Source organism: Notechis scutatus, chromosome 12 (assembly GCF_049901735.1).
Source record: "Notechis scutatus isolate UNSWTSFEM ecotype Mainland chromosome 12, rNotScu1.2, whole genome shotgun sequence".
Lineage (NCBI taxonomy): Eukaryota > Metazoa > Chordata > Lepidosauria > Squamata > Elapidae > Notechis > Notechis scutatus.
Window position 1 is genome coordinate 15,323,329 of NC_142020.1, and position 118,982 is coordinate 15,442,310.

General features: G+C 47.8%; 5 protein-coding genes across 26 annotated transcripts; 4 read left to right on the top strand and 1 right to left on the bottom strand.

The window, feature by feature from the left end:
* The first annotated feature begins 7,804 nt into the window (after positions 1 to 7,804).
* On the top strand, positions 7,805 to 11,095 carry PSMG3 (proteasome assembly chaperone 3). Of its 3 annotated transcripts, none has more exons than XM_026687231.2 (3): positions 7,805 to 7,855; positions 9,163 to 9,397; positions 10,041 to 11,095. In XM_026687231.2, the coding sequence occupies exons 2-3, from the start codon at positions 9,182 to 9,184 to the stop codon at positions 10,191 to 10,193; spliced, it is 369 nt and encodes a 122-aa protein (XP_026543016.1). In that variant the 5' UTR covers positions 7,805 to 7,855; positions 9,163 to 9,181; the 3' UTR covers positions 10,194 to 11,095. The 3 variants fall into 3 exon arrangements, with proteins under 3 accessions (XP_026543016.1, XP_087798357.1, XP_087798358.1); XM_087942231.1 differs by lacking the exon at positions 7,805 to 7,855 and adding an exon at positions 8,232 to 8,388; XM_087942232.1 differs by lacking the exon at positions 7,805 to 7,855 and adding an exon at positions 8,235 to 8,388 and having other exon boundaries at positions 9,030 to 9,397.
* Positions 11,096 to 13,526: 2,431 nt separating this feature from the next.
* TMEM184A (transmembrane protein 184A) lies at positions 13,527 to 26,871 on the top strand. Of its 16 annotated transcripts, none has more exons than XM_087942235.1 (10): positions 13,527 to 13,848; positions 14,081 to 14,113; positions 20,718 to 20,975; positions 22,374 to 22,539; positions 23,056 to 23,146; positions 23,266 to 23,341; positions 23,844 to 23,935; positions 24,042 to 24,211; positions 24,874 to 25,071; positions 25,806 to 26,871. In XM_087942235.1, exons 3-10 carry the CDS (start codon positions 20,721 to 20,723, stop codon positions 26,048 to 26,050), a joined length of 1,293 nt encoding a protein of 430 aa, XP_087798361.1. In that variant the 5' UTR covers positions 13,527 to 13,848; positions 14,081 to 14,113; positions 20,718 to 20,720; the 3' UTR covers positions 26,051 to 26,871. The 16 variants fall into 16 exon arrangements, with proteins under 16 accessions (XP_087798361.1, XP_087798363.1, XP_087798362.1 ...); XM_087942237.1 differs by having other exon boundaries at positions 20,721 to 20,975; XM_087942236.1 differs by having other exon boundaries at positions 13,527 to 13,644.
* Positions 26,872 to 31,227: 4,356 nt separating this feature from the next.
* Positions 31,228 to 46,591, bottom strand: MAFK (MAF bZIP transcription factor K). Of its 3 annotated transcripts, none has more exons than XM_026687249.2 (3): positions 46,452 to 46,591; positions 35,598 to 35,677; positions 31,228 to 34,063 (listed from the first exon to the last, which is right to left on the bottom strand). In XM_026687249.2, exons 2-3 carry the CDS (start codon positions 35,631 to 35,633, stop codon positions 33,629 to 33,631), a joined length of 471 nt encoding a protein of 156 aa, XP_026543034.1. In that variant the 5' UTR covers positions 35,634 to 35,677; positions 46,452 to 46,591; the 3' UTR covers positions 31,228 to 33,628. The 3 variants fall into 3 exon arrangements, with proteins under 3 accessions (XP_026543034.1, XP_026543031.1, XP_087798375.1); XM_026687246.2 differs by lacking the exon at positions 46,452 to 46,591 and adding an exon at positions 38,839 to 39,150 and having other exon boundaries at positions 32,544 to 34,063; XM_087942249.1 differs by lacking the exon at positions 46,452 to 46,591 and adding an exon at positions 37,030 to 37,054 and having other exon boundaries at positions 32,550 to 34,063.
* LOC113425208 (lysosomal alpha-glucosidase-like) lies at positions 41,819 to 67,933 on the top strand. 2 transcript variants are annotated; one of them, XM_087942247.1, is made up of 21 exons: positions 41,819 to 41,944; positions 48,392 to 48,452; positions 49,937 to 50,469; positions 50,562 to 50,707; positions 52,059 to 52,224; positions 53,005 to 53,101; positions 53,597 to 53,716; positions 54,315 to 54,433; positions 55,326 to 55,457; positions 56,375 to 56,485; positions 56,878 to 56,991; positions 58,063 to 58,147; positions 58,895 to 59,012; positions 59,452 to 59,585; positions 60,376 to 60,527; positions 61,188 to 61,336; positions 62,933 to 63,074; positions 63,218 to 63,316; positions 63,763 to 63,927; positions 64,797 to 64,943; positions 65,689 to 67,933. In XM_087942247.1, exons 3-21 carry the CDS (start codon positions 49,948 to 49,950, stop codon positions 65,749 to 65,751), a joined length of 2,781 nt encoding a protein of 926 aa, XP_087798373.1. In that variant the 5' UTR covers positions 41,819 to 41,944; positions 48,392 to 48,452; positions 49,937 to 49,947; the 3' UTR covers positions 65,752 to 67,933. The 2 variants fall into 2 exon arrangements, with proteins under 2 accessions (XP_087798373.1, XP_026543021.2); XM_026687236.2 differs by lacking the exon at positions 48,392 to 48,452 and having other exon boundaries at positions 41,819 to 41,945.
* Positions 67,934 to 68,774: 841 nt separating this feature from the next.
* On the top strand, positions 68,775 to 109,838 carry INTS1 (integrator complex subunit 1). Of its 2 annotated transcripts, none has more exons than XM_087942230.1 (47): positions 68,775 to 68,988; positions 69,768 to 70,052; positions 70,487 to 70,683; positions 71,442 to 71,579; positions 71,674 to 71,833; positions 72,603 to 72,708; positions 72,869 to 73,055; positions 73,674 to 73,819; positions 75,658 to 75,799; positions 77,670 to 77,846; positions 77,979 to 78,087; positions 78,712 to 78,832; positions 78,951 to 79,028; positions 79,933 to 80,090; positions 81,407 to 81,503; positions 81,668 to 81,759; positions 83,009 to 83,069; positions 84,034 to 84,231; positions 84,357 to 84,486; positions 85,446 to 85,625; positions 86,951 to 87,100; positions 87,933 to 88,121; positions 88,210 to 88,314; positions 89,221 to 89,388; positions 89,614 to 89,725; positions 91,587 to 91,748; positions 92,245 to 92,391; positions 92,678 to 92,776; positions 93,576 to 93,700; positions 94,800 to 95,063; positions 96,236 to 96,395; positions 97,010 to 97,150; positions 97,239 to 97,419; positions 97,523 to 97,631; positions 98,509 to 98,642; positions 99,882 to 99,969; positions 100,455 to 100,681; positions 102,003 to 102,126; positions 102,989 to 103,122; positions 103,984 to 104,176; positions 105,036 to 105,163; positions 105,634 to 105,746; positions 106,379 to 106,492; positions 106,747 to 106,817; positions 107,208 to 107,299; positions 107,502 to 107,611; positions 109,193 to 109,838. In XM_087942230.1, exons 1-47 carry the CDS (start codon positions 68,931 to 68,933, stop codon positions 109,306 to 109,308), a joined length of 6,576 nt encoding a protein of 2,191 aa, XP_087798356.1. In that variant the 5' UTR covers positions 68,775 to 68,930; the 3' UTR covers positions 109,309 to 109,838. The 2 variants fall into 2 exon arrangements, with proteins under 2 accessions (XP_087798356.1, XP_087798355.1); XM_087942229.1 differs by having other exon boundaries at positions 68,803 to 68,988; positions 97,523 to 97,641; positions 98,516 to 98,642.
* Positions 109,839 to 118,982: the final 9,144 nt, after the last annotated feature.

Here is a 118,982-nt window from a genome sequence, read left to right on the forward strand (position 1 = left end):
AACGATAAGCAAGTTGTGCGGTGCAGAAATGTCAGCACTTTAGAAGGAACAGCAACGGAGAAGAGCAAGCAGCATCCCTTAGCAAGCAGGACACAACTTTTTGTGTCTCTGGCACCCACTAGCCCATCCTGTTGATGGATAATTGCTGCCTGATGGGTGAATGCCAATGCCCGCGAATCCATCCGAGGAGTGAAGAGAAGATGCACCGGTTTATTCTTCTGCATCGGAATGTGCCACGGAAGCAGAGAGCTGGAGGATCTGAGTTGATTTTGAAGGATCAAGTTTCCGGACCTCATGGATGAGCAGGGAACAAAACGGGGGGAGGAAACCACCCTTGATCCTACTCTGTGTTCAAGATCCAACTTGGGAAGAGTCTTTTTTTTTTTACAACGCTTGTGGGGAGAGCAATTTCTTCTAGTGGAGGGTTTTCGCAACCTTGGTTCCTTTTAAGGCACATGGACTTCGATTCCCAGAATTCCCCAGGCAGCCATGGGGAATGGTGACAATGATTGCCGCCTCCTGGCAAACCATGTGATCATGTTTGTGAATTTCCCATCCGGCTTCCAAAAGCTAAGCCAGTGGGGGAAGCCAGATTTGCTTAACAACCGTCTGATTCATTTAACAACTTCAGGGATTCGCTTAACCCCGTGGAAAAAGTACCAAAATTGGGTGTGACTTGTTTAATAAATACTTTGCTTATCAATGGAAATTCTGGCCCCAATTAAACCGAACAAGGAGGGAAGCAACCTGGAATTAAGGAGAAACTTCCTAACCGTGAGAACAATGAAACAGCTTGTCACTAGAAGTTGTGGGTGGCTCCATCACTGGAGGTTTTAAAGAAGAGATTGGACATGTCTCAAATTGTATAGGGTCTCCTGCTCGAGCAGGGGATGGACTAGAAGACCTCTAAGGTCCCTTCCGTTTCTATTCTATTCTAATTGAGGTCTTAAGTTGAGAACCTCATCCATCCATCCATCTTTATCCATCCATCTTTATCCATCCATCTTCCATCTATCCATCCATCCATCTTCATCCTTACTCTAAGGATGTTGTCAACTCGTAAATCATTCCTATGCCTGTTTCCGAGTTGACATAAGAAGGAGTGGGGGAAAGGCCTGAGGGAGCAGTGTGGCAGATGAAGGCCAGAAGCACATTCCACGCTTTATCTTGTGGAGACTGTAGCCTAGGCTACCGGATCTTCTGCCCAGGAAAATCCTTCATTGGAGACTGTGATTGATGACACCCAGCCTGTGAACGTGTTTGGTTGGAGAATCTGATTTATGACACACCCACTCCAGCTTGGCTCGAGGCTCATGATTTAATTAGGGCAATCTTCGGAACCCTGGCAAATGTCCTATTGAAGTTTCATCATCCTGCTCTACCCCTTCCCTACTCCTCACAGCCCTCCTGCCCGAATTCTTGTGATTCCATTAAATTCCTTTTAATCACCCAAGATAAAAACACCCCACCCACCCAAAGAAGGATCTTGTTCCTACCCTGACATTAAAACGCCAGGACAGCTTTTCTTCCCAAATTGCATTTCCGTTGGTTTCTCCCCTCACCCTGGTCACTGAGGACTAGCGTGATGCTTTCCATCATGCCCGCCCTTCTTCCTTCCTTCCTTCCTTCCCTCCCAAGGAATCATTAGAGAAGTTTTCTGCAGAGCCTCAGGACTCTGCAAACTTGCAAATGGCCCGACACTTGGGGGAAACAATTTGGGATTTGGAGGAGTTAGGAACCACCACGAAGAATATTAACATTCTTTATCTTCCTTTTTGGCAGGGCGGAGCGGAGGGCGATGCCACGAGTTGAGTCTCCATGCAACGCTGGGAAATGAAATTATGGCAATTTAGAGAACTGTGGCGGGTGGGGGAGAAGCGAAAACGCATTAAACAAGTTCACTGGGCCCCTCATGTGTGTGATGTTGTGCAGCTCCAGAGGGACTGCAGAAGAAACACACACACAAAAGAGATGTTTCCTCTTCACTCGTCTTTATTTCTCTCCCCTCCTTTAATTGGGAAGCGGTTAGGCTTGTCTTCCTGCAAGCCTTTGACTGATGTATCTAACCACGATTTCATACTTTCTTCCTCTAGAGGTTGTTGGTTTTTTTCCATGCTGCTTTGATTCTGTTTTAATGAACTCTTTGATTAAATAAAAATGACACAAACCTATTTTTAATATAGAAGCAAACCGGGGTGGGGGTGGGGGAGAGAGAAGAATGAGGGGCTTCGGGAAATGACAACTGCCATAGGGGAAGGAATCCATTCAGTTCCAGATGTTCAGTCCAAGCAGGATGGAGGGTGGATTTATACGTGGGAAGGAAAATCTGCAGAGCAAACTCTGGGTGCCTGCAGGGGTTTCTGTTGTGGCATCCTGGCATCAGGGGAGGCCACAGGAGCAGAAAGCAGGAGGATCGGAGTTGGTTTCAAGGGATCAAGTTTCCAGACCTCATGGATAAGGAGAAACAGAAATGGGGTGGGGGATACATTTGATTACACTCTACTCTACTCTACTCTACTCTACTCTACTCTACTCTCTACTCTATTCTTTATTCCAATATTCTATTCTATTCTATTCTATTCTATTCTATTCTATTCTATTCTATTCTATTCTATTCTATTCTATTCTATTCTATTCTATTCTATTCTACTCTACTCTACTCTACTCTACTCTACTCTACTCTACTCTACTCTATTCTATTCTATATTCTATTCTATTCTATTCTATTCTATTCTATTCTATTCTACTCTACTCTACTCTACTCTACTCTACTCTACTCTACTCTACTCTACTCAAGAGTCTTCTCCAGCACCACAATTTGAAATCCACCCATCTTAGCGGGCAAAAAGGCTCTACAGAGAATCATTCAAACTGCCCAGAATATCACTGGGCTCCAGCTACCAGTCCTGGGATGACATCTTCTCATCTCGCTTTTAAGGAAGTTGCACAACATTCTCAGAGACTCTTCCCACCCTACTCACAATCTTTGTGAACTGTTGCCCTCTGGCAGAAGATACAGAAACAATTAAAACTCGGACCCCACCTTTTCTGAACAGTTTTTATCCCAGAGTTATAATTGCCCTTAACGATGAACTTAAGGGCCACTGTCAAGTGAGCTGTTGGACAGTGTTACTTGGTCTGTTGAGTGGGTGCTTGTGTATTTTTAGGGGTGGGGAATTTTGGTGGGTGGGGTGTGTTTGGGGACTGTCATGTGTGTGTGCATGTTGTGTGTGTCTGGGTGTAATGTGAATTTCGTTGTATGTATACTGTGCATATACGTACAATGACAATAAAGAATTCAAATTCAAATTAAAGTTTGGAAAACAGTGATCTCAAACAAACTATGACTGTTTTAATTCTTACCTTTAACGGCAAATAGCTCTTTCGGAGAAGAAAAAATCCCTTGCTGGAACAGCCCTGGGGATGCTAACCTCCCCTCCTTTGCAATATTTTGTTCAGGGAGAGAAAAGGCCGCCTTTCCAATATGCAGCTGTGACGGGATGTTCCGAATAGACCCGAACAACCATTTCTCATGCCTGGAGAGTTAATGACTGATCTCCAGCACAAGTTTACAATTTAATTGAAATATGGCAGGCAAGAAGCGGTGGGATGATTAATGCCGTCGTTAATCACCCAGCGTTCAGCAGCAACCCCACACTGGGTCTAAAATAATGCTGAGTAGAAGTCCAGCCAGGCTAACCAATATTCCTAATGGGATCCCAGCAATTTGAGGGAAAGGAAGAGGGGAGACGGAGGAGACTGTCACACAGATGCCCATCTCTGCCAATATTTCGGTCTCCATGGACGCGGTTGGGAAGGTGTTCTCATTTTAATTTTGTAAACCAGAGGGGATGAGGATAAAGAGAGGTTGGAAGAAAAATCCATCTGGCTCAGTTCCAAGTGGGGAGGAAGACACTGGAAACATGGAGGCTGATTGGAAAGATGGTTTAATGATGAAGCAGAACCACATGGGTTTGAGGTCTGGGCAGCTGACCACATGGAGTTGAGACTGAGGGGTATTTATACCTTCTCTTCGGCTTTGCCCTTGAGCTTCCTGTTCCTGTGGCAAGGGCAGTGTGTTCTATTGGTTGCTGTCAGACTCCCATGGGAATATGCAGGGGTCATAGCTAACTTTGTAGGTTTTCTGAGTCAAGCTTGGTTGAAACTTGGGCTGATGCAATGCAATTCCTATTGTGGCTGAATGGCTTTGCCCTGAAGGTTAATCCCATCCTCCTGGAGCTGAAGGTCTTTTGTCTTGTAGATTGGCTGACACCAAAATATCTGCTTGGGCCAGGGAGCTGGGGCTGAGTTTCTGTGTCCCTTAAGATTTCTATTTCTCTTTTAGGGAAAATATCCTACCCTTTTAATATTTCCTAGAATATTTCATTCTTCTAGGAGAGGAGTGGGTGCTAACTTTCTACAGAGACAAAATGAAGGAAGTTTGGCTGGTGCTCACATGGATAACTTGGGGCTCAGATCCTACCCAGGAAGGAGGAGGCGCATAGTTTGGGTTTGCAAAACATACTGAAAGCTACATCCCAGGGCTTATTAAAAAAACACCCTTTCACGGTGAGAGGGAAGGAAATTCAGAAATGGGCCCTCGGGCTTTGCTTTTCAGACCAAGTTGGGCTGGTGCCTTTTTCTCCTCCTGCCTGAGGCAGCACAAGGAGCAACGGATGGAAATTAATCAAAGAAAGAAGCAACCTGGAACTAAGCAGAAATTTCCCAACAATCCGAACATTTGATCAAAGGAACAGGTTGCCACCAGAAGTTGTGGGTGCTTTGGAGGCTTTGAAGAAGAGACTGGACAGCCACTTGTCTGAAATGGGATAGGGCCGTGACGGCGAACCTATGCCACGCGTGCCACAGGTGGCACGCAGAGCCACTTGTGCTGGCACACGAGCTGCAGGCCAGCTTACCTCACTGCGCATGCGTGCGCCTCACAGCTGATTTTCGGCCGGTTTGAGGCCTTTTCGTCTCCCAGAGGCTTGAGGAAAGCTTCTGCAGGCTTTGCAGGCGAAAACTAGCCCGTTTCGTCACTTCCTGTTTTTCTGAAAATACCGGACGTGATGAAACGGGGCTAGTTTTCGGCCTGCAAAGCCTGCAGAAGCTTCCTCAAGCCTTTGGGAGACCGGAAAAGGCCTCAAACCGGCCGAAAATCAGCTGTGAGGGGCAGTGCAGGTAAGAGGGCAGCGGGGGTGGGGGGGTGGGGATTACAGGCACTTGCGTAGGGGGCGCAGGGGGGGCACGCATTGCCTTCTGGGTGCTGGCACACGAGTGCAAGTGTGCAAGCGCACGCACAATTTTTGGCCCAGGAGCCCAAAAAGGTTAGCCATCAGTGGTATTATAGGGTCTCCTGCTTGAGCAGGGGTTAGACTAGAAGTCCTCCAAGGTGCCCCCCCAACACTATTCTGTAACTAGCTAAGCTTTTGCAAAATAAAACTGGTCTGTATCTCCCCCCTCTAATTCCCCCTCCCACAGGGTGACTCACTCTTGATGCCACTGAAGGATCAATTTCCCATTAGCACATATTTTTCCCTCCTCCGTGATCATCTCAGCCAAACCGGGGCTACAGAAAGGAGGAGGGGGAGAGAAGAGGGGGGGGGTTTGTATTAAAAGAAGCATGACTCACCAATTCAGGGAGGAAGACCCCCCTCCTCAGATCTGGCCTTACTGAATGGGAGAGGGGGAAGCTCCTGTTTTAGCTGGAGCTCAGAAACCGAGGGGCGAGCTTTCTCCCCATCTTCAAAAAAAAATATGATTTCTGTTGTAAGAGGAGGGGGGGGAGAGGGAGGGACTTTTACCCCCAACAGTTGCATCTCTACAACTACGCTCAGCTGTAGCTTATCAAAGAAACTGACATGGGTTTGATCATAATTTGTGGACAAGCCGTGACACGACCATGGGTTGACGTTACCATCCCTGCCAAAATAAACACGATGGCAGTGTTTCTCAACCGTGGCTCCTTGGAGATGGGTGGACTTCAACTCCCAGAATTCCCCAGCCAGCAAACTGGCTGGGGAATTCTGGGAGTTGAAGAAGCCCAGCTATCTTCAAAGGGCCCAAGGTTAAGAAACCCTGGATTAGGGAAGGATTTAACGGTGACAAAAAGAAAGGAGGTGGGATCCTCAGCCCGCCCCCCTTCCAGAAAGTGTGAAGACAAACCAAGATTGCTAACCGAGATTCACAACCATAATCCACAGCCAGCAGGAGGATGCTGATAGACAAGGCATTCCTGGGTGAGCTTTTCTATGGAACTCTGCTGCCCTCTAGGGGAATTACTGTGCCAACGTTCTCCCGCCAGGCTTCCTCGATGGCTCGCCAGCCAGATGTGCAGGGACTTCAACTCCCAGGATTCCTAGCCTGCCTCCTGTGGAACTCTGGGAGACGCAGTCCAAACAGCCCTAGAAGGCAGCAAAGGAGGAATGCCCGCCTAAACATGCTTTTTCCATTTTCGTCTTGAACAAGTTGGCTAAGATTTAAAAATAAAAAAAATTCAATGCAACTGTGGAATAGTTTGCAAGCATTTTTTTTCGGCTGGAAGGAAAGCTTCTCAGAAATTTTCTGTATAATAATTTCTGAATTGAGGATTGTTTTCTCCCTCCAAAAAACCCTGTATGTTTTCTGGTTCTTTTCTCGCCTGACTTATTTCTGTTCGAAAGCACTTCATCTAGATTTTGCATTCATTTCTGTCTTTCAACCCGAGAGCACGGCGGCTCCCTCCACCTGCCCCCACCCCCCCCCAGTCCATCAGCTTTGCAAATAAATCATATCGAAATTAAAGATCTGCGGTTTTCAGGAAAGAAAATAAGGGTCGTTAATCTCAGCGACATGCCTCCAAGTAGGAATCAGTGCTCCTTAAATCAATGAGGTTTAAATTAACATTTGCTATATTGGGCAAATCGGCCGAATTAATTAGGGACATTTTGATCAACTATAAAAAGATGTTGCCAATTAATCACTTAATCATTAATACATGGGTCCATGTATTAAAAGCCCCCTTTTAACGGACGATTGGGTTTTTTTTTTAGAACAGGGATTCTTCGACTGAATGGTTCTGTTTTGGGGAAGACCCACTTCTCCATTCAGGGACACACCCACACACCCCAGATTGGTTATGCATGGCTGGAAGCAATGGAGGGGTGAAGAGTTAAGCCCACAAGCTGCATGCGCACAACCCATAAACCAGGATGTGGTTTGTTGGTTTGTTTCTCTCTTAGCCTAAATCGGTGGCTTGCAACTTTGGCAACTTGAAGGTTGCGTGGATGCCAACTCCCAGAATTCCCCAGCCAGCTTCGTTCGACTTCAATTCCCAGAATTCCCCAGCTAGAATATGTGGACTTCAACTCCCAGAATTCCCCAGCTAGCATCGATGGACTTCAACTTCCAGAGTTCTCCAACCAGCCTTGCTGGAGAATTCTGGGAATTGAAGCCCACACAAGTTGCCAAGGTTGAGAAACACGGGCTTAATATATCATCAACCCAGCCATTCTGGTTTAGAGTTTAGCATATGCTGTTTGATTCCGGCTTAGTTAATAAACCATGGCTAAGATCCTGCTCCTTAAGGCAGTTGCCCCTCTGCCCCTTCTCCAGCGCTCTGCCCCTGTTCTTTCTTTGGCATCCAGTTTTGCAATGCCAACCTCCCCGGGGCAGCGATGCGGCCAACTTGACCCTCTTTGCTTCGACCCCAAGATCCACTTCCATCGGGTCAAGCAAGGGGAGGCGCTTTGCACACGCCCAGAGACTCCCGGCTTCGGGGAAGCGCTCCGCCCATCTTAACGCTCCTCCCGGGGAGGAGGAAGGCGTGCGGAAGCAGCCCAGACCGGCGGAGGCGGAGGGAACGATTGCTTGGAAGGTAAGCAAGCAAGCAAGCAAGTAAGCAAGCGCAGGGCTCGGTCGGTAGAACCGGGCTGTAGGGGGAGGCTAAGTTCTAGGTCCGGACCGGCTACGTAGAGCCGAACCGAACCTAGCCATGCGCTTTGGAGAGCCGCAGCTGCACCCACCCGCATGCTACGCGCGAGCCCGGCTGGCTGGAGAGGCAGGCGGGCGGGCGGGCGCTGCGCGCTCCCTTCTCCTCCTCCGGGAAAGGGGCCCCTAACCCCGGACCACCACCCCTCTTCCACTGCGCGCCTCCGGAGGGTTTGGTTTTCGGGCCTTCCTGGCGCGCCTCCGCCGGAGAGGGCAGCCTGCAAGCTGAGGCGCCCCCTTTCCGTCCCCCCCCGCCCCCCACCAGGTTGGCAAGGCTCGCCGCGCGCGGGTTCCGGGTTGGCAGGAGGCGCCGGTCGTGGTTTGGGGTAAAGAGCCGAGCCAGGGTGAACCCGAGTCCGTTGTCAAAGGAGAGAAAGTGAACGCAGATTTGGGGGACCCAGCAGGCAAGAGCGACTGAAGGTTTTCAGTACAAGCGATGGTGAAAGTGGTTTTACCTGGTCGTAGCTTTTGCTTTGTTGTTGAGAGGAAGGAAGGAAGGAAGGAGATGGGAGGGAGGGAGGGAGGGAGGGAGGAAGGAAGGAAGGAAGGAAGGAAGGAGATGGAAATGAGAGGAAGGAGGGAAAGGAAGGAAGGAATGGAAGGAAGGAAGAAGATGGAAATGAAAGGAAGAAAAGGGAAGGATGGATGGATGGATGGATGGATGGATGGATGGATGGATGGATGGATGGATGGATAGAAGGAAGGAAGGAAGGAAGGAAGGAAGGAGGGAAGGAGATGGAAATGAAAGGAAGAAAAGGGAAGGAAGGATGGAAAGAATGAAGGAGATGGAAATGAGAGGAAGGAAAGGAGGGAGGGAGGAAGGAAAGGAAGGAAGAAGATGGAAATGAAAGGAAGAAAAGGGAAGGATGGAAGGAAGGAAGGAGATGGAAATGAGAGGAAGAAAAGGAAGGAGAGGTAGGTGATAGGTGGAAACCGGAAGGAAGGAAACCCAGATAGACAGACACACCATGCCACTGAGAGAGGGATATTTAAAACAGTTGAGGCTTAAGGTTAAGAATTCTTTGCCAAGCAAACTTTTTCTTTGTCTCCTTATTGACAAGTTAACTGAGAAGAACCAGAGCCAAAATCAAGGGCCACCTCTCAGGAGGCAGGAGCTGAGCCTTCCCTCATGGGGAAGCTGGCTTGAAAGCATCGTGAGATGCTGCGTCCTTCTTACGGATGGTTTCCTTTAAGGCAAGGACCGATTCCTGCCATGGCGACTCAGCCCATCCCAGTCTCAAAGCAGACCAGAGAAGCCGTGTGTGGCATCCCAACGGAGGTGGTGTGCACCTCCTTTGGAGCCACGATCCTGGTGGTGGTGACCCAGTATGGAAAGATGGGGACTCTGGTCTCAGTGGAGCCTGACGCAGTACCTGATGGGATCAACAGAACTTCGTGGACCACGAAAGTTCTCCTGGGCAAGGATGAGGTATTCTTCCTCCCATTCCCTATCTTCGTTTAACCTCCAAGTATCTTCCTTGACTTCCTTTCTCCTTTTTTTCACTTCCTTTGTTTTCTTGGAAGTCCACCAGCTTTCTTGATGGCTTAGCCAGATGGCCACACCATGGAGGAAGAGGTGGAGAAGGTGAATGTCAAGCCCAAAGTTGACATATGCGTAGCCCTTTTATTTAGCCTTATTATATATTCTTTTTTTCTCTTTGCTGGTTATGGGGGAAGGTTTTCGGGCTTGCCACATTCCTAAGGTGGGAGGAGTGGAGATAGAGAGAGTTGTTTAGGCTAGGTGGCTCTCCTTCCCGTGGGAAGGAAAGCTGACCCCGCTGAGACCTGGAGGTGGAGAATGATGACACCAGGCAACCCTTGATTTACTTCTATTGGAGAATGTGACTTTGGGGGGCTGTTTCTAACTTCCAATATTATGTGGGGTAATTCCAGGTTGTGTCGGATCTGGAATTTTAATGGACTTTGCCAATTTGATCCTTCCCTAAATAAAAAGAAATTGTTTTGGAAGATGGATTTTGCTCTTTTCTTTTGAAATGGATTTCATCCCTTGAAAACCTGACAGTGACGTTGGAGAGGAATGGTCACTTAAGTTCTTCTTGCTTTGCTTTCAGCCTCTTGTCCACATCTCCGCCAAGCACCTGGTGACCTCGGTGTCTCAAGAAGCTGGCAACAAGGCCGTTCTGCTGGCAATGGCTCTCAAGGACAAAAGCATCGAAGGCATCCGGAGGTTGAAGGAACTCATCCATCAATGCCGAGTGTGGTGATGGTGGACCCAAAAGAATTCTTTGGAGGCCAGAGGCCGTCTGCCTGAGGTTAATGTTGGTTTGGATGCAAACTTGATTGTGTACATTGAGGTCTCCTAACTCGGCAACTTTAAGACTTGTGGACTTCAACTCCCAGAATTCTCCAGCCAGCATAGCTGGGAATTCTGGGAGTTGAAGTCCATGGGTCTTAAAATCAGGTCTTGAAGTCCATGGGTCTTCAAGTTGCCACGGTTGGACTCCCTTGGTGTACACCAGAGGTCTCCAAACTTGGCAACTTTAAGATTTGTGGACTTCAACTCCCAGAATTCCCAGCTATGCTGGCTGGAGAATTCCGGGAGTTGAAGTCCACAGGTCTTAAAGTTGCCAAGTTTGGGGACTCCTGGGGTACACGCTAATTTTTTTTTCCTGTTCATAACTCTTATTTTGAACTTTGACAATGAACATTTGTGGGTAAGCTGACACAATGGGTGTCAATTCATGTTACATAAACATTCACAAGTACCTGTTCAGAAACCTGCTGTAACCATTAAAAAGTTTGATGTTGTACCTGCCTAGGAATTAGCCCCAGCAAATTTTATAGCAAGTTTTCCTAGTTAATTGGGTTTTTTTCTGAGGAAACCCAAGGAAGTTTCAAACGTTGAACAGGTTTTTCCCAGTTGCAATGTTTAAATTTCTCCCCCCACCCCTTCATTTTTTCCCCTTACATTTCAGTTTTATAGCACATCGGAAGTAGTTCAGGTTACAAATAGTATTCAACGATCTTCCTATTAAGGGTTTCTTCTCTATGTTTTCTCATTCCGAAAGCAACCCGAATAAATTCAGAATAGCTTTACTGCCATCTTCTGAAAGGACAGTCTTCGTTTGACTAAAACAATAAAGGAATTGCAATATGTTTACAGTAATCTTTGTCTGAAGGACTCCTTCAAAGGAAGTAAAAAAAGGATTGTTTCCATGGTGATCGTGTCTGTCTGGGGAATTCTGGGAGTTGAAGTCCACATGTCTTAAAGGGGCCAAAGTCTGGATCGGACTGTGAAAGATGGAAAATGTCGTAAACTGAAAGGATGACTTTTGATTTCAGAAATTAAAATGGGAAGGGGAGGTGATTGAGCTGGACAAATCCCCGCCGTTTTTCTTGGCGAGATTTCCAAAATGGTCGGCCCTCGCCTGCTTCCTAGAACTGAGAGAGGAATCGGTCAAAGTCACCTAGCTAGTTTCTAGCCTCTGGCCTTAACCACTACCCTAAACTGGGTTTCTAGGTTTAAACCTTTGAGTCCCGTAAGCCTCTATTGCAGGGGTGTCCAACCTTGGCAACTTGAAGCCTGGCGGACTTCAACTCCCAGAGTTCCCCAGCCAGCTTTGCTGGCTGGGGAATTCTGGGAGTTGAAGTCCGCCAGGCTTCAAGTTGCCAAGGTTGGACACCCCTGCTCTATTGTATTCCTGGGGCAGGCAATTATGGCAATTTAATAACCTGTGGACTTCAACTCCGAGAATGGCTCAGGAATTCTGGGAGTTGAAGTCCACAGGGCCTAAAAGTGGTCATAATCATCCTCCCCTGCTCTATTCCGACCCTTTGCCCTGTAAAGGAATTCGTGGCTTTCTTGGTTATGAGTGACACAATAACTATTTGAGGGGCTGCCCCAAAGAAGAGGGAGTCAAGCTATTCTCCAAAGCACTTGAAAGGCAGGACAAGAAGCAACGGATGGAAACTAAGCAAGGAGAGAAGCAACCTAGAACTAGGGAGGAATTTCCTGACAGGGAGAACAATTAACCAGTGGAACAGCCTGCCACCAGAAGTTAGGAGTGCTCCATCACTGGAGGATTTTGAGAAGAGAAATTGGTCAAGAATAACTGTACAAAAATATCAATGTATAAATAGTATATATGCGGTTTGTTTTTTATTTTAGTGTGTATGGTGAAATAAATGCCAGGATGGTGGTCATGCTGTCTTCGATATTTTTATATGTAAACAAGAATATATTTGTATGGTATTTAGGTTTCTTCGGGAATTTTCCCACGTCTTAATATTTGTGCTTCTATTATAGCGACGTTTGGGCAGAATCTCCTCTGCCATCTTCTGGCTTGTGTGTTGGGCTCTTTTTAATCGTGTGTGTCAAGCTTGGCAGCCGTTTTTTGTTTGAATTTGGTGCTGGCTTTCTGCTTTATTTGAATGGCTGCCAAACCTGACACACACGATTAAAAAGAACCCAATACACAAGCCAGAAAATGGCAGATGAGATTCTGCCCAAACGCTACTATAGTAAAAGCACAAATATCAAGACGTGGAAAAATACCTGAAGAAACCCATAAACATACCATAAAAAACATAAAGAAAAAATATATTATTATTATATATATATATATATATATATATATATATATATATATATATATATATATATATATATATATATATATATATATATATATATATATATATAATGGCGCCGTAGGCTGTTCTAAAAGCACAACTATAATGACGTGGGAAAATAACCAACCAAGCCGAAATACCATACATGGGTACACCCAAAAACTTAAGAAAACATATATATATATATATATATATATATATATATATATATATATATATATATGTATGTATGTATGTATGTATGTATGTATGTATGTATGTATGTATGTATGTATGTATGTATGGATATGGATATGGATATGGATATGGATATGGATATGTACACACATACACACACAGAGAGAGAGAGATAGTATATACACATACACATACAGAGAGAGAGAGAGAGAGAGAGAGATTGGACATAGCCATTTGTTCGGAATCAGATACGATCTCCTGCTCCAACGGGGTTGGACTAGAAGACCTCCAAGGTCCTTCTTAACTGGTGGGCAGACGAAGCTGTTTGTGGTGACAACTAAGCACAACTATGGCGTGGATAACCCAGGCAAAGCTCCGTGCCTGTCTTGGAGTTGGAGGCAGGTAGGGGATGTTTTTTTTTTTTTTTTTTTTATTATATTTTTATAATTATACACATACACACACACACACACACAGAGGGGAGAGGCCAGGCCAGCCCCCCGCTCCACGGGGGTGGGCTCCCCTCCAACTCTGTTATTCTGAGCACGAACTGAAGCTTGCAAACGAGATGGGTTGGATTCACACCCGGGGAAAGTTCTCCAAAGCGCCCGTGCCTGTCTTAGCGCTGAGCCACAGAGGGGAGATGCGCAAATCCTCCCCGCCCGGTCAGAGATCGCCTGGCACGAGTCCCAGTGCCCGGAGTGGAGGGGGGGCAGCGGCGAAGGGGCGGTAAGGGAAGCCTGGCCGCCTCCCCACCCGACTGAGCTGGGCAGGGAGAGGGAAGAGGAGGAGTCTCCGGGGAAGGTGCTGCCGGGCAGCCGGCTGAGAAAGCCAAGAGGAAGCGGCCGGGCGGCGCCCCAGGTGGAACGGGCGCTTCCTGGGCCGGAGATCGGGCAGGTGGCGCAGGTAGGCAAAGGGGGGGCAGGGAGCAGAAGGGAGAGAAGTTGGCGTTGCGAGGCGCTCCGGCCCGGGGAAAGCAGAGGAGGAGCTCGCGCAAACTTCCCGGCTGCCTTTCCCGGCGCCAATCTCGGGGTTCCCCCTGGGAAGAAGAGGAATCGGGGGGGCGCAGCGTTCGTACCCCTCGCCGGCCGGCTTCGGGATGCTGGGCAGGTGAGTTCCAGGCTTGGCTTGGGACGGGGAAGAGCCTGAGGGGCGAACTCGGGACGTCCGGGTGGGTGGAGGGAGCGAAGCCGGACAACGGGGCGAAGTTGGCGTCGGGTTGGGTCAGACGAACAAGAACCTTAAATCGAATTTTTATCGGTCTGGGAAGCAACCGCGTAGGAAATGTAGAGTAAATTCGCCCACTTAGGGAAGACTCACAGCACCCTTGTCTGCTTTTCAGAACCAGGAAGGGAAAGAGAACTCCAGCGCCGAGGTAAGCTAATCTGTGTTCCGATTTCCCAAGGTTTGAAAGTTTTAAAGGACTTTGTTATTTTTAGTTTATCTGATTTATTACCGGAGTGTGGGCGTTGACCATGAAGAGAAAGGAGTCTTCTTTAACAGGGAGGACAGAATGAGGCCATAAGAACTGCAGGCTCTTTTAAGGAAGAGAGAAAACTGAGATAGATAGATAGATAGATAGATAGATAGATAGATAGATAGATAGATAGATAGATAGATAGATAGATAGATAGATAGATAGATAGATAGATAGATAGATAGATAGATAGATAGATAGATAGACGACGATAGATAGATAGATACAGACAGACAGACAGACAGACAGACAGACAGACATAGATAATGCATAGACAGACAGACAGACAGACAGACAGACAGATATTGACAGACAGACAGATATAGTTAGATGAGGCATAGACAGACAGACAGACAGGAGGATAGATTTATTAAAAATTTTAAACTGCCTATCTTGCTATCAAGAGGGCAAACAAGGCGCGATACTTTTTTTTTTAAAAAAAATATTCCTTGCATAGTATTTTTTTTTCAAAGCATTATTCTTCACAATCTGCAAAGCCGAGGACTTGAATTTGGACAGGTAGAAGACTCAGGTAGAGGTCGCCCATCCAGCTGAGCTCAATTCAGTTTATAGATTGGGTTCACACCTGATTCAGACCTATGGTTTTGTAGCACAGTCCAGTCCGTGGACCAAGTCACAAAGGGTTGCAGCTTTCAAATCTCAGATGGCAAAATAAACAGCGGCCAGGCTTTGCATTCCATTTTTAACTCAATTCTTTTTGTTAGGTGGGTTGCCCTGAGTCACTTATTTGAGAGAGGCTGGCTGTATCAAAGAAATTTAAAAAAAACCCACTACCATGATGTAGACATACATGAGAATGTGGCGTTAAGGACGCTAGCCCTGTTTTTACAATTAAAAAATGCCCTATGGAATGAACCTAGCAGCAGATCAGATGGAAAGATAAAATAATCCCACTGTCTGCCTTCACACAATAGACTTGAGTAAAGTAAATTCCTCTGCATTTGATAAGGTATGTCCCAAACAAGTACTGAGGATTATTATGGCATTAAACAGAATCCCAATATTCTAAACTCAGACTTCTGATTCTGTGCCCTCTGGACACAAGAGCAAATATTTATATTAAGTGATGTCTGTCCACCTCTGCATTCCTGTAGATTTAATTCTGAAACGGTCAAATGAAAAAAACAAACAAACACAACATTGCTTTGAAGTTCCACAGAAAGGCTTTGGAAAATTAAATCAAACAGAAAATTACATGCACCTTCGGTTGCCCTTACCTGAGCGTAAGCCCAATGGGAATTGATAGCAGTTACTTCTGTGTAAAGATGGTACAACCTGTGTAAAGGTTGGAGATCATGCTGCAAATTCTCCTTATCTGCATGGCTCTCTGTGTTAAGTTTAATTTGAAATCCATCAAAGGAGTCCTAAATGTTTGTGTAGTGGTGTAATTAAAGAGGAAGGGGCCTGAAATCTGGAGCTTAGCAGGCATCTGTTTGATTTTAGAAGTCAAGCCAGATTGGACTGAGTTAGCACTCGAATGGGAGGCCTCTAGAATATTTTAGAATTTTGCTTGTTTGTATCCCATCCTTATTATTTTTAGAAATAACTCAAGGCAGCAAACTTATCAAACACAGCCTCCTCCTATTTTCTCCACAACAACAACCCTGTGAGATGAGGTGGGCTGACAGAGACTGGCCCAAAGTCACCCAGCTGGATTTCATGTCTAAGGCAGGTCTAGAACTCACAGTCTCCTGGTGATTGGTCTAAGACCATCTAGCTGGCTTCATTGCCTAAGGCAGGACTAGAACTCACAGTCTCCTGGTGATTGTCCGAAGACCATCTAGCTGGCTTCATTGCCTAAGGCAGGACTAGAACTCACAGTCTCCTAGTGATTGTCCGAAGACCATCTAGCTGGCTTCATTGCCTAAGGCAGGACTAGAACTCACAGTCTCCTGGTGATTGGTCTAAGACCATCCAGCTGGCTTCGTTGCCTAAGGCAGGACTAGAACTCACCGTCTCCTGGTATCTAGGGTGGGAAATACAGATTCCTAGCAACAGTCCCTGCAAATTATATTGGCGCTGCTGCTGATCCAAGAAAACCACAGAGCCCATCCGAGCCAACGGGAAGGAGGGATTTTATATCAGCCTACGGAATTCTGCGATAAGGGCTCCAAGAGGCTAGTCCCCTTGCCCGCCCCGCACAAAACCTTTGAAGCGTTTGCTTGCTGCTGATTAAGCAAGGAGGTGCTGAAACACCAGCCCTGCCTCAGGCTAAAGCAAGTTCATCTGAGCTGGCTTGTTTGGCCAGTGAGCCACGGGAGCTCAGCCCATCGCTCCGAATAAACAGAGGCCCTGGGTGGAGCTCAGCCCCACCTGCTTTGCTCACGGGGGCCAGAATCCGGCTGAGAGTAGTAGGTGAGAAGCGGCTTCCTAGGCTGAGCAGGCTCTTTTACAGAGCCACACACCTTGGCAAAAAGCCACACAACAGGTTCGGTGGGCCCACAGGAGCCGAGGTGAGCGATGCACACCCTTCCGATGTTCGTCCCCACCTTGGCACAGGCGGCACGGCTACCTCGGCGGCACAAATAACGTCCAGAATACAGGAAGTCCTCGGCTTACGGCCCCAAATGGCACCGTGGGTAAGCAAGGCGGCTGCGAGTGAGTGTGTCGGTGCCCGGTTGTGATTAAGGAACATTACAGGGAAGCTTGTAGAGGCTGTTTTGAGCTAGTCCAAAGCTTGCTGGACCATTTTATCTTCCAAAGTATCCCCGGAGATGCACGTTAAAAGAATTGTCTCTGTTTCTTCCAGGTAAATTCAATAGTTCTCTTTATCCAGTTAGGTTTCTTGGTCTGGTCTAGAACCTCCTGCCACCCCAAAACTGGGGATTCAGGGGAACAGATCCTTTTTAATAGCAGAAAAGGCAGAGAATCTTCTGGGTCTTTCAAAACTAATTTTTTTTTCGTAGAACATTCTCCATCCACTTCTTCTAGTGCGGGTCTCTTTGGGTTATTTATTCTTTTAAAAGTAGCTTTTGGGTCTCTGGTAGGACTTGTGTTCTTGGAAAGCAAACAAGGAAGAAGGGAATGCTCTCTAGGTCCTTGGCAACTTCCTTTCCCTGCCTACTAGCTTGACTTTCTGGTTAATGTTTGATGTTGTGATAGTACCAGCGTGTACCTTGCTCCAAAGCGCCTTCCTTGGCCGGCTCTCCCAACCGTCAGAGAAAAGAGTCCCAAGGGTTGATTCAACAGGACAGCTGAGCCTGGGAACGACACTGGTGGTCAGCTGAGGGCTGGAGAATCTGCATAACCTCATTGCATCGTCCAATGTTGTGTGTGGTTACCGGGGTTTGCTCAGAGCTTCTGGTTGAGGAACCGCTCAACCAACCAATCAACCTCCCACCCATCAGCTGGAGTTGCTCCTCAGGTCCTTCCACCCTCTGCTTCTCTTTCCCTCCTCCTAGGAGTAGGGAGAGGTGTATTTTTAAGCTCTGGTGTACTTGTAAGCATAAGACCACTGAACTGCTTGCATCGTCTACCACAGGGGGGTGAGTAAGAATACATCCTGCCCCAGAGTGTCTTCTCCCAACAGCTGAACAGGGCATAAATAAAGCTGGTGGATTCATAACATAGATTTGTGTGTCTGGAAAGCTCAAGAGAGTGGGAATTTATCAACCCGTCCTTTGGTTTGAAAAGAACGCTAGAAGCCTGGATCCATCGAATAGGTAACGGAACATCTAAAAACTTGGTTAATTGGCAAAGCGAAGGATAAGGTTGTAAGCAGGGGAGGTGGTGGACATTTCAACTGGCCCAGAATAAGTCTCTCTCTTTTTTAGGCAAGCAATTCCTTTCATCGTTTGAAAATGGTAAGTTTTCTAGGCTCATAATGTCACTTGCATTGAAGCCAAATTAAATGTTGGGAATTAAATTTAAAAAAAAAACGATGGAAATTTAAAAAAAAAAAAGATGGTTAGTAGAGATGCCAAAAGGAATTGTTTTAATCAGAGAAAATCTATCTACTTTTGTTTCGACCTGGAAATCGCTTTGAAATTTGTACTTGAGACACAAAAAAAAAAAATCTTGACTAGGATTTGCTGATTAATATGTTGGTATAGAAATACAAAATATGTAAAAGTGAAAAGTTGAAGCTGTAATTTTATTTTGTACTTTACTGCACTGGAAAAAAAAGTTAGAAGTCAATGCTTTTTTCCCCCTCCTTTATTCTAAACTTTTCTTTCTCTCTTTCTCCTTCCATCTTTATCTTCATTTGTATTGTTTATTATGATAATCTTAATTAAAGAAGAAACTATGAAGAGATTTGAGTAGTGGTGATGTCACCAGGTTAAATAAATAGCCCCTTATTCAGTCATGGGCTGGTCCATCTTTATAGTAATAATTCAGACAGAAGCTGGACTGGGGTGTTTTAATTGTTTCCTGCCTTGAGTTGAGCTCCTTTTATCTTTTAGATTCTAGGATGAATAAATGAATCTTAACCGAAGCATTTCTTAATTACAGATACGCTGTAATTGGCTCTTAACACCTTGATCTGTTCATCATTCTTACGCTGTAGGGAAATGGGCAACTTTTTAATTAAAAAAGTTGCCCTTGCCCCTTTATTAAAAATGTAATTATTTTTAATAGAAGTCTTTAAAATGGGGGCAGGTGACTTAAAATAGTAGTACTGATGCGTCTTTTCAGAAGTAAATTTGCCATCCTTGCAATGAGAAGAAGAAAATTAGGGAGAGGTTTTTCCAAGGGAATATCTTTTTGCAGAGTGTCCTTTTCTTTTCAAAAGACTTCGTTTTAGTCACACAAATCTTTCCAGATTTATAGCACAGTCACTGGATGGGGGGAAATGTTATGATGGTGCAACTTCTTTCTAGATCTGTGCCAAGATTGCAGTGAACGAGTTGCTTTTCTTGCAGAATTGTTATAAAAAGTAATTCTATTCTAATGCTTCCCAAAAGTGAAAGGTAGGGACAGTTGACAGTGGAAAAGGTTAGAAAAATTAGGTTTGGGGAGAAGGAATGATACTTTGGGGCTGTTTGGGCTGAAAAAGCAGGTGGCGTGGTAACCCCAAGTCCCTTGTGAAAAGGTTTATTCAGATTTACAGAATGTCTGTATGGGGGGCTGATGTCATTGGCCAGCTAAGACGGGGAGGCAGAATTTCCTACAGCTCAACTAAGCAAAGATTAATAAAAATGGGGCAGTTGGTCTTTATCCTTAGTTGCTTGCCTATCATAAAGTTATGTTTGTAATGAGTGCCTTTCTTGGAAAAGAAAAATGGAGTGTATATGTGTGTCTCAAGGCCTAGAATAGAAGGCGGGAGAAATGTAAGGAATGGGTAGCTAAAGAGGGAAACGTGACAACCTGGGGGGGGCGGTCTCTGAACACGCTCCCTAAAAATACAAGTATATTATTAGTTTGATGCTAGGAGAGAGACGTCCAGAATATCCCGGACAAAACTCCACACCCATTTAGTTCGGGAAGCTTGGACACGTAATTGTTTTGCCTTGCTTGGAGTTTGCAAACAAAGCGTTCCCGGCACTAAGAAGAGAAATGAGAGGGGCAGAGTTGAAAGAATGGCTATAATCAAGTCAAAAAAAACCAAGAAATTGTAGTTTCTATTCTGTCGAAACTCAGAGGAACAGAAGGTTCCCCCCCCCTTTTTTTTTAACCCCCAGCAGTTGGGAAATATAACAGCAATTACTAAACTTTTGAGCAATACGTGACTTTCTAATTTAAAACACAGAGTGTACTATTAAGGCTCTGCAAACGCTTTGGAGCCCTTGTCTGTGGCTCTTTAAAGCAGCTGCATCATTGGCAGCTACAGTAGGTTGTGTGTAAAATATTTGCTGTGTTTTGCTCAGAGTCTTCAAGGTAGGTATGTGAAAGCTTTCACCATAGCGAGAAAAACAGGATGCAGCAGTCTGTTCAAATAGGAGCGTTTCAACTAAAGCAAATATAATCAGATGGGCAAAGTATTCTAACAAGATAAAGATATCTTCAAATCTTTGCCAGACACAGTTTTTTTTTATTTTTTATGATGGGATAATTTTAAGCTTCCAGCTGTTACTTCTGCAATCGTGAGGGCTATCTGTTTCTGTAACTCAAAGCCAAGAAATTTGCAATATGAGCAAAGCCATCCAGATTTCCAATTCTCTTTTGCTGGCGAAGTTTGCTGGTTGAATCTCTTTTGGACCAGCCTACTCTAGGTTGGAACTGCCCCATGGAACTCCTTGGAGAAGGAAGAGGACACTAGCAGGTGGGGTCAAAATAGATGAAAAAGAGGATGTAGGAAATGAGCAGGATGGGCCCAAGGGCGGGGTAAAACACATCATCAGTTTGGAGTTATTGAGCAGCCATCAAGAACTCAACTCCTGTTCCTGATCTCTTGAGCCTGACAGAAGAATGTACAAGGAGGTGATGAATAATCTGGCTTCTCTTCAGCAATTCACCTTGATCTTTCCTCCCAATCAGGGCAGTTTTCCTCACGTGGTGCTCCTCCCTAATACATTCACCTTTGCTCCCTCTCCCTCTCCAGCAGATGAATACGACAATACACGCCAACTGGTCTTCTCCAGCCCCAGAAACGCTCCTGACCTCCAGCATGGTTGCTACCTTGGCCCATTTCTTCTCGCCACCGATGGTCTCCAGCCATTTAATTGTGGAGGATGGTTCCCAACTAAGGGCTGACCAGAATCACTCCCAGGAGATCCAAACCCTCTTTTTGACCACGTCCACAGCAAAAGCCATCTCAGGACTCTTTGTCTGGACGGCCCTGATCCTTACTTTCCACCAGGTGGGTGGTAGCGCTGCCCAGCCCTGTTGGGACTCCATCTTTCCAGGTGGCTGTGTAAGATGGGAAGAGGGGGAAGTCCACACCTTCAAGGCATCAATTTGGGGAAATATTATCAAAAGCCATGGCTGTTTGATCAGGTTAGGTGGAATCTTGCTTCTCTATGCCATCAGACCAGGCTATATCGGTGTAGAACTTCTCTGTAGCTTGTAGTGGCCAGGCAAGACTTGAACGGTGGTATTGTTTCTATCTTAAGAGGCTTAATTTAGTTTTGCTTAGAAAGAGAAGGGAAAAGTGTTTTCAATTTGGAAAGAGAGATCCCGTTTTGATGGTTTTGTGGCTTTTCATGTAGTCTTTTTCCTGGGGAAGGGAGAGGACATCATATTCCACAGGGTTTTTGACTCACCAAGGCAGCTTGGCCTTCCGAGTTTAGTAGGGATTTCTCTGGAGATGGTCTTCATAGGCCTGCCAGTAATAGCCTAGGGCATTCTATTGCTTTTCAGTTCTGATATTTTATAGAAAAATGATGGAAGTTGTGTCCATCACCCCCCTGGCAAGATCTAACCTTCTTATCGTTGCTGGCTGCTTGTTCACTTGTGGTTTCCCCTTTAGAAGAAGGAAGTCATAGAACTAGTATTGCACCACCGACGGTGCTGGTTGAAGCATCTTTGGAAGGCCAGATTTCCCCTGGCTGCTTTGGGAGACCTGAAGCTTCACCTAATGCCAGGTTGTGTCTATGGAGATTCGTAGTCATCCAGGTCATGGTTGTGCCAAAGGTGCTTTTTCAAGAGGCAACTGGACTTTCCGGTTTTCCTTTGAAGACGTTTCGCTTCTCATCCAAGCAGCTCCTTCTGCTCTGCTTCAGCTCATGCATTGGATGGCTGAGAATCTCTACAGATGTTTAGCTGTCCAATTTGGGATGAAAACCCTTCGAACGAAGTGGGAGCATGGACGGATTTCCAGAGGAAATATGACTGCAGACTACAAGAACCATTTGCACTACTCAGGTGATCCTGAGGATACAGATAAACCTCCAAGTGGCCTCAACAGCCCTCTAAAAGGATGCAAATGACCAGCTGTCTGTAAGGAATATAAATCCTTCCGTTTCCCACCATCCAGTCAGAGCTGAAGAAGCTTCTTGGATGAGAAGCGAAACGTCTTCAAAGAATATCAGAAAGCCCAGTTGCCTCTTGAAAAAGCACCTTTGGGATTAATGCCAGGATGAAGGCCACGCAAGCAAATATGTGTGATATTTGTGTCCCCTTGCTCCCAAAACTCTTTTTGGTTGGTCTTAAGATGGTCTAGCTACAGCACATTGATCCTTACTGGCTGTGTTTTTCTCCCTGGAAACGCTGCATCTGATCCTGTGTTGTGTGTCTTCCCTTCTTCCTCTTCTCTCAGATCTACCTGCACCTGAAAAACTACACCATTCCCAACGAGCAGCGTTACATCATCCGGATTCTCTTTATCATCCCCATTTATGCCTTCGACTCCTGGCTCAGCCTCCTGCTAATCGGCAGCCATCAGTACTATGTTTACTTTGACTCAGTGCGGGACTGCTACGAAGGTGAGCTGGGATTCACGGCTATCCCTGGAGCACTTAGTATATCCCAGATACGCGGGCGTGGAGACAGGCAATCGGCCATAAACTGAGCCGAAGGGTCCAAGTTCAAAGGCAACATTCTATGCAATCCTTCCTCCAGAGTGTGGCCAGGAAGGACAGCCTATTTGTAGGGACATGCATGGAGGAAAGGCCGCCATATTTAAAATCTGGTGAATTGGTCACAATTTCTGCCATCTGATTGAGCTCTGTGTATGTTTGACAGCCAGTTTGGTGTGGGGGTTAAGGAGCTAGTCTGGAAACCAGGAGGCCGTGAGTTCTAGTCCCACCTTAGACATGAAAGCCAGCTGGGTGACTTTGGGCCAGTCCCTCTCTCAGCTGAGCCCATCTTACAGAGTTGTTATGGGGAAAAGAGGAAGGAGGATTATACTGTATGTTTTGCTGTCTTGAGTTACTTATCAAGTAATAAAGGTGGGATGAACATCTACCAAATAATCTCTCCCCTCCCCCCCTTTTTTGCAGCATTTGTGATTTACAGCTTCCTGAGCCTCTGCTTTGAATATCTTGGAGGAGAAAGTACCATCATGGCGGAAATCCGAGGAAAGCCCATTGTGTAAGTTGACCATCACTGAGGTGTATCTATCTCTTGCTTACAATTGGGAGTATTTCACACTCCACATATAGTCTTAAGGTCCCACGCTTGGGCTGATTTATGACTCCGGTTTTTCTTAGTTCTAGTTGTCTCTACGGAACTTGCTGTCTCCGAGGGATATCTTACTCCATTGGGTTCCTTCGGTTCTGCAAACAGGTGAGGAGCATCTCATAGAATAGAGCTACAGCTGATCAGTTCTCCATCATCCATGGTACTTCCAGGGAAGCCATTATCTTTATTCCCCCTCAAAACTTGTTTCAGTTTCAGTTCATTTTTCCCAGGCAAAATCTTGCAGGTTCCCGTTGTCTGTACTGTGAAATATTTCCGTTTCTCCTGCCTTTATAGGCATAGATGGAAATTGGAGACAGTTGTTGCAAAAAAGACACTCAAGACTGTGGAAATGAGATCTTAGCAGGGAGAATCTGGTTGCTTTCCTGGTTGCTGGACACCCAACCAGCTTTCATCACTCCTAGCGACAGCCATGGGTGATGGGGGCATTTGTGGAAGCCGTGGTAGATTGGAGCGTTTGTGGGGGGAAACTCAGATTGTCCATCCTAGATTGGACCCAAAATGTGAGGTCCGGATGATGGGATTAGGTGACAACAGAGGCACAGAAGCTGGGTGGTTTCAACGGAGCCGTTTCTTCGCTTCCTTCTAGGCCACCCTGCAGTTCTGCATCATCAAGCCGGTCATGGCCATCCTCACCATCATTCTCCAAGCATTTGGGAAGTACCACGATGGTGATTTCAAGTGAGAATGAAGGGGGCGGGGAGGAAGAGGGGTAAACTGTGATGGGCTTGGAAAGGGAATGGTCCCTAACAAGGAATTCTGCCTGTTTGAATGTTCTGCTTCCCAGCATCCACAGTGGATATCTCTACATCACCATCATCAACAACTTCTCGGTCAGCCTGGCCCTCTACGCCCTCTTCCTCTTCTACTTCGCCACCATGGACTTCCTGAGGCCTTTTGAGCCAGTCCTGAAGTTTCTTACCATCAAGGCGGTCATCTTCCTCTCCTTTTGGCAAGGCGAGTCACTCTACTTCCTGTCTTGGGTGGGGAGGGCCTGAAATAGGAAACTTCAGTTCTCTATTAATCCATTCACCCTCCTGGACCAACTCCAGTGTTTCTCAACCTTAGCCATGTTCAGAGGGGTGGACTTCAACTCCCAGAATCCCCCAGCAATTCTGGGAGTTGAAGTCCACCCATTCTTAACATGGCTAAGGTTGAGAAATACCGCTCTTGTCAATATAACGTGTTTTGGCTATCATTTCACAGGGAGAGAGAGAAGATGCTCCTCCCATGGTTGAAGGGAAAAAGAAAAGTTGAACAAATTTAACTCCCTCTAGTTGGTATTTCAATTGAGAGTTAATTCATTTGTAGCAATGCAAATGATCTAGATGAGCTCCAAATTTTGGAAGACCCAGACATGCAGGACAGAAAGCCTTGAGAAGTCTCTATCCCTTGGAAAATAAATATTAAATGAAGTATGAGCTTGCAAAAAATGTTGGCTTGTTCTAATAGGACTCATATATATATATATATAAAACCCAAGTCTCGATGGGATCTTGTAATTCGGAGGAATTCGGGTATGGGACAATTACGTAGGTTCCTTCAGACGTTTCCTGGACCTGTGAAAAATCTACTTGAGAGCCTTTGCTGATGTTTTTGCAACCATTCCTATTTTGCAGGGGTGCTCCTGGCCATCTTGGAGAAATGTGGGGTCATCCCAGAAGTTCAGATCATTGACGGGAAGGCAGTGGGAGCTGGCACCGTTGCAGCCGGCTACCAGAACTTCATCATCTGTATCGAGATGCTGTTTGCTTCCATCGCTCTCCGTTACGCTTTCACCTGCCAGGTGTACCAGGAGAAAAAGGAAAGCACCACAGGTAACTTGCTTCAAGAGAACTGCTCCTTTAGTTATACGGAAGGTAGGCAGGGAAAGGAAGGGACGACCAAGCAGAAAGGTAAGCGGGTGTCTTCTTTTCCTAGGGCCGATAAGCAAGAATTCTGTGTTTATCTCCCTTCTGTTTCTCAGACTTGATTAAAAAAAACATTTCCTCCCAGTTTCTTCTCAAATAGAAGATAAAGCAGGTAAACGAACAAAGTTGGGAGTATGTTCTAACTTATTTGGGGGGGGGAGACAGCCAAAGGATGGAGGTGGGAATGGCCTGCTTCCATCATTAGATGCTCTCCCCAACGGCCAAGGGCCTCCTTAGCTTCCTACAGAACCGTTAAAGTGGGTAGTTCTCTTTTGAGGCTCGTTCCGTTCTGGAAGATGTAATTAGGGATATTTCAGCACGATGAGAAATAGTAGCCATGGACCCTAGGCCACCTCTCCAGCTGAGTTCAGCTCCAAACAAACCCAAGAGAAATGTGAAATTTTCAAGTCATTGGGAGATGTGGTAGAAAAGACACTTCAGCAGGAGAAACCAACCTGCTGAAAATCCTCAAGGCAAATTTATTTTTATTTTCCCTGGTGCCTTCAGCCAATATTGGGTTCCACCTTCCCGGCAGGCTGGTTTGTGCAGGTGAACTGACTTCTTAGGGGCCTGCTTGAAAAAAAAAAGCATCTGCTCGTCCATTGATTCTCTTCTGGTCTCTTCCCTTTTTCTTCTAGCAGGCGTGGCCCCGTTGCAAAGCATCTCCAGCGGGCTGAAGGAAACGATGAGTCCTCAAGATATTGTCCAAGATGCCATCCACAATTTCTCCCCGACCTACCAACAATACACGCAGCAATCCATGCAGGAGACGGAAGGGGGGCTTGGACAGAACGGCCACGTGAGTCCTCCGGTGGAGGCCTCGCAGAGCAAGAAGAGGAGGAATCTTGAGAAACGGATGCTCATCGTCTCCGACGAGGAGTTGTGAAGAGGCCGCTTGTGAAGTGGAGAACTTGTTGTTTTCCAGGTCTTCTCACCTTGCTGCAGACCGGCAGCTGCCAACCGAATCAGACCACATTGTTGAACGAAGCAACAGAAGCGTCTCATTCTTGTTCTCAGTGGGCTATTGAGGGAAGATCCCCAGATATTGGGTTGACTTCCTAAATACAGCTGGATCTACCCCTTCCTATGTGGTGTTGTGGTGAGTGGCAGAAACACCCAGGATGCACTTATTGTTGGTCCTGGTGCAGCCTGAGGAAAACAGAATTTCTCAATGGACACAGGTCCTCCCATTCCCAATGCCTGGCGATAATACTGATTATTGGCAGAGACGGAACAAGGCAACGTAGGAAGGGATAAAATTGGATGGAATCGACAACATTTTCATTCAGCAATTGCAGCTGAATCCCATTGGAACTAGATTCCCATTATCATTCTTTTTTGGTTTGTTTGTTTGTGGATCCAATCCACCGGGATGGGAATACAATAATAGCTCAGAGCCCCAGAGAAATAAAAGGACGTTTCTTCTTTCCAACACGAGGAGCTGCAGCAGGGTGAGGAATTAATAGCGCCAGATTCCTTGATGAAGTTGCATTGAGGCCGTCAAAGCTTCTGATCATAGAATGCACCTTGGATGTCAGAGGAGTTGTGGCTTCATCGTGGAAGAAGAGGTGTTGCGTTACGTTGAAAGTGTGAATGTGTTGATATAAGGCGCTTCTTCCTATCTGGAGGGTCCTGTGTGTGATGGTTATGAATTGCGTGTCAATCTGTACATTTCAAAAAAAATAATAATTATAAAAATATTTGTAATACTTTTTCCCAGTGCTGTCTAACGCCGACAAATTTACTTTGTGAGTATTCCAAGAGTTTTGGCTGGATTGAATCTGGGATGGCCCATGGTTAATTATTGGTGCTATAGTTCACAATTGAAAACAAAAAAAAAGTATCACATCGTTGATGTAATAAAGTAGAGGATTTTAATGGCTGTCAAATGCAAAATAGCAATGAAAAACTTTGGTCTAGGCTGCAGTTGGCATGCAGCTCTTCTTATTTGTAATTCAGCATTCCTGATGTAAGGTATGTCATGTTTCTCTTGTCTTTTGTAATCTTAAGATTTGTTTTGCACAACCCAGAATTTGTGGCTGCCTTTCATCTTCTGACAGACAGCAAAATTCTCAGCATCCGCATCAATCCCTGTTTTTTCCTTCCCTTCTGCAAATGGTTGCCTTGATGTTGACCAGAGTTTGATAATCACCCCATGATACCCTTTTTATTGGCACACAGTAATGTGACACTTATTGCTACCTGCAAAATTATATTAAATTGCTCCCTCTGTGTCACTCTCCTCCAGAGAGGGTTATAAGCTGCAGATTACTACTAGATCTGGGCAACCTTAAGAAGGTGTGGACTTCAACTCCCAGCATTCCCCTGCTACCATGAGGTCCACCCATCATAAAGCATGCTGGCAGGGGAATGCTGGGAATTGGGAGTCCAGTCCTCTTAAAATCTGCCAAGTTAGAAAAAAGAACCACTGTACTAGATCAGGGTCTCCAAACTCCAACTTTGTGGGCTATCTTTCTGGAATTCTGGGAGCTTTTAAGCCCACAAGTCTTAAAAGTTGCCAAGTTTGGAAAGCCCTGTACTAGATAGAGCTTTGAAATATAATAATAATAATAATAATAATAATAATAATAATAATAATAATAATAATAATAATAATAATAATAATAAAATAATAATAAATAATAATAAAAATAAATAATAATAATAAATAATAAATAATAATAATAATAAAAATAAATAATAATAATAAATAATAAATAATAATAATAATAATAATAATAATAATAATAATAATAATAATAATAATAATAATAATAATAATAATAATAATAATAAATACTTGTATGCCACCTGGCTATCAAAGACTCTGATGACAGACAAGATCCAATCTGAAACCAGAAGATGCTTTATTGGAAAGGTTACCAAAAAGCCACAACGGTTGCAGCTTCAAATTTACAGCAATAAATTAACATGGTGGGGGAAGAGGGTGTCAAATGAAAATAGACTGGACACACACACACACACACGCACGCACACAGACAGACGGACATCATAGGCCTCATGGGACAGGCACCCACATTACTTGATATGTCAATAATTTATTTCATAATAAAAAAGCAACACAAAAATAAATACCGAAACAAAAAGTAAGTTTGCGGAAACCACAGAGTAGAACAGTCTCGTGATTAAAGCTTCTGGATCTGAGCTGCAAAAATCCAGACAAGGGGGGGAAAAAGAGATAAATAAAATTCTTTGCTGCCATCCGAGGTGTGTTTTTTTGTGTGTGTGCAGCCCTGATCTGGAGCCATACATGTGATTTAAAAAGAAAAAGTATAATTTTATAATGCGAGGAGCAACAACAAAAAAACATGCTAAATTTCCAAACCCAAATTTCCAAATAGTAACGAAAGGAAAAAAAGAGGGGGGGGGAGGGGTGGTAGGGGAAAGAAATTCCATCTTACAAGAAAACCTCTTTTCTTTAAAAAAAATTAAATTCCTCTGGTTTTTATATAGGCGAGTGCTTTGGTTTTTACATACACCATTAAGATGCAATCCCTTATTTGATTGGGCAGAGGTGCTGCCCAATTCCAAATCAACTCTGGGCAGCTTATAACTTAAAACAAAAAACAAAATGGAAAAAAAGCAGGAAAGGATTCCCTCCATTAGGGACAATCATCTCTTGTGTGCTGTGCATTTTTGGTATCCAAACGCATCCTAACATGTAAGCTAAGTAAATCAGTTTTCAATTATCCAAGGATGATCACATGTCTTGTGAGATAAAAGGCTGAACCAACCCAAGAATTTGCAGTTGTATCATCCATGGGAGAGAGAGTTAAAAAATAATAATAATCTCTACTTATTAAAAAAAACAAACCTAGCATCTAACAGAAGTGCCAAGCATGGTTTGCATCTAATATGCTAATTTATGGTACGCCAGAAAGCTTTTCTTTATCCCCACATTAGCATCGCTTAGTGTTTTTCAAATTTGGCAGCTTTTAAGATGGGTGGACTTCAACTCCCAGAATTCCCCAGCATGGCATGGTTGAAATGGGGAATTCTGGGAGTTAAAGTCCCCGTCCCCCTAATCTTAAAGTGGCCAACTTTGAAAAATGCTCATTTGAAGCCACAGTACTCTGGTCTTCCCAGTAGGTAATGGGATTCCCCCCCCCCCCAAAAAAAAAACCCGAAAAACTTCTGAGATTTAAGAAGCAGGAAAGGGAGAAGTGGCAGCTGAATGAAAATGGCTTTTTAAAAATAATAATAATGTGCATTTCTTACAGGCAGCAGTGGTTTTGCACACAACGCAAGGCTGTGTTTCTTCCCAAACCTTTGTGGCGGGAAGAGTCCCTAAAGACAGGAAAGAAAGAAAGTAAGAAAAGAGGAGGGTGAAAAAAAGGGGGGATTATCTTGGGGTGATGGATGGATGGGATGCTCTGCTCCCTTTTCAGTCCTTCCAGCCTTCTGGAAGGGGAATTGTGGAGAGAAAAACACTTCCAGGCTCCAAGCATCCATCAACGCAAGGATCTCCAACCTTGGCCGCTTTATGCCTGGTGGACTTCAACTCCCAGAATTCCCCAGCCAGTCATGGGCTGGGGAATTCTGGGAGTTGAAGTCCACCAGTCCTAAAAGTGGCCAAGGTTGGAGATCCGAGCATAGAAAGCGGGCACCAATTCTTAGGTCCCTCCTGGTTTTTTTTTGGAAAACTGGTATATAGATTTAAATATGAACAATATTACACGTATCTCGTACAAAAAGAACCTGTATGGTAAAATGTATATAATTATTTTATATATGTGTGTATAAATCATATATATATATACAGACACGCTCACACACACATATATCTGTATCTATATGCATATGTCTCTCAAATATTTCCAAGTGGCCCTTAAATTGATATCCAATATGGATTACCTACCATGACTATGGTATCAACAGCTTTTAATTCTGATTTAAGCCTTTTGATGCCTGATTGCAAGGGAAATGGACACCAACCCAAGAAGCGGGGAGGAGATGCTTGTACCCCACAGAAGCTTCTCTCTGTTCTCCAAAAAAGCAGTAAAGATGGCTGCATTTGGAGGTCAAGAGGACTTCTTCCTTTAGAGGTGTTTTCCCCTACCAGAGGGTTAGTCCAACTAGCACCTCATCTTGTACAACAGCCTCGTTGTCGGATCAGCCATTGGCTTCCCCTTCCAATGCGCCACCCACATGTGACAGGGGTGGCCGAGGAGTTCATAGCTGCTAGGATGAAAGTACACAGAGGTTGGTCAATGGACAAGGTGAGAGGCCCTAACCACAGCAGGAAAAAACAAACCCTGGTGGAACTCTCTAGGGATAAGCCCAATGCGTAGCTTTTACCAAGTCAAGGCCACCACAATGGTGTTAACTATGGTTGGGCCTCCCTTGGATGCACTCAAGAATTTCGGTGGGTTTACAGTTGCCAGAGCATCTCCCTTCAACTTCTGCCTAGGTCCATAATTGCTTGTCCATCTCCTAAAACTAGGGAAGACTTCTCAGTCACAAGGAAGCATCGCACAAATACGGAGGACCTCTTCTGGAGTTGACCAAGGGCGCCCCATCCAACACCAGAGAGAAGGGGAACAAGGGGAGGCCAAAGCTAGAGTCAAGAGCTGCAGGGCAATCAACACTCGGCCAATCGAGAAAGAACACCATTAGAATTTAGGACGGATGGCGCAGTTTCCTTCATCAATAGTCCATGTCTTCCTCAGATGTAGCAGCTTTCAACCAGGAGCTAGGAACATCATGGCCTTTGTTGACTAAGAGCCCAGGAGAGCTGTAGTGGGATGTATTTGGGGGACACCAGGTTGGGGAAGGCACCTCTAAACATTTGTTCCATCTTGGTGGAGCCCAGTTAACTCGTCCCCCGTTTTCCAGGGCTCAGCTTTCAGCTGGCCCTGGAGGGGAGAGGAGAGGATCCAACATTTCCAAGTTTCTTATGCCCACTCGGGCCACTGGCATTTATTTTCTGAAACTCAGACAGTGCAATCTAACTCCTTCCTCTGCTTTGAAGGATTCAGGAAGCTTGCAGAGGACTCAGGGTGTCCCAAAGCACATTTTCAGAGAAAAATAACATAAAGCAACTCAACTCCTTTTCTTCCTCAAACTTTTTGTGAGGGAGTCCAAAGCAGCAAGGATAAACACCAGGTGTTAACTGGTCTTCAAGAGGGTTAGGGGAGGCTGGAGGGAGACCCCCCCACTTGTGAGTTCATCTGAAGCCAACGAAGTGGACACATAGCCATTAGCTTTGCTCGTTCTTCCTGATCTGGGCAGTCAAAATTAGCCCCCTCCTCACCACTAAACTACTGAATGGCACAGAAGAGCATTAAGTGCCAACAAGTCTACATATGCTGAAGGTGTGGTACAAGATCTGTGCTGTCCATGCACCCAACTACCACTAGTGCTACATTCACAGTGTTAGTAACTCCACCCAGGATTCACCTACACAGAGGTTAAGGGCTAACTCTTAACTCTTCCTTATTTGCTTTCAATTATGAATGCACCCACAGAAGAGAGGTCACAATCTACCGGTATTAGCTGCAGCGGAACGTTAAGTGGGAGTTTTGAGACAGCCCAAGAAAACACCACAGGAACTAGGATTTGGGGAAGCCAGGTCTTCAGTTCAAACCCTACCACAACAGAGGGGACGTGTTTGACAAGACGGGGGATGCAAACATGTAAGACGCCTGGGGCAACTGGAATCAGTCCTAGATCGCCACATGTGGGCGAGGCACAACATTTGGACGATGCCACCATGTAAATGTTGCCCCAGATTCCAACAGAAAATTGGAATTTTCTCTCTGCTGAGTTGGCTTCAGCCGAGCAGGAGGCAGCAATTTTATTACTGACCCATCTGAAGAGACCTTTACCTGAGGCTTCGGTTCTCCCATTGGAAGTTTCAGAGCTCTTTACTCTAGAAACCTTACAAAAACGGCACAAAGGGACTTTGGAAGGGCAGCTTACTCGCCTCGCAGCTCCCAGTTCCAAGCCTTCTTTCCCTGCTCTTCATCATCCCTCACCAACAACCCAACTCTAACCATCGTTCATCCCTCTGCCTCCTCTGTAAATCCACAAACTGCTTTCTCTCTGCTCTGCTCTCTATACCATCTTCTTAGTCCGAGCAAACTCCATCCACGCACTCGCCTCATTCTCTGCACACATACAAACAGCAGCCTATATCCTTCCTTCTCGCCCTGTTGGCGAGCTCCGATTTTCTCCCTGCTTCTCAGAACCACAAGACCCAATTTAATTTGCCTCCAAAAAAAACCAAACCCAAAGGTAGCAACTTCTAAATCTTCCTGGGTTCCTCTGCGCAATTTGTTATCTTCGAAGCTTGCTGAGCATTATCTCGGGGAGCCCGATTCCCTGTAGCTGTTTAGATCTAATTCTTCCTGCTTTTTACTTCACGTTCACTTTTGACGTCTCTTGATGTTCAAGAGCCCCAAAACAAGAGGAAATATTATGGGTAAGGCTGTGGGTTGAATTCACATTTCTTTTTGAATCTTCCTTGTCCAAAAAGATCCCCCCCGCTTTTTTCCCCAGCGTGTCTTGGACTTATAAACCTTTCAATGTTTCTAAGTCATGCTGATTCAAAGGCATCAATTTGACCGCACTATCCTTTTCCATGAGTTCCTCTTCTGGTAAATTATCTTTTTTTTCTCACACAACCTAGCCACCAAGTCTAGCCCCACATTGCCTGCTCACCGTACATTTCCCATCCCGCCCCCCTCACCCTACGACACTGTAGAACCTGGATGATGACACTGACCAAAATGTATTGTTTGGAAGCCACACAACCACATCAAAAAAAGGAGGCCCAATTCACAGGCACATCATGGGAAGCAGCTTCAGTGACGTTTTTGCATTGTAGACGCTGTTCCATCTTACTGGACTCCTGACCAAAAGGACCTCCGGCAGGGACGGAACAGCAGCAGGGCCCAGACGATGAGCTGAAGATCCGCTCACCCTTCACCGTCTGGGTTTGGAGAGAAAACACCTCGGGCTGTGAAAATTGGGGTGCAGGAACTGTCCCAAAACCTCGATCCCCCCCACAACCTATAAAGACAGCTACGACGGGGCTGCTTTTTCTTTTCTTTCCTAACTAGAGGAAGGGGGGTTGTTTCTTTTCCCCGTGGCCTGACGATTCTACCATGTTATCCGTTTGAAATTTTCACCGAGCGCCCGTTCCTTCGATACCTCATGTCGACTCGGGCTTAAGCGAAGACCAGCAAGGAAGAGCTGTGCGAGGCGCCTCCGTCGGATTCCTGCAGGGCTAGATGTGGAATTTCAATTTCAGCCCCCGAAGGGCTTACTGAGCCAGAGGTAAAGCCGCCAGTTCAACTTTCCCGTCAGAGAGCCTGCCGCTACGTGGCTGGCCAGCTCCCTTTCTGGGGGGGGAAGGCGGACGTCTGACTCGAGGGAAGAAGAAGCGGGCTCTGCCGAGTCCCCTCTTCCAGCCAGGCAGCGAGTTCTCTCTCCTTGGACATTAGGACGCTGCTGAAAACGGCACGGAGCTGGAGGAGATTTCGGCGGACTTGACGATGGTGATGACGCTGGTGGTGGCCACTTTGGTGGGGGTGATGGGGCCGCGGGCCACGGTGCGCGCGAAGGTCTGCAGGGCTTCGTACTTGGAGCGCAAGGCATCCAGCTCCAATTTCATGCTGCTGTTCTCCCGAGCCAGCTTCTCCACTTCCTGCTGCAGCTCCACCCGCTGCCTCTCCAGTTCCTCCTTCTGCGTCACCCGCTTGATCCGGCAGCTGGCCGCGTAGCCCCGGTTCTTGAGCGTCCGCCGCCGTTGCTTCAAGCGAATCACCTCCTCTTTGGTGAGACCTCGCAGGTGCTGGTTCAACTCCCGCACAGACATCGACACGAGTTCATCATCGCTCAGCACCGGGGCGTTTTCTCCCGACTCCTCCTTGACCTAAAGGGCAACAACAGGACAAAACTTGTGATGATGTCATGCCAGGTCAAGGGTGTCCAACCTTGGCCGCTCCTGCACTACCAGAACACGGTTGCAACGTGGTGAACACCAGATCATCAATTAGGAAGTATTTTGTGTGGGCAGCTCCAAAAAATCTCCAAAAATTCCCAAGAATTCATCGGTCAAGACCAGCCAGTAGGTATCAACCCTAAAGCTGACCTGCCACACTGGAGTAGAGATAGCTGGGGGTTTGTAGCCAAAATAAAATACTTTCCTTTGGGAACCAAGGACGTTGTCACACCTAGCCAGAATGAGTAGGAGCGAGGTTACCAAGCGACCAGACGGCACTCTGATTGGACCACGTGACTGTTCGGGGAAGGGGGAAAATTTTTACTTTTCATTAGGCAAGAACCGCGGGAACCTTCAATCGGTTTTCACCAGATCTGTGCCAACATGACATATCAAATAAAACTATTCTCTGAGGAATCTACCTGCCTTGGGGTTTTATTCCCCATGGGTGTATCACTAGGAACCCTGACAGTAGGAATGAATTCGGCTATTTTTAGAATTTTGAGTGAGAATCCAAAGGAAACAAACGCGAACTTACATTTTTTATGTCCATGAGATGCAGTGACTGTCTTTGACTCAAACTATTTTGTGCCTGCAATTTCCCTCTTTGCTCGACGTTACCGTTATTGTGATTTTGAAGAAGTTAATGCTATTCTGTAACCGACTTGCTTCTGTAATTAGCACCAGTAGCCAACTGCCAACTCTCTGACAGACCAGACAGGAAACATGACCCCATGAGCTAATTTTATTTTATTGGAAGGCTACGTTAACAGAATCTTGAAAGTATAAAAGTACGAATCTCCCGCCATCTCTTTTTCAGCCAGAAAAGTTAGGGAGATTCTTTTGTGAGTCTCTTTCTCTGGCCATTACACAGCTTTGCGCTCTCTTATCCAATCATTTCATAGGTAGCATCTCTTTCTCCCCTCCTGGATCCCCAAGATAATCCCCACATAACGTTATAGTACCCCAACTCTCTGATGAGGAATCCGTATTTAAAATATTTGGCATAACCTTAATGCTTTAAAACATTGGAATGTGACACTATGTGACCAATCAGTGGCCAAGCTTATTTTTTTTTTTTAAAAGACTGCTGTACTATGTGAGCAGCCAGAAAGCAATTTTATAGTGGCTTAAATCTTATTTTCCTACCTGGAAGTAAAACTTGGGAGACACCATTTATTCGACAGCTGTGTTCAACATAGGTTGAACCATGAATTTTACTAAAGTTCAGGTGAGTATATTGTTCATTATTTGAAACCAAAGTTAGAATTATCTTGTGTTTTTTTTTAAATAAAAGTTTCTGATGAAGTTGTCGTCTTCAAGAAAGGCACCCTCATATTTTACTTTTGGGGCACAGACTGACTTTTGGAAAAGGGGTAGAAAAGGGCAGCGGGGACCCAAAAGTTGACATCTTGAACAGTTCACTGAAGATGCCACTTAAAAAAAAAATCCAACTGAGCCTTACCTTAAATGCTTTGTTTGGCTTTGGATTAGTCGTCATAACCTGGACACAGTCACCTGGACAGAATTGTTCAGAAATTGCAACTGGAGAAAAAGAGGGAAGAGAAAGAGAGAGAAAACAGGCTAAGAGAAAAGAACAATGCATTTTCCTTGAAACACAAGACAGGCAGCTGTCCTGGCAGGGCTATTTCACACCATGGTTCTTAGAGGTTGCTTTTTTGAAATCTCCCTTCTAAATTTTACTTCCCCAGCCACTCAATCCACCCTCAACGTCTCAGGATCCCCGGACTTCCATAGGAACACTCTCATCTATTAGTACTACTGGTAGTCCTCAACTTACAACCACCATGCAGCCCCAAATTCAGGTTGCTACGTGAGTTGTGCCCAATTTCATGACTTTTCTTGCCACCGTCGTTTGTCACCCGGTTGTTAAGTGAATCTGGCTTCCACGTCAACTTTGTCAGAAGGGCGCGAAAGCGGACCATGTGACCCTCCAAGGACACTGCGACCGTCATAAATATGAGACATTTGCCAAGCGTCTGAATTTTGACCACATGACCAAGAGAACGCTGCAACGGTCGTATGTGTGAAAAACACTCATAAGTCACTATTTTCCAGTGATGATGTGACTTTGAGAGGTCACTAAATGAAGTCAAGTATTACAAGATACAAACAAGCAAGAGACTTCATCAACCAACTCATAAGAATGACTGGCCTTTCTTTCTTTCTTTCTTTCCTTCCTTCCCTTCTTCCCTCCCTCCTTCCTTTCTTTCTTTCTTTCTTTCTTTCTTTCTTTCTTTCTAGCAGCTGCTAGGAGAATAGCGTCTTCCTTATCTCCAATTTGGAATGCCGTCATGAAAAAGAGAAAAGAGGGACAATGGGCAGGAGGAGTGGAATGAGATTCCTGCGAGCTTTGCCCATATCCTCCGGGGTTATAGCGATCCTGTAGCTCTCCTGACTTTCACACCGCAAGCCAGGCTAGACTTTCCACACTGTTAAACCCAGAGTCCTCAGATGACTTCCCAGCGTAACAGCACATCTTTAACCACCAGCCATCCAGAAAGGCTGTTTCCTCATCCTGGCTTTGAAAACAGATGGCCGTTTGAATCTTGATCCCTTGCCAGACCCGAGTTTTCAGAGATGGAATTTCTGGATCCAGAAGAATTCAGCTCATCCAGAGATTCGGTTTGCTCGGAACGGCCCCCAAAACCAATTCCAAACCACCCCATTTTTTTTTTTCCTCCAAGCCTCTATAAAGCTAGCTCCAAGTTCGCTTTCTGTGCTTTTTCTCCAAAGCGGGAGAATGCCCGTCTCCAATAATCCAACCCCGACTTCACCCTCATCCCAGGCCCCAGTCAAAACAAAACGGAAAAACAAAACCATCCACCAAGTGATCGTTCTCTTCCTGGCTCTTCAGAGACAGAAAAGTCGCCTACCTCTCCCAGCCCCACCTGTTAAGCGACCTCTTCTTCTTCTTCGCAAGGCAGCACGAATCGACAGATGAGAAGACAAGGATGGAGCACGGGGGGGTGTCTCATGAGCAGAGAAAACAAGGCACCGCTTTCCTTACTGGGCTGGCATCGTCTCAGCCCACTGGCTTTAAGAGGAGGGAGCCCCTCTGGTCTTCCAGCCCGGGGAGAATTTGACCAAGCGGCAATGCCCCTCCACGCTCTCCGGCTGCCCTTCACTCTCACCTCAGGTACTCTCAACTCCTTCCGAGACGGACTGTCTAGACTTCGGCGGCGCAGAGCCTTCACCTGCATCGCACAGCCCAGAGGAGGAGGAGGAGGAGGAGGAAGGGAAGGATGACACCCTTGGAGCGGTTTGAGAGAGCCGTCTACCTACCACCGATGGAGAGGGCAATGCAGCTGTGACATCACAGGGGCTTCCTTCTCCCCGCCAAGCTTAGGCCACACCAGCCAGGCTCAAACGTGAGAAGCTGCCGTGCCTAGGAAGCACAGGCTTGGGGTGGGCTGCAACGGTGCCAGACATGGGGAGACCCTCGGACCAGGCCGCCACCCACCCGTCCAAGAAGCAAACAAGGGCTGGGCTGGTGGCGACGGCAACCCTGATTCTCCATGCACGTCTACAGAATGTCACACATTCTAATCATTTCAAAAAAATAAAAAATAAAAAAAGAAGAGGAGAAGACGACGGCATCTAGCCAAAGCATCCCAAGCATGATTTCCTTCCGATAGTTGCTATGGTGACCTTGGGAAAGTCGCCAACCCTGAGATGGTAGCCATGGAAACAAGAGAAGCCCAAAAGCAAATCATGACTTGGGGTCATCTCTGTGCAAAGGCATTGCGGGGGGAGAGAGAGAAGAGAGAGAAGAATCAACAAATCCGTGCATGGGGGAGAAAGAGAAGAGAGGTGGGGGGAGAGGATGGGAGGGAGGGCTGGGGGGGGGGTTTGTTGTTGGCTGGCTCAGCCCGAGGGGCTCCTTGTGGCAAGCAGCACCGTTCACCATCCCCGTCATGGTCAAACGATGAGCGCAAACAGAGCTGGAACCGGGAGCTCTGTGGCTCTGGCCTTGGGAGGGGCAAACCCAAGTTTTCTAACAGGCACTGGACATCCCCTCGCCCAGCCCTTCCTCCTCGGCCCCTCGGAGCTGCCCCACGGAAGACCACGCCTCTGCAATGCCCGTGGGCCCCCCCCCTTTTTAAAAAAGAAACAGACAAGCAATAAGGCCACCCGAGAAGGGAAGGTGTGTCCGGAGAACTTGCCTCCTTCTGCTGGCTAAGCAGAGGCCACCTATCCGCAGGCATTCCCGACCCACTAGACCAAACCAAACCATCTCAGGGCAGCCTCCTAAGACTGTGGCTTGTTTAACTTCCAAAGCTTAACTGTACAGAAACAGAACTGAAGGCAGAAGCTCCTTTCCCCCAGATTCTTAACCAAGAATTTGGAGCAGGCAGGAAGAGCTAAACCGAGAATGCTGCGGAGAGAGAGAAGTGCTAAACAGTCATGATGCCCACGGCTGCCTGGAGCTGCTTGGCGCTTCCCAGAATACAAACAGCCTGAACTTCACACGTGGAAGAACCATGGCTGGAATGACAGGGGGGTCAACCAGGGCAAGCACAGCTGGGAACATGGGGAGGGGAGGGGGCGGCGAAGGGGGCACGCCACGTTTGGCTTCCTGCAAAGGAGCCGAGGGCCCTGGGCCAGGGCACCGGGTGCAAAAGTTGCAAGGCAGCCATGCAACGAGGAGAGAAGAGGAAGCAAGGCAGCGAGAGAAGGATTACCTTGGACTTGCAAAGCTTTTCCCAGACCCTTGCTCATTCCTTTACAGCTGTCCTCTCCTGCCCTCATGTTTGGAAGCGGTTGCCGGGCGTCCCGGGAGCCCACTCAAGGTTGGGACCCCTCCTTGGAGGAAGGGGGCACCTGCTGGGGGCCAGGGCCCAGGGCGAGGGGACGGGCGGGCGGGGGGGTCTCTCCGGGAATCCTTTCCGAGTGCAGGGCGAGTGGAAGCCGTTCCTCCCTATCCTGGGGTAGGCACACACACGCAGCATGGCTCAGCAGACGCATCCCCCAGTGCCATAGCTATGCAATGAGTCACCAGCTGTTTACAGAGTGGGGGAACAGCTCGCATTCCCAGAGAGCCAGCCACACTTCCTTCTCCTCCCCCTGGTCGGCCTGCCCACCCCGGCCACCTCTCCCCTCCCCAACCCCTAGAAGGCAAAAGGCAAGGCGCTGCTGCTGCTCCTCCACCGACTTGGCAGTTATGCCAGAAAAGGGAACTTCAAAAACACACGCTGAAAAATAAAATACACTGAAAAGGGGGAGGGGGAATGGAAGCAAAATTCGGGCCCCATCCCGTCCCCAAGCGTTTCTTTTTTTTTTTTAAAGCCTCTTGATCTTTGACCAGGGAAATCTTCAAAGGCCTGGCTCTCCCCGCAGCAGCAGCGTAACAACCAATCAGTGGAAAAAGCTGTGTGCAAACACACTCGGGCGTCTGGGAGAAAGGTGCCTCCAATGCAGAGAGTGTGCGCCTACCCACCCACCCCCACTTGTTCACATTTCTAGGGTCTTCTAACAACGGTCCCCTATCTTGGGTCTCACCTGTTGCAATTTTACACACCCAGGTTTTAGGGTGGCTTTTTTGCTGTCCCACCTGCTAGCACAGCTAGCGTAGCTGGCGGAGGAATTCTGGGAGTTGAAGTTACCAAGTTTGGAGGCCCTCTGTGCTAGCAAAATCTACTCAAATTTTGCCCCGAAATAGAAATAGCAATGCAAGGGATGCAAGCCTTTTCCCGCTGGCCATGTGGGCAGCACAGCCTTGTGTTCCCGCACAGCTTGGATTAATTGCTTTGGGGGTGACATTTCTCTGTGGACCACCAACATTTTCTCACGGACCACCAGTGGTCCCCGGCCCACTCGTTGGCGACCACTGTTCTATAGCGTCCTTGTTTCTGAGCTTCTTTTCTTTTAAACTGCTTTGACTCGTTTCCGTCTGATTTTAAGCATGCCGCAGGTGTTTGGGGCTCATCTGTAAGCCGAGGACTGCCTGGAGATCCATAAACGGGAGCAGGGCAATTTGAGCAGCAGGTGACACACAGGGGGGGGGGGGTCTTCTAGAAAGCGGCAGCACCGGAAAACTCATCCTCCCTACGACAGAGGGAGAGTCAGGGGCCATCAGACCAAAAGGGACTTTTGCCAAGGTGCAATTTTCTCTCTCGGGATTTCTGGACAATGACCAGAGAGTCTTCCGTGGTCTGGTGGAAAGCTCTGCCGAGGCTGCAGCCAGCTTTGGATAACAAGGACCATGAAGCAGTGAAGTGAGGAAAGGAAAAAAAAGAAGCCTTGCCCTTTAAGGAAAAAGGCAAAGTTCTCTCCTTTTGTGGATTCAAATTTCCTGGCTGGGAGGTTTTAATGCAAAATGATTTGGTCAGCTGTGTTGAAAGTCAGAATCAGTTTATTAATAGGCAGGCAGATAAGAAGAAATCTCACAGCGTTCCTAGGATTAATCTAATAAGTGAGGAGGAAAACCTCTCTCTTAGAGACTTCTTTGATTTGTAAGTGAAGTCTTTGATTTGTGTGTGTTGAATTCCTGTCTCTTTGAGATTGGGATCTCTTCCTGGGATCTTGGTAGGAGTAATTTCAGGAATTTGGTAGGAGTAATATCAGTATTTGTAAACAGCAATGGATCATGCCCAGTATTTCCTAGCCGTACCACAGATAACAACAATGATCTAATACATATCGATTTCACAGAAGACAATGTTGAAAAAGCACTACGCAACCTAAAACCATCTCTATCTATTGGACCGGATGGAATATGTGCCTACTTCTTAAGAAAGCTATCCACTGCCATAGCCAAACCTCTAAGCATAATCTTTGAAATTGTTTTATAGTCCAATCTGTTTTTCCCTGTTGATCCTTTGTAGCTATCAGTTTGCACCTGGTTGTAATATCCTGAGTTTTCTGTTATGCTGTTTGCTTTTCACAAGTTTTTTGTAGCTTGCTATCTATTTGATTTCTATGGGGAAGGATACTACAATGACCCTGGTTGTGTTCCCGAGATGCCACAACCATCATTTAGGCAATTAACCTGACTCCCTGGATTCAAAAGTGACATACTAACCACGCAAGGTGGGTTGTCTGCACCAACAACGGAGGTGTTTCGAAGCTCACTCTGCCAAAGGGGAAACACGCCGCAGATTCTACAAAGGTCCAAAGGAAATCCTGCCAGCAAATGTGTCGTTAATAACGCAGGCTCCTATTGACTTCATCTCTTATAACCTCTTGTCAGGAGTGAGGGGCTACTTCCTCTCTCTAAATCCTCGGCTGAGGTTGCCGAATGATGAAAACCTAAAGCACGTTTTGTGTAGTTTGAGACTTTCCCGGCGTTCCCGCTTTAAGTGAGCTTTTCCGGATCTTTCAGACACCGACGCTGACTTGAACCAACTCTCACTCCCAGCTGGGGCCAATAGGAACTGTAGTCCTGAATGACTACGAAATGCATCGAGCTGGGAAAAGCTGAGAAAGTACTTGTGCCAAAGTCCACTTCGCCCCGCAGCCAAGAAGCCTTCCCAAAACATCTTTTTCCCAAAGCTTCCATCTATGGTGAAGGGACGTGTTTTATTATTGTTATTTTTGTTCCAAGCAGAGCTCCGCTTTTCTCTGCTCAGGCTCTCTCCAAAGTACAAAACAGGGTTAATTATAATTTGCGCAAAGCCCTGCTGATACCGCCAGCTACCGCTGGGTAACATCCGGTCCGTCGTGTTTAGGAAGTGGCTGCAAGGAAGAAGATTTCTCGGGTGTTGGAGACGCGAAGGGGGAAAGAAAAAAGAACACACACACACACACACACGCAGCGAGCTGTGGCTTCCATCAGTGCCAAGGCAGAAAGGTAAATGAATTCAATATTACATCCCAGCAGGCTGGCTGGGGGAGTTGTTTGAATAGGACTGCAGAGGACCTTAAAAAATCTTTTTTCATGTAAAAAAAAGAAAAGAAAAGGAAGCTGTTCTAAACTTCCCATTCTGAGAGGTTGTGAAATGTTCGGTAGTTCTGCTTCTATCTTCTTCTGAGCCCCCATTTATGACCATAAGGCAGCAAAAACACAGTATTTCTCTCTGGTATCCACTGCTTGTCCTTGCCATAGAGAAGTTTGCTTGGTGGGCTAATTACGTATTCAAACAGTCTCCTCTGTACTACAAGGCCCCTTTCTTAGATCTCAAAGGAGAGACAGGGGAAGAGGGAGAAGGAAAAGACGAAGCACTTGAGAGCATTTCAGAACTGAAATGATTTCATCTTTGGAAGCTCTTGCAAACTGGGGGATTCCTCCCTCTCCTGGCGCCTTATCACTCAGCATTTATGGCATTATTATTATTATTATTATTAGCACACTGTGGTATAGGCACCCCCCTCCAATCTCCAAATTACTGCAGACAGACAGTCTCAATTCCTTATGGAGAGCAACTCCCTCCCAATTGCTGAGGGTCTTCAATGGGAAGCCAGATTAACTTAACAAAACCAGGATACTAACTTAACTGCAGTGATTCACTTAACTGTACAAAAAAAAGTCATAAAATGGGGCAAAACTCACTTAGCAGATGTATTATTTAGCAATATAATTGTGATTGCACATTAAGGACTTCCTATCCTTTACTTACATTCAATCTGGCAAAAGTAGGTTAATCCAGGGGTCTCCAACCGTGGTGACTTTAAGCCTGGTGGACTTCAACTCCCAGAATTCCCCAGCCAGCAAAGTTTGGAGACCCCTGGATTAAGCCTCTCAAAGAGAAGAAAAATCTTTGGCTTCATTGGCCAGGAAGTAACTTGGTTTGAGCATAAACACCAAAGAAGCAGGTGGGGTTCTCCTTGAACAAACTAGACACAGACAGGTCTCTTCTGGGGGGTCACTAAGATGTCCACCTCTAGTCCAGCCTAAGCAGTGAGCCAATGATGCAAGGAGATTGCAGAAGCATCATCGTACGAAGGTGAAATCAAGACCTGGCAAGGACTTGGCTAGCAGCATGGAGGGTTACATGGAAGGAGAGGATGAAGCATCGGTTCCTCATTTAGAATTCAGAGTTGAGCTGTTTTTGTGAAAGTACCTCCACTTACTAATATTGAGAGTAGACTACAGAGAGACAAATAGATTTGAAGGCCAGGAAAATCCGTTATTTTTGCAACCGGCCACTCCGCTGCAGCATCTAGTTCAAGCAACTGCCCCCCCCCCGGCCACACCCAACCCCATACCTGCTGCATGTCTTCTACGAATGCCCGGTGCCCTCTGATGCATGTTGGTAGGGAGCATGGAGGCAGAATGCACTGAATGGCTTCTTGAAGCAGTTGGGGGGAACAGACAGAAGCGTGCATGCGCGTTCTTGCCGAAAAGTAAAACTGCCAGACACTCAGAAGTGTCTCCTACGGTACCTCGAATGCTGATTCATTCAACGTGTGTAAAATTCCCTTCTGAGGACAACCCCTCAAACTTTCCGAGTCAATTCCCAATCACTCAAATCGTGCCAGCCAATTACGCACAACTAGAAAACAACCAATTTGAGGACTCCTAGAATAGATTTATCTACGTCTACCTAGCTTCTCCAAACTTGGGCCATTTTTTAAGGCTGGTGAACTTCAACTCCCGGAATTCCTCAGGCAGCCATGTTTGATTTGAAGGACACCAAGACGGCTTCCTGGGCTTGGGCCAAGGAGGTGGACTACAAAGACCCGTCTCTATGATTTCCATCCTGTAGGATGAATTATGGATCCAGGCACCCTACAAGTCTCTGGTCTCGTGATTGGACGATGGATCTGCGCACCCCAGGACTGTAGAGGGTGGTGCCACTTATGAATTCTGGGAGTTGAAGTCCACGAGTCTTCAAGTGCCCAAGTTTAGAGACCCCTGATCTAGAGGTAGACCTTTCTTAGCTCAGCATGCCACTGGTTGCACGGCCTTTGCAGGGTTGCAACCACCACAGCCTTATCCAAACAACCCCCCACCCCCCTACAGATTCCCAGAAGTCCCAGGAATGGTGGGAATCAGGGAGCTAGTACAAGAAGCCCTCAACTTACAAACCATCCATTTAATGACCGTTCAAAGTTACACCGGCTCCGAAAAAAGTGACTTATGCTATGACCTTTGCAGCATCCCCATGGTCATGTGACCAAATTCCAGAAGCTTGGCAACTGACTCGTATTTATGACAATTGCAGTGTCCTGGGATCATGTGTTCCTCTTTTGTGACCTTCTGAGAAGCAAAGTCAAAAGAGGAAGCCAGTTTCACTTAATAACTCGGTTACTAACTTATCAACTGCAGTGATTCTACTTAACTACTGTGGCGACGAAGGTCGTAAAGTGGAACAAAACTAACTTAACAACAGAAATTCTAGGCTCAATTATGGTAATAAGTCAAAGACTACCTATCCACATGGGATAAAAAATCCCATTACAACCCCAGCCTCATGGACTCCTTTGTGGGAAGGTGGTTATTCCCCCCCATTTTGAAAGTAGAAATAAGATTCGTGTAACAGTTTCTTGAGATGGTTTCATTGGGTGCTGACTTTTTTGCAGGACGGAGGTGAGATTTGAAGCCAGGGGCTTCCCAGGTTTTAATTGATTTTTTCCCCCGAGGAGGGGGAAATTCCAGTAGTAACAGATAAGGGCAAAAAAGCATAAATTAAGTTTGTGGCTCTTAAATGCAGGCCTAGGCTTGCTTTGGAAAATAAAGCCAGCAGTCTAGATTCATGGGCTACAAAAGGAGTAACAGTTAAGTGTTTTTTTATGGATGCATGTAGTATCCTGACACAAAGTAGTATATCATTGAAAACACAGACTGGTACAACACAAACTCAGATCTGGCTGCCCAATTCAGCCATACTGTTACTGGAGGGGAAATGTTTATCTCAGCCCAACCGGCTGCATTTCCCTGTGCCTTGATTATGGCTTGCTGGGCTAGTAAGCCGGAACGTTTTTATGACACGTCTTGGTGGCTTATTAAATCAACGTCCTGGCTTAGAGCAAGAGGGGAGTTTATAGTCTTCCTTTAAAATACCTGTTGACTAAAACAACAGGGTTGCAGCAGTACAGGTAGTCCTCGACTTACGACCACAATGGAGGCCAGAATTTATGTTGTTGCTAAGCGAAAAAAATTTGTCAAGTGCCCCATTTAACCACCTTCCTTGCCCACATTTGCTAAGTGAATCACTGCCGTCGGTAAGTTAGTTAACCCGGTTGTGAAGTGAACCTGGCTTCCCCATTGGCTCTGCTTGTCAGAAGGTTGCAAAACGGGATCACATGATCCCAGGACACTGGAATGGTCATAAATGTGAATGAGTTGTCAAGCATCCAAATGTAAACCACATGACCATGGGGATGCTACAACAGTTGCAAGTGTGAAAAATGGTCAAAAGTCACTTTTTTCAGTGCAGCTGTAAATTCGGTCACTAAATTAACGGTTATAAGTCAACGACTTCCTGTGGTTAGGTGCTTGTTCCAGGATGCATTTTCCTCCACATACAATGTCCCGAGACAAAGCAGGGTTGCATATATTTATATATAAATGCAAATATACCCTCAGAGGTCACTGATGCCAGGTAGATACCAGAGGGGGGGGGAAACTGCCTCCAATGCTCCGTGGGTTGCAGGGCTGGCCCTTGGGGAAGGAGCAGGGGGTCTCCTTCGGCACATGGGTCACCCCTTTGGAAAGCCATTAAAGAGAAGAGCAGTTTCCTCGCCCCTCCTTGTCAAAAGAAAACTTGCTTTCCAAGGGGGAGCTGACCCTCAGGAGCCCCATTCACACAACTCCCCTCCACCACTCTGCAGGAAAAGCTGTTTTCCCCACCCGTGACGCCCCCCCCAAAAAAGCCCCATTCACCCTATACCAGGTCACCCACGTCATCTTCACACCTGCAAACGAGCCCTATACTCACAACCCCGTGTGTGTGTGTGTGGGGGGGGGGCTTTCGCGTGTCAGAAGCAGACGCGGAGGGGGGGCAGCTGCTTCTGACACGCGAAAGCCGTATTCCCACCACTCTTCCTCCAGCAGGTCGGACACACCAAGCCCCCGTTAAGCCCGGGGAAAGAGGGGGGAGGAAGCCGGCCGCCTCCCACTTCCAAAGCAAGTGGTTTAATTCGATCCCATTGAGAAATTAAAAAAACAAAAAAACGACGCGGAAATAAAAACTCGCAAGCCCGACTTAGCCTCCGCCACGTGCTGGACGAGAAAACCCCGCCCTCTCCGCCCCGCCCACCCCTCAGGCCCCGCCCTCGCGCGTCTGCGCAAGCGCGCCGCCCAGGCCGCTTCGCTTCCCCTCGGAGGAGTGTTCACTTTCCTTCTCTTCCCCCGCCCCTCTCCTCTTCCTCCCGCCGCTCCGGCTTCCCCTCCCCGTCCCCGCCGTCGCCTCACCTGGAGCGCTCGGCTCCTCAGCCGGCGACCAGCCGTTGCCCGGCGGGGTTTCTAAGGCGACAAAGCGCCCGCCAACGGGCGAGGCAGCGGGGGAGGGGAATGAGAGGGGGGCTGCGCGCGCCGCCTCCTCCTCCTCCTCCTTTTCCCCCCCTCCCTTTCGGGCAGCAGCCTCGCCTCCCGCCTCCTCCCTTGGCGCGCGTGCGGCGAATGAGCGGAGGAGGAGGAGGAGGCACAACAGAAGGGGGGGGAAAGAGGGAGGGGGGAGAAAAGAACCAATCGCGCGCGCGCACAAAGCTCCTCCTCCGCTTCTTTTTTTTTTTCCCGCCCAGCCTTTGATTTTGAACGCTTCCAGCCAATCGGAGCTCTCCGTCTGGTTTCCGGGATGGGATGCCTCTCTCTGAGCATCCTCAGGTCGGAGGTGGAGAGAGAGAGAGAGAGAGAGAGAGAGGACGCCACGCCCCCTTCATCACTAGAGTCGTTCACTTTTAGCCGCGCCCACGTCCTGGCCACGCCCCCAGCGCTTCAATTCTTGGGGAAAGCGAAAGCGCGGGAATGCGTGGTCGAAAGGCATGAATGAAGTGGGGAGGGTCTCCCTGGTTTGTTTGTTTTTTTAAAAAAAAGAGGGGCGGGGGATTCTTTCTCTCGCTGGATGCCTACGTTGCCTGGAGCCCTAGATCCCATCCTCCCCATCCTTAAGGTGGATAAACCAGGGAGTTTTGCAGATTTTGATTGATGGCAAGTGTCTATTGCAGCTATTGTTTTTAAAATAATTATATATGTTTATATAGTGGTATGCATAAAAATCCGAGGATATGACAAGGTACAACCGATAATATAGCAGTGCTAACAAAGTCAGAAAAAAATAGGTAGAATAATGAATGGATAAGTTACCTATCTTTCCTTTTATGTATACTGAGAGTATTTACACCAAGACAAATTCCTTGTGTGTCCAATCACACTTGGCCAATAAAATATTCTATCTTACGTTTTTTAGAAACTAAACATATACCCTTAAAATGTTCATAAAAACCAGCGTCGGGAACTTTTAAGAAGTGTGGACTCCCAACTCACAGAATTCCAGATTTCTGAAGTTGAAAAAAACAGATACAGACACTAGCTCAATCCTTTTAACATGTTGAATCTAGTCAAATAGACCCTCTGTTGCTCCATCTTCTCAGTTTTGGTGCAATATGTCATTTTGCTATTGCACTTATCAATTCAGTACCTTTTGTGTTCATCACAGATTTTAAAAAAAATAAAAAAGGACACCCCTTCACCTCTGTACCTTGAAAGAAAAGTGTCCTGAAGGGGAAGGACATATAAAGAAATGAAGCTTGTTCCAATTCAAACCATAACAAGCAATCCAGTATTTCTTGATGTATAGAAGTGGTGTGACTATTGCTTCAATGTATCATTGAAATCAAATTATTTCCTCCTTGTTGTATATATATTTTAAAGTATCATTTGGGGCTCTAACTTATGCATAAACTGTTACAGTGCTAAAGTATAGGGAAACTGATAAATACACCCCATACAAAGGGAAAACAACAACCGGTGGCCAAAGTTATTTTGAGCAGCAAACTTCCCTTATATTTCTGACCTTCTAAAATACAGACCCTGAAATTCCCAGAGGCCAGTTGCAAATGGCCTTTACATATATATTTTTTCACATGGGATCTCTGTTCCCTTCCTGCCTGAAAAATGAAGGGGATCCTCTGTCAGTCTTGAGGGAAAAAAATTCAAGATTAATTGGTCCATGCCGGGTAAGGCCAAGCACAGCAGGGAAGACAAGGGATTGGAGTAGAATGCCCTTTAAAAACAACCACAACCACAACCTTACAGCTTAAGAGTGATTGCAATGCCCTGTTTGGAGGGCATGAATAATTCCTTTTAAGCGGGCGCTTATTCTAGAAGATTTACTGTTGTGTGTTGCAAATGCCGCTCGCTGGGTGGCTCTGTTTCCCTTCCGGCTGTTGGTCTGTCAAGAGGAGACACACACAGGTATGCTTTGCTTTGCTTTGGTTTGCTTTTTTAGTTCTGAGCTGGCCTTCTTCTTGACCTCATCAAGGTAACTTAGTAAGCCCTGAAGGGTTGACTTGTCAGGTGTCAAAAAAAGAAAGAAAACCCTCTAAAAAGGTTTGTTTGTGGCTTGACCAAACTTTGCTTTCTGCACCCACTCTCTCCTGGGGTTCTCTCCTCTGCCCTTTCTTCCTCAGTTTCTAACCATTGTGACCCCAAAGGGCTTCTTAGATGCCCCAAGGATTGTGCATGGTTGTTTCAACCCACCTGCCACCTAATCCAGGGACTGCATTTCTCTGGGAGAGCTGGGGTTTTCTATCCCTCCTCATGAGCAGCACGGCTATGGTGGCTGTCTAGCAGGAGTATAGAAAGCAGGGTTGGGCAGAGAGCAGAAGACAGCTGACAATGATCTCAGATTTACAGAGTTGGAAGGCTAGTGAAACTGTAGCCCAGAGGTCTCCAAACTTGGCAACTTTAAGACTTGTGGACTTCAACTCCCAGAATTCTAGCTGGCTGGAGAATTCTGGGAGCTGAAGTCCACAAGTCTTAAAGTTGGCAAGTTTGGGGAGCCCTGCTGCAGCCAAACAGTGCTTCAAAGCCTCCAGGCTCCTGGATTAAAATATTTCTGTCTTCTCATCTTGGGTTTGGAACCAAACTAGTAGCCAGTTGAGGCATCAAAGCAATTATGGCACCTTCTCCGTCGCTTCCATCCATTGAGTTCACTCAGTTGGAGCCCCTGGTATCACCTTCCGATGGGGCTATGATCCCCTACCTGGCAGGAGCATGATATGGTGATCCCTGCAGGGTAATTAACTCCGCTCATTCTCACTTCCTGTCATTATGGTCCCGAGAACCACAGATGAATAGCATAGCGTTGCGTTGCATAGCATAGCATAGCATAGCACAGAGTAGAATTCTTTATTGGCCAAGTGTGATTGGACACACAAGGAATTTGTCTTTGGTGCAAATGCTCTCAGTGCACATAAAAAGAAAACAGATATTCATCAAGAATCATCAGGTACAACACTTAATGATAGCCATAGGGAACAATAAGCAATCAAATCATACTAGGAAACAGTCAATATAAATCATAAGGATACAAGCGACAGAGTTACAGTCCTACAGTCACAAGTGGGAGGGGATGGGTGATAAGGAGTGATGAGAAGATTAATAGTGATAGTAGTGCAGACTTTGTAAATAGTTGGACAGTGTTGAGGGAATTAGTTGTTTAGCAGAGTGATGGCATTTGGGGAAAACTGTCCTTGTATCTAGTTGTTCTGGTGTGCAGTGCCCTATAGTGTTGTTTTGAGGGAGTTGAAACAGTTTATGTCTGGGATGTGAGGGGTCTGTAAATACTTTCACAGCCCTCTTTTTGACTGGTGCAGTATACAGGTCCTCGATTGAAGGCAGGTTGGTAGTAATTGTTTTTTTAAAGTTGGATTTCTTTATTTTTCCCTCCGCAGCAGCAACTGCCACCATGAAGTCCTATCAGAAGCTGACCACGAATGTCTCTGGGATCAGCGAGGCCGGGGAGGAAGAGGCCGATGGAATGCCCCTGTGCCATCAGAAGCTGTCGGCTTGGTGGCTAGGTGGGGGCCTCTTGACAGTAGCCGCCCTCCTGAGCGGGGTGACCGTTTGGGTTCTGGGCCAGATTTGGTGGGATCAGCACGGGGTTCCCTTCTGCTCCAAATGCACCTCCGTGCCAGAGAACCATCGCTTCGACTGTTACCCAGAGAAAAGTGTGATCGTGACGCGAGAACTTTGCGAGAGCCGGGGGTGCTGTTTCGTGGATGGTGAGACGCCCCTCGCTAGAATAAACGGAGTCCCCTGGTGTTTTTATCCCCCTGATTTCCCCAGCTACTCCTTGGGGAGCATGAATGAGACTGACCTGGGGCTGGTTGGTTTTCTAACCAGAGGAACAAAGACTTATTATCCGAAGGATATTGAGAAGCTGCAGCTCAGGGTGGAGTTCGAAACAGATTCTCGGTTGCACGTCAAGGTGAGACATCCGTTAAACGTTCTTGCTGCCCTTTCACAACTTTGTCTCTGTTTCCGTGCGATTCAAATTTGTGTTCCTCTTGTTCTCTGTAGATCACCGATGCCAGCAGTCCCCGGTATGAGGTGCCTCTTGACGTTCCTCAAGCCGCCAAGAAGGCAGAGAATCCTCTCTATTCCGTTGAGTTCTGCAAGGAGCCTTTCGGCCTGATCGTGAAGCGAAGACTTTCAGGGACCGTTCTGTAAGCCTTTTTGGTCTACTCCTGCTGTCTTTTCAGAGAGACGATGTTGTCTGATGGCCCTCCTTGTCCGATCAGTAATAGCTGTGATGACCCAAAGGGGCGTGGCACAAAGGCAACACAGCCAGATAAGCAAGAAGAGTCCCTTTATTATCTCTAACTTTGCCCCCAGTGTCCAGGTTACCTTCGGGCTGGAGAAAAACTCTCCCAGGAACAGCCTTTAATTGTAGAAAATTCAGTTCAAAACAAGGCACGCGCAAACTGTAACTTAAAATCCAAACAAACCAAACGGAAGTAATTAACTTGACAGGGCAGGAGAAGGAATTTCAGACTTGAAAACACGGCAAAACTCACACAGTTGGGAAGACACCAGGAACACAGATAACCCACAACAATACAAGATAGTCACGTTAGCTCCCAACATCTTGCTGCACGCAATTTCCTTTTTTTAAATACACTGTGTTCCCAGCTGCATCTAATGAAGGGAATCAGGGCCCTTTCCTCCCCCATAAGCCACGCAACTCACATTGCTCCCTTCTACGTTCCTCCCTGCGTGCCCTAGGATGAAGAGGAGGTGGGCCTGGGTCTTCCTCCGAATTCCCTCTCCCTTGTTCTCCCTCTCCCTTGCTCTCCCTCTCCCCTGCTCAGCCGGACTTTGCCCTTCCCCAGTTTCTTCCACAGCCAATGGAGCCACACTCCCGCTCCCTGTCAGCTGCTCGGCTTCCTCCTCCTAGTCAGATTCCTATACGGGCATGACAATAGCCAAGAGGGCTTGCGCAAGAGCTCTGTATCCTGAAATCAGCATTTCTTCTGTGTTTTTGAAAAAAGAGGAATCCAGGTATCATTGCTGTCACTTTGCTTCATTTCCTGCATTGCCCTCCAGTGCGTTACTCTTTGTGAAGGACAGCCAGTCAGGGACCATAGATGGTCAGAATGCCTCCTGCTCAATATCTAAAGGTTTTTAGCAAAGGCAGGAAGCTTCCCCTGGGGCTCCTCACCGCTTCATCTCATATTTGTGGTCTTTAGGGTATGTCACCGTAGGATATGCAGGCTCCGTTTGATGTATCTCAGCCTGGGCCAAGATACTTGGCAGAATTTCGGGGCTGCTTATGAACTCAAATTGGGGAAACCCTTTTCCTTTCACATTTACTGATTTATGTTCCTGGACTCCTTGGTCACTTTGGTCATAAATGATTGAGGATCCAGTTGCTAGCTGAATGATCCGCACTGCTGTTGATTTCCAGTATTTCTTTGCTGTTTGCCCCGAAAAGCCCTAATTAAGCCACAAAAAATTTAAAAAGGTAGAAAACAAAATACATTTTCTTTCCCTTAATTGGGATGTTTCCTCTCGTAGGTTGAACACAACGGTGGCTCCCCTGTTTTTCGCGGACCAGTTTCTCCAGATATCCACTCTTCTGCCTTCCACGTTTCTTTATGGCTTGGGAGAACATCAGAGCAACTTCCTACATAACCTGGAGTGGAACACGCTGCCTCTCTGGGCCCGAGACGTCCCTCCTACAGTAGGTTTTTACGCTGGGTTTATGAGTTGGTTTTGAGTTGAGTCGGTTTATTTCCTTTTTTTTTTATTTTTATAATATACAACATAACAAATAAACCATCTTTCAGTTATACAGTGTGTCAATTTGGTATATATATATATATCATGTGCACAATATTTATAATCCCTTCCTCCTAACTTTACATTCATATTATATTCTAATCAACATTCCATATCCTATTATCTCATTATTATTCTATTATTTAAATTTTGGTTTCATTTCCAGGCTGTCTTTAAAAGTAAAACTCAATTCTTATTAAATTATATTCGTAGTATAACTTATTTAAAAACAATCAATTATAATATATCTTTACTATTATAATATACTTCAGTTTCAAGAGTTGATTTATTTCCAGCGGGGTTACATTTTTTTTCCCTTGGTTCCCCCTTCCTCGGGATTTCCATGTGCCAGAACAGACACTCAGGGTGGTAACGACTTACAATGTCTTGCAACAGCGATTGTATGCTTGTTCAGATCAAACCAGCATGTCTCTGTATATAATGAAACTGCAGTAAGAACTTGGAGCTTCCCCACATTAGGTCAGTAGCTTTCCCGGAGGCCTCTGATCCGCAGCTGTGAAACACAAGGGGCTGGACTGAAGGCAGCTTTTACACCGGATTTAATTCAAGAGTGTTCTTCTCCGTTCTTATGTGTCTCCGTCTCACCCTGATGATTGGCTATGGAAAGAAAAAATCTAAATGAAGATGATACAGGTTTTTTTCCCCTCTCTATTGTTTTCAGGAGTCCTACAATCTCTACGGCGTCCACCCGTTCTATCTTCTCATGGAGAAAGGTGGAGCTGCCCACGGGGTTTTCCTCCTGAACAGCAACTTAATGGGTATGTGTTTCCTTTATTCCCTTCTGGAGGTCCTTTAATAGGAGGCCCCAAAAATGTCTTGGATGAACAAACGCAGCTACCGTGCGAGCCTATTTTGGACCATTCCTTTACTTTCATGCACAGTTCACATCCCACAGGCTAGATAGAGGATAGAGTTCAAAGCTGCTTGCGTGTCTAATTTTTTTCTTTTCTTGGTATGTATGAAAATGGAAAAGGTTTTGGGTTCAGTTTCACCCTTCTGAGGCAGCCATAAGAGTGCACTTCATAAAAACATAGACAGCTTTTGCATGTGAGGATGGAGGTCCCCCAAGCAGAAGTGCTGGGATAGCAAGTCCTTTGGGAATCCATAGAATTGTAGAGAGAGAGAAAAAACACTATTGATGCTTCTGAAGTGAGTAATAATTACCTCCTCGTGGTGCCACACCCCAGAATGTTTACTGGAAGGCGTGATTTGATGTTCCCTTCTTTTTCTTTCTTTCTTTTTCCATGGTCCAGAGGTGGCCCTTCAGCCTGCTCCTGCCCTCACCTGGAGGACCACAGGGGGAATTTTAGATTTTTACATCTTTTTAGGACCGGATCCCAACTTGGTGGTCCAGCAATACCAACAAGTGATCGGTGAGCATCTTAAGAATCAGAAACATGGTGGGAAAACTTTTTCAACTCTTCAGAACTGGCTGAAAACTTCAGACAGGAGCCGAGAAAGTTTGACTGATGGGAGGGAGAGAGTACAATATGTGGAAGGTGGAAGCGTACAATATGGGGAAGGCTGTGTCCTTGCAACCCAGGAGCACCTGATGCCCATAAGGAGAAGTTTATTCACTCATGCTTGGAGCCCAGCCCTGCCTCCCAGCTCTGATTTCATTCATGTTTTGAGGTTCTTATCTGAGAAACCTTCCGAAGCAAATGCAATTCAGAGATGACAGTTCAGGAACAACTGCACTATTTTTGCTGGCTTTGTTTCTCTGCCAGGAGAACCTTCATAAATGACATTTCTTCTTTATTTCTTCTTTTTGTCACTTTTAAAGTAAAGACAGAGAAATAGGGGGAAAAGCTCCACCAAGATAAAAATACATGCATTGTCAAAGAAAAAGGGGGAAAAAACCACTTAGAAAGAAAACGATATTAATTTATGATAAAAGAGATAGTCACGCCCAGTAGAATCCGCTCCGACTAGAAAGGCCGATGTGTTGAATTTCCCCCGTTTCTATTTCAGGGTTTCCGGCCATTCCCCCCTTTTGGGGACTGGGGTTCCATCTATGCCGTTGGGGGTACGAGACAAGCAACAAGACGTGGGAGACAGTCAAAGCGATGCGGAATTTTCAGATCCCTCAGGTAAAACCAACAAGAGCCCACCAAAAAGGAAGAGAAGGCGAATCCAGCCTGCCCTCTCCTTGGTCTGCCCTGCCACTGCTTGGGGTGATGGCAATGGTAGCCCCATAAAACTGGATTACTGTTTTCTCCTCTGTCTCATGATGAGACCTCAAATCTACTACGTAACAAGCGAGGCCCACAGAATGGTCCTTTCAGAGGAGCCATCTCCAAACTGGTTCTGTTCTGTACCAGATTTGGACTCCCCCACTGTTCTGACCCAAACCTTGTTCCAAGGAAACAAACACCAAACAGAGGTAACAGCCAAACCTTTTAATGATTCTTTACGAATTCCGTTCCTTCCCGGTTAAAAGGCTGTTTCAAACTAATTATCTCTGATAAGAATGAGCTTTGCCAAGGTTGCGCAAGGCTGCCAAGAAAACGAGATAAAGTTACTGAGAAATATTTCAAACACAAAGAGTCTCCAAATACCAACCAAGATACTCCGAACATCCATCAGGCTTGAGTACAAAACCTTCTTTGCTTCCTGCACATAACTCCGGTTTCTCGGCTGGCTTTTATCCCTTAAGGGAGGGGCTATCACCTTGCAGCCTTATTCCCGAGTTGCCTGTGCTGCTGCAGCTGCTCTTTCCTTCAAGCAGCCCTGCGCGCATGCGCAATGGGCACAGGCTCCTCGGGGAACTCTTCCTCACTGCTGCCAGCCTCCACAATCTCCAAAGGCAGCACTCCACTCCCTGATGGTCCTGGGCCCCATCCCTGCATCACACGCAGGCCCCTCATCTGAGTCCTCGCTCTCTGAGACCTCAGCCATCCACACCTGCTGCTGGCGAACCACAACACCCACCAGCTTGGGGAGGCTTCCCCTTTAATCCTCTCTTTTTGGTTCCGCTTGCAGGACGCCCAGTGGAATGACATCGATTATATGAACAGCACTCGAGACTTCGCCGTGGACTCCGAGAAGTTTGCCAGTCTCCCCCAGATGGTGGAAGATCTTCATAAGCACGGACAATATTATGTGTTGATCCTGGTAGGAACCTTCCTTCTATGAATGCTTTTGTGGGGGCTGGGTCTGTGTTTGTATGTCAGATGGGTTTCTCTTTCCAGCCAGCGTGTCTCTGCGCTGTGTATAAATATAAACACGTGGAGAGACCAATCTTTTTAGGTGGTTAGAACGAGCAGTGGCAGTTCTAGCAAACTGCAGTTGAGATAGCTTCTGTGCTAGACAAGAGCTGTTAACAGCTTTGCTAGCAAAACACGCCCCTGGCTAAAGATTCACCTGCTTCTGAAGTCAGCATGGGACAATTCACTGCAGCTGACTTGCCCTGGTCATCTTGCCCTGGGCAATTCACTGGGGAATAACTCAAGAAAGGGACAAGCCAATTGTCCTTCTCTTGAGTTATCGTAAACCTGACCTAAACCTGCGACCTAAATCTAAACTTAATGCATGACAAGGCCCCCTTGAAATTCACTTGTCCCTCTCTTGGGTCCTGCATTGAATAGCAACATGTGAGTTGTTTTACGGCGAGTTATCCTAGATCCTTCAGAAATAGGCAAGTCTTCCCAGAACAAAATTTCGAGCCAGAACAGAAATACTGCCACTTCCAAGAGGGAGGTTGTTCTCTTCTGATAGTTCCAAGAGTCCCATTACAAACCTTGACAGACCTATTTTATCAGTTTATCAGGCTACTTTTATAGGCTTATTTCCAAAGCTGCTCAAATGAGCAAAAAAAAAACCAGTCTGTCATGTGTAAAGGATCCTTTTGAGCCAGTCCTGGAAAATGCTACCTTAAAAATGTCTGCTCTCCAAATGTGTAGACTTTAAACTTGCAGGTTATGCCCGCTGCTGTGGCCCTTTCTAAGAATTCTAACTGCACATCTGGAAATGGCCCGGCCTGGGAAAACTGCTCTGTAAAACAGCTGGTTCTCATGTTATTTTCTTTCCAGGACCCCGGAATCAGTAGCACTCAGCGTCCTGGCTCTTACTGGCCTTACGACGAAGGCCTGAAGCGCGGCGTGTTCATCAACAACACCGAAGGGAAACCTCTGATTGGAAAAGTGAGTGGAATGGATGCTCCGCTCCAAGGGGATCTCTTGAAAGCCCATCATCCACCCTCCCAGTCAAGAAGGAGCAGGATTATAGCTGGATAAGGAGCATCTTTAGGGCAAGAACTCCCAGCTGTTCAGCTCTTGAGGTTCCCCAAGCAGAGAATGGCTAGGAATTGCTAGAATTCCTTCGGCCTGTAACTGTGTTTTCCTGAAACATGAATGAACAGGTGCTATTTTAATTTTTTTCTCTAGCCCTGAAACAAAATAATAACTAAACTTATTTGGATGCGTTTTCTCAAGCAAGCTTTTCTTTCGTAAACTCTACATGGGTCATTATCACCGGCCTAGCTATTTTCAAATAAATCTAGTATTATTTTTTAAATTTTCATTTTTTCCACCAGGTCTGGCCCGGCTTCACTGCGTATCCTGACTTTTCCAACCCAACCACTTATGAATGGTGGCTAGAAAATCTGAAACATCTTCACGCTCAAGTTCCTTTCGACGGCCTTTGGATCGTACGTCTCCTTCTGAACTCCTCTTGGTTTCTGGGTGGCAAGACCTGCATGACTCTGAACTAGACCTTAGAGAAAACAGAAACACAGATATAATGTTGAGGGTTTCCGCGTGCCAAGTCAGGAACTCCATTAGGAAGAGAAATCGGGTTTGTGTTTGTGTCTGTGTGTGATTAACACATTTTATTAAAAAAGATCAGACTTCTTGAGCTGATGAATATATATTTTATTAACAACATCTGCTTTTTGTGAGATACAGATACTTCATCTGATGCAATTGTGTATTCACGGCCTCCATTTAGCTCACAAAAACTGATGTATTGTAAAAAAAAAAAAAAATAACTTAGTAAAGGTGTTGCCAAACTCCTGAGGGATTTTTGCTAAGATAGACTAACATGGCTCTCTATCTACAATTTGGGAGTGAGACATTGAATTGAATTTTAATTCCACCCAAGTTTGACCTCGAAGTCAGTTTTCTATAGGCTGGATAATTGTTAAGCTTAGAATATCCCTGACATTTTTTTCAAGAGGCAACTGGACTTTCTGGTTTTTCTCTGAAGACGTTTCACTTCTCATCCAAGGAGCTTCTTCAGCTCTGACTGAACGGTGGGGAATGGAAGGATTTAGACTCCTTGCAGACAGTTGGTTATTTGCATCCTTGTTAGAGGACACTGAAGCACTTGGAGGTTTATCTGTGTCCTCAGGGTCACCCTGAGTAGTGCAAATGGTTCCTGTCGTCTGCAATTTCTCTCTCTCTGGAAATCCATTCCTACTCCCCCACCATTCCAAGGGAGTTCATCCCAAATTGCATAGTTAAAAGTCTGTAGAGATGCTCAGTCATCCACCAAGCTTCTTGGATGAGCAGCGAAACGTCTTCAAAGAAAAAACCAGAAAAAACCAGTTGCCTCCCTGAAAAAAAGCACTTTTGGGACAACCCTGACCTGGATGACTGAGAATCTCTACAGAATATTCCTGACAGATTCCTCCCGGTTGTAGAAGTCCAGTGTAGATTGAGTTCAGCAGCCAGAATTTGAAGGGGTCTTCTCAACTCCATCCAGGTCTCTTTGCTTTTAGGACATGAACGAACCATCCAACTTTATCGATGGCTCAACAGAAGGGTGCTCCAAAGGAGATCTAGACAACCCACCTTACGTGCCTGGTAAGAAACACCATCACTTAACAGTCTGCAACAGCAAGGCTGACACCAACCCGTTCACGAATGCCCGTGCTATATAAGCTGCTTCAGAAGATCTGCTGTATGATGGGCTTGTTTTCCTGAGTTTTAGCTCTGCCCTGGTGGGAGCCCGAAGGCAACCAGCAGTTGTTACAAATCTAGTGCAGAAGTTCCTAGCAAAATCACTGTGGTGCGTTTCCTAGTTTCAGGTAAGAGTGCAGGGAAGCCTCCAGGCCTGCTGAAGCTAGTAAGGGACTCATTGGAGACATTACACACCACGTGCCAACTAGGGCTTCAAAAGTTGAGGGAGCTTCTTCAGGAAGGTTCCAAAACTGCTTCCAGAAGATGGGAGTCACCAGCCCAAGTGTTATTTCGAAGCTCCAAAATCTTGCCCTTCTTGTAAAGCAGGGGTGGGGGGGAATCTGGGTTTCTGAAGTTTGCAAAAACCCACGGGAGATGGGAGCTGTAGCTCAGCAACATGTAAGAAGGTCCCGGCTCCTGATCTCGGTGCTAGAACCTCCTTTTGAGTTCTTACTCCTCTGCATAACATTGCTTGGCCCCATAAAAAGAAGTGAGTGATAGATCCGTCTATCTGTGCAAGGATAAAACTCCTGCCTTAGCATCCCATTGGCTGGGTTTGGAAGGGCAACACCTGAGCAGACACGGCTTGCAGAGAAGACATCCAGGCTGGGTCTCTCTTCTCCTCCGCCTCCTTTTCTCTGTCTCCATTAGGGATCCTGGGAGGCTCCCTTTCTGCAAAGACGATTTGTGCTTCGGCCAAGCAGAACCTCTCTGTGCATTACAACCTCCACAACCTCTATGGGCTGATGGAAGCCAAGGCCACCTCAAGGTAGGCCAGGCCTCCCCTGCCTTTGGGAATTGCTTTTTTTGGGGGGGGGGAGGTGAGAGCAATTGGACATTTGCAGGCCCAACATCATCATCATCATCTCCCCCTCCTCTTCCTCCTCCTCCTCCTCCTTCATTCTTTATCTTTCACCTCCTCCTCCCTTCATTCTTCTTCTTCCTCTTCTCCTCCTTCATCCTTCACCTCCTCCTCCTTTCATTCTTCTTCTCCTTCACCTTCCTTCCTTCCTTCCTTCCTTCCTTCCTTCCTTCCTTCCTTCCTTCCTTCCTTCCTTCCTTCCTTCCTTCCCTCCTTCCTTCCTTTCTCCCCTCCCTCCCTCCCTCCCTCCCTCCCTCCCTCCTTCCTTCCCATTGCTGAGGATTCATCAGTCCTACAAATACATCCGTTATTCTTGACCAAGTTCGTTCGTTTTTTTTCCTCGCAGGGCTCTGGTTGAACTCCGAGGGAAGAGGCCCTTCGTGATTTCACGTTCCACTTTCCCAAGCCAGGGCAGGTATTCCGGACACTGGCTGGGGGACAACCGGAGCGAATGGAAGGATATGTTTTGGTCCATTCCAGGTATCCCTCACTTGCTTCTGGATGTAATTTTGAATATCTGCTGCTCCTGTCATATGCAGACCGTTAAAACCCCTCTATCGTTATCTGTGTGTGCTTTATAAAGCCAGTACAAAGCTGTCCCACACACATGGCTGGAAGTGGGGGCCAAGACTTGTACCTGGGAAACTTACAGATAATTCACCAGTAGAGCAATAACGTATCAGATGTCAACTCAAAATAAAAATTCTTCTCTGGTCTTTTGAGTTGCCAGCAGAAAGGGAGTGGAGGGGAAAGCAGTGCATTCCTGAAATGCTTCAGATAATCGCCTTGGCAGCCGAAGCTGTTGGCTTGCAAAATTATTACCGGAGAGCATGATTGATAATGCTTGGCTATGGATACGTCCCATTGGAGAATATACATCCAGGGGTTTAAGGGTGAAATGAATGATGTGTCTCAGAGTCGGCTGCATCCAGGTAGCACCGACATGTTCACTCTTAATAAATCTTTTTTTTTTTTTTAATCTGAGGGATGTGGCTAGAGACTCATGATTCGAAGGGGGGTGCGTTGTCGGAGCCTTGACATCGGAGCTACTGGCCTTCTGAATATTTCCAAACCCAATTCAAGGCCCTTGGGGTTGTGTTTTGACCAACAAATACACGGCTCACCACAATACCTGGGACGTCCTTCCGTAGTTAGGGGGGATCTTGTCCTAGATTGCATCCCAAGTCAGGTCTCCCTGAACACTTCAGGGATCGAATCCAGGTGCTGCAACAACCTGCCCCTCTCATTGGGCCTCTGTCCCAATCCCCAGGCCTGCTGAGCTTCAGCCTCTTTGGCGTCCCATTGGTCGGGGCTGACATCTGCGGCTTCTCCAGCTCCACCTCAGAAGAGCTCTGCGTTCGCTGGATGCAGCTGGGAGCCTTCTATCCCTTTTCACGCAATCACAACACTCAACTTGAGAAGGTGAGTTGGACGGGACGGGTGGCTGGAGGGTGGGGTGGCTGGTTTCCCTGCTTCTTGCGTACCTTTCCCCAAATCTCTACTTTCACCTCCTGACCAGAACAGGAGGCTATGCTTCTCCATCTCTTGCTTCTGTAAATCAAAGGACATAATTGGAGCCGGACTTAAGGCAAGGAAGCTTTCCTTTCCATATGAAAAGCAAAGGACTAATTTATCTTCAGAAGAGCCCGCTGTTGCATCTCAGTATATGAGCCTCTGACTTGAACGTTCTCCCTAAGTATGTTGTGGCTCATGCAGAATTTAGCTTACGTCATTGTCATTACACCTCATACAACGAAATTAAATACCAACTTCAGTGTACATTATGACTGAAAAGAAGCACAAATACATATTGTGATAATAGTCACAAAAACAATTGGAGACAGTGAACAAGAGCTTTATTATTAAGCTTTTGCAAAAGGGAATTCTGCTCATGGTAGAAGACGTGGTTCCCAGGAGGGCTGGGGTTTATATACAGGTTCAAGTATACAGTCTCTGCCCCTTTCCTGGGTTCACAATCTATCCAAGCTATGTAACTCCCTACGCCACACCCATATTATTGTTGCGTAGCACCTGTTTCCTTGTCTTTGGAAACTCACGCTCTCTCCCTTCTCCTCCCAAAAGGCTCAGGATCCCACAGCCTTTAGCCCAGCAGCCCGGACGGCCATGAAGGCAGCTCTAGAACTCCGTTACACCCTGCTGCCCCTGCTCTATTCTCTCTTCCATCGGGCTCACCTGCAGGGAGACACCGTTGCCCGCCCTCTGTTTTTTGAGTAAGTCCTTGGCTACATTCGAGGGAGGGTTCTCGGGTGAGCTGCAAGGCGGTACCGCAAAACATTTCAGAAACGGGAGTTTGGAGGGAGTTTGGGAAAGTGCCTTGAGGAAATACCATTTGTAACGAACCTGGTCATCCTTTTTCTTTTTTATATTTTTATTTATACATTTTTCTTAACATATATAAGTATTTAGTAAACAGTGTATTGTCTGGGTCATTTTACATAGGCATAATTCTAGTAATCATAATATTCTTTACTTGTATATAATAGTATTCTTCCGGTTTCTAATTTCTACCTTTATTGCCTAACCATTGATAAAACAATGGAAAAATGAGGAAACTCCTACAGGTGAAAATATAATTTAAAAAAAAAATACTAGACTGTGTGGATAATGGATAGCTTAACGTTAAAGATAAAGGATAAAGAAGGTACAGATTTATTTTTAACACCGGTCATCCTTCTTCTTGTGGGATCTTCCTTTGGGGAAGTCTGCCATCTTTTCTTCCTTGACTACCCATGGGCCAAGCCTGGGCTAACTTAGTCCATTCCCACGATCTCTAGGTCAACAGGCCTCCAGACCTGGGAAAGGCACAATAGCCTGTTTCAGAGCTAGGTTCTGGCTTTTGGGTGAGGTTCTTCCTAGCTTTGGATCTTGGCTCTGGGTGAGGTCTTTCATACACATTCCCATGGACTGATGTAGGTGCCAAGCTTCAAAGATATTTTGCTGTTGCCATTATTACGACATCTCAGCTTGCCAACGAACTATGGGGTCAGGGAGCATGAGATAGAACATGGCCCAGACATCAAGATGTCCGCGTGAGAACCAAGGACATTTCAGCAGGTGTTCTACAAAAGCCAGAAAGACTTTCCCACAACAATATCCCGGGGAACGTATTGGCCAAGGTGACGTGAGCTAATTGAGGGGGATGGAAGAACGTGAACTTTAACTATGGGGCTTAGGGCAGGAAAGACCTAGATCTGGTTTTGCCTCCAGTCGCGCCAAAGGGATGTACCCAGTAAAGTTTTGCAGGAAGGGACTGGATCGTCTTGATGGTGCTTGCTTTGGTTGGGTTTGTCAAGTGGGAACCCTGACTCTGGGCTTATGAACTGAAGATCTTTTCAAGGAGCCCCGGATGGTTGTGTGTCTTCTTAGCATGAGACAGGCGATGGGTCAACTCATAAAACATTTTGTATACACATTTGATAGTTGACAACAGAAAGAAGGGGGGAAGTTTCAAAGAGCATGTAACAAGGTGAAATCAAAACTGCATTCCATTCATATTTTCTTCTAAGACCGATTAGATAGCTGAAGCTTCTGCCACGAAAAAAAATCTAATTGGAGGGCATAATTGATGACTCTTGGCTATGGACATTTTTTTCATCGGATGATACACCCAGAGGGGTGGGAGAAAAAGTAGGATCAAGGGTGACAGTGAATTACCTACCTCAGAGTTGGCTACGCCCAGTTTAGTGCTGGACGTAGAATGTTACCTTCAGATAAATCCTCTTTAGTTTTGGGAGTGCGGCTCAAGGCTCATGATTTAATTGGAGTGACTGACGGAACCCTGACACTATGATTGTCCCTTGTGGTAGGTTCCCAAAGGATGAGGCCACCTACGCAGTAGAGAAGCAGTTCCTCTGGGGCCGAGTCCTGCTGGTGACCCCCGTTCTGGAACCTGGTGCAGATTCCGTGACCGGTTACTTCCCCAAAGGCATTTGGTACGACTACTACACGGTAAGGGCCCAGGCTCCGTAGCTCCTGTCATGGCCCCACCCCCCCTCTGGAGTCCAGGAGAGCCCCGTTTCTGAGGCTCCCAGGAGACCCTTGTCCTTCCAAAGCTTCACAACCATCTGAGGTCTTCTCCTCGCCCTCTTCAGGGTTCTTCGGTGAACAGCAGCGGGGAGAGCTTGAAAATGGCGGCCCCTCTGGATCACATCAACGTCCACCTGCGAGAAGGCACCATCCTGCCGACTCAGGTGAGACCACAAGATGCTCTTTTCACCCTCCGCTGCCCCCCCCGCTGATTTTGGGTTAAGCCGCTGAGAGCCGAGGGCAACCTGAGCAACCTGATCCTCTCTCGCTCCATAGGATCCCAAAGCTTGGGCCTAAAAGAGAACTTTAGGATCTGATTTCTGTCTTACCTCAGGTTTTAATGCCGTTTGTTATGTCAGTAACAATGACTTTTCAGCCCAGAGATATTTCCCACAGCAGCTTGGAACAGTGTTTCTCGGCCTCGGCCACGTTAAGATGGTGGACTTCATTTCCCAGAATTCCCCAGCCCCAACCTTCTAACTTCAAAATCAGAATAGAGCTGGAAGGGACCTTGGAGGCTGGGCGATAAGCAGCAGGGAAAGACAAAACCTTTTACTCAGACTGTCCCAAGTGACCTTCTCCTCTCCCTTCCTCTGCTGATGTGTCTCAGAAACCCGGAGGCAGCACTTGGGTGACACGCCGGAACCCACTGACCCTGATCGCAGCCTTATCCCAGACCTCCACCGCCTGGGGTGACCTGTTTTGGGACGATGGCGACAGCCTGGACACCTTTGAAAAGGGCGACTATTCCTACCTGGTGTTCAACGTCACGCAGGTAAGAAGGTCCCACCTGCGAGCCATGAGGAGGAGGAGGAGGAGGAGGAAGGAGCTTCCTCTGCCCCGTTCTCCTTCCTGACTCTACCCAAGAAGAGATGTTTTGGGATTAGCTCTTCCTCGAAGGGGAGGGGAGACTTCTCCTGGACACCCACGGCGGCGTGAACTTCTCTTCTCTTCCTGTGAATCGCAGCCGACCACGTAGACCTCCCTTTTAAAAGAGCCACCTAGAGGCTGCTACTTAAAAGGTTGCTTTCTTTTGCACAGTGTTTTGATGTACCAATACAAGAAAAAGGGAAAGATAGATACAGAATATAACTTCCCTATTTAAAAGCAGATCTGCTTATGTTCTTGTTGCCACCCTTTGCTTGACTGTACATTTCAGGGAAAATCAGAGAAGGGAGAATGAGGATTGGTCAAATTGGACACAGGAAGGATACCTGGTGTTCCTTCTTCCCTGGAATTTTAAAAGTGCAGGAAAAGTCAATCTCAGCATCTCCTTGTGGGGGTGCAGCATTTACACAGTTTAAGGGTATGTGTGTGTGTGTGTGTGTGTGAGAGAGAGAGAGAGTTTTTGGCCCTCCAGACGTCCCGTTTTTGTCCAGCATCAAACAGTGAACATTTTTAGAAGGCAACATCAGCCAGAATTGGATCTTTCAACTGGAGACCTGTATACCTGCCAGGGGTGCCATCCTCCCAACATCTTAACCTTTCCTTTCTTGACAAAATTCAATGTTTTGAGGGAAAACTGATCCACATGTCTTTATAAATGCAGGTTAGCAGTGAGGGGAGGTCATTGTAGCAGCCATTTATCACCTCTCCCTGTTTGGGAAACATGAGCTCTCCTTCTTCTTCTTCACCTTCTTCCAGAACACCTTCATCTCCACCGTCCTGCATTCCAATACCGAAGCCACCTACATCACAGTGGATAAACTCAGTGTCTACGGAGTCCGTGAAGAGCCGAAAACGGTCACCGTCAGCGGCAAAAACTGGACTTTCACTTATTTGACCAATCAGGTAATTAACCAACTGCTTATTCAGACCAGGGGTCTCTGAACGTGGCAACTTTCGGACTTGTGGACTTCAGCTCCCAGAATTGCTCAGCCAGAAGAGAGAAAGGCTCCATCTATTTGGTTCTTGCTACATGCAAATGGACCCAAGTTGGTTTACTAGTAGGTAACTTTTATGAACGACTTACGCCTTATGCCTAATTTTTAAGGTAAAGGTTCCCCTCGCACATCCATGCTAGTCATTTCCGGCTCTCGGGGACCAGTGCTCATCTCCATTACAAAGCCGAAGAGCCAGTGCTCTCTGAAGACATTTCCATGGTCATGTGGCCAGCATGACTAAATGCCTTTGAAGGCGCATGGAGCGCTGCTCCCTTCCCACCAAGCCATCACCTTATTCCTACCCCCGAGCTACAGATATTTGCCACTATTGCAAAAGTAGGGGTTGCTACAATTCTTCAAATGCTCCATTTAAATACTCCTCAACTGTTGCTAGCTTTGTTCTTTTTATTGTTTCGCTTCTTGCTTTTTCCAGTTTCTTATCTGATGGCGTAGGTTTAATCCTAGTAGAAAAAGTAGAGTATGAAAACGCCACAAATGAGAACAACCCCGTAAACATAGAGAGCTTTGCTAGCTGAGGAACTCTGGGAGTTGAAGTCCACAAGTCTTAAAAAGTGGCCAAGGTCGGAGAGCCCAGCCGTAAAGCCACGGGGCCACCCACTCCACTTGCCAATCTTTTGCGTTCACCCCCAAAGGTACTCCACGTGAGCAACCTGCAGCTTCCCCTCAGCCAGGGTTTCTCCGTCCGGTGGATGTGAGACCAGGGGGATTTCCTCTGCACCAGCTGCATGACGAACCCACCGCCACAAGGAAACGGAGCCGTCGCTTGTGGGCAACCTCGGCGTGGGGTCCTCACGTGCCTCCCCAGCTGAGCCGTGCCGTGGCCGCCTCCTCGCATCTTCTCGGGCAAGAGCCTTCTCCTGCTTGGCCAATGGCTCCCTCCTCCTCCTCCTCCTCCTCCTGCTTGGAAAAGGCCTTCTCTTCCACAGCTTCCGCTCCACGCTTTTCGGCACAGGCCTCTCATCGTCTTCCGTGTTTTGCTCTGCTGCATGTTGCCAAACATCTCCTGCGAGTGGCGCTTTGCACCTTTTCCTGGAAAAAAAGGAGAACTTCGAGTCAGAGTCACTGGAACTGACCTCTTGATGAGTCCCTGGCATTTGGGTCAGCAGCCTGGGGTTCACTTGAGATTCCCTCTTGCACCGTTGGGTGAACTTGGACGGTGGGCAGGGTGAACCTTCTCAATCCTCTGCAGTTTAATATCCTGGGTTATGAAGGCTGGAGGCGGAGGGAATTCCTCCATCAAAATCTGGGAGCGTATCTGCCAGATCGTTCTGAGTGAGAAGCGTCACGGATCTCTCTCCCAGTTGTAGCCTAGAGGGGACGTCTACGGAGATTCTCAGTCCTCCAAGTCGTGGTTTTGTCCCCACGGTGCTTTTTTTTCCAAGAGGCACGTGGACTTTCTGGTTTTCCTTGGAAGACGTTTCGCTTCTCATCCAAGAAGCTTCTTTAGCTCGGACTGGATCCGTTCATCCATCCACCATCCAATCAGAGCCGAAGAAGCTTCTTGGATGAGAAGTGAAACGTCTTCCAAGGAAAACCAGAAAGTCCACCTGCCTCTTGGAAAAAGCACCGTTGAGGAAAGAAGGAAAGAAGGGGAAGGAAAGGAACAGAAAGGAAGGAAAGAAAATGTCTATGGAGGTTCTAAAATACAGAAATTTTTGTACATCTGTTCTCTCATACTGGCCTAAGACTCCATCTCAAAGCCAGATGTCCTGAATTCTTACCTCAGTGTCAAAGTGTTTTGCTAGCATTGTTGGTAAAACCCACAATTGTGAAGGGTGGTATTTCACCTTGTAACAAACCTGCTTCATTCCTTACAAGTAAATTAACACTTCCAAAGCATCAAGAACTGAGCCCAAATGCCCATCCCTTATTATTATTAGCCATCCTTCATTCTCTCTACCATTGGATGGCCAAACCATGGATGCTTTGGTCATTTAACCAAGTTTGCAACTTTACCAAGGGTAGCCTTGCAATATCCTGCTGCACTGCTTTTAAATTTCGAGATTTAGAAGAGTTTGCTGCAGAATCCTTGCTAATGGGGCAGGTTTAATTCTTTTGCCACGTTAGTGTGAGAACGTAGGGCGTATTTCTCAGCATTACTCTGAATTAGGGAGGGCATTTCGCCCCTCTCTGTATCACCCTCAGAATTAATGTCTGTACTGTACTAAAATGCACAGATTTCTACTTCAGGAAATCCAATTTGCACTATTTTCCCCACCCACACTTTCCCCAACTGCTGGGGTTTGGGGAATTTTGTTTTCCCCTTAGTACAAAGCAGGGAGGTTTCCCTCCTTGCTCAGCCTGTCCAAAATTCCTAGCAATGCTCAAAACCACAGCAGGTTTTTAGTGCTACTGCCAGTAAAACCACAATGGGGTTAGCTAAGCCTTTTTTTGGACTACCCACTTTTTGTGAAGCCAGCTATGGACCATCACCGTAAAGATGTCCAGCAGAATTTCTCATTTAGCTGTCCTGTGACTTTTTTTGGGGGGTGGGTACCAGAATGGCAAGGGTAGCCAGAAAAATCAACAAATATAATATATAGTAGTGCTGATTAAATGCGACAAGTTGGAGACGTGTGGATTTCAACTCCCAGAATTCCCCAGCCAGCTGGCTGGGTAATTCTGGAAGTTGAAGTCCACACGTCTCAAGTTGTCCAGTTTCACCTACACTGCTGTACATCAACATCTGCTGTGTAATTTTGTGGTGCATTGGAAGAAAAAGGAAATGTGAACTTCATCTCTCTGGAGCAGTTGCTTTATTTTACATATAAATATATATATATATATATTTAAACTCTGCTTGATTCTTTTCCCAGAGTTTTTTAGTGCTACTGCCAGTAAAACCAAGAAAGAAATAAAATACAATGTGATGTGTTCTTTGTCTGTGGTCTGGCTGTTTCGCCTCCCCCACCCATCCCAAACCAACCCCTCCAGTCATGGCAGGTGAAGATGAGCTCCTTTCCAGCCATAGACAGTTCCCAGCACTGCATTTCCTCCAATCTGGAACTGCGAAACACCCTCCATCGATTGGCCACGCATTCCAATGTTTGCAACAAAAACATCCAGGATCTTTAACGGCCATAGTACTGCGGTGGTTAGAATGCAGAATTGCAGGCTGACTCTGCCCACTGCCAGCAGTTCGATCCTGACCAGCTCAAGGTTGATTCAGCCTTCTGTCCTTCCAAGGTCGGTCAAATGAGGAGCCAGATTGTTGGGGGCAAGAGGCTGACTTTGTAAACCGCTTGGAGAGGGCTGTAAAAGCACTGTGAAGTAGTGTATAAGTGCAACTATTTTTAAGAGCCGCGGTTGTGCACTGGTTAGAATGCAGTATTTACAGGCTGAATCTGCCCACTGCCAGGAATTCGATTCTGACCAGCTCAAGATCGACTCAGCCTTCTGTCCCTCTGAGGTCAGTAAAATTCGGACCCAGTTTGTTGGAGACAAGAGGCTGACTCTGTAAACCGCTTAGAGGTGGCTGTAAAGCGCTATGAAGTGGTATATAAGTCTTAAGTTCTATTGCTATCATTAAAAACATGCGGTTATCCCTCTCGCCCGCGCGGGGTCGCTGTGCTCGTCCCTTTGCCCCACAGGCCCCGGGTTGTTCGTCCGACTCTGCTCCGTTAAAGCGAAGAAGCTGCAGTTCGACCTCCTGGCCACCGGTGGCAGCCGAAAAATAAAACGCTCTCCTTCCTAGAGGGGCCGCTTTCGGGTCGCAACCAGCAGGACTTCCGGTTTATCTTCCCATCTCGGCTGTCCGAAGCGGAGAAACCGGCAGCTTCGCGATCCCCCCTCCCTTCCAGGGACGCCCCCCCTCCACAAATCCCCCTCTTTTGGGGGGGTGGGGGGAGGACCGTCCCCCTCCCCCGCCGCGAAGATGAACCGGACGAAGCCCGCGGCCGCGCGCCGCCCCAGCGCCGCCGCCAAGCCCTCCGGTAAGGGGGCTGGGGAAAGAGGGGAAGGGTCCCCCCCCCCGCTCCCCATCGGTGGGTGGGTGGGCGTTTGTGGCGGTGGGGGGTCTCCTCGCGAGGAAAGGCCTGGAAAGGAAGGAGAAGACGCGTGTCGGGGGGGCACGTGTGAAAGGGCAAAAATAGCGGGGTCTCCAAAGGGGAGGGGTCTCCCACCTACCCCCCCGGTCTAGGTGTGTGTCAATGGCTAGAAAACAAAGCAAATTAAAATGGATTAGATGTAGTTATAAAGCAATAAGAGAAGCTGGTGAAATATACATACATACATATGTATACACATACACAAACACAAACATAAACATAAACATACATACATACATACATACATACATATATATATATATATATATATATATATATATATATATATATTTGTTTTCGTAGATTTTCACAGGTACAGGTATGCATGCATACATACATACATACATACATGTGTGTGTGTGTGTGTGTGTATCTTTGGTTATTCGGGTTTTCTCCCGCGTAAGATTGGAAGTATCTAGACAACGTTTCGATGAAGTCTCATTCATCATCTTCAGACTTGTGTCTTCGGCTCTGTGCCTCTCTGATCCACATACAAATATCTCAACAACAGACCTGCATACATACATACATATATACATACACACACACACACACACACACACGTATAAATATAAAGAAAGAGGCATCATGGGGCTCCCCACAACCTTACCTGATCTCCTTCTTCTTCTTCTTCTTCTTCTTCTCCCCCCATTGTCCCGTCTTAGGCCACCCTCCTCCGGGGGACTTCATCGCTTTGGGCTCCAAAGGCCAGGTGGGAGAGTCCAAGGCGGCCGCCACCTTGCTCAAGCCGACATCGTCCGGGTTGCCCTCCGAGCGGAAGCGCGAGGCGGCGACGTCCGCCTTGTCCAGCACCTCCGGGCTGGCCAAGCGCCCTAAACTTTCCTCCACACCCCCTCTCAGCGCCCTGGGACGTTTGGCCGAGGCCGCCGTGGCTGAGAAGCGAGCCATTTCGCCTTCCATCAAAGAACCGTCGGTCATTCCTATCGAAGGTAAACTCTGGGGGGGCGGCAGATATTGATCAATGTATTTAATCGGGTAGGTATTGAAGGATTGTCTCCTCACCATCAGGAGGGCTGTGAGTTTGATCCTTGGTAGAGGCAGATATTTCTTTCTCTCTCACAATGAGAATATATCTGCTGAACAAAACTCTGCATTGGCGATAGGAAAGGCATCCGGCCAGTAAATGCTCAGCTCCATTCAGTTGCCCAGATTACAGGGTCTTTAAAAGAAGATGATGATGTATTGAATGATTTTTCTGATAGTTTGATATGCCCATTGGCTAAATAGAATTTAAAAAATGGAAGATATTGGGAGTCTGGAACCCAATAAATCTTGCCTTTGTAGCTGTTTACAATACCCAGCTGTGGGTGGGTGTTTTAGTGGGAGTTTGGGCTGCCCAGCAGCGATTTCCCTTTGCTGACAGTGGCCCCCAACGCTCTGCTGGACGAGATCGAGGCCGCCGAAGCTGAAGGCAACGATGACCGCATCGAAGGGGTGTTATGCGGAGCCGTGAAGCAGCTGAAAATGAATCGAGCCAAGCCTGACATCACCCTCTACCTGACCTTGATGTACCTGGCGAAAATCAAGCCAAATATCTTCGCCACAGAAGGCGTGATTGAGGTGAGGGGCAGGCAGAGCTGGAATAATAGCATTGGGAGGCACCTCGTAGGTCATCTAGTCCAGGGGTCGCCAACCTTTTGGACCTCAGGGACCACCAAACTCATAATTTTAAATCCCGCTTGGACCACTAATATGAATTTTGACTGGCGGTGGCTTGTGGACATTGGTGTGAAAGTCGGTCCCCTATTCCAGAGGTGCAGCAGTCACAGGACTGACCCTACGGTCATCCTGGAGCAGCTGCTCCTCCACCCGGGTGCACCTGCCATGGACTGGAGGAGCTGCTCTGGGATGACCAAAGGACCGGTCCTGTGAGTCCTACGGCTCTGGAATATGGGACCGACTTTCCCACCTACGTCCGCAAGCCACCCTGGGGCGGATTTCCCTCCCCTGCCGTTGGTCTTACCTTCCAGTTCTAGCTCGTGTGGCTCTGCTCAAGGTTTGCACTTGGTTGAAGGTTGGGGGCCCTGTGGGTGGCGCAGCCTTGTATTCCCGCACAGCCTGGATTAATTGCTTTGGGGGGCACATTGCGGACCACCAACATTTTCTCCTCCTCCGGGGCAGCCCCACCTTACACAAGGTGTCTTATCCCTGATCCCCACACAGGTTCTTTAAACAAAATGGAAATACAGCCTCCCCTTATCAGTTCAAGAGTAGCCCAACCCTGCTTCACTGTCCAGGTGTGTTGTAAAGGTTCCTCCAGCAGGACGAGCATTCCGACTGGCTTTTTTCTCACGCCCAGGAACCTTTTGCTTCCCCAGGCGCTGTGCAGCCTTCTCCGCCGAGATGCCTCCATCAACTTCAAAGCCAAAGGGAACAGCCTGGTGTCCGTCTTGGCCTGCAACCTTCTCATGGCGGCTTATGAGGAAGACGAAAACTGGCCTGAGATATTTGTCAAGGTGGGCTGACGGGGAGGCCGTGCTTTCAGAGGATGGATGGAGGGAACGCGGGGCACTTCAGGGAAGAGACGATGGTGCCTTCCCTCTTCTCTAGGTTTACATGGAGGATTCGCTGGGGGAACGGATCTGGGTGGACAGCCCTCACTGCAAGACCTTCGTGGAAAACATCCAGACGGCTTTTGGCACCAAGATGCCCCCTAAAAGTATTTTGTCGCACGGAGAGGTTGGACGCGGTGGAGGAGACCTCAGTGCTGGTAAGAGGACTTCTTGGGAGCAGATGAAGAGAAAAGTGGGGTTTGGGAAGGGAGGAGGGAGGGAGGGAGGAGGGAGAAAGTAAAAATGAGATGAAGGAGAATGAAAGAGGAACGAAGGGAGGGAGGGAAGGAGAGAGGGAAGGAAAAGGAAGGAAGGAAGGAAGGAAGGAAGGAAGGAAGGAAGGAAGGAAGGAAGGAAGGAAGGAAGGAAGGAAGGAAGGAAGGAAGGAAGGAAGGAGAAAGTAAAATGAGAAGAAGGAGAGTGAAAGAGGAACGAAGGGAGAGATGGAAGGAAAGAGAAGGAAGGAAGGAGAAAGTAAAAATGAGAGAGGTGAAGGAGAGTGAAAGGAGCAAAGGTAGAGAGGGGAGGAAAGAGGGAAGGAAGAAAGGAAGAAGAAAGTAAAAATGAGAGAGAGATAAAGGAGAATGAAAGAGGAATGAAGGGAAGGAGAGGGAAAGAGGAAGGGAAGGAAAGAAGTTGGATTGTAGGATTCACCTGCTTTAGGATTTGACAATATTAGGTTGAAACCGTGGTGCATAACCCTTTGCTAATGGTTGATTAAATAGATGCAACATTAAACTGTGGTTAATAAGAGGCAGGGACAAAACCCTTCAGGAGCCTACAACTCTACCTGCAGAGAGTGGGTGGGCAGGGGTTCAAAGCCTTTTAAAGATAATTGTTTTCCCTGTAAACCATAGGTCCCTGTGACCTCTGAGTGCAGACTGTGATTCTCTGAGATGACCGTTGTTCTCGCTTGTGGCTTACTAGGAAACAGCCCCCATCCTTCTGTTCCGGAGGAAGAAGACAGTCAGAGTGAACTGTTGATAGCCGAGGACAAAATGAGCCCTGAGCAGGAAGCCCACCTGATGCCCAGGTAGCACCTTCTTCTCTGCTGCTTGTGTTCCTGTATTCCCCGGGAAAGTTACGTACGGATATTAAACACGTTTCTAGGTTGCAACGTCCTGGACTAAGGTGGGAGCGCCTCCTAGAAGCGCCAGGTCAATTTGTAAAAAGGTGCCTCTCTTTTGGCCCAGGTATGACGACCTTGCCGAGAGCGTGGAGGAATACGTTCTGGACATGTTGCGGGACCAGCTCAACAGACGCCAGCCGATGGACAACGTCTCCCGGAATCTGTTGCGCCTTCTGACCGCCACCTGTGGCTATAAGGAGATACGGCAGATGGCTGTGCAGAGGCTGGAAATGTGGCTGCAGAACCCCAAGGTAAGGATCTTGTCCAGAGAACCAGGTGAGAGTTGACGAAGGTCTCTTTTCTTTTATGGACACTGAGAGCATTTGCACCAAAGACAAATTCCTTGTCCACGCTTGCCCAATAAAAAGAACTCTATTCTATCCTATCCTATTCTATTCTATTCTCCATTCCATTCCATATTTTCTATTCTATTCTATTCTATTCTATTCTATTCTATTCTATTCTATTCTGTTCTCCATTCCATTCCATATTTTCTATTCTATTCTATTCTCCATTCCATTCCATATTTTCTATTCTATTCTATTCTATTCTATTCTATTCTATTCTATTCTATTCTATTCTATTCTATTCTATTCTGTTCTCCATTCCATTCCATATTTTCTATTCTATTCTCCATTCCATTCCATATTTTCTATTCTATTCTATTCTATTCTATTCTATTCTATTCTATTCTATTCTATTCTATTCTATTCTATTCTATTCTTATGATTCTTGATGAATGTATCTTTTCTTTTATGTACACTGAGAGCATTTGCACCAAAGACAAATTCCTTGTGCGTCCAATCACGCTTGGCCAGTAATGCTGTTCTGTTCTGTTCTGTTCTGTTCTGTTCTGTTCTGTTCTACAGCTCACTCGGCCAGCCCAGGACTTGCTCATGTCTGTCTGCATGAACTGCAACACCCACAGCTCCGAGGACGTGGAGGTGGTCTCCAACCTCATCAAGATCCGCCTGAAACCCAAAGTCCTCCTCAATCACTACATGCTCTGCGTCAGGTGGGCAGAGAGAAACGGGCCGAGGGGGATCACTGAATGAATGATCCAGGCCAGGCCAAAGCACGGGGGGACCCTCCGTGATGGAGAAGGCCTAATGGGTGGTGGTGTGGATTGTCCCATCTTGAAGCTTTTGGATTTCAATTCCCAGAATTCCCCAGCCAACCATGCTTGGTTGGGGGATTCTGGGAGTGAAGCCCACAACAGCAAAAGATGTTGAGACTCTGGAAAGAGTGCAGATTTAACAGATAACCAGAGTTGGAAGGGACCTTGTAGGTCATCTAGTCCAACCCCCTCCCCTACCCAAGCAGGAGACCCTACACCATTTCTGACAAATGGCAGTCCAATCTCTTCTTGAAAGTCTCAAGTGATGGCGCTCCCATAACTTCCGACGGCAACTTCTGTTCCATTGGTTGATTGTTCTCACTGTCAGAAAGTTTCTCCTTATTTCCAGGTTGAATCTCTCCTGGATCAGTTTCCATCCATTATTCCTTGTCTGGCCTTCAGGTACTTTAGAAAATAGCTTGACCCCTTCGTCCTCCCTGTGGCAGCCCCTCAAATATTGGAAGGCTGCTCTCCTGTCTCCCCTGGTCCTTGTCTTCACTAGACTAGCCAGGCCCAGTTCCTGAAACCGTTCTTCATGCGTTTTAGTCTCCAGGCCCCTAATCATCCTGGTTGCTCTTCTCTGCACTTTTTCTAGAGTCTCAACATGTTGTTTATAATGTGGTGACCAAAACTGGATGCAGGACTCTAGGTGTGGTCTCTAGGTGTGCAGAGAAGAGCAACAAAGATGGTTAGGGGACTGGAGGCTAAAACCTACCGTGTTTCTCATATAATAAGGCTGGGTCTTAATTTTTTTTGAGCCCTGAAAAAATGGCTAGGCTGTCTTTTCGGGGGTGACTTAATTCCCCCCCCTTTGCATCTTTGGGCGGGCGGGCAGTGACGGCTTGGATGTTGACCTCGGCATTGGTGGAGCACTTCGTATCGGGGTCAACGCAGGCAGCACCATATCCGGGTGTGCAACAAAAGTACTTCCTAATGGCAAGCCCCCCCCCCCACCATTCCCCCCCCCCCCATTTTGCATGTTTTAATATAGGCCTTAATTTGGGGGGAGGGGCTTAATTTCATTTCATGCCTATAAAACATGCTGGGACTTCCTATTGGGGGAGGCCGTATTGTTGGAGAAACAGGGTATAAAGAACGGTTGCTGGAACTGGGCATGGCTAGTTTAGTGAAGAGAAGGACTAGGGGAGACATGATAGCAGTCTTCCAGTATCTCAGGGGCTGCCCCAAAGAAGAGGGAGTCAAGCTATTCTCCAAAGCATCAGAAGGCAGGACAAGAAGCAACGGGTGGAAACTCATCAAGGAGAGAAAACCTAGAACTAAGGAGGAATTTCCTGACAGATCAATTAAGCAGTGGAACCACTTGCCTCCAGAAGTTGTAAATCAGGGGTGTCCAACCTTGGCAACTTTAAGACTTGTGGACTTCAACTCCCAGAATTCCTCAGCCAGCTTTGCTGGCTGAGGAATTCTGGGAGTTGAAGTCCACAAGTCTTAAAGTTGCCAAGGTTGGACACCCCTGTATGTAAATGCTCCAACACTGGAAGGTTTTTTAAGAAGAGATTGGACAGCCATTGGTCTGAAGTGGGTGTAGGGTCACCTGCCTAAGCAGGGGGTTGGACTAGAAGACCTCCAAGGTCCCTTCTGACTCTGTTGTTCTATCTTCTAAGTCTTAAAAGTTGCTAAAGTCGGACAACCCATTGGGAGGCACATCTTCCATCCGGCAGCTGGCTGGGATTGGGGAGAAGTCTCACCTCTAGATATGGTGGCATATCTTCCAGGGAGCTGCTGAACGGCCACCGAGACAACCTGGGGACTGTAGTGAAGTCGGTGATTTTCAATGAACTGTCCAACGCCAGGAACCCCAACAACATGCAGATCCTGTACACGGTCCTTCAGCACAGCCCGGAACTGGCGCCAAAGGTACGTTGGGGTGTCCAGGCCCAGCTTCAGCTGGGGGGATTCCAAAGGAGGGAAGACCCCCCACTGGCTTCCCCTCTTCCTTGCTTCCCTCCCAGCACTTCTGGGGTTTTGCGCTCCTCCCGTCTCACTTGACCGCTCCATTTGGGGAGAGCCGATGGAGGGGCAAGCTGCGTCCCCACTCCTCTGAATTTTGGGATAGCTCAGGGCCACCGTTCTTGTGAGGAAGGGGGAGGTTTATCCCCTGGGGGTCCCAGCAGCTGACCCCCTCTGGAGGACCTGTCAATCTTTGTCATCAAGAGAGCTATGATTTCTGCAAGAAAACTTTCTTGAAAGCCCTTCTGGGTGGTTTTCGTTGCATGGACCCCTCACTGTCATCGAAAATCAGCTCGCTTGATGGGGAATTTTGTCCTGGCACTGATTGTCATGAAGCTTCTTCCCTTTCCTTCCCTTCCCTCTTCTTTCTCCCTCTCTCTCCTCCCTCCTGTGCTTTCTCTCCTCATCTTCTCTTCCCTTCTTCTTCTCCCTCTTCTTTCCTCTCCCTCCTCCTCCTATGCCTCTCCTCATCTTTCTTCCTCTCTTTTCCCTCTCTCTCTTCCTCCCCTCCTATGCTTTCTCTCCTCATCTTCTCTCCCTTCTCTCTTCTTTCTTCCTCCTTCCCCTCCTCTCTTTTCCTCTCTCTCCTCCTCCCCTCCTATGCTTTCTTCCTCTTCTTCTTTCTTCCTTCTCTTCTCCCCTCTCCTTCCTCCCTCCCCTCCTCCTCTCCTCATGCTTTCTCTCTTCCTCTCTTTCTTCCCTCTCTCTCCTTCCTCCCCTCCTATGCTTTCTCTCCTCTCTCTTCCCTTCTCTTCTTTCTTCCTTCTCTTCCTCCTCTTTCTCCCTCTCTCTCCCCTCCTCCTATGCTTTCTCTCCTCATCTTCTCTTCTCTTCTTCTCCTCTCTCCTCCTCCCTCCGTGCTTTCTCTCCTTCTTTCTCTTCCTTCCCTTCTCCCCTCTTCTTTCTCTCCCTCCTCCCCTCCTATGTTTTCTCTCCTCATCTTCTCTTCTCTCTTCTTTCTTCCTCTTCTTTCTTCCTCTCTTTCTCCCTCTCTCCTTCCTCCCCTCCTATGCTTTCTCTCCTCATCTTCTCTTCCTCTCTTTTCCCTCTCTCTCCCTCCTCCCTCCTGTGCTTTCTCTCCTCCTCTTCCCTTCTCTCTTCTTTCTTCCTCTCTTTCTCCCTCTCTCTCCTCCTCCTATGCTTTCTCTCTCTTTTCTCTCCCTTCCCTTCTCTCCCTCTCTTTCTCTCCTCCTCCCTCCTATGTTTTCTCTCCTCATCTTCTCTTTCTCTTCTTTCTTCCTCTTCTTTCTTCCTCTCTTTCTCCCTCTCTCCTTCCTCCCTCCTATGCTTTCTCTCCTCGTCTTTCTTCCTCTCTTTTTCCCTCTCTCTCCCTCCTCCCCTCCTGTGCTTTCTCTCCTCCTCTTCCCTTCTCTCTTCTTTCTTCCTCTTCTTTCTTCCTCTTCTTTCTTCCTCTCTCTCCCTCTCTCCTTCCTCCCCTCCTATGCTTTCTCTCCTCATCTTTCTTCCTCTCTTTTTCCCTCTCTCCTTCCTCTCCTCCTATGCTTTCTCTCCTCCTCTTCCCTATCTCTTCTTTCTTCCTCGTCTTTCTTCCTCTCTTTTTCCCTCTCTCTCCCTCCTCCCTCCTGTGCTTTCTCTCCTCCTCTTCCCTTCGCTTTCTCTCCTCATCTTTCTTCCTCTCTTTCCTCTCTCTCTTCCTCCCTCCTATGCTTTCTCTCCTTCTCTTCCTTCTCTCTTCTTTCTTCCTCATCTTTCTTCCTCTCTTTCTCCCTCTCTCTCCCTCCTCCTCCTCCTACGCTTTCTCTCCTTTCCTCCTCAGTTCCTGGCCATGGTCTTCCAAGACTTGCTGACCAACAAAGATGACTACCTGAGAGCCTCGCGGGCCCTCCTGCGGGAGATCATCAAGCAGACCAAGCACGAGATCAACTTCCAGGCTTTCTGCCTGGGGCTCATGCAGGAGCGGAAGGAGGCTCAGTACGCGGACATGGAGCTCAAGGTGAGCAGCTCCCTGCGGTCCTGAGGCCAGGACAGGCCCGTCTCCATGTCCCCACGAGATCCGCTCCCGCCGTCCTCCTTCTCCCACCTTCCCTTCGGCCCCCGCTGGCTTCCTAACCTCTCGCTCCCTCAGGATCGCTTCGTCATCCACATCACAGACCTGCTGGCTGTCTCCATGATGCTGGGCATCACCGCCCAGGTGAAGGAAGCCGGCGTGGCCTGGGACAAAGGCGAGAAGAAAAGTGAGGCTCCGCTTGATGACTTGGTTGGGGGTGGAGAGTCCCCAACCGCCTCCCCCGTGGGGGGAGAACAGCGACGGCGCTTAGGCACATATGCACATATGCTACCCTGTAGTGCTCCTGAGTTCCCCAACACTTTCTCTGGCTTTGCACACCGGTGGGAGGTGGGAGCAGGGCTCTCCAACCTTGGCAGACTGTAAGAGTTGTGGACTTCAACTCCCAGAATTCCTCAGCCAGCTCTGGGAGTTGAAGCGCACAAGTCTTAAAGTTGACACACGGTTGGAGAGAGGATGGGTCAGCCAACACGCGCAGGCACAAGCTCCCTTCGCACAATCAGCGTGCCCCCGGGCCAGCTGCTCGCTTCAATGGCACGAACGCACACACACTGGCCAGCTGCTTCCACGGCGTGGTTGCGAATCCCTCGGGGGACCCTTGCTTTATATAGCATTCTCTGGGCAGTTTGCAAGGTCAGCATGTTTGTCCCTGACGATCCAGGCCCTCGTTTTACCGACCTCGGAAGGTTTGAATCAAACCTTGAGCCAGTCGGGATCGAACTCTTGGCAGTGGGCAGAGTCAGTCTGCAATGCTGCCTTCTAACCACTTCCGTCCCCTGGGGTTTCCCTCCAGATCTGGAAGGGCTACGGGCTTTCCAGAACCAGATCGCCGCCATCCAGCGGGACGCTGTGTGGTGGTTGCACACCGTGGTGCCAACCATCACCAAGCTGGCTCCGAAAGAATACATACACTGGTAAGAGAAGGGACCAGTTGGGGTGCATGTGCGTGTCGGGGAACCCCCTCTTTGCCAGGGGGCTCCCTGAGAACTTAACCTGATCCACGTTTGTCTCCTCCCTTCTCTTTTAAAACAGCCTGCACAAAGTCCTGTTCACGGAGCAACCCGAGACCTACTACAAATGGGATAATTGGCCCCCAGAGAGCGACCGCAAGTAAATCTGGAGCTGGACTTGAACCTAGAACCCTGCAGTGGTGGGGTTGGGAGTGGGGTGTGTCTGTGTGCGTCAAGGATTTGGGGTAGAATTCTCCTGCTTCTAGATCATTCCTCAGAGTGTAAGCCGGCTCAAGTTATGCTGCTCGTTGGCTGCTGAAACTCAAGCCTTGTGACTCGGAAAACATAATCAGTGGCTTTGCCCAGTACCCAAACCACCATTGGTGGTTTGTTGAAAGCATTGGAAGCCATGTTAGAGACCCCACTCCAGGGTCTGTTTCTGTTGCTCCCCTCTGGGAAGAGGTTTCAAAGAATCTATAGCAGGACTACTAGATTCTGGGCCAGCTTTGTTCTCTAGGCCACCCGTCTCGTAAACTCGCAATATTATTATTTTTTTTCTGCCCTGTGTATGTATACATGTGAACTAGACTGTGACGTTTCTCTCTTGTCGTATATGTGGGTGTATGCATGGTGGTTTCTTTTTTGAGAGCTGAATGCAAGGAAATCTCATTTTAACATGTACCGATTAATGTACATTTAAAGCGACGATTTAAGTTGAGTTCTATTATTCTGTTGGGAAGTGCGATGTGGTGTGGTGGCCAAGAGAGGGAGCTCTCGCCTCCCAATCAGGAGGCTGTGAGTTCGATCCTAGGCAGAGGCAGATATTTCTCTCTCTGGGCACGGTGAGAATATTATCTGCCGAACAAAACTCCGCCTTGGTGACAGGAAGGGCATCCGGCCAGTAAACACTCCGTTCCTTTCAATTGCCCAGACTCCACCCTGCAAGGGATTGCGGGGATCATTCAAAGGAGATGATGATTCTGTTGGGAAGTGGGTCTCCCCTCTGTTGTTCTGGGTGTCGACCCGCTAAGCATCCCCCCCCCTCCCTTCTCTTTCCCGGGCAGCTTCTTCCTCCGCCTTTGCTCCGAAGTGCCAATCCTTGAGGACACCCTGATGCGCATCCTGGTCATCGGTCTGTCGCGGGAGCTTCCCCTCGGCCCCGCCGACGCCATGGAGCTGGCCGACCACCTGGTGAAACGGGCAGCAGCCGTGCAGGCGGACGGTGAGCCTCCTTGGAGCCATTCTTTGCCACCCCTGTGAAGCAGCAGCAACGGCTGATCCCAGCTTCTTCCAAGTTCCCTGGGACCGTTGGTGGGTGACCCACACGACCCCGGGATGCTGCAACCCTCATGAATGTGCGCTGATCGCGATCAAACGGCTGCAGGGACGCAGAACGTTCCTAAGCGTGAGGATTGGTTGCAAGTTGTCTTTCCCAGAACCTTTGTAAAATTGAATGGTTGTTAAGAGGAGTGGTTATAAATTGATGATTACCTACCCTCCTTCCATAATAGCCATAGCACTTGGACTGACATACTGCTTCGCAGCGCTCTTGCAGCCCTCTCTAAGCGGTTTACAGAGTCAGCCTCTTGCCCCCCCCCCAACAATCTGGGTTTACTGACCTCGGAAGGATGGAAGGCTGAGTCGACCTTAAGCCAGTCAGGATCGAACCCCTGACAGTGGGCAGAGTCAGCATGAAATTCTGCATTCTAACTACTTCGCCACCACGACTTCCTTCCGTCCTTCCTTCCTTCCTTCCTTCCTTCCTTCCTTCCTTCCTTCCTTCCTTCCTTCCTTCCTTCCTTTTCTTCCCATCCTCCCTCCTTCCCATCCTTCGCAAGCTACAGCAGACTTATATCCCGCTTCAGGGTGCTTTTACAGCCCTCTCTAAGCGGTTTACAGAGTCAGCCTTTTGCTCCCAACAATCTGGCTCCTCATTTGACCGATCTCGGAAGGATCGAAGGCTGAGTTGACCTAGAGCCAATCAGGATCAAACTGCTGGCAGTTGGCAGAATTAGCCTGCAATGCTGCATTCTAACCACTGCGCCACCATTATTGCCCTCCCTCCCCCCCTCCCCTTAGCACTTAGACTTACGTACCGCTTCACAGTGCTTTAAAGACCCCTCTAAGCAGTTTACAGAGTCAGCCTGTTGCCCCCAACAACCTGGGTGACGACTATAAAACATGTATAAAAGTTGAAGTTTTGGGAGTGTGGCTCGAGGCTCATGATTTAATTGGAGTAACTGCCGGAATCCCGACACTGGCTCCTCATTTGACCGACCTCGGAGGGATGGAAGGCTGAGTCAACCTTGAGCCTGGGGAGATTCGAACTGCTGGCAGTCGGCAGAGTCAGCCTGCCATACTGCCTTCTCACCACCGCGCCACCACGGCTCCTCTTCTCCTCTGTCCCCTGCGCTGCCTGGATCAAGAATTTCTCTTTGGTTGTTCACTACCGCTGTAGAAATCCGGCACAACCTGGTGCAGATTATTTGCCAGCCCCCTTCGTTGTTTATATACCTTGCTCCCCTTTCTGGATTCCAGATCTCGAAGTCTTGAGGGTGGAGCGGATTCAACTGATCGACGCCGTCTTGAACCTGTGCACTTACCACCATCCTGAGAACATCCAGCTGCCTCCAGGGTAATCGTGAAAGAGATTCTTCCTTTTTGGGGGTTGTTTTGTTATTCTCTTTTTGGACGTCAAACGTGGGGCAATAAAGCCTGTTTTGTTTTTCTTTCATGCATTGCATTATTTCGTTAAAACGTATAACAAGATCCCGCTGCATATCCTTGGCTCTCCTGCAGGTACCACCCTCCAAATCTGGCTATTTCGACCCTCTACTGGAAGGCTTGGCCCCTGTTGCTCGTGGTGGCTGCATTCAACCCGGAAAACATCGGTGAGTCTTACGGCGGGAATCCTTTCCTGCAAGGTGTGTGTGTGTGTGTGTGTGTGTGGCATGACTGCAGGTATCTGTTTTCCCTCCCTGAGTCTGCACAGATACAACATCTGCACAGACACACTTGCATACAAAGCAGAAGGGGGGACAATTTTTTTTTCAACTTTGTCCTTAATGAATTTTGCACCGTATTATTGCTGTTCTTACCTTCTGTGTAACGTTCTTGCTATGGGTAGCACAGGTAGCCCTGGATTTACGACCACAACAGGGCCCCGGATTTCTTCTGCTCAGTGTGACATTTGTTAAGCGAGTCTCGTCCCTAGTTTACAACCTTCCTTGCCACAGTTTGTTAAGTGAACCACTGCAGCTGATACGTTAGTAACCTGGTTATGACGTGAACCTGGTTTCCTCCTTGATTTTCCTTGTGAGGACGTCACCAAAGGGGATCGTGTGACACCCGCATTCAAAGTTTTGCAGCGTGAATCCAGCTCCAGAAAAATAAACACAGAGGGCTGACGCTTCATTTAATGTCTTTGTAAACATAATAAGTATTTTTTTTTTACAAACCAGTTGTAGATTTCTCCAACATGGAGCAAACTCAAACAGCAAACGTGTCACAAGTTCAGAGCTTCAGCAGCAACTTCAGAAACAGACCTCAGTTTCGCTTTAGTTCAGCAGGCAAGCATTACACACAGCAGAGGAGAGAAGCCGTTTCATTTTCAATGGACAGACTCAGAGCTCAACACAGCTGCAGAGCTGCAGAGCTTAATATAGAGCCACGCTTAGGCTACTTCTAGTTTAAGTTTCCAAACAGTCTTCATTGGCTGACTTAGTTGCTATGCTTATTCATTGGCTGGCCTTGTTACCAAGCTCTATTCCAGTTCATGAATATACTCCGACAAACCGTCATAAAAATGAGTCAGTTGCCAGCATCTGGATTTTGATCTCAGGGATCCTGGGACCTTTGCTGCAAAGGTCGTAACTGTGAGAAACGGCCATAAGTCCCTTTTTTCCCCAGTGTCATTGTAACTTGGAACGGACACTAAATGAACTGTTGTAAGTCAAGGACTACCTGTATACTACTGGTATAAGACTTTTTCGTCTTACAAAGGGCCCCTTTCAAATTGTTTTTCCTTTAAAATGGTCCTAATGACCTGTCGGTGATTTTGCAGAGGTTTTGTTTGAGGAATGGCCGGCACTCTGATCGCTGCATGCAATGTTTCTGATTTTCCCCTGGTTTGATTGGCAGGTCTCACGGCTTGGGAGGACTATCCCACACTAAAGATGCTGATGGAGATGGTGATGACCAAGTAGGTTCCAACTTGGGAGAGTCTGTCCTAAATTTCTCTCTCTTTCCCGTCTTAAATTGTTTTAAGAGTTTCCGGCAGAAATTCAGATCCAGAAATCACACACACATGACGGATTCGGCAGGATTCTTTAACTTCTTTATATACATAATAACATTTGAAGTGAAGTTTACAATATCAAGGGTATATTCTCTCAAGGCGGTAAAGGTTACAAGCAAAAACCCAAGAAACAGCTTCAGAGCTGACAGCATAGAGCTAAGCCACGCCCAGGTTCCTTCCAGTCTCAGCCCCCAATTGAGCTCCCATTGCCTGACCTTGTTACCCATGTCTCTGCCAGTTCATGAATATCTTCTTTTTTCTCTCTCTATAAAAGCAAAATACCACTCACGCGTCATCACAAAATCTCCAGAACCATAAAGCCTACGAACTTGAAATTTGCCACGTATGTTCCTCTTGGCTTCTAGGTGCTCACTAAGAAAGGATTTTTTGAAATGACCCTCAGAGCATTAGTGTTTCGTATATTATTATTATTAATACCCTCCGATGCTAAGGAGCCCCACCTGAAAAGAAATCTGTTCCAAATAGAGGAGAGGAGTTTCAGTTTCACAGCAGCACCAAGCAGCTTTAGCCCAGAACACTTGAGCTAAGCCACGCCCAGGCTCCTTGCTGTCTTCTTGTTCACACAGCAAATACTCTTTCAGTTTCCAAACAGCCCTCAACTCTCTCACACAGGACACTAGCCAGATGAATACTGACGGATGCTGGTAGGCAGAGGCACAATTTTTCCCTTATTTTCCTCCCCACATGCTAAGCCCAACCACATAGTTTCATAGTGGGTATCGAGCTAGTTCTGAAATAAATGAAAAGGCGGGAGGTTATTCCAAGCTTTTTTTTCTTCTTTTCTCCCGGCATAACATCCAGTTCTTAAAACGGCCTCGGCCTCCCCTTCCTTCCTTCCTTCCGCCAGCAACTACTCCTACCCTCCCTGCACTTTGACTGACGAAGAGACCCGTACGGAAATGATCAGCCGCGAACTGCAGATCTCCCAGCGGGAGAAGCAGGAGATCCTGGCCTTCGAGGGCCACCTGGCCGCGGCCTCCACCAAGCAGACCATCACGGAGAGCAGCAGCCTCCTGCTGTCCCAGCTGACCAGCCTGGATCCCCAGTAAGAAGCCCTGGTGATTCTTCCGAGGGGGAGACTCGCCCACCACCGCTGGAGGCTCCAAAAGCTGGGGCAAGATTCTGTCCCGTCCTTGTCCTCCGTCTTCACCTCTTTTGCTCCTTTCGCAGGGGGCCTCCTCGCAGGCCGCCTCAGCCCGTCCTGGACCAGGTGAAAAGCCTCAATCAGTCCCTGCGCCTGGGGCACCTCTTGTGTCGTAGCCGGCACCCCGACTTCCTGCTCAACATCATCCAGAGGCAGGTGAGTGGCAGTAGCCGTAGCCCGCAGACTTATATATCGCTTCACGGTGCTTCCCAGCCCTCTCTGGGCGGTTTTACAGAGTCAGCCTCTTGCCCCCCCCCCAAACAATCTGGGTCCTCATTTTACCCATCTTGGAAAGGATGGAAGGCTGAATCAAGCTTGACCTGGTCAGGATCGAACTCCGAGCAGTAGGCAGAGTCCATCTGCAATAGCCATAACTCTTAGACTTACATACTGCTTCACAGTCCTTTCACAGCCTTCTCTCAGCGGTTTATACAGTCAACCTATTGCCCCCACAACAATCTGGGTCTTCCTTTTACCCACCTCGGAAGGATGGAGGTTGGGTCAACCTTGAGCTGGTCAGGATCAAACTCCGAGCAGTAGGCAGAGTCCATCTGCAATAGCTTATAGCCCTTAGACTTATATACCACTTTACAGTGCTTTCCCAGCCCTCTCTCAGCGGTTTATACAGTCAATCTATTGCCCCCGCAACAATCTGGGTCTTCCTTTACCCACCTCGGAAGGATGGGAGGCTAAGTCGACCTTGAGCCAAAGAACCAAGAACGAGACGTGGAGTTACCTCTGAGTAGATTCTGGCTTGCCATTCGCCTGCAGACAGAATCTTGCCGGACTGAAGCAGTTCTCCGCAATAATCATAGATCTTATTCTGCAAACTGCTAAGGAGAGTCCGACCTTGCTCGCTTCCCGCCCTCCAGATATTCCAAACTCTGCTGATTGTTTTGGGGCCTCTGGGAAAGAGCCCCTCCTTTCTGCAAACTGCCCCCTCCCCCCAAAAAAATTGCAACCTTCCCTTTCCCCCAGATGCAACAGGCACCCCTACCCCACTCCAGGGGCATCCTTTGAATTCGCCGTGCCCTCCCTCGTTTCCCAAACTATGACCTTCGTTCTGCTTCTCTCCTGCTCGACTGGATTCCTGCCTCTTCTTCCTCGTTTGTTAGGCTTCTTCGCAGTCCATGCCGTGGCTGGCAGACCTCGTCCAGTCCAGCGAGGGCTCGCTGGACGTCCTCCCAGTCCAGTGCCTTTGTGAGTTCCTCCTGCACGACGCGGCGGATGAGTCGGCCTCTGGAGAGGAGGAAGAGGAAGGAGAAAGCAAAGAGCAGCGGGCCAAGAAGCGGCAGGTAGGCGGTTCCTCAGGTTTCCCGTTCTTTGAAAAGCAAAATGGCCGGCTTAGGAAGCGGGTTGACGGAGTATTTGTCGCCCACCAAGAATTTCATCCTGGCCCAAACACGGCAGGTAGGTCTGGATTGGCGACCCTTTGTTTAGTGGCTGGAATTACTACGGCACTCACCAAGCGACTTACGACCGTCTTTCACACTTAACGACCGTCGCGGCATCCCCAGGGTCAGGTGATCCAAATTCAGAGGGCTTGGCCACTGACTCGTATTTACGACGGTGATAGCGTCCCCCCGAGTCATGAGATTCCCCTTTGGCGACTTTCTGACATGCCAAATCAAGGGAGAAGCCAGATTCACTTCACCACCATGTTACTGATTGCAGGGATTCACTTAACTGTGGCAAGACAGGTCGTAAAATGGGGTGGAACTCAACAACTGTTGTAAGTCGAGGATTACCTGTATGTTGAAGAACAGGAGTTTCATCCTTCCTACAAGGATAGCACTTAGCAGTAGCACTTGTTACCGCTTCACAGGGCTTTTCCAACCCTCTCGAAGTGGTTTACAGAGTCAGCCTCTTGCCCCCAACAATCTGGCTCCTCATTTGACCCACTTTGGAAGGGTGGAAGGCTGAGTCAACCTTGAGCTGGTCAGGATCGAACTGCTGGCAGTCAAGCAGAATTAGCCTGCAATACTGCATGCGAACCACTGTGCCACCACAACTGGTAGGTAGATAGATAGATAGATGATAGATAGATATAGTGTTTATATACCACTTCCTAGTGCTTCACACAGCCCTCTCTAAGTGGTTTACAGCCTATTGACCCCCAACAATCTGAGTCCTCACTTTACCAACCTCAGAAGGACAGAAAGCTGAGTCAACCTTGAGCCGGTAAGGATCGAACTGCTGGCAGTGGGCAGAGTCAGCCTGCATTGCTGCATTCTAACCACCATGCTACCATGGATGGGGAGGGGGAGGGAGGGGAAGGGAAGGGAAGGGAAGGAAGGAAGGAAGGAAGGAAGGAAGGAAGGAAGGAAGGAAGGAAATAACAATAGCCCTTAATCTACCACTTCCCAGGGCTTTTCCAGCCCTCTCTAAGCTGTTTACAGAGTCAGCCTCTCGCCCCCAACAATCTGGGTCCTCGTTTTAACGACCTTGGAAGTTATGGAAGGCTGAGTCAACCTGGAGCCTGGTGAGGATCGAACTCCTGGCCGTGGGCAGAGTCAGCCTTCGTTCTAACCACTGCACCACCACGCCGAGGATGCCCTCCCTGAAATGGCAGGCTGCACTTTTACAGGGAAGTGCCTGACCTTGTGCCGCTCCTCCGCAGAGGCAGCAGAAGCAGAGGCAGCTGCTTGGCCGTCTGCAAGACATGCTCCTCGGACCCACCGCCGACGAGCAGACCACGTGCGAGGTGCTGGACTACTTCCTGAGGCGCCTCAGCTCATCCCAGGTGGCCTCGCGGGTGCTGGCCATGAAGGTAAGGAGCCCCAGACCCCACCAGTCCGTGCCCAGCTTAGAGCAGGGAAGGAGGCCATTCCAAGTCTTGCTAGGTGGAACAGGGATAAAATATGGCTGTGCCGCCTCTTTTTTGGTGCACCTTCTTCTGTCCTTTCCCCAGAGGGCCATCAAGGTTTTGTTCAGGGGTGTGTGTGTGTGTGTGTGTGATGAGTTTTGGGGGCTTCCGGCCTGGAGTTTCTGCTCCCTGCTTGCAACTCTTTGAGTGCTGAAGCTTGAAAACATCCATATTCGTCTCTTAAGCCCCAGAGTGCTAGATTTGAGAGACGGCATCTGTGCCAGAAGTCAGTCAGTCAGTCAGTCAGTCAATCTCTCTCCCTCCCTCTCTCCCCCGCTTCTCCTCTTCCTCTTCTTCTTTCCTCCTCCTCCTCCTCCTCCTCCTCCTCCTCCCTCCTCCTCCTCCTCCTCCTCCTCCTCCTCCTTCTCCTTCTCTTCCTCCTCCTCCTTCCCCCCCAGAATAAGCAAAACACTGCTACTTATTCTGGTCTTTAGACTTTTATCTGTAGCGAAAAAAGTCTGATGGTTTTTTCCTGTCATTTATTTTGTTGTCGTTTCCAGTTGCCCATTTCCCCTTAGCCTTTTTCCTTTCTTTTCAACTCCCTTTTTTCCCCCTTCTCTGCTCGCTTGTCTTTTATACGTACATATTTGAAATGCAATAACTTTTTGTAAGAGGGGAAAAGAATTCCCCGTGGGGCTGCCGGCCACCCAATCGGTCAGAAGCGGGCTTTTTTGAACCCCTGGCTCAGGCTGGATGCGAGACCCTCCCCCCGTGTCCTCCTCCCGCCCCCCTGCAGGGCCTGTCCTTGGTTCTTTCTGAAGGGGCCCTCCACGAGAAGGAGGAGAAGGAGGAGAAGGAGCACCCGATGGAGGAAGACCCCTGGGACTTCGAGCTGCTTCAAAGCTACCAGTGGCTTCTGCGAGACCTGCCCAAGCTGCCCTTGTTCGACAGCGTCCGGACCACCACGGCGGTGGCTCTGCAGCAGGTGAACGGCGTGGCGCGACCCTTGGAAGGCTCTCCCGACCCAGGACCCAGGCGGTGTAACGTTGAGTTCCCTTTGCTTCCCGTTCCAGGCCATCCACATGGAGACAGACCCCCAGACCATCAGTGCTTACTTGGTGTATCTTTCCCAGCATGCCCCCGTGGAGGAACAAGGCCAGCATAACAACTTGGCTTTGGTGAGAGAAATCAACCGGTTGGGCGCGGGAGGAGAAGGCGAAGGTCCGTGAGGCGCCTCCTCGTTTAGCAACCAAAGCAAAGTCTGCCTCCCTGCAGGTCGCAAGGCATTCCTCTTGGGGCTCCAAAATTGGTTGATTCTTAAAATCCCCCCCCTTTATTCATTTTAATCAATAACTTAAGGTGGCAGACACACTTAATACTCCTTCCTCCTCCTGTTTTCCCCACAGCAACAACCCTGTGAGGTGGGTTGGGCTGAGAGAGAGGGATTTGCCCCAAATCAGCCAGCTGGTTTTCATGCCTTAGGACAGGACTAGAACTCACAGTCTCCTCATGATTGGCCCAAAGTCATCCAGTCGGTTTTCATGCCCTAAGACGGGACTAGAATTCACCTTCTCCTCATGATTGGCCCAAAGTCACCTCGCTGGTTTTCATGACTAAGGCAGGACTAAAACTCGCCATCTCCTGGTTATTAACCCAAAGTCACCTAGCTGGCTTTTATGTGTAAGACGGGACTAGAATTCACCTTCTCCTGGTTATTGACCCAAAGTCACCCAGCCAGCTTTCATGCCCAAGTCGGGACTAGAACTCACCGTCTCCTGGTTTCCAGTCTGGTGCCTTAACTGCTAGATCAAACTCTTCATCTGGCCCTTCTCTTTCTCTTTTCAATTTATACCTTCACTCCCTTTCTAAATCGGTGCCACCAGCGGTAGAGAGCAGGAGGTCTCCCCCAGAAAAGATCCAGGATGGGTGGGCTGTCCATGCCTCACGAGAAGGACGGAGAGGCGACGTTGGGCTCAGACCCGCCGGAGGGAAAACCGGCATTCCGCTGGTCTTTGGTTGACCTCGAGAGTTCGAGGCCTTCGTTGCTCAGCTGCTTTTATGTTTCTTCCTCTTCTTCTCTGCAGGACGTGGCCCGGCTGATTGTGGAGCGTTCCACCATCATGTCTCACCTCTTCTCAAAGCTCTCCTACTGCTCGGAGTCCGACTCCGTGTTGGTGGCTCTGCTCTCCATCTTCTCGCGCTACATCAAGCGCATGCGCCAGACCAAAGAAGGCGACGAGGTTTACAACTGGGTGAGAGTCCCTCTCTCCTCTCCCCACCTTGGGTCCTATTTTTCCTTTCACCTTCTAGGGCAGGGTTTCTCTACCTCTGCAACTTTAAGAAGGGTGGACTTCAACTCTCAGCATTCCCGCTACTTCAGGAACTCTGGGAGTTGAAGTCCATACATCTTAGTTGAATGGAGAATTCTGGGAGTTGGAGTCCACCCTCCTTAAAGTTGCTGTCCATCTCTGTTCTAGTCGGAGTCCCAAGATCAAGTCTTCCTTCGCTGGAGTGGAGGAGAAACCGCCACGATGCACATCCTGGTGGTCCACGCCATGGTGATTCTGCTGACCCTCGGACCCCCTCAAGGTGAAGGAAAGCTTGCCGTGCAAGCGACCCACAGGGTGGGAGTTTCTATAGCTCACAGGTGCTGGTTGTAGAGGTAGTCCTCAGCTTAACGGCCACAATCAAGCCCAGGATTGATGTTCCTACGTGAGATATTTGTTCAGTGAGTTTTGTCCCCCTTTTATGACTTTTCTTGCCATGGTTGTTAAGTGAAGATGCACTGGCTGGGAAATTCTTGGAGTTGAAGTCCTCAAGTCTTCAATCCTGGGAGTTGAAGTCCTCAAGTCTTCAATTCTGGGAGTTGAAGTCCTCAAGTCTTCAATTCTGGGAGTTGAAGTCCTCAAGTCTTCAATTCTGGGAGTTGAAGTCCTCAAGTCTTCAATTCTGGGAGTTGAAGTCCTCAAGTCTTCAATTCTGGGAGTTGAAGTCCACAAGTCTTCAATTCTGGGAGTTGAAGTCCTCAAGTCTTCAATTCTGGGAGTTGAAGTCCACAAGTCTTCAATTCTGGGAGTTGAAGTCCACAAGTCTTCAATTCTGGGAGTTGAAGTCTACAAGTTTTCAATTCTGGGAGTTGAAGTCCACAAGTCTTCAATTCTGGGAGTTGAAGTCCACAAGTCTTCAATTCTGGGAGTTGAAGTCCTCAAGTCTTCAATTCTGGGAGTTGAAGTCCACAAGTCTTCAATTCTGGGAGTTGAAGTCCACAAGTCTTCAATTCTTGGAGTTGAAGTCCTCAAGTCTTCAATCCTGGGAGTTGAAGTCCTCAAGTCTTCAATTCTGGGAGTTGAAGTCCACAAGTCTTCAATTCTGGGAGTTGAAGTCTACAAGTTTTCAATTCTGGGAGTTGAAGTCCACAAGTCTTCAATTCTGGGAGTTGAAGTCCTCAAATCTTCAGTCCTGGGAGTTGAAGTCTACAAGTTTTCAATTCTGGGAGTTGAAGTCCACAAGTCTTCAATTCTGGGAGTTGAAGTCCTCAAGTCTTCAATTCTGGGAGTTGAAGTCCTCAAGTCTTCAATTCTGGGAGTTGAAGTCCACAAGTTTTCAATTCTGGGAGTTGAAGTCCTCAAGTCTTCAATCCTGGGAGTTGAAGTCCTCAAATCTTCAGTCCTGGGAGTTGAAGTCCTCAAGTCTTCACTTCTGGGAGTTGAAGTCCTCAAGTCTTCAATTCTGGGAGTTGAAGTCCTCAAGTCTTCAATTCTGGGAGTTGAAGTCCACAAGTTTTCAATTCTGGGAGTTGAAGTCTACAAGTTTTCAATTCTGGGAGTTGAAGTCCACAAGTCTTCAATTCTGGGAGTTGAAGTCCTCAAATCTTCAGTCCTGGGAGTTGAAGTCTACAAGTTTTCAATTCTGGGAGTTGAAGTCCACAAGTCTTCAATTCTGGGAGTTGGAGTCCACAAGTCTTCAATTCTGGGAGTTGAAGTCCACAAGTTTTCAATTCTGGGAGTTGAAGTCCTCAAGTCTTCAATTCTGGGAGTTGAAGTCCTCAAATCTTCAGTCCTGGGAGTTGAAGTCCTCAAGTCTTCAATTCTGGGAGTTGAAGTCCTCAAGTCTTCAATTCTGGGAGTTGAGTCTGTCTTCAATCCTGGGAGTTGAAGTCCACAAGTTTTCAATTCTGGGAGTTGAAGTCCACAAGTTTTCAATTCTGGGAGTTGAAGTCTACAAGTTTTCAATTCTGGGAGTTGAAGTCCAAGTCTTCAATTCTGGGAGTTAAGTCCTCAAATCTTCAGTCCTGGGAGTTGAAGTCTCAAGTTTTCAATTCTGGGAGTTGAAGTCCACAAGTCTTCAATTCTGGGAGTTGGTCCACAAGTCTTCAATTCTGGGAGTTGAAGTCCACAAGTCTTCCAGTTGCCAAGGTTAGACATCCCTTCTTTCCGTGTTGCTTTTAAAGCGGACGACGGTGACTTCTACACCCTGCTGGACATTTGGTTCCCCGAGAAGAAGTCGCTCCCCACAGCTTTCCTGGTGGACACCTCCGAAGAGGCCCTGCTCCTCCCCGATTGGCTGAAGCTGCGCATGATTCGTTCGGAGGTGCCTCGCTTGGTGGATGCAGGTAAGAATAGAGTAAGGATAAGAGTGGAATCACCGTTTTATCGTCACCGTGAACGTCCGCTAATCGGCATGCTTCAAAGCGAAATTTCGTCGCACGCAGCTCTCAAAGGGTCACCGCCTCCCATGTACACCATGTAGCATAACCGAAAAAAATAAACAAATGCAGAATTATGCATCTAGACCAGGGGTGTCCAACCTTGGCAACTTTAAGACTTGTGGACTTCAACTCCCAGAATTCCTCAGCCAGCTTTGCTGGCTGAGGAATTCTGGGAGTTGAAGTCCACAAGTCTTAAAGTTGGCTGAGGAATTCTGGGAGTTGAAGTCCACAAGTCTTAAAGTTGCCAAGGTTGGACACCCTGATCTAAACTGTCTGTCTGGCATGACAGTTGAAGAAACAGCTGCAGGATGGTTTTGTAAACACGGATATGGAAAGAAAATCTCCTCCTTTTGCTTTGGAGGGGGTGTTGAATTTGGGGGGGTGTTTTTGTTTATTCCAGCATTGCAAGACCTCGAACCCCAACAACTGCTACTCTTCGTCCAGTCCTTTGGCATCCCGGTTTCCAGCATGAGCAAACTTCTGCAGTATCTGGACCAAGCTGTCTCTCACGACCCTCAGACACTGGAACAGAACATCATGGACAAGAGTAAGAGTAACCCCGGGTTGGGTTTTCCCTTCCCTCCCCTCGCCCGCCCTGCGAGACTCTTCCCGGCCATTCTTCTGGGATTCTGCCCCAAGCTCTAGGACAAGGGTCTTCAAAATTGGCTGGTTTAAGACTTGTGGACTTCAACTCCCAGAATTCCTGAGCTAACATGACTGAAGGAGGAGGAATTCTGGGAGTTGAAGTCCACAAGTCTTCAAGCTGTCAAGTTTGAAGACCCCTGCTTCTAGGACACGCCTCCGATGGAGATTTCTTCCCTCCTCCCTTACAGACTACATGGCCCATCTCGTGGAGGTGCAGCATGAAAGAGGAGCCACCGGCGGGCAGACCTTCCACTCCCTCCTCACCGCCTCCCTTCCGTCTCACCAAGGTTCGATATTTGGCTTTTGAGAGTCGTTTATGTGTTATGTCATCATTAGAACATAGAATAATACCCTGTTTCTCCAACAATACAGCCTCCCCCAATAGGAAGTCCCAGCATGTTTTATAGGCTTGAAATGAAATTAAGCCCCTCCCCCCCAAAATTAAGGCCTATATTAAAACATGCGAAATGGTGGGGGGGGGGGAATGGTGAGGGGGCTTGCCGTTAGGAAGTACTTTTGTGGCACGTTCATGCAATGCCCCAAACTCGGGATCATAGACATTTTAAAATCTTTATGGAAAGCTAAACAGGGTTGGGACCATTCATGAACTGAAGAAGCTCCTTGGGTGTGAAGGGAAACATCTTCAAAGAAAAAGAAAAGTCCAGTTGCCTCTTGAAAAAGGACCTTTGGGACAACCATGAGCTGGATGGTTGAGAATCTGCATAAACATTGCTCTGGGTGTGTGTGTGGAGAGAGAGAGAGAGGAGAGGGAGAGAAAGAGAGGGAGAGAAAGAGAGAGACAGATACAGAGAGAGGGGAGGGGAGAGAAAGAGAGACAGATAGAGGGGAGGGAGAGAAAGAGAGAAGAAAGAGAGACACAGAGGGAGAGAGAGGGAGAGAAAGAGAAAGAGAGACACAGATACAGAGAGAGGAGAGGGGAGAAAGTGTGAGATACAGAGAGAGAGAGAGAAAGAGAGAGAGGGAGAGAAAGAGGGAGAGAAAGAGAGAGAGAGAGGAGAGGGGCTCTGGATCCCCAGGGCCTTGAAAACATCCCACTGACAAGGTTTCATCTGCCTCGCTGTTCAGAGGGTGATGATGCCCCACGCATCAAATCCAGCCTTGAGGTCCCCCAAGGGCAAGGAAGGAGCCGAGCCTTAGCCCAGTTCCCGATCGTCGATCCCGAAGCTGACCTGGCGGGCATCCTTCTCCAGGTAACGGACAGGTCAACTCATCAAACATTCCTAGGCTTGTTTTAGTAGTTGCCATTAAAAAAAGGGGGGGAAGGAAATCTGGAAGAGCAGTGCAGCAGTTTGAAATTGAAAATACATTCCAACTCTTTATCTTTAAAAGATTGTAACTAAACTACCAGAGCTTTTGCCTGAGAATATATTTAATTGGAGAATGTGATTGATGACACCGCGGAGGTGCTCAGTTGGAGAATCTGGTTTAGGAGACACCCAGGGGTGGGAGGAACAGGGTCCCAGGGGACTGTAAATGACGTAGGCCAGAGTTGGCTTCATACAGGGCAGTGCCAGTATATGTCGCCTCTAATGAATCCTTGGAAGTTTTTTTTTTTTTTTACGGGGAGGAAAGGGCCCTGATCCCCTTTCATTAGCTGGGAAAACAGGATTTAAAAAGAGCATTTGTGCACAGCACCTTGCTGGAAGTAAAGTGTGCATTATCGTGGTTTGTCAAGTCTTATCTGGGCTCTGTCGTCCTCCCAAGTGTGTGTGTTTCGTTATCTTTTGAAGTGGGCCATTCCTTATCCTGCCCTGTCCCGTTAATTGCTGCAGTTGTGGTTTGCGTTGGTTTTTATTTATAATCTATACGTACTTTGGGTTTGGATGGAATTTCTTCCCTTTAAAAACGGTTCTGGGGAGAGTTTTTTCTCCAGCCGATGATAACTGGACATTGGGGGCCAAGTTGGAGGAATTAAAGGGACTTGACCTACTTTTGGGACTTTGTTGCTTTTGTGCCACGCCCCTTTGATGTCATCACAGGCCTTTTCTCTTAATGGGCCCTGGATTCACTTAACGAACTTGGGGTGATTTGCTTAATAGTTACTGCAAAAAAAAAAAAAAAAAACCAAATAAAATCAGGCCAGTCACGTAGGCCACCTGCTTTACAGCCGTCGCCACTTCTGACCGTAAAAGGCAGGTTCCGTTAACGGTCATAAGTCGAGGACAGCCTGAAAGAGACTATCCTCTGGAGGGATGGGAATCTTTGAAGGAACAGGCACCCCTAGTTCAGCAGTGAGCGAAACAGCTTCCTCCCTTTACCAACCGTCTCTCTTTCCTCCGGCCTGTTCAGTTGTTCCCACTGGCTCCGGACCCCCGCTGGCAGAACTCGAACCCGCGGCCCCTCGCCCTGGCTTTGCAGCAGAGCCTCGGCCAGGAGCTGGCTCCCCTGCGCCCAGGAGGAGGCGCCTCGCCCTCGGCCAAGACGGCGGCGGCGCGGCTTCTAAAGGCCCTGGCGGCCCTCTTGAACTCGCCCCACGGAGGAGCCCTGGTGATGGCCATGCACCACAGCCACGTCGTGGCCTGCCCACTCCTGCGCCTGCTGTGGCAGCACCAGGTGAGGCTCCTCTCGGCCAGGGGCCGGAATAACTCAGACCCTGGGCGGGGCTGGGGGAGTGGGGGAGAAGACCCCGAGATGAAAGAATTTTCCGTCCATCAAAATATCCTCGGCTTCTCAACCGCTGGAACTTCCGATGATGGCACTGGGGAAAAAAAAGGACTTGTGACCGTTTTTCACTTATGACCGTCGCAGCATCCCCAGGGTTGCGCGATCCAAATTCCGGCCACCGGCTTGTATTTATGACGGTGGCCGCGTCCCATGGTCACTTTTGATGCCCTTTGGGGCAGGAGCAAGGGCTCTCGGGAGGTCTCATTTGGTCTCGTGGCCCTGCGGTTGAGGCCCTAAGGGGCCAGGAAGACCCTCCTCCTTAAGGGGGAAAAGGGGCTCATATTGGGAGGGGCTCCTGGTCTAAGATTGACGGATCGGAAGGGGCAAATGAGATTCTCCCCCCCCACACACACACACACCCCTTGCCAAAGGAATGAGGAGTAGGAAAGTTTGAATAATCCGGAATATAAGAAGAGGGTCTGTGTGAGCCTTGTCTGGAATAAGGCTTGGGGGGGGGGAGGCCGAGGGGGCGGGAGAGGGAGGGGCAGGCACAGCCAGGAAGGGCCATAATGAAATGGCATGCAGTGGTTTGATTTGATTATTTTAATCTGATTTGCTTTCCTTTGATTTATTTTATAATTGGATGTTATTATTTGATTTGGTTTTTTTTATTTGATTTAATGATTTGATTTTTTGATTATTCAAATCTGATTTGATTTGCTTTGATTTATCTTATTGGATGTTATTATTTGATTTTTGATTTGATCTGATGATTTGATCTGATGATTTGATTTTTGATTTGATTGTATTGTATTTTATGATTTGATTGTATTTATTGTATTTTATTCTATGATTTTGTTTTATTTTTTTAAAATGTACATGCCATCCCTCTCACTGCCACGCGACCCTGTGCTGCTCCTGTGGCCAAACGTCCTGTTTCAAAGCCCCTTGGGCCGTAAAGGCGATTCTCTCCTGGTAGTGGAGGACTTCAGCTCTTGGGATCTTCGCCCGGGGAAGGCTTAGCAAGGAGTAGGACTTTCCTCCCAGGCCTTTTGAAGGGCCCTTTTGGAGCTCAGCAGTTCTACCTGTATAACTCCTCTTCCTCCTCTCCCTCCTCCCAGCGCCACGCTCCCCAAGACGAGGCCTTCTCCTCGCTGTTTTTCAAAGTCCTCATGCAGATGTTACAGTGGCTGGAGAGCCCAGGGGTGGAAGATAGTCTTCTCCGGACGCAGCTCAAGTCCTTCGCGGTTCAGTTTTCATCCCAACATAGGATCAGCGACGGTAGGAAGTACATGGAAAGGATTTTTTGGCGGGGAGCAGCAGATAACTTTCAATTTAAATATCTTTGGTTGGCAACTCTTGAATCTTCCCTGTGGTCACTCTCCAGAGCCCCAGGGACTACATTAACTACTTTTCTGTCTTCAGGCGGTACATTGACCTGACCCAGCGGGCTGCTTCACACAAAGGGGAACCCACCCAAATCCGAATGAAGTTTTGGGTGTTTTGTGAATGCAGCCCTTCAATCTGGCTCTCTAAGGGGTGGGGTTCACGCACCATCCTGAAACAGGAATAAGGTGGGAGACCAGAATCTGAAAGAGACCCAGTTGGCCAAGAGGGGAACAAACATCCTTGTTTGAGCCACATCTCAACAGTCTTGGTTCAGACTCTCTGCATTTTATTCGTGGCCTCTAGAACAGTGTTTCTCTCAACCTTGGCCAAATCAAGATCTGTGGACTTCCAACTCCCAGAATTCCCCAGCCAGCCGGGAGTTGGAAGTCCACACAAATTTAACAACTCTGAGCCTTTTTAGCAGGCATGGAACCAGGGGCCCTTCCCAAGCGGAGCCCATCTTCCTTCCGTGCCACTTCACAGCCCTTTCCTTTCTGTAACTACAGCCCAGGCGGGGTTCTTGCACCTGGCGGACGCGCTGGCCTTCTGCCACAACTCTGAAGTCATCGGCTCCACCGTCCGCGCCATCGTGACCACCTTGAAGTCCAGCAAAAGGTGGAATGTGGAACCAGAGCTTGTCAGCAAAGGTAGGGTTGCCCCTCTCTTCCCATTTCTCCTGCCCTGCCTGTCCTTCTCCTCTTGAGTCTCAGAACACTTTTGTTACTCCCCTTCCAGTCCTCGAAGGCCTGACCAAAACACGCTCGCCATATCTGGAGGAGCTGCTGGTGACCCTCTTCTCCGTGGCCACAGAGAGGACGCCCCATTTCCCTGCTTCTGGGCCCATCTCGGTGGTGACCTCCCTACTGCTCCAGTGCAGACAGGAAAGCTGCATTAAGAAAGAAGCCGAGAACTCCAGGTTGGGTTGACTCTTCTGGTTGGGTTCTTGGTCTTCAGTTCCTTCCTGTCTCCTCCGGGGACTTTGTTCCATTGTTCCACCCGCTGCTGTTTTCCCCCTTCAGTGTCGAAAGCGCCTCTGGTCTCTTCATCGACTGGTTGGAGTTGCTGGATCCAGAAGTTGTCAGCAGCTGCCCTGACCTCCAGCAGAAACTGCTGTTCTCCCGGGATAAGGTGAGGATTGGTCTGGAACATCGGTCAACGTTGAGAAATGGCCGTCCCTCAAGTGCTGGGAAGCCCTACACGGTGTGGGCTTCTTGCAATTTTGAGGATGTGCAAGCAGAATCTGCCTGGTCCAGACAACCATCTCTGGGAGCAGATGCTGCAGAAATCTGTAGGGAGACCATGTAGGCGGAGAAGAGGCAGATCCCGAGGGGCGGAGTCAAGCAAGTCATCAGTTTAGAATCCTTAACATTCTCACAAGCGAATGTATTTTGGATCTGAAGCAAGTTGAGGAAGGTGTCAGGATTCCAGCAATCGCTCTAATTAAATCATGATTCTCGAGCCAAACTTCAAAAAACTTCCAAGGATTCGTTAGAGGCGACATACTGGCATTGCCCTATATGAAGCCAACTCTGGCCTACGTCATTTACAGTCCCCGCTGGGTGTCTCACAAACCAGATTCTCCAATTGAGCACGTTCATAGGCTGGGTGTCATCTTTCACGTTCTCCAATTAAAATATATTTGCAGGCAAAAGCTCTGGTATTTTAGTTACAATCTTTTAAAGAGAAGAGTTGGAATATACTTTCGCTTTCAGCTGCTCTTCCAAGAGTTCCTTCCTCCCCCCCTTTTTTATGGCAACTACTAAAACAGGCCTAGAAATGTTTGATGAGTTGACAGAAGGAAGAACTGGGTAGCCCGATGCAGATTCTTTTCAGAAAACATACAAAGAAACTTGGTTCCACGCATGTACTCAGAACTGAAAGTGCAGGAACCATTTTGGGTGTTGAATTGGGATCAGTTCCAGAGATTGAATCTTTGCTTTGCCTGACTGACACTGCTGCTGGCCTGTTGGTGCCCCTTTTCTAGCCTTTCCTTTTCCCTCCGCAGGGTAAAGACTCCTCTGAATCCGAGCCCCTCCTCTCCTTCCGTCCATACCTTCTGGCACTCCTGACCCACCAGTCCAGCTGGACCACGCTTCACTGTTGCATCAGGACTCTGCTCTGCAGAAGCCAAGAGTGCAGGTAAGGCTGCCAGCATCACCCATGTGTAGAGGACCTGGCCAATAATCCACAGTCTGATCCAGCAAGCTGGTAGAAAGTTCTACTTCGTAGAAGAAGTTGGCATTCGCTCTATGGTGGAACCGTCAAGAAGGGCCTTGTTGCAGGTTGGAAAGCGGATGGTTTCTGAACTTCATTCCTCATTCTTCCATTTCATCGTCCAAGTTGGCCTTTGATTTCCCAAAGTTGTGAGAAAACTTTGCTGTGTGTTGCTGCCTCAGCTTTGGTGATTTACAATCCTGTGGCAGGCATGACTTTAGGCCACAATCATTGCCTTGATCCTGAAGGTGCCAGCAGATCTTTGATAGTTTTCTGCAACTTAGCTACGGCTGGTCTTTTGGAAAGACAGGTTAACAAGAGGGTGAGTGAGAGAGCAAACAGGCGGATGTGGATTTCATGGGAGGGATTGGGTTTCCCCCATCCCAGCTCCCCTTCCGTGGTTTTCTTAAACAATAACAGAGTTGGAAGGGGTCTAGGAAGTCCTCTAGTGTACCTCCAAATAGGTAACTCTATACATTTCACCCAAATGGCTGTCCAGCCTCTTCCTGAAAACCTCCAGTGTTGAAGCACCCACAACTTCTGAAAGGAAGCAGTTCCACTGGTTCATTGTTCTCACTTTCAGTAAATTTCTCCTTAGTTCTAGGTTGCTTCTCTCCTTGATTAGTTTCTATCAGTTGCTTCTTGTGTTGCCTTCAAGTGCTTTGAGGAAGAGGTTGATCCCTTCTTCTTTGGGGCAGCCCCTCAAATATTGAAAGTCTGCTGTCTTATCACCCCAGTCCATCTTTTCATTAAACTGGACATTCCTGCAACAGTTCTTTATATGTTTTAGCCTCCAGCCCGCTAATTGTCTTTGTCGCTTTTCTCTGCGCTTTTCCCAGAGTCTCAACATCTTTTCTTATGTTGTGGAGACCAAAACTGGATGCTGTATTCCAAGTGTGGTCATACCAAGGCGTTATAAAGCAGTAGAATCACTTCCCATGATCTTGATTCTATCCCTGTATTAATGCAGCTTAGGATGGCGTTGGGCTTTTTGGCAGCTGCAGCACCCAGCTGGCTCATATTCTGTTTTAGAAAACAGCCTCCCAAGCGAAAGGCGGTGCAGTGCACAGTTGGGTCTGGGAAGTGGGACTTGGGCAAAAGAGACCGTTGTTCAATGAACAGCCCTTTTGGGTGCTGCATCCTCACTTTGATCTCTCCAAACAGTTTTGACCCAACGGCTTCCTTGGATTTCTTGTGGGCCTGCATTCATATGCCCCGGATCTGGCAAGGGAGAGACCAAAGGATCCCACAGGTACGTGTGTGCCTGTAAACACCGGAAGTGACGAAACGGGCCTATTATTTGGCCTGCAAAGCCTGCAGAGGCTTTTTTTCCAACCCTCCGGGAGGCCGAAAAAGGCCTCAAACCAGCTGAAAATCAGCTGTGAGGCGCAGTGCAGGTAAGAGGGCGGTGGAGGGGGATTGCGCACGCATGCGCAGGGGGTGGGGGTGGGGCGCATTGCCTTCTGGGTGCTGGCGTGCGAGCACGTGCAACCGCCACTTTAAGACTTGTGGACTTCAACTCCCAGAATTCTCCAGCCAGCTTGGCTGGCTGGAGAATTCTGGAAGTTGAAGTCCACAAGTCTTAAAAGTGGCCAAGTTTGGGGACCCCCGCCCTACTTTTTAAAGACCTGGATCCAGTTCATTGACTTTGTTTTGGTCCGAACTGAGTCTTCATTGGATCCGTTCGGATCTCCCGCACCGATCCGGCCTGATCCGTCCCTTCTGGCCGCGGGGTAGAAACGCCGAGAAGAGTTCGTGCTGCGCCTGAAGAGCCCCGAACTGCTGAGCTTGGTGGAGCTCATCCTGGCGGAATCGGAAAGCCGATCCACGAACCCCAAGGAGACCGGCTGTTCGGTCACCCAGTCCCGGCTGCCGCTGCTCCTGAGTTGCTGCCATGGGAACATGCGGAGGATCCAGAAAGTCACCGAGCACCTGATCTCCTCCATCCAGAAGTGGGGAAAGAGGTGGGCCTGCCTTGAACTGAGATCCCATAAGTAAATGAAGGGGAGTGGGCTGTTTCGACTGGCGTGTCGGGAGACCAGAACAGGAAACCCTTTCTGCGGAAGGTTGACAACTGTTGAGATGGGCAACGGTTAAGTGAGTCTTGCAAGTCTGATTGAGCTGAATCTCCTGTTGTTCCTCCTCCTCCCTCCTTTCCTCCTCCCCCTTCCTCCTCCTCCTGCCCTCTCCTCTTCCTCCCCTTCTCCTCTTCCTCCCCCTTCCCCTCTCCTTCCTCTCCCTCTTCTCCTCCCTTTCCTACTCCTCCCCCTCTCCTCTTCCCTCCTTTCCTCCTCCTCCTCCCCTTTTTCTTCCCCCTCCCCCTGCCCTCTCCTCTTCCTCCCTCCTCTTCCTCCCTCTTCCCCTCCTCTTCCTCCTCTCCCTCTTCTCCTCCCCTTCCTCCCCCTCCCCTCTCCTCTTCCTCCTTTCCTCCTCCTTCTCCCCTTTTTCTTCCCCCTCTCCCTCTTCTCCTCCTCCCTTCTCCTCCTCCTCTTCTCCTCTCCCTCCTCCCCTCCTCCTCCCTTCCTCCTCCCCTCCCCTGCCCTCCTCTTCCTCCCCTTCTCCTCCTCTTCCTCCCTCTTTCCCTCCTCTTCCTCCTCTCCCTCTTATCCTCCCCTTCCTCCTCCTCCCCCTCTCCTCTTCCTCCTCCCCTTTTTCTTCCCCCTCTCCCTCTTCTCCTCCTCCCCTTCTCCTTCTCCTCTTCTTCCTTCTCCTCTCCTCCTCCTCCCCTCCTCCCCCTTCCTCCTCCCCTCCCCCTGCCCTCTCCTCGTCCTCCCCTTCTCCTCTTCCTCCCCTTCCCCTCCCTCTTCCTCCTCTCTCTCTTCTCCTCCCCTTCCTCCTCCTCCCCCTCTCCTCTTCCTCCTCTCCTCCTCCTCCCCTTTTTCTTCCCCCTCTCCCTCTTCTCCTCCCCCTTCTCCTCCTCTTCTTCCTTCTCCTCTCCCTCCTCCCCTTCTTCTCCCCTTCCTCCTCCTCCTCATATCTACCTGAGTCTTCTGAATGTTATCTGGACTTAGTGACTCTCTATGTCTCTCTGAAATCCTCTCCGAGGCGGCCTATTCTGGGCTGCAGCTGATTAATCCCAAAACTGCTGTCTGATCCTTCTGCGGTCCTCCGTCCAGATGTGTTTGGAATCCCTTCTTTGGCCTCCAAGGGAATAAATGTCCCGTTTTTTGCAAAACCCAGCAGCCGAACTCGACCTTGGACGGGAGCGGCAGCGCTGCTAAAATCTGCAAGCTCCGTGCTGATTTGCCGGAAGCGCTCCCCTCCAACCCTCCCCTCTCGTTTCAGCTCCATGGGAAGACAGTGCCAAGATCTCCTGCTACAAATGTACCTTCAGCTGCCGGAGCTCTTGGTACCGAGGCCCGAGACTCTCTTGTCCTGCGAAGGGGCCACCGACAGCAGCCTCTGCAAGGTAACGTTGCTCTGGTTGGGCACAGAAGTTTGGGCAACGGAGTCCTGCGGGGTTTTTTTGTGTTGCTCTCCCCAAGTTTAGAAGTCACCGTCTCCTTCCCAGGAGGGCTGTGAGAGTCAAAAAGAGGGCTGTGAAAATATCTACAGACCCTGGGGAATTCTGGGAGCCGCAGTTCACCACCCTTAACTCTGACAGTAAAGGTAATAATAGTAAAAGTCGCCAAGGTTGGACAGCCCTGGGTTAATCAATCGATCGACCTTTATTGTCAAGAGTACAAGGTGTACAATGAGATTGGCTGAGCCTCCCTTCGTGCACACACACACACACACACCCAACACAACTCACAGCGAAGACAGAAAGTCCCTAACCCAGTGAATCTTCCTAACAAAAACACAGTCTTATTGCATCATGTGAATTTATTGCACAACGCCCTGGGCAAGTCTGTCTTACTATGTTGACATGAAGTTATTTTCCATCCAGGAGTCTTGACAGCCACGGGTAGAAACTGTTCTTCAGCCTGTTGGTGCGGCTGGCTCTGCTTCTCTATCTCCCACCCGACGGTAGGAGAGTGAAGAAGGGCTGACCAGGGTGTGAGTGGTCCCTGAGGATTTTCCTCCCTCTTCTAAGGCAGTGAGCCCTAGCGAGGTCATCTAGCAGTGTCAGGGAACAGCTCACAATGTTTTGTGCTGTGCTCACCACCCTCTGTAGCGTCTTTCTGCCTGCGGCTCTCAAGCCAGTATACCACACCGTCGTGCAATGTGGGAGGACGCTTTCCATTGTGGACCAGTAAAAGGAGGCCATCCAGTCGTTGCTCCACTTTGTTCTTACCTGTTACCTGTTTAACGCGACCGTGTCTCTGCAGCTGGACAGCCTGATCCACCGGTTCATCACCCTCCTGGCCGATGCCGGCGATGTGAAGATGAACGAAGGCCGGCTCTGGGACGCCAATATGGCATGTCGGAAGCTGGCCGTGGCTCACCCCATCCTCCTGCTCCGGTGCGTGGCCCCTTGGCACATTGGGGGTTGGTTTTTTTGCAAGAGTTTTTGGCCACACAAAGACCAAAGGGAGGCATTACCTCTGCTGCTTCCAGAGTCGCAACCCCCACTCAGTCCTGTTAGCATCTTCAGGTTGCAGGTGTGTTTGTGTGTGTGTGTGTGTGATTGTGTGACTTTGTCCTTTCTGCTCCAAGCCGGAACCCTCCCCTTTCTTTGGATCTTGGAATGTGTGAAAGAGCAGGAAAGCTAAAAAAAAAAAAGGAACTCCTCCCCCCCCCACACACACATTTTTTTATTATGAGTGGTCGCACAGCCAGTCAGATGTTTAAACTGGATTTTGCATAGTTTTATCCACGTATCGAGTCCTTGCCAAGGGCCTGGGATAGGCCGATGTGGACGTTTGATGGAATTAAGAGTCTCATCGCAGGATGTAAGCTGTTCAAGCTGCCTTTTGCAATTGACTGATGTGGGTTTTGTCAATGCCGATGGTGTCAATTGTCTATTGTTATGGTTTGTCACACAGCCAGCCAGACGTTTAGACTGGATTTGGCACTTTGGTCCACCTACAAAGGCCTTCCCAGGAACTGGGATGCTAGGCAGGTGTGGATGTTTGATGGGATCAAGGGTCTCATCGCAGGATGTAAGCTGTTCCGAGTCAAGCGGCCTTTTGCAATCGACCGATGGCGGTTTTGTCAACAAAAATACTGATGGGGATTTTGTTCAAGCGGCGCTCCAGATATTTTTGAGATTGCAGTGGTTTCTTTTTTTTATTATTATTATCAAACTTAGCCATCCGACTCCACGGCACAGTGTGCCCTCCCCTCCTAAGGTGGCTCCTCTTCCTCCCGTGTCCCTTCCCAGGCACCTGCCGATGATTGCTGCTCTGCTGCATGGCCGGATCCACCTCAATTTCCAGGAATTCCGCCAGCAGAAGCATCTCGCCTTCTTCCTTCACGTGCTCGGCATTCTGGAGCTCCTGCAGCCTCAAGTTTTCCAGAACGAGCACCAGGGGGCGATGTGGGACTGTCTCCTTTCCTTCATTCAGTTGCTTCTGGTAGGGGAGGGGCTGCGGCTTTGGGAAGGGGTGGGCTACATCCTGCAGACAGACAGACAGACAGACAGACACAAACACCTGCGCCAGGATAGCAGAGAGTACCGTCCCAGGAGCCCACCTGGGACAATCACCCAGAAGGTTGCTGCATCGTCTCCAGCAGGACTGGGTGACAGCTCTGAGCAGGTCCAGGGGCAGACTTATCTGGCTGCTGTTCTAGAACGACCTTTGGAAGAGAATCTCTGGGGCTCAAGGTCGAATTGTGGGGGTCTTGGTGCTCTCTGAGCTTGGTGGTTCTCATGATCCAACTAGGGAATATTATCAGTGCTAGAGAGGAGTGGGGTTGTGGATGGAGAAGGAGAAGAGAAAGGAGGAGGAGAAGACGGAGAAGAGGAAAAGGAGAGGAAGAGAAGGAGGAGGAAAAGGGGAGGAGGAGGACTATGGGGTCCTTAGTGCTCTCTGAGTTTGGTGGTTTTCTTGCGGACCTTTCATGACCCCACTAAGCAACACCATAAACCATAGAAATCACATGAGCCAAGCTGAGATAGCACCAAGGCCTCCCCAGAAGGGCACCTGGCCTGACCTCCCACAGTTCTTCCAATTTCTTAGGCAAAGTTCATAGAAGCCGGGAATCCTGGTTACTTCTGAGCAGGACTTGGGACACCTCTCTTTGCAGAAACGGGTTTCAGTCTTAAAAAGGCGGACATTCTGCACCCAACCAAGGTTCCTCAGAAGTGGTCCAGGCCAAACCCAGGTTGTCTGTCTGTGTGGGACAGTCCTGAGAAGATCCTAGAAGCTAAGTTCTCCCCAGGTTGCTTCAGAGGCCCCTCACCTGCGCTCGGTCTTTCTTTTTTTGCTTCAGAGCTACCGGAAGTCTTCTCGCCACCTGGCCTGCTTCATCACCAAATTCGTGCAGTTCATTCACAAGTACATCACTTCCAATGCTCCGGCCGCCGTCTCCTTCCTGCAGAAGCACTCCAGTCCCCTCCAGTAAGTCTCCTGTCTGGGTCCCAGTTGGGCGTTGAGGGCTGTGTCCGCATTCCAGAAAACCTCCACTCCAACCAGTAACTCCGAGACAGGCATCTTCTCAAAAGTTCTTTTTTTTATTTGGATAGTAAACTGGCACATCTGGGGAATCCCAAATCTGAAAGTTCTGGGTTTCCTTGCAATAAGAAAAAAAAACTACAAATCCACCCCCTGCCCCCATCATCGCATCACATGCCCCAATCACCATCCATCCCAATGAGACTTCCCCTCACCCAGGTGCAGAATTAACATGACCTTGACTTAGAAAAAGAATGCTATTATGTCTAACCACATACAGTCCAAGAAATTCCCCCCTCCCATTTTGCAATGCTCAAAATGTGGCAGTGTGGGAGCTCCCAAAGCTGACAGGCTAAGCCCAAGAGCTGGGGCAGTTTTGCTCAAGGCCTCCACGCTTACCTTTGGCTTCTCTGCAGTGACCTTTCCTCGGACAACAACGACCTGGCGATGCTGAAATCTCTTCTGGCTGGTCTCAGCCTGCCCAGTCGGGCTGGCGCTTCGGATCGGGGAGCTGAAGATGAAAAGAACGGTGAGTCTCGGAGTCTTTGTGGGCAGATGGTTGGGAGGTGAGTCACCTCGTTGGTTCTAAAGCAGATAACCCTGGTGGATTTGCCAGTGGAGCTCTTGAGTGATCGAAGGACACTTGGTTTGTGTACAAACCAGATCCCTCACCAGTACAGTGGAGTGGAAGTTAGTTGCTCTAGGAAGTACCTAGCAATAGCCCATAGACTTATATATCGCTTCCCAGTTCTTTGCAGTTCTCTCTAAGCGGTTTACAGAGTCAGCCTCTTGCCCCAGCAATCTGGGTCCTCATTTTACCAATCTTGGAAGGATGGAAGGCTGAGTCAACCTTGAGCCAGTCAGGATCGAACCTCTGGCGGTGGGCAGAGTTAGCCTGTAATACTGCATTCTAACCTCTGGGAGGGAAGGGAAGGGAAGGAAAGGAAGGGAGGGAGGGAGGGCAACAGCCCTAAGGCTTATATACTGCTTTACAGCCCCCTCTAAGCGGTTTACAGAGTCAGCAATCTGGGTCCTCATTTTACCGACCTTGGAAGGACGGAAGGCTGAATCAATCTTGAGCCAGTCAGGATCAAACTGCTGGCAGTGGGCAGAGTCAGCCTGCGGTAGCCCTTAGACTTCTATACCGTCGTGTGGTTTCAGATGAGGCCGCAGCTGGATCTTTGCCCCTGGTCAGCGTCTCCCTCTTCACGCCACTCACCCCCGCTGAAATGGCCCCCTACATGAAGAGCCTGTCCAGGGGTCAGAACGTCGAGGGTAAGTCAAAGCGAGCCCCGCTCGGCTGGGGGATTCTGGGAGTTTAAGAGTCCACACCTCTTAAAACAACCAAGGTCGACAAACGCTGCCTTGATGAAGTCTGTCTACAGCCCCATTGTAAATTGGCACCTTTTTTTTTTTTTTGAGCATCCCAAAGAGGCCTGTGAATCGACAGCTGCCCCCTCCCTGCCATTTTCTTTGTTTGTTTTTTTATCGCTTTCAAATTGTTCCTTTCTTTCCCTTCCATTTCTTAGATATCTTGGAGGTTCTGACCGACATCGACGAGATGGCTCGGCGGAGGCCGGAAATCCTTGCTTTTTTCTCTGTAGGTCAACTCTCCTCTTCTTCCTCCTCCTCCTCTGTTTTTTGTTGGGGGTTTCTCCTGTGGGATCCCCGGTCCCTGGCAGTTTTGGTAGGGGTAACAGAATTTGGTAAAACTGAAAACCACACACCCCAACTGATCTTCCCTGAGTTGTCTTGTAAGGACCCAACAGTCGTCCTCCTCCTCCTCTTCTTCCTCCTCCTCCCCTCCTCCTCCTTTCTGCAAACTTCTTCTAGCACATGATGTTACCTAGTTGGGTACTGAAACAATCCAAGAATCCCCTCCTGTCAACACTGATGATCTTCCCTAGAACTCTGCACAAGGGCTTGGCCTTGGCATGCTCACCAGGTGTTTCCCCCCTCCCTCCCTCCCTCCCTTTTCTGCCCTTCTCAGACTCACTTGCAAAAACTGATGAACTCCGAAGAGGAAACTTGCCGGAATCTGGCTTTCAACCTCGCTCTGCGCTCCATTCAGAATAATCCCAGGTACTGGGGCCCAGAGGGGAGGGGGCTAAGAGGAGGTCAGGGCTCAGCTCTGAGGAGGAACCCCCAGCCCCAGAAAAGACCTCTAACCCTCCGCCTGGCCGGCCTGAGGTAGCAAAGGTTGATTCTCACCCTCCTCGGTTCCTTTTTCTTTTTTTGTGTACGTCTCTTTCTCTCTCCTCCTTTCCTTTTTTCAAACCTGCAGCATTGCGGCCGATTTCCTGCCCACCTTCATGTACTGCCTTGGCAGCTGCGACTTCGAAGTCGTCCAGACCGCCCTGAGAAACCTGCCCGAATACACCCTGCTCTGCCAAGGTGAGTCCAGGCTCTCACCTGACCTGGCACCCCAAACCCCAGCCTTGCAAAGGGGTCCTAAAGAGAAGGTGGCTCCCATAATCCCTCACCATCAATCATCTGGGTAATGGGAATTGTTATCTAGAATAGTGGAAGGCTTGAGGTGGGGGAGGGGGGGGAGAGAAAATGCTGAAATACAGCATTGGGATAAACCATGCATCAGTTAATAAAGGCAGGTCTGTCGTAACGTTGAACGGTTGTGATCCATCGGTCGTAAACGATTCTTGTTTTAAAAGGAGGAGTTATTTATTTATTTAGCGTATGGCCTTTACGGATGTTATGCAATCACTGATATACAAAGTTAGTTTAAATAAAGCATTAGGATATATGGATGGATGGATGGATGAACGGACAGGTAGGTAGGCAGGTAGATGATAGGTATGTAGAGAGAGAAATAGATGTAGATGATAGATTAGGTAGGTAGGTAGATGGATGGATGGATGATTGGTAGATGGTAGGTAGGTAGAAATATAGATGATAGGTAGAGAGAAATAGAGGTAAATGATAGGTAGGTAGGTAGATAGGTAGATAGATGGATGATAAGTAGATAGATGGGTGATGGGTAGATAGGTAGAAAGAGATAGATGATAGGGAGAGAGAGAAATAAAGGTAGATGATAGATGGATGGCTGGATAGATGGGAGAGATAAATGGATGATAGGTAGATGGATGATAGGTAGATAAGAAGGTAGAGAGAGAAATATAGATGATAGGTAGATAGATAGAGAGATAGAAATAGAGGTAGATGATAGGTAGGTAAATTGATGATAAGTAGATAGATGGATGATAGGTAGGTAGGTGGATAGAGAGAGAGAGAAATAGATGATAGGGAGAGAGAAATAGAGATAGATGATGGATGGATAGATAGATAATAGGTAGGTAGGTAGGTAGGTAGATGGCAGAGATGGATGATAGGTAGATAGGGAGAGAGAGAAATATAGATGATAGGTAGAGATAGAGAGATAGATACAAATAGAGGTAGATGATAGGTAAATAGATGGATGATAAGTAGATAGATGGATGGTAGGTAGGTAGAGAGAATAGATGATAGGGAGAGAGAGAAATAGAGGTAGATGATGGATAGATGATAGGTAGGTAGGTAGAGAGATAGATGGCAGAGATAGATGGATGATAGGTAGATAGGTAGAGAGAGAGAAATATAGATGATAGGTAGATAGAGATAGAGAGATAGATAGAAATAGAGGTAGATGATAGATAAATGGAGAAGGAGAGAGAGAGAGAGAGGTATATAATATGTGGCTAATACAATATAGGAGATAAAAATTTAAACTAAGATAAAAGCATAATAAAACCACCACCAAACGAAGCCATAGAATTGCAATGTGTCCCACGTTACAACTCAGTTACCTCCCGGAGGTAGCCATCTAACTGCTTCTGCTGCACCTGTGGGGAGACCATCCCAGGCGCCTTGGAATATCCTAAGGAGAGACACCCTTGAGCTAAAAGAGGAGCGTTCAGGTGTTTCGTTTCACTCTTATTTCCCTAACCTTTCCTTTCCCCTCTTCTTCCCTCCCGGTCCCAGAACACGCGGCTGCCCTGCTCCAGAGGGCCTTCCTGGTGGGCATGTACGGACAGATGGACACCAGCACCCAGATCTCAGAAGCCCTGAAGATTTTGCACATGGAGGCCATGATGTGAAGGGTGGAGGAGCAGATCCAAAGGCGGACGTTGTCTCAGGTGGCCGGCCAGCCCTTCTGTGGACAAGACCAACATCCACGAGCTGGAACTTCTCCGATGGAAGAAGAGACTTGGAAGGATCCCAGGAATGTGTTTCCCTTCTGGATCCTGGCTTGATCGAGAAGGAAGACGTTTCCCCGTCCTCACATTCCTTCATCCACGGTGGTCACAAGTCGAGCAGGAGGAGTGATTTTATTTTGAGGATACGGAGCTTTAAAAAATAATAATATTGGGGGTGCTTTGTTAAACCCTTCCTGGGGATCAGATTCCGTCCCATAGGACAGGGGTAACAAACCTTGGCAACTTTTTAAAGGCTTGTGGGCTTCAACTCCAAGAATTCGGGAAATTGAAGGCCACAAGACTTAAAAGTTGGCCAAGGTTGGAAACTTCGGCAGTAGAACATCCAAACGGTCTCCTTTTCTTACCCCTTTTTTTAAATTAAAACATTGTGTTTCGTGCTCTTTCCAAAAATATACAACTCTTCCTTTTGATTTTCCGCTGGGTTTTTTTTTGGCTTTGCTCCATTGCGGCTAAATAATACGGATCGTCCTCCTCAACTTACAACCACAACTGAGACCAACATGTGGTTAAGTGAGACACTTGCTGAGTGAGTTTCGCCCCGTTTTACGGCCTTCCTCGGCCTCGTGTCGTTAAGCGAATCACAGCATTCGATAAGCCAATGACCCGGTTGTTAAGTGAAATCGGGCTTTTCCCCATCCACCTTCGCTTGCCAGAGGTCACAAAAGAGGGATGGCGTGACCTTGGGGCATAGCAACGGTCGTAAGTATGAGTCAGTCGGTTTTGATCACGTGAAACCGTGGGGCTGCCGCAAAGGTCCTAGCTGAGAAACGGTCCTAAGTCACTTGAAGTCATGGTCACTCAATGAAACTGTTGTGAGTCGAGGACAGTATGAGGAGTCAATTGGGAAGAATTACTAGTAACAATCCATTGTGCCAAAAGTAAAACCTGCCCCCACCACCCCAAGAGATGGAATTAGCCAATTGTCACCATAGCAGATGGAGCACCCTTATTTAGGGGCACTCTATCTTAGAATAGAGCTGCAGAGTCGGAAGGGACCTTGGAGGTCTTCTAGTCCAACCCCCTGCTTTAAGCAGGAAACCCTATGCTGCTATTTCAGAACAAATGGATCTCCAATCTGTTCCACCGGGCGAGCCAACTGCCCCACTGGCTGCCCTTGAGGCACCTTGGGGAGGGCCAGGTGAGGCTCCCAGAAGGATGTGCCTGGCCTTCCCAGCCTCTCTCTCTCTCTCTCTCTCTCCATCTCCACTTCGGCCAGAGCTTCAAAATCCCCCTCAAGCCACCAGCTTCTCACCTCGGAAATTGCTTCCACCTCCGGAGAGAGAAGGAACAAACCGTTTATATTCGGCCGCCTCGGCTTCAGCACGTGGCTTTAGTGGCCACAGAGGGCCTGGAATGAAATCCGAGGCTAATCACGGAGTGGTTTCCCCCGGGCAGCTTAAGGATGATGAATTTGGCTTAACCAGCCACCGAGTGGCTTTTAAGCGCTGACTCGGGCCAACGACCGGCCAGATTTGTGAGCGCTGCTGTCTTGGCGCCTGGCTCGGTTTGCTTTCCGAGAAAATCGGGGAGGGGAAAAGAAAAAGAAAAAAGGCTGGAATTCAGCTGCTTCGTTTCTCTCTCCCAACCTCCCCCTCCCCCCCTTTGAAGAATTCCTGGGGAAAATAGTTCCAAGTTGGAAGCATCAGTGAAGAAGTCCGAATATGGTAAAAACAAAAATTACTCAGGGCTTCTTAATTGATTCCAATTGCAGAAATGGGGCTTCAGGGATGGAATCTGAATTTAATTCCTTCCATCTTGTCTCCCTTCTTTGCAGGATTCCTAGGGAAAATATTTAGAATAGAATAGAATAGAATAGAATAGGAAAGAATAGAATAGGAAAGAATAGAATAGAAATAGAAATAGAATAGAATAGAATAGAATAGGATAGAATAGAATAGAATAGAATAGAATAGAATAGAATAGAATAGGAAAGAATAGAATAGAATAGAATAGAATAGAATAGAATAGAATAGGAAAGAATAGAATAGAATAGAATAGAATAGAATAGAATAGAATAGGAAAGAATAGAATAGAATAGAATAGAATAGAATAGGAAAGAATAGAATAGGAAATGGAATAGAATAGAATAGGAAAGAATAGGATAGGATAGAATAGAATAGAATAGGAAAGAATAGAATAGAATAGGAGGAATGGAATAGAATAGAATACGAAAAAGATTAGAATAGAATAGAAAATGGAATGGAATGGAATTCAGAATAAAATAGAACAACAGATTAGAATATTTTTAGAATATTAATGCCATATTCTTTATTATTTATAATATTCTTGATTCTGTAGAAGAATCAGAGTGTAGAATTTCAAATAAGGTGCAACACTTTCAAGAGTTCCCCAGGCATAATTTATTCCAATTGCAGAACTTGTCTTCCAGGATTTGAACTGCATCCGTGATGGGTTTTTTTTTGTGGGGGGTGGGGTGGGGTGTTGGGCCCCCGCATATCTCACGCGAATTTGCATCTGCGAAGCCCTGCACGAAAGGAGTCTCTCTCTCTCTCTCTCTCTCTCTCTGCATTTGATGGCTTCCTCGCAGGTTTTTATTAGCACATTTATTGTGCAAATTTATTGATTTATTTGCTGAAGCGAAACAGGACCCCCAGTGAATCTGGAGGGGCTCATATAAGCTGCCTCAACCCAGTCCAACCGTTGGCGAGTTGCGTGAAAACAAGGCCAGAGCTTTGGTTATATTCTTGGGGCTGCCATCTTGACTTTTTTGACCATCTTGGGCAGATCCTTCTGCCTCCAAGCTGAGAGAGGAATCCTAGGAAAGCCAGTACAGCTGACCAGAAGGTTCCAAATAGGTAGATTAGTGCCTCTCCCCCCCACCCCCAAATGCCAATAATTTAAAAACAGGAGTTGGCAACCCGTGTCTGGATGCTTGGACCCCATGAGTTTCTCCCGGGGCAACGATATCCAAAGGATACGGGGAATTGTAGTCCAAAAAACACGGAGAAGGTATCAGTTGGCTTATCCAGAAGAGGAATATGATAGGATGGAGGAGGGGTGTCTCTCCAGAGACTTAGCAGCTTCTGGTATTTTATTTGTCAACGAAATATTACAGCCTTATTCGAACATCTGCAGGGGGACCCCGGCTGTGTCCAAAAAAGGGAGCATCAGTTTTCTGGAGTTTGCCAGCCCCTCTGCTGGACTCTGCGTTCGGCCTGCTTCACTTATTCGGCCAGAATTCGGAGCAGGAAGTGGGGCTCCAGATAACTGGCCCACTCAGTGGTGGGATTCAAAAAAATTGTACTACTGGTTCTGTGGGTGTGGCTTGGTGGGCGTGGCAGGGGAAGGACACTGCGAGATCCCCGTTCCCTCCCCACCCCACTAACCTGCTTTCCTGCTCCGTTCTCCTGTTCAGGGCAACCGAAGAAGACACAGCCGATCAGCGGTGGGCGTGGCTTGGTGGGCGTGGTGTTCTGTGGCTGTGGCGTTCTGTGGACGTGGCTTGGTGGGAGTGGCAGGGGAAGAATCCTGCCGAAAACCCCTTCCCACCCCACTGACCTGCTTTCCAGCTCCGTTCTCCTGTGCAGGGCAACCCAAGGAGACCCAGCCGATCAGCTGGGACTCGATGGGAGGCAGAGAAGAGATGGGGGGTTGGCGGGGCCAGTCAGAGGTGGGATTGGCCGGTTCTCCCAACTACTCAAAATTTCTGCTCCCAGTTCTCCAAAACCGGTCAGAACCGGCTGAATGCCACCTCTGGGCCCACCGCGAGAATCCCAAGCCCATTATCATCTGAGGTTTAATGTGGTTGCTTTTACCCTGGCTCTCCCACCCACCCCCCAAAGCCCCCTGACCCCCCCCGACCCCCCTGGGATCGCCTCGGTGCTTGGTTTGGCTCCTTAGCCATTTCCAATAAAACTCCCAAAGAGCAAAACGGCCATCACCAACGCAATCTGCAATCTCTTTTTATTAGTGTAAAAATAAAAGGAGTCATTTTATTGCTATTACAGCCTGTTTGCCCTTATTTGCATAATTGTTAAATGCTAATAAGACAATTAGCAATTATGGCTTAATAATTATGCTGGTGTAATAACTGTCCTATTGTATCATAATGAAATTCTTAATTGTTGCCAGGCGCTTTTCTTTCTTTCTTTCTTTCTTTCTTTCTTTCTTTCTTTCTTTCTTTCTTTCTTTCTTTCTTTCTTTCTTTCTTTCTTTCTTTCTTTCTTTCTTTCTTTCTTTCTTTCTTCTTTCTTGCAGGGCTCGGGTTCCTGGAGAGAGGAGCGAGAGAAAGAGAGAAGGAAGGACAGCCAAGGAAGAAGAGGAAAAAAAAGGGGGGGTGAAAAGGAGGGGAAGAAAAACAACAGCCTAAAAGAAAGAATTGAGATTTTTGCCAATAAATTTAGTGCAAAGGGGCAGCGAACTTACACACCATTTGAACTCATGTGCAAGTTTGAAGAAAAGGTTTTGCTCCATGTAGAATCGCAGCTAAATAATACAGGTATTCCTCAAGTTACAACCAGAATTGAGCTTAAAATTTCCGTGGCTAAGTGAGACCATTATTAAGCGAGCTTTGGTCCATTTTACGACTCCTCTTCCCACAGTCGCTAAGCGAATCGCCACAGGTGTTAAGTTAGTGACACGGTTGTTAGGGGAACCTGGCTGTCCCTTTGGCTTTGCTCGTCAGAAGGTCAGAAAAGGGGATCCCACGACCCCGGAATCGTGCAAACCGTCGTAAATGTGAGTCAGTGGCCAAGCAGCTGAATTTGGATCACGTGACTGTGGGGATCCTATAGCGGTTGTAAGTGTGAAAAAATGAGTCGCAGGTCACTTTTTCTCTGTGCTGTTCTAACCTGTCAGCAAATGAACGGTTGTATCTTGTAAGTCACGGTCTCCTGTATTGAAACATGGACATAGGACGTGAAAGCAGCTATGGTTGGTGAGCGCAAGAAGACTAGCCAAAAGGAGGGAGGATGTAGGAAAAAAGGGGGGGAATCTCCATGTCAAAGACTCCGACAATGCACCCCCATTCAAATCATAAGTCTCTAGCCGCATCTCTTGGAGTAAAAAAAAAATGATTTATTAGGAGTGACCATGTCGGCGTTTCCTGGGTGCAGCCAAACATAAGATACATCATTCATCTCACCCTTGACCCTGGTCTTCCCCCACCCCCTGGATGTATATTCTCCAATGGGACACATCCACAACCGAGAGTCATCAATCATGCTCTCCAGTAATAATCTTGTGCGCCAACAGCTTCGGCTGCCAAGGCGATTATCTGAAGCATTTAAGGAATGCGCTGCTTTTCTGCTGGCAACTAAAAAGACCAAAGAAGCATTTTTTTAGTTGATGCTATTCTTATTTTAAAAAAAACAAAAAACCACCAAATCGAAGGAGCCCAAAACACTGAGCCTTCTCGGTAAGAATTAAAAGCCCAGAAATTTGGAATTGTTGGCCTGGAGCCTTCTTTTTCTTTGAAAATATTGTAGCTGGAAACCTAATCTACTTTTCACCAGGAAGTGGTGCTGAATGCATGTATCCTCCTTGTAAAAGAGATCCCATTTGGAGGAATCTAGACCAGGTGCCCGGTTAAAAGTTTGGGAATTCTGGATCAAAGGGAAGAGGCTCCATTTATTAAAGTTAAATCGACGTACCCGAGAGAGGTTTCTCTTTATTAAAACAACAACAACAACAAATTGAACTAAGTTTGGCCTATTTGGAGGAGCTCAGAAAAAGGGTCCAAGGAGAATCTCCTGTCCGTGGCACCTTCAAATATGGGCCGCCAAGCTGGGTGACATTTTCTCTCCAAGCAAACCTTTCCTTTTGCAAAGCCTTGGCTCGTCTTTGGCAAAAGCCGTCAGCTGCCAGCCAGCTTGACCTCATCGTATTAATTTAGCTCCTGCATCAGAGCAGAAGAGGTTAATTGGTTCATATTGGAGGGTGATCTGAAGCCAAGCAGCCACTAAACATAACAATTCTGGTTTATTGCTGGCCCACAATTACACACACACACACACACACACACACACACAGGCTTTTAATTGCCACTTCCTCGATCATGATTTGCGAGGCAAATTTCAAAGACTGGGAGGTGATCTTGAAGAAGGAAAGCGAAAGCCATTATTACAAGAACTGGTGGGAGGAATCGATTTTGTCAGAAATGGTGTAGGGTCACCTGCTCGGGTAGAGGGTTGGACTAGATCAGGGTTCGCCAACCTTTTAGACCTCAGGGACCACCAAACTCATCCTTTTAAATCTCGCGGACCAGTGACCCTGGGAAAATCCCCAAAAAAGTCTGCAGGAAAATTCCCCACCCGTTTTCCTATCGATTGATTGTTCTTTATTTGGGATCACAGGATACCGTCTCCAGCTCCGTTCTCAGGGGAAGAGAGAGAGACTTTTGGCTTCATGCAAGGAAAGCAGCAGAAGCAGCAGAAGTCTTCCTTTCTCTCCCCCAAACTCTGCCAGAAATGAGTCTTTGCTGGCGCAGCTTCTTGGAGCAGGAGGCCTTGCGGGGTCCCAAAGACTCATTTCTGGTGGAGTTTGGGGGAGAGAAAGGAAGACTTCTGCTGCTTTCCTTGCATGCAGCCAAAAGCAGAACAAGAAAGAGGCGGAAAGAAGTAGCCCAGTGGCCAGGCCAGGCGTGTGGGGCAAGTTCCCCCACTCCACCCTTTCCCCCCCTCCCCTCACTACCTCGTTCACAATGCAAGCAACGCAAGCCTTGTGTTCCCGCGGGCCATGTGGGCGGCTCAGCCTTGCGTTCCTGTGCAGCTTGGATTAATTGCTTTGAGGGTGACATTTCTCTGTGGACCACCAAGATTTTCTTGCGGACCACCAGTGGTGACCACTAGACTAGATGACCTACAAGGTCCCTTTGATCTGTTAAATGCCTCAGGTCCAGTGCTGGGCTGGAGCAGATCCTTTAAGGTGGCCCAAAACTTGCAAAGTTTTATTGGTTTAAGGCCAGTCCTGAGCTAAAAACTCTGGTGAGTTTTCCTTCCAGGTCTTTTGCCCACCTCTCTGCATTTCTGAGTTTTATCTCAAGGTCGGCAGGTGTGTCTATCTTCCTTTACCTCGCCAGAACCGGCTGCAGAGGAAAAAAGTCTTGGGTGTCCATCTATTTTCCGTCAGCTGCCGACATCCTATTTATTATCCCCGTTGTAGAGCAACATATGGTAAATCCTTATTACAACAGATTCCTATAAACGGCGTGGAGGATTAATAATGCATTTATAACACAACTTTGCTTTGGTATGAAGTGATCTATAAACATATAATAAATGTTTTATCGTGTTTTTGCAGCCTGTTATAAATGATGAATGGGCCAGCTCTGGATGGCCCATCAAATATTCATGCCGCGTTGTTTGCGCCAGGACTGTTTGGGAATCCATTAATAATCCAATGAACGGGGCTGCTTTACAAAAAAGGAAGGAAGGAGGAGAGAGAGGGGAAAGAGAAAGAAAGAGACAAAAAGAAAAAGACAAAGAAATGAAGGGAGAGGAAGGAAGGAAAGAAAGGGAGGGAGGGAGAAGGGAAGGAAAGAAGGAAAAGAAATGGAGGAAGGGAAGAGAAAAACAGAGAGAAGAGAAAAGATATATGAGAAGAAAGGGAGGAAAGAAGGAAGGAGTAGAAAGGGAGGAAGGAAAGAAGGAAAGGAAGAAAAGGGAGGGAAGGAGGAAGGGAAAGAGGAAAAGAAATAGAAGGAAGGAGGGAAGAGAAAAAGGGAGAGAAGAGAAAATATATGAGAAGGAAGGAATAGAAAGGGAGGAAGGAAAGAGAAGAAGGAAAGGGAGGAAAGAAGAAGGAAGGGAAGGAGGAAAAGAAAGGGAGGGAGGGAGGAAGTTTGGGATGGGCCCAACAGTCATTAATGCCTTTCCTAATCCCTGCCACAAAATAAATAGGCTGCCTGGTGTCCAGTAATTAGAAGGGAGAGAACACTGTGAATTATTTGTAAGGCTGGTTATATATTAATGTATATTATCCATAGCATGCCCATAGAACTATCATGAATATATTATATGGCATGTATTATTAATCCTTTCCAGCCAATTTATAGTCTGCCGCTCTTCGGAAGGTGTCATTCCGCCTGCCAGGGCCCAGGCGAGGAGGCCGGCCTTCCACCATCTTCCACTGGGCATTTTTTCCCTGACCTTTTCTCTGAATTGCAAAAATCGAGGGTTTTTTTCCCCCCTTCTTTTCTCTCCTTCCACTGCAGTGGCCAAAAGTGGCTCTGGGCTCCTTGGCTGGGAGCAGAGAATCAGACCTGAGAGGGAAAGGAGGAGAGGAAAGCCCTTTGGTTATTCTCCATTGTTTGTTTTATTTTATTTCTTAAATTTATATGCCGCCTGTCAAGAGACTCTGAATAGCTGATTTATATGAGGGGCATCTCTCTGCCTCCCCCTCCCTCCCTCTCTCTGTCTCTCTCCCTCCCTTTCACTTTTCCTTTCCCTCTCTTTCTCTCTCTCCCTCTTTTACTTTTCCTCTCTCCCTCTCCCTCCTTCCCTCTCTTTCTCTCCCTTTCTCTCTTCCTCCTCCTCCTCCTCTCCCTCCCTTTCTCTCCCTCTCCCTTTCTCTCCCTCCTTCATTTTTCCTCTCTCTCCCTCTCCCTCCTTCCCTGTCTCCCTTTCTCTCCCTCCCTCCCCTCTCCTTCCCTCCCTCTCTCCCTTTTTCTCCCACTCCCTTTCTCTCCCTCCCTCTCTCTTTTTCTCCCACTCCCTTTTCCTCTCCCTCTCCCTCCTTCCCTGTCTCCCTTTCTCTCCCTCCCTCCCCTCTCCCTCTCTTTCTCTCTCTCCCTCCTTCTTTTACTTTTCCTTCCCCCTCCTCCCCCTCCATAGTAAGACATGGAGCAGCACTGGCAAAAAGTGACTCACACCCAGTCCTCACACTTACGACCACCGCATGTAATATAAGGAACCACCGTCTCCAACCATGAGCTGGTGCTTCCTTGCCTGCGATGGTCGTAAGTCGTCGGATGCTCTTCCATTTTCAGCTCCACCCAAGGAAGTTTCTGCTAAAACGTTTCACCCCAAAGTTCTGGGCGGGGGGGCGTTTGCAGTGGAGGCCTGTTGACAGCAGCCATCACGACTTCCTTGTGCGATTGGGACACAACAACTGACAAGATCCCCTTCGAGGAAACATGGTCCGAGCGGGGCGCTTCACGCGTCTCTCTTATATTACCCCGTTCCGTCTCCAGAGGTTAAGGCCCCGCACTAGAAAACAGGGAGGGGGATGTGAGTTCTAGTCCTGCCCTGACATGAAAGACAGCTCTGCCTGACTTGGGGCCAGCCTCTCACGCTCTTCCTGAACTACCTCCCAGGGTTGTTGTGGAGAAAAGAGGAGGAGGAAAGTGTACTAGATACCTTCGCTTCTTAGAAAAACAACCACCCTCCTCTCCACAATCCCCATTCCCTTCTAGCACTGATAGTGTTACCTAGTTGGGTCATGAAATGTTTGGAAGAAAACAACCAAACTCAGAGAGCATCAAAGACCCCACATCATCATCATCACTATTACTATTACTATTATTATTATTATTATTATTATTATTATTATTATTATTATTATTATTATTATTATTATTATTATTCACAAAAACA

Coding starts and splice junctions, on each gene's coding strand:
- PSMG3 (XM_087942232.1), top strand. CDS start 9,128: ATGCTGCGTCCTTCTTACGGATGGTTTCCTTTAAGGCAAGGACCGATT. Junction 9,398..10,040: donor TTCTCCTGGGCAAGGATGAG/GTATTCTTCCTC, acceptor CTTTGCTTTCAG/CCTCTTGTCCACATCTCCGC.
- TMEM184A (XM_026687237.2), top strand. Junction 23,342..23,843: donor TCCTTCGGTTCTGCAAACAG/GTGAGGAGCATC, acceptor GCTTCCTTCTAG/GCCACCCTGCAGTTCTGCAT. Junction 24,212..24,873: donor CTTCCTCTCCTTTTGGCAAG/GCGAGTCACTCT, acceptor CCTATTTTGCAG/GGGTGCTCCTGGCCATCTTG.
- MAFK (XM_026687246.2), bottom strand. CDS start 38,905: ATGAGGGCAGGAGAGGACAGCTGTAAAGGAATGAGCAAGGGTCTGGGA. Junction 35,678..38,838: donor AAAAGCTTTGCAAGTCCAAG/GTAATCCTTCTC, acceptor CTTTTTCTCCAG/TTGCAATTTCTGAACAATTC. Junction 34,064..35,597: donor AGCCAAACAAAGCATTTAAG/GTAAGGCTCAGT, acceptor GTTGCCCTTTAG/GTCAAGGAGGAGTCGGGAGA.
- LOC113425208 (XM_026687236.2), top strand. CDS start 49,948: ATGAAGTCCTATCAGAAGCTGACCACGAATGTCTCTGGGATCAGCGAG. Junction 52,225..53,004: donor CCCGAGACGTCCCTCCTACA/GTAGGTTTTTAC, acceptor TATTGTTTTCAG/GAGTCCTACAATCTCTACGG. Junction 54,434..55,325: donor GGAATTTTCAGATCCCTCAG/GTAAAACCAACA, acceptor TTCCGCTTGCAG/GACGCCCAGTGGAATGACAT.
- INTS1 (XM_087942229.1), top strand. CDS start 68,931: ATGAACCGGACGAAGCCCGCGGCCGCGCGCCGCCCCAGCGCCGCCGCC. Junction 79,029..79,932: donor CCCCCAGAGAGCGACCGCAA/GTAAATCTGGAG, acceptor TTTCCCGGGCAG/CTTCTTCCTCCGCCTTTGCT. Junction 105,164..105,633: donor AAGCACTCCAGTCCCCTCCA/GTAAGTCTCCTG, acceptor GCTTCTCTGCAG/TGACCTTTCCTCGGACAACA.